A 143759-nucleotide genomic window follows, 5' to 3' on the forward strand; every position below is an offset into this window, starting at 1 on the left:
TTGCACACCCTTGTTTTTCCATTTTTATCTCACATGATTTTACTAACTTTTAACATTTCAATAGCTCCTTGGTCATGTGACCTACTGACCTCAAACTACTTTCAGAATGTCCATGGACTGGCGGAGATCAGCGCCGCGAGGCATCCAGTACGGTAACGCGAACGATCCCGGAGAAGCTGGTGGGAGCCCCAGGGAGTTTTCTATTTTCTTTGTGAAGGGCAGGGCACCCTGAAATGGGTTCGCCCCGAGAGAGGGGCCTTGGAAATCATTGTGGTTTCGGCGTCGTCCGGTGAGCTCTCCCTGGCCCTTGAAAATCCGGAGGAGAGGGTAAATCTCATGCCGGGCCGTACCCATATCCGCAGCAGGTCTCCCAAGGTGAACAGCCTCTGGCACGTTATAACAATGTAGGTAAGGGAAGTTGGCAAAAAAGATCCGGGATAAGGATTGGCTCTAATGGCAGGGTCGGTCGGGCCGGGGAATTTGTCTGGGGAGGGAGGCCTAGATCTGATGTGGGTAGTACCATCCACGCCCATTGATTTGCTGCAGAACCATAAAACAGACAGAAGAAGCCTAGGTTCCCACTGGGCAAGGATCACTGAATGTCAACTTGATGAAATTCAAAAAGGAGCGTACCCACCTGTCGCGGTCACACTCAAATCACCCGTGGGGTGACTGACCCCCTCATGTCAAAGTGAGGAATATCAATGAAGCGCTGGTAAAGGTGGTTCCTATGGCTCTGTCCCGGAGGGCTGACTGGGAAAGCAAACGATTGAAAGGGGATGATTATTTTCTGTTGCTTCTTCCGACACCCGGTCAATGGTGCCAATAGATACTGCGAGGGGTATTTGGTTCTCAAGCCTATAAGCATTGCACTGGCTCTTGATGTCGATTGGGTGTAAAAACCCAGTTAAAGTCTGCTGAAGGTTAGTAGCGGCGACTGATGTGCAGTTTGTAAGACAAAAGCCTCTGATGATACCAACGGCCATGACTCGAATGGATGTCAATTTGATGATATGACTGTAGCATGCTACCCTCCACAGTCGCACTCAAACCGCCACCGGGGTGGTTTGTGAGAAAATTCGATGAAGCGGGGGTAAACTGCGGGACATAATTAAGAGTCGAGGTTGCCAAATGCCTCGTCATCTAATTAGTGACACGCATGAATGGATGAATGAGATTCCCACAGTCCCTACCTACTGTCTAGCGAAATCACAGCCAAGGGAACGGGCTTGACGGAATCAGCGGGGAAAGACCCTGTTGAGCTTGACTCTAGTCTGGCACTGTGAAGAGACATGAGGTGTAGAATAAGTAGGAGGCCTCGGCCACCAGGATAGCCTCTTCTGGCAGGTGAGTGCCTCCCAAGGCCGGGGGCACTCAGACTCCGAGCAGGGGCTGGGGGCAGCACTCAGGCGGTGGAGGTTGGGTTGGATACTTACTCTCTGAGCAGAAAAAAGCAGGCGGGTTACCAAGTGCACAGAGCCTGTTTCGAATTAGACGTCTACAGTCCCGCTGTCAGGAACCACATGCAACTGGTAACCCGTTACAGGCTTTGTGCACGTGGTTCCTGACAGCGGGACTGTAGACATCTTAGTAATTCCAGGGAGTAAGCTACACTCTAAGGCCAAGTGAGAGGGGTGTTGACCGGGGAGGGAAAGTAGGTGTGGAGGCCTGGAGGTCTGTAGTTCCAGGGAGTAAGCTATATACTCTCAGGCCCAGGGAGAGGGCAGGCAGGCAGGGAGTGTAGGCCTAGAGGCCAGGAGTCAGAGTGCCTGCCTGGAGGTCATGAAGGCCCCAGGGAGAAGGCCCAAGTGAACGTGTGTGTGAGTGACCAAAGAGCTATTGAAATTATAATGTTTACAAAATTCATGTATAATCGTGTGAGATGAAAATGGACAAACTAAAGGGTGTGCAATATATATGGGTAGTCAGTGGACATTCTGAACCTTGTTTGAGGTCAGTAGGTCACATTACCAAGGAGAAATTGAAATGAGAAACATTGAAAAAAATGTAATTCATGTAAAAACGTGTGAGATGAAAATGGACTAACTAAAGGATGTGCAATGTGTAGGGCCACTGAGTATACATTCTGAACCCTGTTTGAAGTCAGTAGGTCACATGACCAAGGAGCTATTGAAATTCTATTTCTATAATTTAAAATAGTGCGAGATGTAAATCGACAAAACAATAGTGTGTACAATGCGTCTCTGCCATCGGCTTAGCTAGAACCAGGTTTGAAAGTTTTAGGAGTAATGGTTAAAGAGCTATTGAAATGAGAAGAATTAGATTTGTCACTATGTTGACGGTCCCTCACTGCTGTTGGTGGACGTAAGGAAAACTACAGGTGAATATCCGTCAAATATCCAACCTTAATCTGTCTTTACCTCGGTCAGCTTACCCAACTTTACAGGTAAGATAGATATAAAACTTTGGAAGTGAACATTCAGAATGGTTTAGTAAAATCTTAAACTAAGCTAGTCTTGTTAGTGCTTACAACATTTGCAGATTATGATATGTAACATGAACACCTCTATGAAAAAGGCTACATTCAAAGCACAGTGGAATGACTTTCAACCAGTGAACGTTTGAGGAAATGCTGACTGAGGCTGAGTGTGTGGAATGATGCAATTCTGACATGTCTCATAACTAAAAATGTTAAAGCAAATATCAAAAGCACCTTAATTTTGTACTGCTTTAAGGAAATACCCTGAACATTGTCCCTATGAAGAAATTGTTTTTCATTGCATCACTGACATCCTATCTGCGCTGTTATTCTGTCCAGTATTAATTTATTTAGTGCCAGAATAACAAAAAGTAATCAATTGAATATTCCTCTCTGTTTTCTCTTAGACCAAGTGAACCTGAAAGTGAAAGACAACATCCCTTCAATTGCATCAGCCATCATTAGACCCATCATGGTGTCTCACACCGTGGAAACCAAGGAGTTGATGACCTTCCTCCAGATCCAGCTCTACCACCCCCTGCAGGCCTCTATATATACACACACACACACACACACACACCGCATATTGCCTCTGGACACAAGCACTAGGCTGAGGACCCAGTGAGGCAATCGTGCATTGAGTTTTTCATAGATTAGTTTTACTACAATAACAGCCATATTATTTTGATTATATTGTATTCTTTTCTCTTTAACTAGAAGCAGTTTTCTTGAAAAATGCTGATGTTAAACATTCTGAAAGCTTAAATCAAAATGTTGACTATGTGGCGCCAAGCTATCAGTACCTCAAATGTTTTAATATTCTACCTTACAACCCACTCAAGTATTATTCAGACTGTTACGTTATATTTTTTTTAAATGTGAAACTAAAGCTTGTGAATATTACCCTTTTCCATGATACCCAAATAAGAGCAAGTATCAGAATTCAATGAAGGACAAGGTTAGGGTGGGGGAAGGATATTGTTTTGTCACCGTTTTCTAAATGTTGATTATAATAATTAAACTGTTTTATTTGATTATCATGTTAAAGGCTTTGGCAAGTACAAGCAACACATTTTACCTGTGAGGAACAAAGGCACATTCTGAAAAACTGCCTATACCTGTATATGTTTTAGTCTACCTGCATGTGAGATATGACCCCTATTTTCTCTATCTTGGAGCTGAAGTTAGTGAACCAGTCAAACAATGTAACATTTCAATTGTTCATATCTTCTCACACTCATATTTATTCATTGTGTGCCTAGCTGAATCACAATAGGCCATAGTAACTTCAAATGAACGGACTTGAAGTCGGTGAAGACATATTGGCGAGGTCCCCTATCCCTAGGTGACTTTCAACCCCTCTCCCACTCGCTTGCCTGGCAAATTTAACCAGAAATAGAACTATGAAGGCAGAGAAGGAGAAGAGAGACAGGGCAACTAGCTCTGAAGCCAGTATGGCCCAGCGCGACTTGGGCCTGAATGCGTTCGTGCTCATCTACCTGCAGGAGGTAACCCCCTCTCAGCCGCCCCTCCTGGAAACAGCGGTAGACTCCAGAGTCGGACAGAGAGGCCTGGTGGATGAGGTAGCCGTTTCTCCTATGTGAGAGATCCAGAGAGTGGGAGCTGTTCTTCTGGAGAAGGTCCAGCTGGGTTAGAGGCAGCACATCTCATTCCCAGTATACAGGGCTGTGGGATCATTAGAAAGAATATAAAAGATATTAAAACCAGTACTGCAACGTAGTAACATTGTCAGACTGGTAGTTGGATCTGAAATATCCAGTTATACTTTAATAACATACATGAATCATCCATTATAAAGGCATAAATGTGTCGACCGATTGTTATGTAGTAGGTCGCTTATTGTGAGCTTAAAGAGAACCTGAAGTGGAAACGGGCATCAGCTCACCTGTACACAGAGACACAGCAGCACAGTATCCAAGGAGGCTGTGATGTCAACAGGCTTCAGGAGTGACAGATGGAGGATCCGCGGTGTGGGAATGTCATCGTAGTCTCGCAGACGAGAGGTCGGACAGTCCTGGCGAAATGTTGCTATGATGACCTCTTGGCCCAGGACAATGGAGAAACCTTGTAATTTCTCTAGACGTCTCTGAACCACCCCAGACCAAAGGGCCGCACCCGGGATGCCCTCTCCTGTGCTCACATCGAGGACGTGTGCATAGCACAACCTAAGTAGAATAAAGGAAGTTAGGAAACAGCACTTCTAGTGGCTGTAATGACAGCACACCTCTCACTGTTACAGATAGAGAAATGTAAGGAAACTTAAACCTGTAGTAGTCTGCTGCTCTTGCCTCAGAGGCAAACCTCTACTCCCACAGGTCAAACTTCCACTTTGTCCACATGCATTGATGGCAAAGGGACACAGTGTGATAATGTTGCTTAAATAGAAGTAAGGATGTCTCCAATGTAACTACACTCACCCAATCCTCTCTCCAAGTTCCCCACAGCAATTTCAACCTAGCCACGCACCCCATACCATGAACACCTCCCCTAGCACCTTCCCCAGCCTCACTTAAGTTCTCCCTGGGCAATTACCCGTGGTGGGATATCTGCACTTCACTAAACATCCTGCACCTCAAACTGAGCCAGGGTCACATCCCCCACCTGGCAGGTATAGAGTCCAGAACCCAGGTGTCAGTGAAAACAAGGTTATGCACTCCACCTCGGAGGCGTGACTGGAGGTCATTACCGGTCGAAAACTGTGCCAGAGGATCGCTGGCCTGATGTGGTCAGGGGTTAAGGGTTGCGCATGGGCAGAAAGAGAGGCAGGAGGTTCACTGGGGAGCATGCTGAATTTAGATGCGAGGTAAGGCCAGTGTCTCAAAGGTGGAGGCAGGAGCCTGAGGGTGAGTCTGGCTGGCCACCATAAGGGATGATTGAAAAACCTGTACACCCCCCCATCTCCTGACCAGAGCTCCGTATTGGATATTGGAGTATAGTCACAGAGCCCTCCATAGATTGATGTTACTTCTTTGCCTGCTTGGAGCTCTCTGCAGACCCAAGCCAAACCTTTGCCTGTTGGTTTCGGAGTGCTCCAAGTCCACAGCAGGTAACACTAGGGGAGATTCACTCTTTCACAGTTGGTGGTGTCAGCCTTCAGCAGACTGGTGGTGGCTCTACTGGTCTGGATCACTATTGGAGATGAGCTGTAGCCCGTGTCCGAGATTCCCTGGAAGGTCCACTTGATCAAAGGGTGTAGAGAGGAACCAGGGCAGACCAGAGTGGCAGGGTTAAGGCTGAGTAGGGTCACAGTACAAGTCTTCCCAGTGCCACACTCAACCAATGTGGCTTCAGAAGGAGAAACACTATGCCACACCCCAGACAGGAGCATGACCAATAAGCTCACAACAGCACAATCCATGGTCCCGTAGGGCTAGCTTCAAGTATTTCTGTCTGATATGTACAGTTGAAGTCGGAAGTTTACATACACCTTAGCCAAATACATTTAAACTCAGTTTCACAATTCCTGACATTTAATCCTAGTAAAAATTCCCTGTTTTAGGTCAGTTAGGATCACCATTTTATTTTAAGAATGTGAAATGTCAGAATAATAGTTGAGAGAATTATATATTTCAGCTTTTATGTCTTTCATCACATTCCCAGTAGGTCAGAAGTTTATATACACTCAATTACTATTTGGTAGCATTGCCTTTAAAATTGGCCTAGAGGCAAAGAAATAGGATGGAGACAAGTTTAATTATAAAGGGTCTACTAAGCAGGGGAAAATGTGTCCATAGAATTTATTTTTAATTGTACATTTAGTATAAACGACAAGACACTTAATCTAATATTTCATTATCGACAGCTACATAATTTGACAATTTCGCTTAAAAAAAATTCACAATACTTTTGAGCAGAATTCCACTTCCGTACCAACCTCTTATGCAAGGAACGAACACGAGGCCTAGAGGACGGGAGAAACAAGACGGGGATCAGTTGGATTGAAAAGGATACAAAAAAAAGATACTAAGCATGGGCAAAGTATGTCAAATGGGATTTAAAGTAGAATGTTCATAAAACATGTAATCCACTGTTTCATTTGATAAATTATACTTCTGTTTAAATGATCAATTAATGTAACATTACCTCCACATATACTCATTGGACAGCATAAGACACCCAGGCTTACTTACCTCAGAACAGCAGTCTTCTACATTACACTGTGTCCACAACACCTATCCACAGATCATGGTTCTAACAACCTACAAAAAGCAGGTGCTTAGAACACCAGGGCTAATATTGTCATATAAATGCGAGAGCAAAAGCCAAAACATTAAATATATTTAAGAGAGTGACGGTGAAGATCATGGTAGGGTATCTAGTGGTTGAGAGATGGGAAGCGTCATTGAGCAATTAAGCGCTTTCAGAGATCACAAGAGACTACATTTTTAACTTTGTGATGGCAAACGTATAAAGTGGGTAATTTCCCCCACTACTTTGAAAATAACTAAACACTAAAACAAATGTTCAGTAGAATGGACTGAAATGGCATAGATTAAGTTAGTGCTGATGCATATTGGCTTCCTCTGACTACCAAAAGTATTGTCATGAAGGGTCTACAATAACGAGGAAAGATGGGGAAAGTTCAAAGTGACGATATAGTTCAAATCAGTTTATTAAAATGCTCTGAAATCAAAATGTCATCTGTAAAGAAAAGAAAATCATACATAAACGCAGCTTTGGGGTATCTTGGTATAAAAATCGGCATATCATTTAACAAAAAATGTCTAACAAATCAAGTTTACATTGGTAGTTAAGTTAAATCACTATGCCGACAGTTGCGTCGCAAAACGTCAAGAAAACCGGTAACTACCACCCACAGCTAAGACCAAACCAATTAAAGCGAAGTTAAACCACACAATAACGTGTTAAGTGTATTTCTCAAACTGTAGCTAGATACAGCGCTAAGTATCTGAAAGACATCTCCACAATCGTCGCAACATTCAGGTTTACCAAAATAACATCAATTGCTCTTTAACTATTATTCCATTCATAAATGTCACAATTTAGGTTTTCAGCCATTAACATTAGACTATGAAGGAAATAATTAGGCCTACACAGAGCCCTTAGCTGTAGGGCATCAAATCAAATAGTACCAGGTGGGAGGGGGTGACACCTAAGAAATGCAAAAAAATATAATAAATAACTGCCTTCCTCCTATGCCCCAAACTGTTAATGAATCTCAAACTAAATAAATAAATAAATAAAAAAAGTTGAACAATTCAAGCAAGAGGACGAAACCGAAGACATAAAAGCGTATTTTTTTTAAAGTATGGAGTGACCGCAAGCAATACAGTGTCTTCCAGTAAGTCGCAGGTGAACGCAACGCAATCCGCCACAGGCATAGGGGGGTATAGCGCCACGTGCATCAGGAGACAACGACGATCTTGGCGGATAATTTAAACCTGGAAAGAGAGCACACCACACAAGTCAAAGCGCATTGTACTCAAGGACGAACGCGCTCAGGTTCAGAAAAATGCCCTGCATTCTTTAAAGGCATATTACGATTTGACATTGTTCAGTTGAAGCAGATTTGGAGAGTTTATAAAGGTTAAGGAGATGGAGAAACAATGTCTTTGGACATTAAGCGTCAACGTGAGGATTATCCCCAATTCAATATATTTTTTTAAAGTGAGCTAGATATGGAGTGGACTTGCATAGTATTATAATACCCTGTCTCTGATATCTCACCTTGAGTCAAACACCAGTGAGCGTTCAGTAAGAGTAGCGTGCAGGAGGCAGTGGAGGGACCCTGTCAGCGTAGGGGTCCCTGGTACGTGGTAGGTTGTACATTGCAGGCCTGGACAGAGGAGAGAGCCGGAAGCGTTCATAGGAGTAGCCGTTACCCATGCGGGGCATGGAGGGAGGAGAGGGTCTCCTGATGGGACTGCGGTCACGGGCGTAGTAGGACAGAGGTGGGAGGGGGTGACGCTCATACGGGTCGAGAGAGGAGGCCGCAAGGCGCGCCCTAACCATGACAGAAGGGGGTGGTGGTGGGGGTATGGAGCCAACGCGCCTCTCATCTCCATAGCCTGAGAAGCCACCGTAAGGGGCAGGGCGAGCTCTGTACTTCTCATAGTAATCCACCACCGCGTAGCTTTCCCTCTCATAGGCACGCTCGGGTGGGTATGGGGCTCATCTAGGGGAAGGTGATGAAGGGAGGCCAGGGTACCCCCCTGACATGCGACCTCTGTAATGAGGGGGTTCAGGCTGCCCCCTGTCCACAGGGTAGCCATGAGGTGCTGGCCAGTATGCACCACTATTTGGTGGGGGGCCGTAATCCTCTTCCTCCCGTCTGGGACGTCTTTTTGATAACTGAACGTTAAGATGTCTGCCTAAAGAGGAAAACCATGATTACCAGTCAGACAGTGACACACAAAACTAAAGTCCATATTTAACATTGGGACATCCCAACAGTTTAATAGTGAATATTAAATGAGGGTCTTTGTTTCTTACCTTGGTAGTCAGAGTTGTCTAATCCCTGTATGGCATCCTTGGCCTCATCGGAGTTGGACATGTGGACAAAAGCAAAGTTTTTGACAACAACACATTCTGTGACTGTGCCATACTCCTCAAACAAGGTGCTGAGCGCATCTTCATCGCCTTTCTCCACGTTAGCCACGTGAAGTTTCACCGGACCCTGGTTCTTTCCCCTGCTTGGCTCCACATTGATTGGCCTGCCATGAAGCTTTGAGAGGTGCAGGCTGCGGATGGCTTTGGTGGCAGACTTACGGTCATCCATGTGGACGAAGGCATAGTTTTTGAACTTTGCACATTCTGTCACTGTGCCATGTTGAGTAAACAGAGCCTCGATCTCATCCTTCTCGACCTCGTCAGGGAGGTTTCCAATAAAGATCTTCACCATATTTGTGTCAACGCAGAGCCTGTGAGAGGAGAGGCATGTCAATATACCAGTTAGCTGCAAATTAAGTCGTAATGGTGAGAGTGGGCAGAAGTGAAAGGAAATGATTAACGTTAGACGTTACCTAAAGTTAGCAAGTTAACGTAGTCTAACTGGCCCAACCGTTACCGAATGCTACCTAGCCAACAAACCGTGTTCAATGATCAAGTTCAACACATTTCTAAATCCGGGTAAGTTGTTTCCTAGCAAGCAAAGTAGTAAGGCCGGACGAAAGTGGAGCGGTTAGCTAGTTAACGTTAGCTGGCTAGTTATGGAATAACGAAAGAAGTCAAGACTTCCCTCCATGACAGCATCCACAGCACTGGCGCTATGCGGCTAAGCTAGCTAACATTAGCTAGCCATGAGATAACTCAATAACGACAAAAATACGAATGTCAAATTCATGTAAAGCAAATTCAACTAGTTATTTTTGCATAAAACACTTCGAAATAACGAATACATTACCTTGGCAACATTCATTCACTAACAAACTCACCTTACTACTAAGATGACAACGAAACAAGATATCACCTCACGTGAGTTTTCTGACCGAATGCGACATGGCCCGCCCACTAACAGGTTTGGTTGGTGAATGGCCTTGTCTGTATTCACTGGTAAACAAGTAGTTTGATTAGAGAAACTGATAAAACGAATTGAATTGACCAGTCACATCAGATATTTTCACATCAGCTATTTTTCTCAGAGCTGATCTGATTGGTCAACAAACCTATTAGCGAAAAAAATATCAGAATTGGTGTTAACCTAAGTCACTGAATTTTGCTCTTCCTTTTTAACTCATGTTCTGCTCAGTGCTAACCAATGTAAGTGCTCACACATCTCGGTATACGTACACACAAATAATTAATTTTCAGACAATTGAAGTTAAAACATTGTATTTTTTACAGTCATATTATTTTAAGCATAGGCAATCAAAAGCGATGGCAAATTGTGTAGAATTGCAGGAAATTAGCTTTAATGGTAAAGTTTAGGCACGAAAAACGGTCCAACTCCTCTTTCAAACATTTCAGGCAGAAATGGGGTTTGCCTTTTTGCAGCTAGTCAGTAACTTCTCCAGTATGTGTTGACATAATTTCATAGGATTTGTTTTTGGACGGAAGCTGTAGAGATCAGTAAGAAATATCTTATTCATCCCCAAAAATGTTAAGCATTAAATGACCTGGGCCCAGTTTCCCAAAAGCATCTTAAGGCTTAGTTCATCGTTAGAGCCTTCGTATGATCATCATTAAATCTCTGAGCGGTTTCCCAAAATCATCATTATTAATGTTGCACTTGAAAACGCTCGTAATCTAACGCCTGCCTCAGACCACTTATAGAACATCTAAGTGCATCGTTATGTTTTTTTGCCCTCCTGTGTCACTTTAAACACAGAAGATCTCCGCTAAACATAGAATCACATGATTTATCCATCTCTCTGACCACAGATAACTTCTGAACAAAGGTTACTACAACAAATACAGTTGCCAATGTATTTGCAATTGATACAAACGAGCTAGGTATAAAAATATGCTTCAAATGAAGACCGAGATAACAGCATGAAAATATAAATACAGTAGGCTATAGGCCTATTTCAATATTGAAATAAATGTCATGTTCAATCAATTTAGTTATTTAGTTTGTTGTAGGCTACTGTCTGTAATTTGTCTCAATATAGTTAATAAATGTGTAGCCTTACATGTACGCAACGATGTGCCAAATCCATGATTTTGTGCATTTTTATTGGGTAAGCGTTAAAATACGCCACCTCAATATTTGTAGCCGTTGGTGGTAATATCGCTCAAGGAGCTGATCTGTCGTCAGTATTGTGAAATTATTATGCTAAATTAAGATTTGAATTGAGAAAGCTCATCCGAGAGCAGCACTGCCTTTCTTTCAATCCAATCAGTACTACTGACACATGCTCTAAATCAAATCAATGCAAATAGTCTGGGTAGCCATTTGATTAGCTGTTCAGCAGTCTTATGCCTTTGGGGTAGAAGCTGTTAAGAAGCCTTTTGTCCCTAGACTTGGTGCTCCGGTACCGCTTGCTGTGCGGTAGCAGAAAGAACAGTCTATGACTAGGGTGGCTGGAGTCTTTGGCAATTTTTAGGGACTTCCTCTGACACCGCCTGGTATAGAGGTCCTGGATGGCACAAATCTTGGCCCCCTCTGCGGTTGGAGGCTGAGCAGTTGTCATACCAGGCGATGATGCAACCAGTCAGGATGCTCTCGATGGTGCAGCTGTATAGCTTTTTGAGGATCTGAGGACCCATGCCAAATCTTTTCAGTCTACTGAGGGAGAACAGGCATTGTCTTGCCCTCTTCACAACTGTGTTGGTGTGTTTGGACCATAATAGTTTGTTGGTGATGTGGACATCAAGGAACTTGAAGCTTTCAACCTGCTCCACTACAGCCCCGTTGATGAGAATGAGGGCATGTTCGGCCCTCCTTTTCCTGTAGTCCACGATCATCTCCATTGTCTTGATCACGTTGAGGGAGAGTTTGTTGTTCTGGCACCACACTGCCAGGTCTCTGACCTCCTTATAGGTTGTCTCATCGTTGTCGGTGATCCGGCTTACCACCATTGTGTCTTTGGCAAACTTAATGATAGTGTTGGAGTCGTGCTTGGCCATGCAGTCATGGGTGAATAGGGAGTTCAGGAGGGAACTAAACACGCACCTGTACTGAGGATCAGCGTGGCAGATGTGTTGTTGCCTATCCTTGCCACCTGGGGGTGGCCAGTCAGGAAGTACAAGATCCAGTTACAGAGGGAGGTGGTTAGTCCCAGGGTCCTAACTTAGTAATGAGCTTTGAGGGCACTATGGAATTGAACACTGAGCTGCATTCTCACATAGGTGTTCTTTTTGTCCAAGTGGAAAGGGCAGTGTGGAGTGCAATAGAGATTGTGTCATCTGTGGATCTGTTGGGGTGGTATGCGAATTGGAGTGGGTCTAGGGTTTCTGGGATGATGGTGTGGATGTGAGCCATGACCAGCCTTTCAAAGCATTTCATGGCTACAGACGTGAGTGCTACGGATCGGTAGTCATTTAGTCAGGTTACCTTGGTGTTCTTGGGCACAGGGACTATGCTGTCCTACCAAGCAAAAAGGCAGTAACTGCTCATAGCGTGGAACTGAGAAAAAATGCTTTTATTTACCTTGGTTTTACAGTAACTTTATGCAGTTACTGCTAACATGACCCCCATTTTCTCCAAAACACAAAACAATAGAGGCAGGATCCTTGTCCACATGATTAAGCATGTATTTAATGTAGCAAAAATGACATTAACTCATTTTCGACCAAATGAGCAGTTACTGCCTTTTTGCTTGGTAGGGAAGTATGGTGGTCTGCTTGAAACATGTAGGTATTACAGACTCGGTCAGTGACAGGTTAAAAATATTAGTGAAGGCCTCCCGATTGGTTCAGCAGTCTAAGGCACTGCATCGCAGTGCTTGAGGCGTCACTACAGACCCGGGTTCGATCTCAGGCTGTGTCACAACCGGCCGTGACTGGGAGTCCCATAAGGCAGCGCAGGCTGACTTCGGTCGTCAGTTGAACGGTGTTTCCTCCAACACATTGGTGCAGCTAGCTTCCGGGTTAAGTGGGCGGTTGTTAAGGAGCGTGGTTTGGCGGGTCATGTTTCAGAGGACGTAGGACTCGACCTTCGCCTCTCCTGAGCCCGTTGGGAAGTTGTAGTGATGAGACAAGATCGTAGTTGGTTTGCTATTGGATGTCACGAAATTGGGGAGAAAAGGTGGTAAAATACTATCAACATTTTTTTTTTTTTAGAGCATCTTGTATCACCGCTTGGTACAGTAACTGCACCGCCCGCAACCGCTGGGCTCTCCAGAGGATGGTGCGGTCTGCCCAACGCATCACCGGGGGCACACTGCCTGTCCTCCAGGACAGCAACAGCACCAGATGTCACAGGAAGGCCAAAAAGATCATCAAGGACATCAACCACCCAATCCACTGCCTGTACACCCAGCTACCATCCAGTGGGCGTGGTCAGTACAGGTGCGTCAAAGCTGGGACCGAGAGACTGAAAAACAGCTTCTGTCTCAAAGCCATCAGACAGTTAAATAGCCATCACTAGCTGGCTACCACCCGGTTACTCAACCCAACACCTTAGAGGCTGCTGCCCTATATACATAGACATGGAATCACTGGTCACTTTAATAATGTTTACATACTGCTTTACTCCTTTCATATGTACAGTGGGGAGAACAAGTATTTGATACACTGACGATTTTGCAGGTTTTCCTACTTACAAAGCATAAAATCACATTCCAGAAAATCACATTGTATGATTTTTAAGTAATTAATTTGCATTTTATTGCATGACATAAGTATTTGATCACCAACCAACCAGTAAGAATTCCGGCTCTCACAGACCTGTTAGTTTTTCTTTAAGAAGCCCTCCTGTTCTCCACTCATTACCTGTATTAACTGCACCTGTTTGAACTCGTTACCTGTATGAAAGACACCTGTCCACACACTCAATCAAACAGACTCCAACCTCTACACAATGGCCAAGACCAGAAAGCTGTGTAAGGACATCAGGGATAAAATTGTAGACCTGCACAAGGCTGGGATGGGCTACAGGACAACTGTTGGTGCAATTATTAGAAAATGGATGACGGTCAATCACCCTCGATCTGGGGCTCCATGCAAGATCTCACCTCGTGGGGCATCAATGATCATGAGGAAGGTGAGGGATCAGCCCAGAACTACACGGCAGGACCTGGTCAATGACCTGAAGAGAGCTGGGACCACAGTCTCAAAGAAACCATTAGTAACACACTACGCCGTCATGGATTAAAATCCTGCAGCGCACGCGAGGTCCCCCTGCTCAAGCCAGCGCATGTCCAGGCCCGTCTGAAGTTTGCCAATGACCATCTGGATGATCCAGAGGAGGAATGGGAGAAGGTCATGTGGTCTGATGAGACAAAAATAGAGCTTTTTGGTCTAAACTCCACTCGCCGTGTTTGGAGGAAGAAGAAAGATGAGTACAACCCCAAGAACACAATCCCAACTGTGAAGCATGGAGGTGGAAACATCATTCTTTGGGGATGCTTTTCTGCAAAGGGGACAGGACGACTGCACCGTATTGAGGGGAGGATGGATGGGGCCATGTATCGCGAGATCTTGGCCAACAACCTCCTTCCCTCAGTAAGAGCATTGAAGATGGGTCGTGGCTGGGTCTTCCAGCATGACAACGACCCGAAACACACAGCCAGGGTAACTAAGGGGTGGCTCCGTAAGAAGCATCTCAAGGTCCTGGAGTGGCCTAGCCAGTCTCCAGACCTGAACCCAATAGAAAATCTTTGGAGGGAGCTGAAAGTCCGTATTGCCCAGCGACAGCCCCGAAACCTGAAGGATCTGGAGAAGGTCTGTATGGAGGAGTGGGCCAAAATCCCTGCTGCAGTGTGTGCAAACCTGGTCAAGAACTACAGGAAACGTATGATCTCTGTAATTGCAAACAAAGGTTTTTGTACCAAATATTAAGTTATGCTTTTCTGATGTATCAAATACTCAAAATAGCTTCAAAATTGCTTTACGGCAAAAGGACATTGTTCAATATTCTGAGTACAGAGCTCAGCCATCAAAGCAAGCTATACAGTTACCCGCCATGTTCTGGAGTCAACTAAACTCAGAAATAGTATTATAAATCTTCACTTACCTCTGCTGATCTTCGTTGGAATGCACTCCCAGGACTCCCACTTCCACAAGAAATGTTTGTTTTGTTCGATAAACTCCATATTTATGTCCAAATACCTCCGTTTTGTTTGCGCGTTCAGATCACTAATCCAAAGGCATAATGCGTGAGCGCAAAACCCGAGACGAAAGTCAAATAGTTCCATTACCATTCGTAGAAACATGTCAAATGATGTTTACAATCAATCCTTAGGGTCTTTTTAACATAAATCTTCGATAATATTCCAACCGGACAATAGCATATTCATTACAGAGGAAAAAGAAGGAACGGTGTGCCTGCGTGCCAGCGCAGTAAATAACTCGTTGGTCTTAGGCTTGAGACAACTCTTATTCTCTTCCCAGTAACAGTAGAAGCATGAAACAAGGTTCTAAAGACTGTTGACATCTAGTGGAAGCCTTAGGAAGTGCAAAATGACCCCATAGACACTGTAGTTTGGAAAGGCAATAAATTGAAAAACTACAAACCACTTCCTGGTTGGATTTTTTTCTCAGGTTTTTGCCTGCCATATGAGTTCTGTTATACTCACAGACATCATTCAAACAGTTTTAGAAACTTCAGAGTGTTTTCTATACAAATATACTAATAATATGCACATCCTACCTTCTGGGCCCGAGTAGCAGGCAGTTTAATTTGGGCACGTTATTCATCTGAATTTCCAAACACTGCCCCCTGTCACCAATAAGTTTTAACCAACAATGCAGTTCAAGAAAGAGTTAAGAAAATATTTAGCAAATAAACTCAAGTATAAAATGATAAAGTCAAAATAAAATAGCAGTAATGAGGCTATATACGGGGGTACCGGTACCGAATCAATGTGCGAGTGTACAGGTTAGTCGAGGTAATTTGTACATGTAAGTAGGGGTAAAGTGACTATACATAGATAATAAACAGCGAGTAGCGGCATTGTAAAAACAAATGGTGGGGGGGATCTATGTAAATAGTCCGGGTGGCCATTTGATTCATTGTTCAGCAGTCTAATGGCATTGGGGTAGAACCTGTTGGTTCTAGACTTGGCGCTCCGGTACCGCTTGCCATGCGGTAACAGAGAGAACAGTATATGACTTGGGTGACTGGAGTCTGACAATTTTTTGGGCTTTCCTCTCACACCGTCTAGAATATACCGTAATTTCCGGACTATTGAGCACACCTGAATATAAGCCGCACCCACTGAATTTAAAAAATAATATTATTTTGAACATAAATAAGCCGCACATGTCTATAAGCTGCAGGTGCCTACCGGTACATTGAAACAAATTAACTTTACACAGGCTTTAACGAAACACGGCTTGTAACAAAAAGAAATAGGCTTTAACGAAACATGGCTTGTAACGAAAATAAATAGGCTTTAACGAAACACGGCTTGTAACAAAAAATAAAAAATTAGCAGTTAACAGTAGCCTACCAAGAAAGTCATTGCTCCAGACCAAGCTCCCGTGCAGCAGCTCTATTTCCTTTTCCAACAGACAGATCAATCGCCTTCAACTTGAAAGCTGCATCATAAGCATTTCTCCGTGTCTTTGCCATGATGAGGGTGACAAAATGACTACCGCAATCAGAATGATGGGAAGTTTGAGGGCGCTCGATTTAATCTAAACAGTAAACAAAAAAGTTGTTTGACCTTAACCCGTTTGGCAATTTCATTGGTCTAATGAAAGCTTCATGCCACCAAAAAACTGAGCACGTCACAGAACATGTTTTTAAAAAATATATATTTGAAAGCGGGAAAAATCCATATATTAGCCGCGTCATTGTTTAAGCCGCGAGGTTCAAAGCCTGGGAAAAAAGTAGCGGCTTATAGTCCGGAAATTACGGTAGGTCCTGGATGGCAGGAAGCTTGTCCCCAGTGATGTACTGGGCCGTTCGCACTACCCTCTGTAGCGCCTTACGGTCAGATGCCGAGCAGTTGCCATATCAGGCGGTGATGCAACCAGTCAGGATGCTCTCGATGGTGCAGCTGTCGAAATGTTTGAGGATCTGGGGACCCATGCCAAATCTTTTCAGTCTCCTAAAATGTAAATCGTAGATTTACTGATCCCGATTATAAATGAAGTGGTGCAACAGATCTCTGCTTGATTATCAACCTAGATTTACAAAACCTAGATTAGCTCTGATCCTAGATGAATTTAAACCGTGTTGGTGTACCCTTTGAGATAGAAGTTTTGGTTTTTCTCAACAAACTGTAGAATTGCAGGAAATGCGTTTTTAAAATGTCAACAACAACAGAAATCCGGAGGAGGACAGCTCTTCTACCGTTTGCCTGCCCCCCTCACCATTGATCTAAAGTACAACATTTGTACAGAATCAGATACTGTTGTTGCATGATTGTGTTAATCATGTGCAATTTCAAGTGGTAGATGCATCTAACAAGCCTATACAAAACACTGAAGATTTTTATCTTTTGATTCATTCATTGCAATCAATGTCATTCAGATAGTGTTATGATTTCCTTAAATGTTATGATTTCTCTAATAGTGGCTGCTTTCCTATGGTGATTTAAAACGGAGATCTTTGTAATGCACTGATGACTGGCTGTGCTGCCACTCTCATATTCTAGGATAGCACTCGACATCCAACCCCCCCTTAATTTATCTCTTGCTTATGCTGGCTATACTGTGGCACAGAGGGGTAGTGTCCAACAGGCATAGGCTGTAGAGGGGTGAGAAGGGCAAGAGGGATGAGACAAGGGGTAAGGGGGATGTATGTTGATCTGGACAGAGGAAGGGACATTGACAGGGAAGAGAGGGCGCTGATGTAACTTCAACTTGTGGGCCATCTGGCACAGGTGGGGCAGCAGGTGACCATGAGGCAGTCAATGCATATGGTCCCCATACAGGCCCAACTAACCGGTGCCTGTATGCAGCCTCGCCACTGTTATAGTCTCGCTACTGTTATTTTTCAGTCTTTTTACTGTTGTTTTTATTTCTTTACTTACCTATTGTTCACATAATACCTTTTTTGCACTGTTGGTTAGAGCCTGTAAGTAAGCATTTCACTGTAAGGTCTACACCTGTTGTATTCGGCGCACGTGACAAATAAACTTTGATTTGATTTGATTGGTCCTATTCAGTGATATACTTCATTGGACCTACTATGGCCCTCATTATGATTGTGTGTTTATTGATCTTGTCTAGCATCACCTGACAGCTCTGTGTGTATGATACACTGGTTAATTTCATTATTGGCGATGTTACGTTATAAGCCAAGAGTAACATCAGGGTTGTTTCACTCTACCTGGATGCTGTACCTCTCCCTCATGTTGCTCTTGAGGGCCAGAGAAATAGATGGGATGCAGGCAGAGAAAATGTCCAGCAGGGGGAGACAGACGCTCTCCGAAGTCTGTACTGACACCAATGCAACCACACATGCACATGCAGCTGCAACATACTTCAGTCTTTGAGACTGCAGGGGACTGAAAGGTTGGCTGGGGCTGGACTGCCATCACTCTGGATATACAGAGGACAATGCAAATCAAAGGGACTGCCAGAGATCTGCCCAGGTAAGATGGAGTTGAGTTATATGACAAAGAAACTGAAAAATATGCTGATTCAACATACAATTATTACATTGTCTTTTATCTTAGCTGAATAACGGAATAACCTTATAACAAATGTATTATTAGGTTATTCTGTTATTCAGCTAAGTTAACAGATTCAATTTACAGAAAGACCGGTGTGAAGGCCAACTTACAGAAGAGGAACTTTTTGAGGCAATTAAATCTTTTCAGTCTGGAACAACACCAGGGCTTGACGCTATACCAGGAGAGTTATATCAGACATTTTTGATGTACTCAAAGATCCATTATTGGCATGTTTTAGTTACTCTTATACAAATGGTAGACTTTCAGGTACTCAACAAGGTCTGATTTCATTACTACTTAAACAGGACCTAGGTGGTAAGTATAAAGAGCCAGTTGTGATGCGACAATCCTGGCGAAATGCATAGCATATAGAATAAAAAAGGTTATACCAGATATTGTTCATCCTGATCAGACAGGTTTTTTACCTGGACGATATATTGGAGATAACATACGACAATTACTTGCAACAATTGAACATTATGAAACATTGAAGATTCCAGGTCTGGTCTTCATAGCAGATTTTGAAAAGGCGTTTGATAAAGTACGATTAGAATTTATATTTAAATGCCTGGAATACTTTAATTTGGTTGACTCTTATACAATGGGTTAAAGTTATGAACAGCAACCCCAGATGTAAAATAGTAAACAATGGTTACTTCTCAGAAAGTATTGAGCTTTTAAGAGGAGTAAAACGTGGCTGTTCGTTGTCTCCATATCTATTGATTATGGCCATTGAAATGCTAGCTATTAAAATTAGATCCAACATGAACATCAATGGGTTAGAAATCCAGGGGATAAAAACAAAAGTGTCAATGTATGCTGATGACAATTTTTTTACTAAGTCCGCAATCTGGATCCCTGCACAGTCTCATTGAAGATCTTGATCACTTTTCTAGCCTCTGGATTAAAACCTAATTATGACAAGTGTACCATATTATATATTGGATCGTTAAAAAAATACATTGTTTACGCTACCTTGTAGTTTACCAATAAAAAGGGCAGATGGTGAAGTAGACATACAGTTGAAGTCGGAAGCTTATTTCACTTATAATTCACTGTATCACAATTCCAGGGGGTCAGAAGTTTACATACACTCAGTTGATTGTGCCTTTAAACAGCTTGGAAGCTTCTGATAGGCTAATTGGCATCATTTGAGTCAATTGGAGGTGTACCTGTGGATGTATTTCAAGGCCTATCTTCAAACTAAGTGCCTCTTTGCTTGACATCATGAGAAAATCAAAAGAAGTCTGGTTCATCCTTGGGAGCAATATCCAAATGCCTGAAGGTACCACGTTTATCTGTACAAACAATAGTACGCAAGTATAAACACCATGGGACCACACAGCCGTCATACCGCTCAGGAAGGAGGTGCATTCTGTCTCCTAGAGATGAACGTACTTTAGTGCAAAAAGTGCAAATCAATCCCAGAACAACAGTAAAGGACCTTGTGAAGATGCTGGAGAAAACAGGTACAAAAGTATCTATATCCACAGTAAAACGAGTCCTATATAGACATAACCTGAAAGGCCGCTCAGCAAGGAAGAAGCCACTGCTCCAAAACCACCATAAACAAGCCAAACTACAGTTTGCAACTGCACATGGGGACAAAGATCGTACTTTTTGGAGAAATGTCCTCTGGTCTGATGAAACAAAAATAGAACTGTTTGGCCATAATGACCATCGTTATGTTTGGAGGAAAAAGGGGGAGGCTTGCAAGCGGAAGAACATCATCCCAACCACGAAGCACGGGGTGGCAGCATCATGTTGTGGGGATGCTTTGCTGCAGGAGGGACTGGTGCACATCACAAAATAGATGGCATCATGAGGTAGGAAAATTATGTGGATATATTGAAGCAACATCTCAAGACATCAGTCAGGGAGGTAAAGCTTGGTCGCAAATGACACTTCAAATGGACATTGACCCCAAGCATACTTCCAAAGTTGTGGCATTATGGCTTAAGGACAACAAAGTCAAGGTATTGGAGTGGCCATCACAAAGCCCTGACCTCAATCCCATAGAAAATGTGTGGGCAGAACTGAAAAAGCGTGTGCAAACAAGGAGGCCTACAAACCTGACTCAGTTACACCAGCTCTGTCAGGAGGAATGGGCCAAAATTCACCAAACTTATTGTGGGAAGCTTGTGGAAGGCTACCTGAAACGTTTGACCCAAGTTGAACAATTTAAAGGCAATGCTACCAAATACTAATTGAGTGTATGTAAACTTCTGATCCCCTGGGAATGTGATGAAAGAAATAAAAGCTGAAATAAATAGTTCTCCCTACTATTATTCTTACATTTCACATTCTTAAAATAAAGTGGTGATCCTAACTGACCTAAGTCAGGTACTGACCTATCTTAACCACCATCGATAAGAAACAATACTGTGCAGCCGTATTCATTGACCTGGCCAAGGCTTTCGACTCTGTCAATCACCACATCCTCATCGGCAGACTCAATAGCCTTGGTTTCTCAAATGATTGCCTCGCCTGGTTCACCAACTACTTCTCTGATAGAGTTCAGTGTGTCAAATCGGAGGGCCTGTTGTCCGGGCCTCTGGCAGTCTCTATGGGGGTGCCACAGGGTTAAATTCTTGGGCCGACTCTTTTCTCTGTATACATCAATGATGTCGCTCTTGCTGCTGGTGAGTCTCTGATCCACCACTACGCAGACGACACCATTCTGTATACTTCTGGCCCTTCTTTGGACACTGTGTTAACTACCCTCCAGACGAGCTTCAATGCCATGCAACTCTCCTTCCGTGGCCTCCAACTGCTCTTAAATACAAGTAAAACTAACTGCATGCTCTTCAACCGATCGCTGCCTGCACCTGCCCGCCCGTCCAGCATCACTACTCTGGACGGTTCTGACTTAGAATATGTGGACAACTACAAATACCTAGGTGTCTGGTTCGACTGTAAACTCTCCTTCCAGACTCACATCAAACATCTCCAATCCAAAGTTAAATCTAGAATTGGCTTCCTATTTTGCAACAAAGCATCTTTCACTCATGCTGCCAAACATACCCTCGTAAAACTGACCATCCTACCGAACCTCGACTTCGGCGACGTCATTTACAAAATAGCCTCCAATACCCTACTCAATAAATTGGATGCAGTCTTTCACAGTGCCATCCGTTTTGTCACCGAAGCCCCATATACTACCCACCACTGCGACCTGTACGCTCTCGTTGGCTGGCCCTCGCTTCATACTCGTCGCCAATCCCACTGGCTCCAGGTCATCTACAAGACCCTGCTTGATAAAGTTCCCCCTTATCTAAGCTCGCTGGTCACCATAGCAGCACCCACCCATAGCACGCGCTCCAGCAGGTATATCTCTCTGGTCACCCCCAAAGCCAATTCCTCCTTCAGCCGTCTCTCCTTCCAGTTCTCTGCTGCCAATGACTGGAACGAACTACAAAAATCTCTAAAACTGGAAACACTTATCTCCCTCACTAGCTTTAAGCACCAGTTGTCAGAGCAGCTCACAGATTACTGCACCTGTACATAGCCCATCTATAATAGAGCCCAAACAATTACCTCTTCCCCTACTGTATTTATCTATTTTGCTCCTTTGCACCCCATTATTTCTATTTCTACTTTGCACTTTCTTCCACTGCAAATCTACCATTCCAGTGTTTTACTTGCTATATTGTATTTACTTCGCCACCATGGCCTTTTTTTGCCTTTACCTCCCTTATCTCATCTCATTTGCTCACATTGTATATTGACTTATTTTTTCTACTATATTATTGACTGTAGGTTTGTTTTACTCCATGTGTAACTCTGTGTTGTTGTATGTGTCAAACTGCTTTGCTTTATCTTGGCCAGGTCGCAATTGTAAATGAGAACTTGTTCTCAACTTGCCTACCTGGTTAAATAAAGGTTAAATCTTAATTTTTTTTAAAGTCAGGGAATTTTTACTAGGATTAAATGTCAGGAATTGTGAAAAACTGAGTTTAAATGTATTTGGCTAAGGTGTATGTAAACTTCCGACTTCAACTGTACTTGGTATTCACAACTCAAAAAATATAATTTAACTTACAATTCATTTCAATAGAAAGTTAACAAAAATAGATAAGATTTTGCAACAATGCGGAGGTAAATACTTGTAATTTTTCCATAAAGACATTGATTAACATTTTTGGTCCTATCACAGTTTACTTACTTACTATTGGCATTGCCTACCGCAGATGACACATTTTTTAAATCATATGAGCAAAACATATTTAATTTTATTTGGAATGCTAAGCCAGACAAAATTTTACGTGCCTATTTATATAATGAATATGAGTTTGGGGGGCTAAAATTATTAATAAGGCTAGGCGACCTGTCGACAACATCCGGTGAAATTGGAGGGCGTGCAACTCAAATAAATAATCATAAGAATTATGGATATTAAACATTTATGAACATACAAGTATCTTATATCGGTTAAAAGCTTAAATTCCTGTTAATCTAACTGCATTGTCCGATTTACAATAGGCTTTACAGCAAAAGCATACCATGCGATTGTTTGAGGATGGCGCCCCACATCAACATATTTTTCAACCAGCACAGGCTTCATAAAATCACAAATAGCGATTAAATAATCACTTACTTTATCAAAATCTAATGGGTCCCAGCTACAACATGCATGGTCGTTTTTGTTAGATAAAATCCTTCTTTAGATCCAAAAAATCACTTAGTTGGAGCCATCGATTTGAGTAATCCACTCTTCAACATGAAGACAAAGGAATCCAAAATGCTACCGCTAAACTTTGTTAAAACGAGTCAAACTACGTTTCTATTTAATCTTCAGGTACATTTAAAATGTAATTAAACTATAATATTTCATACGGAAAGAAGTATGTTCAATAGAAAAGTAAAATTAGCAAGTGCACGTCCTCTTCGTTGCAAGCCCGCAGACTGATTTCCAACTGTGACTCCCTGTGCCAAAACTCAAAATTCTTCCTCGTTTGGGAAGAAACAAGCCTGAAACCTTGATCAAAGACTGTTGACATCTAGGGGAAGCCATAGGAATTACAATCTGGAAGCTGGAAAATGGTTCTCCAGTAGATTATTAAGAAAAACTCATCCTTTGTTCAAAAATAGCTTTTTTTCCCTTCTACAGATTACAACTTCTCATTTCCGACTAATTGAAAATTACATTTTGTTTAAAGTAACGCCCTTTCTTAAACAAGCCGTACAAAGCTGGTTAGAATTTCAGTTTTATCCTCCAGAAAAGATAGAACAAATATTACAACAAATGTTATGGTTAAACTCAAATATATTGACTCATAAAAAAACATTCTTTATGGAAATACATGTTTACATTTTTTATTTACTAATGATATTATGAATAGAAATGGAGGAGTTATGTCACATATGCAGTTATCGAAAATATATGGGAATATCTGCTCAATCCAAATTTACAACCACTTGATTGCAGCACTACCGCAAAAATGGAGGAGGCAAGTGGAAAAGGGAGAAGGTAGGGAACTTGTTTGCCTGCCATATATTAAAGATACAAATTGGCTGAAAGGAACTGGCATAAATAGAAAAATATACCAGTTTCATCTGAGGACAAAAATGTCGAGAGCTGCGCCATACAGGTTGCAAAGTAAATTGGAGGAGATTTTTGATGTACCAATTCCCTGGCACATGGTTTATGAACTGGTACAAAGAAAAACTACACTTGACTCCACAATGAGTTTTTCAATTTAAATGATTATATAAAATTCTTGCCACCAACAGAATACTATATATATATGGGACATACAACAATCTCAAGTTAGTAGATTTTGTTGCGAAGAGACAGAATCAATAGATCACTTATTCTGGTAATGCCCCTATATAGCTTGTTTCTGGTCACAGGTTCAGGAATGTGTGAAAGGCCGTATTTATTCACTGACGAAATCCTAGGCGGGATAGCACGAAATGAGACTCAGAGACATGACTTCAACAAAAATAAGGAAACTGTCCTGGGAGTTCTTCTTTCAACTCTCTCAGGTACCGTACAAACAAAGGCCAGGGTAATGGCTATCCAAACAAAAAACCCAAAAATAAACTAACAGATGGTACCCAACGCCACTCCAGCAGCTTGAGCGGAACCTGTAACAGGGCAGCCTGTTGTCCTGGAATTCAGCATAGTCTCCAGCTCATAATCACTCTCTCCCTTTCAGTCAGGTCCTTAATAAGAGAACACAACCAATAATCAGTCAATTGGCCTCAGGTGAGCTCATCAGTAGTGGCTGTAAATGCGGAGCAGCTCCAGGAGAGAGCGCAGTCGGACCACTTGATCCGGCTAATCCCTCACAAATGGTTAAAAAAATCACTACGTGCACTTAAAATGAACCTTACAAATAGCAGTGTTGGGCGATCTGGAAAGCCATAGCCAGTCAATAAATAATATAATAATACTCGTAGGAAAGGTTTTCATCTGCAGCTCACAATCTGTTGATAATATACGATTAGAAAGATTCAAACATTTTGTAAAACATCACAGCACAATTGAAAAATAAATGGCACATGGAAACCAAACAAGGGCGGTCTATGGAGACAGGTGGAATGGGCTGAGAGTGGCTGAGGGTTGGGATTAAAGATTTTGTTTGGTAATGTATTGTTGTTATATATAAAAGTACCATGTATGTAAAATGTATATGTAAAATGTATATGTTAAATGTGTATGTAAAATGTACAGGTAAAATGTATGTATATGTAGCAAAAAAGCTGTAAAAAAAAAAAAACGAAGATATTTGTCCTCTGAAGAGGGAGGGGTTAAATAATAACAATAATAATAAAATAAAAAACAAGTTAACAGATTCAACATCATCACTACTGGTCTTTCAACTTCTGAGGTCGCAAAGAATACATCTTCTTTCACTACTGCCAGAGGGACTAGGTCAGTAGCTAATACCACAGTGTTTATTGGTTGCAATCATAAGTCCCATCTGAAACTCTAGTAGCAGGCTGGTTTTGATATGTCTGCTCGGATCAGAGGGGCTGGTCTGGTCTTTTCACAGTAAACAGAATAAGAAAGGACATCTCCTCCCCTTCAATTCATCTCTAGGTTACTGGTAGTCTCCCTAGGCAGACGGGTTGCCTCCCACATGAACAATGTGGCAACGCACACAAGTGATGTTGCTTATGTGTTGCTTTAAATCTGGGATTAAAGAGACTAGGGAACTGAGCTCTTAGAGCACTTGTGGTTCAATTTTGGTTTGGTTGGTGAACGGGTTTAGGTACTTACAGAATGGGTCAACGACGGTTCATGTTCCGATCTATTGTAACTGTTGTATGAAATTCATGTCAGTAACATTTTCTGCTACGATAACTTTGGCAGTTGCTTAGATGTATTATTATATGAAATGACAGCTTTTATTCTCTTATTAATAACTTATCATCTGCTCTAGAGCTGAATATAAAGTTATTATTTAAAAAGCAAGCACACAATTCATGATTTATTTCACATACAAATTCCAGGATGCACTGTATTGATTGTGATATAAAAGCATTAATGGTAATGATAGTGCTTTTAACCCACACAATGTTTAGAACTTTTTGCGCCTTTACTGCTTGAACGGTTCCACATAACCATTTTAGTTTTCTGTTTCCGGGTATGACATAAAAATAGCATACAGCATAAAAAAGAATGACTTCTCATCGAAGAACCACAAAAGACATCTCACAGTCTACCTGCTTCTGAAGGTGATGGTGATGGTCAGGTCTACTCCATGTCTCGAAGGGTTGGAGATGCAGAAAACAAGACTGGATACACAGAGTCAAATTCACACACGGATGGATGGGTCAACACACAACTAATGAGAGTGTGTACCTTAGGTTCTGTCTGGCAACCACATGTGTCTGTGTGGAGGGAGGAACCTGTGTGTGTGTGTGTGTGTGTGTGTGTGTGTGTGTGTGTGTGTGTGTGTGTGTGTGTGTGTGTGTGTGTGTGTGTGCGTGCGTGCGTGTGAGTGAGTGTCACTCATGACATTATCATACTGTCATAGAGTGACCTGGATCTGGGTCATCTCCCTAAACTCCTGCCTGCAGCCCACTGGGTACCTTGGATATAATATCATTGGTGTATGTGTTGGTGTTTGTGTGTGCGCGCTTGTCAATGTATTGTATTGAATGTATGTGTGTGTGGAGATAATATCATTGGTCACAGCTGTGGTGTGTGTGTGTGTCACTGTCACTCATGACATTGTCATTGTATACTTCATAGAGTGACCTGGATCTGGGTAAACTTCTGCCTGCAGCCCTCTGGGCATCGTGTGTGTATGATGGATGAAATGAGACACTTGAAAATAAGTTGTTCATATCATTGCAGAGTTTTGATGAGCCAGAAGACTATTGTGTGATGTATTGTTTGTTGACAGGGAGTTTTATATATACAGTGCTTTCGGAAAGTATTCAGACCCCTTGACCTTTTCCACATTTTGTTACATTATTCTAAAATTGATTAAATTAATTGTTTTCTCATCAATCTACACACAATACCCCATAATGACACATTGAAACCAGGTTTTTAGAAATTTTAGCAAATGTGTTAAAAATAATATTTACATAAATATTCAGACCCTTTGCTATGAGACTTGAAATTGAACTTAGGTGCATCCTGTTTCCATTGATCATCAATCAATCAATCAAATTTATTTTTATATAGCCCTTCGTACATCAGCTGATATCTCAAAGTGCTGTACAGAAACCCAGCCTAAAACCCCAAACAGCAAGCAAAGCATGTGAAAGAAGCATGGTGGCTAGGAAAAACTCCCTAGGAAAAACTCCCTAGAAAGGCCAAAAACCTAGGAAGAAACCTAGAGAGGAACCAGGCTATGAGGGGTGGCCAGTCCTCTTCTGGCTGTGCAGGGTGGATATTATAACAGAACATGGTCAAGATGTTAAAATGTTCATAAATGACCAGCATGGTCAAATAATAATAATCATAGTAGTTGTCGAGGGTGCAACAAGCACGTCCGGTGAACAGGTCAGGGTTCCATAGCTGCAGGCAGAACAATTGAAACTGGAGCAGCAGCACGGCCAGGTGGACTGGGGACAGCAAGGAGTCATCATACCAGGTAGTCCTGAGGCATGGTCCTAGGGCTCAGGTCCTCCGAGAGAAAGACAGAAAGAGAGAAGAGAGAATTAGAGAGAGCATATTTAAATTCACACAGGACACCGGATAAGACAAGAGAAATACTCCAGATGTAACAGACTGACCCTAGCCCCCCCGACACATAAACTACTGCAGCATAAATACTGGAGGCTGAGACAGGAGGGATCAGAAGACACTGTGGCCCCATCCGATGATACCCCCGGACAGGGCCAAACAGGCAGGATATAACCCCACCCACTTTGCCAAAGCACAGCCCCCACACCACTAGAGGGATGTCTCCAACCACCAACTTACCGTCCTAAGACAAGGCCGAGTATAGCCCACAGCGATCTCCGCCATGGCACAACCCAAGGGGGGGCGCCAACCCAGACAGGAAGACCACGTCAGTGACTCAACCCACTCAAGTGACGCACCCCTCCCATGGATGGCATGGAAGAACACCAGTAAGCCAGTGACTCAGCCCCTGTAAAAGGGTTAGAGGCAGAGAATCCCAGTGGAAAGAGGGGAACCGGCAAGGCAGAGACAGCAAGGGCGGTTCGTTGCTCCAGCCTTTCCGTTCACCTTCACACTCCTGGGCCAGACTATACTTAATCATAGGACCTACTGAAGACATAAGTCTTCAGTAAAGACTTAAAGGTTGAGACCGAGTCTGCGTCTCTCACATTGGTAGGCAGACCATTCCATAAAAATGGAGCTCTATAGGAGAAAGCCCTACCTCCAGCCGTTTGCTTAGAAATTCTAGGGACAATTAGGAGGCCTGCGTCTTGTGACCGTAGCGTACGTGTAGGTATGTACGGCAGGACCAAATCGGAAAGATAGGTAGGAGCAAGCCCATGTAATGCTTTGTAGGTTAGCAGTAAAACCTTGAAATCAGCCCTTGCCTTAACAGGAAGCCAGTGTAGGGAGGCTAGCACTGGAGTAATATGATCAAATTTTTTGGTTCTAGTCAGGATTCTAGCAGCCGTATTTAGCACTAACTGAAGTTTATTTAGTGCTTTATCCGGGTAGCCGGAAAGTAGAGCATTGCAGTAGTCCAGCCTAGAGGTAACAAAAGCATGGATTAATTTTTCTGCGTCATTTTTGGACAGAAAGTTTCTGATTTTTGCAATGTTACGTAGATGGAAAAAAGCTGTCCTTGAAACAGTCTTGATATGTTCTTCAAAAGAGAGATCAGGGTCCAGAGTAATGCCGAGGTCCTTCACAGTTTTATTTGAGACGACTGTACAACCATCCAGATTAATTGTCAGATTCAACAGAAGATCTCTTTGTTTCTTGGGACCTAGAACAAGCATCTCTGTTTTGTCCGAGTTTAAAAGTAGAAAGTTTGCAGCCATCCACTTCTTTATGTCTGAAACACAGGCTTCTAGCGAGGGCAATTTTGGGGCTTCACCATGTTTCATTGAAATGTACAGCTGTGTGTCGTCCGCATAGCAGTGAAATTTAACATTATGTTTTCGAATGACATCCCCAAGAGGTAAAATATATAGTGAAAACAATAGTGGTCCTAAAACGGAACCTTGAGGAACACCGAAATTTACAATTGATTTGTCAGAGGACAAACCATTCACAGAGACAAACTGATATCTTTCCGACAGATAGGATCTAAACCAGGCCAGAACTTGTCCATGTAGACCAATTTGGGTTTCCAATCTCTCCAAAAGAATGTGGTGATCGATGGTATCAAAAGCGGCACTAAGATCTAGGAGCACGAGGACAGATGCAGAGCCTCGGTCTGACGTCATTAAAAGGTAATTTACCACCTTCACAAGTGCAGTCTCAGTGCTATGATGGGGTCTAAAACCAGACTGAAGCGTTTCGTATACATTGTTTGTCTTCAGGAAGGCAGTGAGTTGCTGTGCAACAGCTTTTTCAAAATTTTTTGAGAGGAATGGAAGATTCGATATAGGCCGATAGTTTTTTATAATTTCTGGATCAAGATTCGGCTTTTTCAAGAGAGGCTTTATTACTGCCACTTTTAGTGAGCTTGGTACACATCCGGTGGATAGAGAGCCGTTTATTATGTTCAACATAGGAGGGCCAAGCACAGGAAGCAGCTCTTTCAGTAGTTTAGTTGGAATAGGGTCCAGTATGCAGCTTGAGGGTTTGGAGGCCATGATTATTTTCATCATTGTGTCAAGAGATATAGTACTAAAATACTTTAGTATCTCCCTTGATCCTAGGTCCTGGCAGAGTTGTGTAGACTCAGGACAATGGAGCTTTGGAGGAATACCCAGATTTAAAGAGGAGTCTGTAATTTGCTTTCTAATGATCATGATCTTTTCCTCAAAGAAGTTCATAAATTTATTACTGCTGAAGTGAAAGCCATCCTCCATTTGCGAAGGCTGCTTTTTAGTTAGCTTTGCGACAGTATCAAAAATAAATTTCGGATTGTTCTTATTTTCCTCAATTAAGTTGGAAAAATAGGATGATCGAGCAGCAGTGAGGGCTCTTCGATACTGCACGGTACTGTCTTTCCAAGCTAGTCGGAAGACTTCCAGTTTGGTGTGGCGCCATTTCCGTTCCAATTTTCTGGAAGCTTGCTTCAGAGCTCGTGTATTTTCTGTATCCTTGAGATGTTTCTACAACTTGACTGGAGTCCACCTGTGGTAAATTAAATTGATTGGACATGATTTGGAAAGGCACAAACCTGTCTATATAAGGTCCCACAGTTGACAGTGCATGTCAGAGCAAAAACCAAGCCATGTGGTCAAAGGAATTGTCCGTAGAGCTCCGAGACAGGAGTGTGTCTAGACACATCTGGGAAAGCGTAACAAAACATTTCTGCAACATTGAAGGTCCCCAAGAACACAGTGGCCTCCATTCTTAAATAGAAGATGTTCGGAACCACCAAGTCTCTTCCTAGAGCTGGCCGCCCGGCCAAACTGAGCAATCGGAGGAGAAGGGCCTTGAACCCGATGTTCACTCTGACATTGCTCTAGAGTTCCTCTGTGGAGATGGGAGAACCTTCCAGAAGGACAACCATCTCTGCAGGAACTACACCAATCAGGCCTTTGTGGTTGAGTGGCCAGATGGAAGCCACTCCTCAGTAAAAGGCCATGACAGCTCATTTCGAGTTTGCCAAAAGGCACCTAAAGATTCTCAGATCATGAGAAACAAGATTGTCTGGTCTGGTGAAACCAAGATTGAACTCTTTGGTGAAGCATGGTGGTGGCAGCATCATGCTTTTTAGTGGCATCATGTTTTTTTAGCAACATGGACTGGGAGACTTGTCAGGATTGAGGCAAAGTTGAACGCAGCAAAGTACAGAGAAATCCTTGATGAAAACCTGCTCCAGAGCACTCAGGACCTCCGACTGGGGTGAAGGTTCACCTTTCAACAGGACAACGACCCTAAGCACACAGGCAAGACAACGCTGGAGTGGCTTCGGGACAAGTCTCTGAATGTCCTTGAGTAGCCCAGCCAGAGCCTGGACTTGAACCCGATCAAACATCTCTGGAGAGACCTGAAAATAGCTGTGCAGCAATGCTCCCCATCCAATCTGACAGAGCTTGAGAGGATCTGCAGAGAAGAATGGGAGAAACTCCCCAAATCCAAGTGTGCCAACGACAGAGCAGTCACAGCACTCAGCCAGCATGATAGATGTTAATGTTAACAAAGAGCAAGATCAACCAATGACATTCCCATTCTTGCTCTTTTTCAACTAAATGGTTTATGTCACCATAGGTCTGTCAGACCCATGTGGCAAAGTCATTATAGCTGTCACTATTCTTGACCTGTGAAACCTAGTGTCTGGTCACCACAGCTGACCCCTCGGGCCGGGCCGGGACCACACTTCCCCCTGGTCCTCCAGATCACGCTTAAAGGGGAAACCTGCAGTTCAAACAATAACAAAGAGGCCACCAGACCGCTGTTTTTGGTAAAAAGCTGAGGGAAAGCACTAGAGAAATGTAACTACTCTCAAATTCATAGAAAGAGCTATGGATGCAAGGACAGACCATCTATTATATTAAAATGTATAGTTTTAACCATGTTTTAAAGCTATGCAATGTTTGTTTACAATTGGATTGTTTACAAACAATGGAGTAAAGCATGCTTATATTTTGTGTTCTGATGGAGTGCGACAGTTGAACTAAGCTCCTGCTGCATTAATAAGTGATATTCTTCCAGATTCAATTGGTATAGCATTATAGCATTAATTTCAAAGTCCAAAGATGGATGTAGCAACTGCTGATTAACCTCTTTAAATTATTCAGATCAGCACTACCACTCCGAGACATGTTTTGAATAGGCACCCTGGTCCATAATATTCATTCATGGTCCCTCAGATGGGGTTTTGTAACTTTGGTCCTTGCATAATGTACCAACTGACTGGGCAGTGATTGGTAGAGGGCTCAGTCAGTTGTTACAAGCGCTCCTTTACAAGTTTGGCAGGGGTAGGCCGTCATTGTATAAAAAATACCTCTTAATAACTAGGACTGGACATTGAGGCCATTTTTCTGAAAGTATGTCACTTCCCTTGCAAATGTGAATACCTGCATTTTCAATTTTTTATTTACCCGGTAGCCTACTAATGGATCTAAAAGAAAAACCATGCAAAGTGTACATTGTTGTTCTTCCACAAATATTTATTTTAGATGAATATGAATATGAATGTGGTCTGCACATTTATGAACGGGATTTGATAATTTTTCATAGACTACCCCTGGACTCAATTAAATCACACTAACGATGGGAATGTAGAGGTCCACAAAATTAGCTTGCTATAGGAGCCAGTAATTTGGGTAACATAACTGACAGGCAGTATCTCCAATAGAGATGCCTAAAATAGATATTTGGCTCAATTATTGGATGAAACACAGACCGGCCTCTAACTGTTAAACCAATGAAAAATATCTATATTTGATTTGCGGTCATATTGACCAATGATAAGTCAGTATGCTATTTTGGGTGTATCTTTGAAGAATGAGGGGTGGGATTATCGAGATCATTCAGTACCTCAGTGATATACTCTGTCGGCGTGCGTTTGAGGGACGGGCGGTTGGAGTATAAGGAGTTGTAGGGCGATAGTGCACCACAAACGCTTAGTTCGGGAGGAGACTTTTTGGCTAAATTATACTTCAAAAACAACAAAAGGAATCCCAGCGATGACTTAATACAGTAACTTCTCTTCGACTGCTGCATGTATACGCCTGTTTTGGCATCCCGCAAGTGACGGAATCAAGGTGTCGGTGATAGCTAGCTCCTTGCTAACATCTCCCTTTCACATAGCATCATTAGCTTTGAAGCACATTGCAACGAGACCGCCGCGGGCCCCCTCAACGCAGGACAGCACCTTGCTAGTGCCGTTGCACGCTAGCTAACAAAGGTATCGTCGATAGTTTGCTAACGTTAGCTAGGTAGTGAGCTAACGTCAAGTTGACCGCTGGAGACGCTAACGTTAGCTATTCGTTGATCCCATAATCAACACCCAACTCCCCGATCCCTTCACCCCTCTCCCTCCACCTCCCGAAACACTGGAAATCCACAAGCGGCCGGAGAGCGGCGACGGGCCAGCGGCAGAGAAGCTGGGGGTGGTACCGGAACCGCACGGAGTCGTAGCGGCTCAATCAGAGAAGCCCAGTCGTGGGGACCTACCGACGACTATGGACGGGCTGGCGGTGGAGGTTCGCGGTTCGAACGGGGCCTTCTACAAGGTAAATGAAATAGTGCAGTCATTAACGTTAGCTAAGGATGCACAACTGGTAAACAAGTGCAAATATGGATGTCGACAGTTTTGTTCTAACTAGCTAACAAATACCAAGCTAGCGTTGGTAACGTTAACTAACTAGCTGGCAGATTTGGTTAGCAGCATCATTCATTGAGAGTAGGCCCAAAAAATGTTAAGATCGCTATTCCTAGATTTTTGTTTTGTTCATCAGGTCACTGTTGGCCATTGTGGAGCACGCTTGTAGTGGCCTGGTTTTGGTAAATTCCAAATGTCTATTTTACACTTTGTTGGCTGTCTTGAGCTAGTCAGTTAACCATCTTCTCGGGGCACTCCTTTCTTTGGTAGGAGTTGCTAGCTAATCACTCACATTTGCTAGCGAGAATGAGGGCGGTGGAAGGATGGCAAATCTAAAATGTTATGAGATCTCGACCTGTTTGTTTACTGTCCCGGGTGAGACACAGCAAAGTAAGTAGCCTAACTGACGTAATGTATTTGATTCGTCTTTCTAAGCATGTACCTACCATAAAGCTGTCAAATTATTTCCACTTTCGCACATTGTTTCCTAACTAGTTTTTTCGTCATATTTCTCGTTCAAACGAGGAGGCTGAGTCAGCCTACGTTATTACAGTGAATCAAATTATTTACATTGATAGTCAGTCATATCATGCCTGTTTCCAAACATCACACTACAGTGACATAACCAAATTAGGTGACTCAACATAAGGGAGTCAATGCATTCATTATGAGGATGTCAGTTATTTTATTCAGTGACTCAAGTTGAGTCAAATGACTACATTTAACGTCAGTAAGGCAGAAGTCCCTGTGCAAATGCTTGCTGTAGTTTAGTAAAACAGACAGTTTGTGTGCTTGCAGACAGTTGAATAGGCCCTAGTGATTTGCTATGGGTTGAATGGCTCAGTTGAGCCTGCCTGACAGTAACTGAAGAACTGAAGCAGGTGTTGGTGGAACAGGTGATCCTAATCTCAGCACTCTGCCAGTCCAAATTCTCATTCACTCTGTCCTGGTTTTTTCTCTAGCTCTGTTCTCCCCTTGTGGTTTAGACCCCTCAAACTCGACTCTGGACCTCGAAGCCAGTTCCACTGCATTTATTTAATTGTTTCCATCTAATTAGGGACGGATTTAGACCTAGGACACCAGGTGGGTGCAATTAATTATCAGGTAGAACAGAACCAACTGGCTCAGGATCTCATAGGGTAAGAGTTTAATACCCCTGGTTTGGACTATGTTTACTCTCCTTCTGTCCCTCACACCTGTTCTGTTAACTTTGTGACATTTTGGCTCTACGGCCTGAAAGTACACAATCCATTCACCTTTACAGTGCCTTTCGAAAGTATTCACGCCTTTACTTTTCACATTTTGTTGCCTTACAGCCTTAATTTAAAATGTATTAAATTTAGATTTTTTGGGGTAACTGGCCTACACACTACCCCATGATGTCAAAGTGGAATTATGTTTTTCAAAATCTTTACCAATTCATTCAAATGAAAAGTTGAAGTGTCAATATGTGTTCAATCCCTTTGTTATGCAAGCCTAAATAAGTTCAGGAGTGAAAATATGCATAACAAGTCACATAATTACATTTACATTTTAGTCATTTAGCAGACGCTCTTATCCAGAGCGACTTACAGTAGTGAATGCATACATTTCATACGTTTTATAAATTTTTTTCTCCGTACTGGTCCCCCGTGGGAATGGAACCCACAACCCTGGCGTTGCAAACACCATTCTCTATTAACTGAGCCACACGGGACCATAATAAGTTGCATGGACTCACTCTGTGTGCAATAAGTGTTGAACATGATTTTTTAATTACCCCATCTCTGTACCCCACACATACAATTATCTGTAAGATCCCTCAGTCGAGTAGGGAATTTCAAACACAGATTCAACCACAGACTGGGAAGGTTTTCCAATGCTTTGCAAAGAAGGGCACCATTGGTAGATGGGTGCAAAAAAACCACATTGAATATACCTTCGAGCATGGTGAAGTTCATTACGCTTTGGATGGTGCATCAATACACCCAGTCACTACAAAGATACAGGTGTCTTTCCTAACTGTTGCAGGAGAGGAATGAGCGGTTGCGCCAGGATTTCACCATGAGGCCAACAGTTACAAAGTTTAATGGCTGTGATAGGAGAGCACTGAGGATAGATCAACAACATTCTAGTTACTCTACAATACTAACCTAATTGACAGAGTGAAAAGGAAGCCTGTATAGAATAAAGTAATATGGCAAAGCAATTCACTTTTTGGCCTGAATACAAAGTGTTATGTTTGGGGCATATCCAACATACACTGCTCAAAAAAATAAAGGGAACACTTAAACAACACAATGTAACTCCAAGTCAATCACACTTCTGTGAAATCAAACTGTCCACTAAGGAAGCAACACTGATTGACAATAAATGTCACATGCTGTTGTGCAAATGGAATAGACAACAGTTGGAAATTATAGGCAATTAGCAAGACACCCCCAATAAAGGAGTGGTTCGGCAGGTGGTGACCACAGACCACTTCTCAGTTCCTATGCTTCCTGGCTTTTGTTTTGGTCACTTCTGAATGCTGGCGGTGCTTTCACACTAGTGGTAGCATGAGACGGAGTCTACAACCCACACAAGTGGCTCAGGTAGTGCAGCTCATCCAGGATGGCACATCAATGCGAGCTATGGCAAGAAGGTTTGCTGTGTCTGTCAGCGTAGTGTCCAGAGCATGGAGGCGCTACCAGGAGACAGGCCAGTACATCAGGAGATGTGGAGGAGGCCGTAGGAGGGCAACAACCCAGCAGCAGGACCGCTACCTCCGCCTTTGTGCAAGGAGGAGCAGGAGGAGCACTGCCAGAGCCCTGTAAAATGACCTCCAGCAGGCCACAAATGTGCATGTGTCTGCTCAAACGGTCAGAAAGACTCCATGAGGGTGGTATGAGGGCCCGACGTCCACAGGTGGGGGTTGTGCTTACAGCCCAACACCGTGCAGGACGTTTGGCATTTGCCAGAGAACACCAAGATTGGCAAATTCGCTACTGGTGCCCTGTGCTCTTCACAGATGAAAGCAGGTTCACACTGAGCACATGTGACAGACGTGACAGAGTCTGGAGATGCCGTGGAGAACGTTCTGCTGCCTGCAACATCCTCCAGCATGACCGGTTTGGTGGTGGGTCAGTCATGGTGTGGGGTGGCATTTCTTTGGGGGGCTGCACAGCCCTCCATGTGCATGCCAGAGGTAGCCTGACTGCCATTAGGTACCAAGATGAGATCTCCAGACCCCTTGTGAGACCATATGCTGGTGCGGTTGGCCCTGGGTTCCTCCTAATGCAAACAATGCTAGACCTCATGTGGCTGGAGTGTGTCAGCAGTTCCTGCAAGAGGAAGGCATTGATGCTATGGACTGGCCCACCCGTTCCCCAGACCTGAATCCAATTGAGCACATCTGGGACATCATGTCTCGCTCCATCCACCAACGCCACGTTGCACCACAGACTGTACAGGAGTTGGCGGATGCTTTAGTCCAGGTCTGGGAGGAGATCCCGCAGGAGACCATCCGCCACCTCATCAGGAGCATGCCCAGGCATTGTAGGGAGGTCATACAGGCACGTGGAGGCCACACACACTACTGAGCCACATTTTGACTTGTTTTAAGGACATTACATCAAAGTTGGATCAGCCTGTAGTGTGGTTTTCCACTTTAATTTTGAGTGTGACTCCAAATCCAGACCTCCATGGGTTGATAAATTGGATTTCCATTGATTATTTTTGTGTGATTTTGTTGTCGGCACATTCAACTATGTAAAGAAAAAAGTATTTAATAAGATTATTTCATTCATTCAGATCTAGGATGTGTTATTTTAGTGTTCCCTTTATTTTTTTGAGCAGTATATTACTTTGTATCACTCTACTAATTTCCAGCATAGTGCTGGCTGCATCATGTTGTGGGCATGCTTGTAATTGTTAAGGACTGGAGTTTTTCAGGATAAAAAAATGGAATGGCGCTAAGCACAGGGAATATCCTATTGGGAAAATCTGTTTGTCTGCTTTCCACCAGACACTGGGAGATTAATTCACCTTTCAGCAGGACAATAGCCTAAAACACAAGGCCAAATCTAAGTTGATTAGCAAGAAGACAGTGAATGTTCCTGAGTGGCCAAATTAGATTTGACTTGAATCTACATGAAAACCTATTGCAAGACCTGAAAATGGTTGTCCAGGAATGATTAAAAAAAATAACAATGGGCAAATATTTGCATAATCAAGGTGTGGAAAGCTCTTAGATTTAACCAGAGAGTCTCAACTGTAATCACTGCCAAAGGTGCTTGAAAGTATTGACTCGGTTGTAAATAAGATTTCTGTGTTTCGTTTGAAACAATTTTGGTGAGGAAACAAATCTCACTTTGTCATTACGGGTTATTTTGTGTAGATGAGTGAGTCGCTTTTTATCCATTTTGAATTCAGGCTGTAACACAGACATGTTGACTTTAAGTCAAGGGGTATGAATACTTTCCGAAAGGCACTGTACTAATCTCCTCTCACTATTGTTCATATCAAGCACATGAGTGCGTTTTCGACATCCCTTAATTTATCTAGGAAACCTGTGAGAGCAGCACCTTTGACTTCTTTATATATACAGTATCATTCAAAAGTTTGGACACCTCTACTCATTACATTGTTTTTATTTGTTTTTACTGTTCTCTACATTGTAGAATAATAGTGAAGACATCAAAACTATGAAATAACATATTTGGAATCATGTATTAACCCAAAAAGTTTTAAACAAATATATTTGACCTTCAAAGTTGCCACCCTTTGCCTTGATGACAGCTTTGCACACTCTTGGCATTCTCTCAACCAGCTTCATGAGGTAATCACCTGGAATGCATTTCAATTAACAGGTGTTGCTTGTTAAACGTTTGGAATTTATTTCGTTAATGCATTTGAGCTAATGTGTTGTGACAAGGTGGGGGGGGGGGGTAGTAGTACAGAAGATAGCCCTATTTGGTAAAAGACCAAGTCCATATTATGGCAAGAATAGCTCAAATAAGCAAAGAGAAATGACAGTCCATCATTACTTTAAGACATGAAGGTCAGCCAATCTGGAAAATTTCAAGAACTTTGAAAGTTTCTAAAAGTGCAGTCGCAAAAACCAACAAGCGCTATGATGAAACTGGCTCTCATGAGGACTGCCACAGGAATGGAAGACCCAGAGTTACCTCTGCTGCAGAGGAAACGTTTTATTAGTTACGAGCTTCAGAAATTGCAGCCCAAATAAATGCTTCAGATTTCAAGTAACAGACATCTCAACATCAACTGTTCAGAGGAGATTGCGTGAATCAGGCATTCATGGTTGAATTGCTGCAAAGAAACCACTACTAAAGGACATCAATAGGAAGAGACTTGCTTGGGCTAAGAAACACGAGTGATGGACATTAGACCGGTGGAAATCTGTCCTTTGGTCTGAGTCCAAATTTGAGATTTTTGGTTACAACTGCTTTGTCTTAGTGAGACGCAGGGTAGGTGGACGGATGCTCTCCGCACGTGTAGTTGCCACCGTGAAGCATGGAGGAGGTTGTGTTATCGTGTGGGGCTACTTTGCTGGTGACGCAGAAGGTGATTTTATTTCGAATTCAAGGCACACTTAACCAGTATGGCTACCTCAGCATTCTGCAGCGATATGCCATCCCATCAGTGTGTGAGTGTGAGTACCTCACCCAAATTGGTTTGGGAACAAGTGCTCAGCATATGTGGGAACTCCTTCAAGACTGTTGGGAAAGCGTTCCTCTTGAAGCTGGTTGAGAGAATTCCAAGTGTGCAAAGCTGTCATCAAGGCAAAGGGTGGCTACTTTGAGTAATATAACATCAAAATATATTTTGATTGAACATTTTGTTTCCTAACTGATTCCATATGTTGTTTCATAGTTATGTCTTCACTTATTCTACAATGTAGAAAATAGTAAAATTAAAGAGAAACCCTTGAATGAGCAGGCATGTCCAAGCTTTTGACTGGTTATGTATTTATTGGGGTGAGAGGTAGCCTAGTGGTTAGCGCGTTGGGCCAGTAGCCGAAAGGTTGCTAGATCGAATCCCCAAGCTGACAAGGTCAAAATCTGTCATTCTGCCCCTGAACAAGGCAGTTAACACGGTTTCTAGGCCGTCATTGTAAATAATAATTTGTTCCTAACTGACTTGCCCAGTTAAATAAAAAATAACATGCATACATATACTATAGTTCAAAAGTTTGTCCATTAAAATAACATCAAATTGATCAGAAATACATTGTTCATGTTGTAAATGACTATTGTAGCTGTAAACGGCAGTATCTTTTTTAATGGAATTTCTACATAGGCGTACACAGGCCCATTATCAGCAACCATCATTCCTGTGTTCCAGTGGCACGTTGTCTTAGCTAATCCAAGTTTTATCATTTTAAAAGGCTAATTGATCATAAGAAAAACTTATTGCAATTGTTAGCACAGCTGAAAACTGTTCTGATAAAAGAATCAATAGAACTGTCCTTTCGACTGGTTGAGTATCTGGAGCATCAGCATTTTTTGGTTCTATTACAGGCTCAAAATGGCCAGAAACAAAGAACTTTCTTCTAAAACTCATCAGTCTATTATTGTTCTGAGAAATGAAGGCTATTCCATGCAAGAAATGTACAAGATCTTCAGTTTCTTGGCCAACGCTGTGTACTACTCCCTACACAGATCAGCTCAAACTGGCTCTAACCAGATTAGAAAAAGGAGTGGGAGGCCCCGGTGCACAATTGAGTAATAGGACAAGTACATAAGTGTCTAGTTTGAGAAACAGATGCCTCACAAGTCCTCAACTGGCAGCTTCATTAAATGTACCCGCACAACACCAGTCTCAACGTCAACAGTGAAGAGGCGACTTCGGGATGCTGGCCTTCTCAATTAACTTCTCAATATTGTTTAGTCCATTTTGAGAGAACGTGAAAAAAATATAATAATTAGGGGCGGGAATAGGCTTCCATAGTCTCTCCCTGTGTATTCCTAAAGTTAGGGATGCACGATATATCGGTGAACATATCGGTATCGGCCGATATCCGCTAAAAATGCCACCATCTGTGTCGGCCAATGTGCAACACCGATGTCAAAGCTGACTTGCATACCTAAATAATGTAGGTACATGACGTAATGACGCCACATAATTTGAAAGAGTAACAATTTTAGCGAGACAACTCAAAGGCGAAGTTCATTAAAGCCAAGATAATGGATTTCATTGCCCTTGACAATCAACCTTTCTGTCGTGGGTGATGTTGGCTTTCGCCGACTGGTCGAGCACCGGTTAACACTACCAAGTGCACTATTTTTCCGATGTTGTCCTACCGGAGTTACACAGTAATAGTGTCACTGCTATTAGCTTCATGACATACATATTATTGAATGCTGTTTAGGTCTTTGTGTCAAAAAAGATAGAGTAGCACTGTCAAAGCTGTACAAAAAAGTCAGCAAACACTGGCCACGAGCGATGTGTTTACAATACCACGTTGGTAATAAAGCGCAATTTGTTCGACCGCAACTTCTGGGGTAGCTAGCTTTAGCTTGATACCTCGCTAGCACCAATTCAACCAGCCTGAAAACAATGACCAGTAAAAACTGCAGCCATTTTCATTATTCTTAGCAATGATTTAGGAATCCTTGTGAGTAAGTATTGGATAGGTTGCCACTTGTTGTTCGCCTATTGAAATTGAACTAAAGTTCGTGAAAATAAATAGCTTGCCAGCTACCTAACCCTGTTTCCCAAAGCTAACGTTATAAGTCGCCAGCTTGCTTCACCTGGCTAGTGAGGCTCGACCGGACCGGGTTATGTGTTGTGAAGTTAGCCAAATTAAGGCATAGGCACAATAGTGGAATTTGCAGTTTGTCAATGACTGACGCAAATGAATACAAATAGTAGAATTATGCCATACTTTTATTTTGAAGGCCAACCGCAAAGTCCACTATTGTGGCTAATCCTTATTCTGGCTAGCTTAACATAGATGGGTCCAGCCATCATTAATCAAATAAGAATTGTCTTAACCCCAATTTATATTTTAGATGACAGCTATATAGTTAGCTAGATTGTCGTTTTGCTATGTTTTTGGGGAAGAACATTGTTTGCACAAGTTCCACAGCCGTGTGACTAACAGAAATCGAATGATGTGTCCCTGAACAAAAGGGTCAAAATCAAAAGCCAGTGTCTGGTGTGGCCACTAGCTGCATTAAGTACTGCAGTGCATCTCCTCCTCATGGACTGCACCAGATTTGCCAGTTCTTGCTGTGAGATGTTACCCCACTCTTCCACCCAGGCACATGCAAGTTCCTAGACATTTCTGGGGGGAATGGCCCTCGCCCTCACCCTCCGATCCAACAGGTCCCAGACGTGCTCAATGGGATTGAGATCAGGGCTCTTTGCTGGCCATGGCAGAACACTGACATTCCTGTCTTGCAGGACATCACGCACAGAACGAGCAGTATGGCTGGTGGCATTGTCATGCTGGAGGGTCATGTCAGGATGAGCCTGCAGGAAGGGTACCACATGAGGGAGGAGGATGTGTTACCTGTAACGCACAGCGTTGAGACTGAGTTTGATGTCATTGCAGGCAGTCTGATGATGTTGTTACACACCACCCCAGACCATGATGGACCCTCCACCTCCAAATCGATCCCACTCCAGAGTACAGGCCTCGGTGTAACGCTCGACCATCACCCCCGGTGATACAAAACCACGACTCGTCAGTGAAGAGCACTTTTTGCCAGTCCTGTCTGGTCCAGCAACGGTGGGTTTGTGCCCATAGGTGACGTTGTTGCCGGTGATGTCTGGTGAGGACCTGCCTTACAACAGGCCTACAAGCCCTCAGTCCAGCCTCTCTCAGCCTATTGCGGACAGTCTGAGCACTGATGGAGGGATTGTGCATTCCTGGTGTAACTCGGGCAGTTGTTGTTGCCATCCTGTACCTGTCCCGCAGGTGTGATGTTCAGATGTATCGATCCTGTGCAGGTGTTGTTACACGTGGTCTGCCACTGTGAGGACCATCAGCTGTCCGTCCTGTCTCCCTGTAGTGCTGTCTTAGGCGTCTCACAGTACGGACATGGCAATTTATTGCCCTGGCCACATCTGCAGTCCTCATGCTTACGGCATGTTCACGCAGATGAGCAGGGACCCTGGGCATATTTTGGTGTTTTTCATAAACAGCAGAAAGGCCTCTTCAGTGTCCTAAGTTTTCTTAACTGTGACCATAATTGCCTACCGTCTGTAAGCTGTTAGTGTCTTAATGACCGTTCCACAGGTGCATGTTCATTAATTGTTTATGGTTCATTGAACAAGCATGGGAAACAGTGTTTAAACCCTTTACAATGAAGATCTGTGAAGGGGGACGTTTCTTTTTTTTCTTTTGAGTTTAGATATATAGAGATCTATAGATCTGTTTTTCTTGAGCGGATAGTCATGGGGCCAAATAAATTGTGGACAGCAACTTAACCACAAGAAGCCCAAATGGATATATTTGACTGAAACAATAATTTTAAACCTTGCTTACATTTTGTATACGATCACATGTACACTATATATACAAAATAATGTGGACTCTCCTTCAAATGAGTGGATTCGGCTATTTCAGAGACACCCGTTGCTGACAGGTGCATAAAATTGAGCACACAGCCATGCAATCGCCATAAACAAACAAACTGAAGAGCTCAGTGACTTTCAACGTGCCACCTTTCCAACAAGTCTATCAAATTTCTGCCCTGCTTGAGCTGCCCCGGTAAGTGCTGTTATTGTGAAGTGTAAACATCTAGGATCAACAACAGCTCAGTCGCCAAGTGGAAGGCCACAAGCTTACAGAACGGGACTGCGGAGTGCTGAAGCGCTTTGCGTGTCAAAAATAATCTGTCCTCGGTTGCAACACTCGCTACCGAGCTCTCAAACTGCCTCTGGAAGCAATGTCGGCACAAGAACTGTTCGTCAGGCGTTTCATGAAATGGGTTTCCATGGCCGAGCAGCCACACACAAGCCGACGGTCACCATACGCAATGCCAAGCGTCGGCTGGAGTGACGTAAAGCTCGCTGCCATTGGACTCTGGATCATTGGAAACGTGTTCTCCTGGAGTGATGAATCACGCTTTACCATATGGCAGTCCGATGGACAGATCTGGGTTTGGCTGATGCCAGGAGAACGTTACCTGCCTCAATGTATAGTGCCAACTGTAAAGTTTGAAAGAATGTCTCGGGCTGTTTTTCATGGTTCGGGCTTGGCCCCTTAGTTTCAGTGAAGGGTAATCTAAACGATGTAGCATACACTGACATTGTACACGATTCTGTGCTTCCAACTTTGTGGCAACAGTTTGGGGAAGGCCCTTTACGGTTTCAGAGTGACAATGCCCCCTTGCACAAAGTGAGGTCCATACAGAAATGGTTTGTCGAGATCGGTGTGGAAGAACTTGTCTGGCCTACACAGAGCACTGACCTCAATCCCATCGAACACCTTCGGGATGATTTGAAACGCCGGCTGCGAACCAGGCCTAATCGCCCGATATCGGTGCTCGACCTCAATAATAATCTTGTGGTTGAATGGAAGCAAGTCCCCGCAGCCATGTTCCAACATCTAGTGGAAGCCTTCCCAGAAGAGTGTAGGCTGTTTATAGTATTATGCGTGTGAATACTTTGGAACAGATTTCCAAAATTCAAGTCACTTGGAGTGGATTTGCTGGTATTTGTAGTCTTATGTCCAACAATATTAAAACAGAAAAAAAACGTCCTTACACAGGTGCTTACAGGGACGTCGTCCTATACCAGGGTTGTGTAGAGTAGACCTGGCACCCCCACGCCTGAGTGGTCCGTCTTTGGCCATGTGGGGAGTTCTCCTAGTGCAGCACATGGCTGGAGAAGGAGTGACCTCACTGTACCACCGGGAATGACACTCTAACCTCTGTGCTCTCATGCCAAAAGGCTTGCCTGACCTTTGACCTGGTTGTAAAATGAACACCATTCATTAGAACTACTTCAGTAAGCCATGTATTGGAATATACTATGCCCGTCTCCTATCATCAAACAAGGCAGCTATCCAAAGTGGGGTTTTTTCTCCCCCCCCCTCTGGTAACTACTAGCTAGCTAGTCTCTGTGGCACTAGCCTGCAGTTTGAGTGACAGCAACACAGACAGTGGCAGTTTGAATTGCACTGTCACAACACAATCTGGCGTCCCTCTGGCTCATTGGCCGTCTCTCTGGGGCTGTCTCTCTCTGCCTAAAAGTGGCAGCAGTAGAACTGAAGTTATTGTTAGATTGTGTAGTATAAGGGAATCTGATGCTATCACTTGTAAGGGCTTTCAGTATGTATAACGCCTGCGCTGCCTCTCCAAACCTTAGGTTTCCTTTCCAGCAGGTGAAGCTCTGACAATCACTCTCCCTCTCAGGCCCTACTGCCAGTGACCTCTTGGCCCCATATAAGGCAGTGTAACACTGAGCACCATGGCAACCTCCCTCCACTACTCCCAACTCCCACCCTAGTGGGGAGTTAATGGCACAGTGTGACAGATCTGTAGAGGGCTGACTGATGGATGGGAGACAGATTTGGAGGAGTCGTCTCTCTTGTAATTGCTGTTGATCCAGTATCACCTAACTTTCTCCAGTGGGGTGGGTCGTGTTGTGCACTTTTGATCTGCGTGCACGCTTGTGCAGTCGGACCTAGGGTTGTGACGGTCATGGAATTGTGGATAACGGTAATTGGCCAGCCAAATTACTGCGGTCACCGTAATAACCGTTCGAACAGCAACACATTTTTACTCACGTTTTCTCCTCCGCTCCTGACTGCATGTACTGCAATAAAAATGAAATGAATAATATGGGAGTCCTCATTCAAGTCAGAGACGATAATGAGTAGACTGGCGACCATTGCAAGTGTACGCATGGGAGCAAACCAGGAGGTTAAAGGACGTGTAACCTTAAATGTGCCGTGATTTGTTTATTCAACTCGACTAACATGACAAACAGTCCATTTGGATGAACATTATACATTTTTGCAAGGTGCAACGTTTCATCACGTTGAGTCCATGTTACTGTAGAAAAGGACTCAACTGCACGAATGCCCCGCCGCCCCCTCTTCAGTCAGCTGTTTGTTCCACAATTTATTATTTTAAACAGTTATGCTGGTTATTTTATTTTCAGGACTCTTCATCCATAACCGTACCAGCCCTAGAGAGCTGTTTTTACCCTCTGACAGGCATACGCATCAACCTTTTCTCCTCTTTTTCAGGGGTTCATCAAAGATGTCCACGAAGACTCACTCACAATAGTATTTGAGAACAAGTAAGTTGTTATTTACACTCGTGACGGGTAGTAGCCCCTCTATTTGTGAGTCACAGGTTTATCCTAGTTAGACACACACACCAGTCTACCCACGCTGCTCAAGTCATCGCTCTCCCCCAGTCCCTTGGGTTTGTTTTACTCTCTTCCTCAAATCCCCATTTCAGCACCACCTGTGCTCGGCACACGGCTGTCCACAAAACCCTTTATAGTAACTCCTACCCCCCCCCCCCCCATTCCTCTTTCTCTAGTTGACTCTGTCGTCTGTGGTGTCCCTAAATATAGTCCTCTGAGGTGTACAGGCAGGCGCACTGGACAGTGGCCCCTGACATTCTTGGGATGGTTCTGCTGTTCCATCACCCCCCCCTGCCCTTGCTTGTGGAGGAGGAGCTGTTTGTGTGAGATACTACATGACTGATTGAAACCTGTGCTTTCTAGGAGTGCCTGCTTCGGCACTTAGATACTATTTTTAAGAATGTCTTGTTCATATTTTCACCACTGTCCTCAATCTGTGTACAGTTCAACCCTATTTTATTTGAGGGCTAGCCTATATTAAAATGATCATGAACCCCCTCACTTAGTGAGCGTAAGTATCTTTCTGTGAATTTGATGCCAGTAGGTTGAACTAAGCTGCAGTCCATTGAGCTGTTTTTAGACCGAGCTCTCGTTTTTAGTGTTTTAGATAAATACACACACTACCTCCCCGATATACTAGTTCTGTAATCCACTGACGTTTCTGATGATTATTCTAATCGTCTCGCTCACTTTGCCTTTATATACACACACACACACACACACACACACACACACACACACACACACACACACACACACACAATGTAGATAATTTATCTACTGTAGATTATAGGTGCCATCTTAGGATCATTACCAAATGTAATTGAGTTACACTCATTAAGTTTATGGCTTTTCCCACAGCAAACATACAGTTGAAGTCGGAAGTTCACACACACTTAGAGTGGAGTCATTAACTCGTTTTTCAACCACTCCACAAATTTCTTGTTAACAAACTATAGTATTGGCAAGTCGGTTAGGACATCTACTTTGTGCACAACACAAGTAATTTTTCCAACAATTGTTTACAGACAGATTAATTCACTATCACAATTCCAGTGGGTCAGAAGTGTACATACACTAAGTTGACTGTGCCATTAAACAGCTTGGACAATTCCAGAAAATGTCATGGCTTTAGAAGCTTCTGATAGGCTAATTGACATAATTTGAGTCAATTGGAGGTGTACCTGTGGATGTATTTCGAGGCCTAGCTTCAAACTCAGTGCTTCTTTGCTTGACATCAAAAGACATCAGCCAAGACCTCAGAAAATAAATTGTAGACCTCCACAAGTCTGGTTCATCCTTGGGAGCAATTTCCAAATGCCTGAAGGTACCACGTTCATCTGTACAGACAATAGTATGCAAGTATATACACCATGAGACCACGCAGCCGTCATACCGCTCAGGAAGGAGACGCGTTCTGTCTCCTAGAGATGAACATACTTTGGTGCGAAAAGTGCAAATCAATCCCAGAACAACAGCAAAGGACCTTGTGAAGATGCTGGAGAAAACCGGTACAAAAGTATCTATATCCACAGTAAAACGAGTCCTATATTGACATAACCTGAAAGGCCGCTCAGCAAGGAAGAAGCCACTGCTCCAAAACACGCCGTAAAAAGGTCAGACTACGGTGAGCAACTGCACATGGGGACAAAGATTGTACTTTTTGGAGAAATGTCCTCTGGTCTGATGAAACAAAAATAGAACTGTTTGGCCATAATGACCTTTTATGTTTGCAAGCCTCCCCCTTTTTCCTCGAATCTGAAGAACACCATCCCAACCGTGATGCACGGGGGTGGCAGCATCATGTTGTGGGGGTGCTTTGCTGCAGGAGGGACTGGTGCACTTCACAAAATAGATGGCATCATGAGGGAGGAGAATTATGTCAGACATCAGTCAGGAAGTTAAAGCTTGGTTGCAAATGGGTCTTCCAAATGGACATTGACCCCAAGCATCCTTCCAAAGTTGGAAAATTTGTGGGCGTAACTAAAAAAGCGCTTGCGAGCAAGGAGGCCTACAAACCTGACTCAGTTACACCAGCTCTGTCAGGAGGAATACGTCAAAATTCACCTAACTTCTTGTGGAAGGCTACCTGAAACGTTTGACCCAAGTTGAACAATTTAAAGGCAATGCTACCAAATACTAATTGAGTGTATGTAAACTTCTGACCCACTGGGAATGCGATGAAAGAAATAAAAGCTGAAATAAATCATTCTCTACTATTATTCTGACATTTCACATTCTGAAAATAAAGTGGTGATCCTAACTGACCTAAAACATCTTTTTATTTTTTATTTTTTTAACTAGGATAACATTTCAGGAAATGTGAAACTGAGTTTCAATGTATTTGGCTAAGGTGTATGTAAACTTCTGACTTCAACTGTACATTACTCCCTTTCTCTTTCCCTGGCCTTCACTGACTGTCACCATGAGATTTGTCTGTCAGGCAGCAGGACTATTAAGCCTTATGTTAGGGGTTGACACTCTTGGGTCTTGTCTCCTGTGTTTCTTAGTAGTTCTTTCATTAGAGTCTATGTTCTGGAAACACACACACACACTAGGGCTCTACACACTGACCTTTTTTTACAAGGAGCACGTGTGTCCCTAAGTTAAAATGTAGATGCCCACAGACATTTAGGAGCACAATGAAAAATACGAAATTCCCGGTCTCACAGCAAAATATTTCAGTGCATATGTGAGTAAAATGGCCGCACTGTAGAGCCCTGCACGCATGCAGATGCAAGAGAAAGTGTTAAGGGTAGTGGACTTGTTTCCTGTTATAAATCACATGACATGAAGAGGGAGTCAGCCGATGTTGTAGTCTTTTCAGGTTTCTCCAGTTTGTAAGATGGCTGACCGGTGTATGTTTGATTGTTTGGCCTCTCTCCCTGTCCCCCTAAAAAGCTGGCAACCAGAGAGACAGCTGCCCTTCAGTGACGTGCGGCTGCCGCCCCCAGCCGACTACCACAAGGACATCGGCGAGGGAGAGGAGGTTGAGGTACGCCAGGCTGTTCATGTCATGTCGCAGACCTCACTATCTCCCTCTAGGGTTGCAAAACTGATTCTAGAGAAGTTCCAGGAATCTTCCACCCCCCCCCCAGAAATCCCGGTTTTCCCCCAGTAAACTGTGATGTCATACATGGTCCCGTACCATACATTAATCCATATCACTATCAACGGTTTAGTTTGCTTCCTCCGCAATGATTCCAGTCATAGCTGGAGATTACTACCCATGCGGCAGTTCCCTGCTAGTCAAGGGATTACCCGGAGTCCTGTTCACCACGGCAGCGTGATGTAGAGGGAGATTAACCACGGTCCAATTTAGACATGATTAGCCAGCTAGGATTCCATTCATCACAGCAGCACTCATTATTGCCATTGAGACAAACTCATCTCATTGTCTATATTTATTTATATCTCCTACATTCACAATTATGACTTTCCTATAGGTTTTTCACACCTGAAAGTGATGGTTTATGTTACATAGATTTGTGAAGAAATATTCCCTCTTTTTGTAATTGCCCAGTTATTTTCCTCTCATTGCTCTGGTACCATCCTTGCTGTATGCGTCCCTAAGCAGGTATTAGGGTTGCAAAATTATGGGAACTTTCCCAGGTTTTCTAGAAATCTTGATTTGGAAGATTCCTGTATACAGGAGAAAATGGGCCTAAACAGGAAATCTAGATTATTATTTTTTTAACAAGGGACATAGTGGGATTTTGCATCCCTTGCAGGTATAAACTCTCTCTGTCCAGCTTTAATCATCTCTCCTCTCTACCCCTCCCCAGGTTTACTCCAGGGCCAACGAGCAGGAGCCATGTGGCTGGTGGCTGGCCCGGGTGAGAATGATGAAGGGAGAGGTGAGTCAGGGACTGGTGAGTTAGGGGTTGGGTGCACGCTGGGGCCGGCATGGGGTCGGTGCGGGGGCACGGTGTGTGTTCGTAAGGAGTCGAGTTTCACTCTAATGTGAACGGAGGCATGAAGAATAGCTCGATCTCAACCAATACTTTAGCTATTTAGTCCTCTTTTCAACATCAAGATCAGTCCAGGTCGCCATTTGGTGCACCCTCGTGTCATGTGCATGTTGTGTGATGAATCAGCTTTTTACACACCCTCCTCATCTACTATGGGATATCCCTCAGTCATTCCTTGGCTGGACCGACCGACAGCAGTCTAATGTAGGTTAATAGGGTCAGCTAAGGCAGCAGGAAGCGCATGGTGTGTTTAAAGCAGGCTGGCCCATACTGTAGGGCCACCCAGACTATATACAGATTCTAGATTCCATATTGACCCCTACACCTGACGCACTTCTGTAGATCAGAAAGCATTTGCTAGGTGCAATTATGGGGGAAGTTTCACCTAGTCTATGAGAAGGAACACTGAAGCAACTACCATTTGTTTTATACCTCTTCAATCCTCTCATCTTCAGGAGTGGCTAGGTGTTTTCTTCCTGAATCGGCCCCCTATTCCCTATATAGTGCACTACTTTTGACCAGAGCTCTATGGGAATCAAACAGGTACACTATGGGTCAGTAGGGTGATACTGAGGAGGCGTTAGTTATTGAGGCCTCGTGCTGTGTGACGCAAGATACGACAATTGCATTTGGATCCGTGATGAAGGCCTGTTGGAATGTCCGCTTTGTTTAGTGATGGTTTTAATACTGGCCTTAGAGCATGGTGTGTTCCATCTCTCTCTCCTCCCTCTTTCTCGCTCTCATTCTGAGTCAGAGTGGACTAGAAAAAGGACTTGGTTCATCAATCAAATGAATAAAACCTAAGCTGGATGAAATATTAAAGAGAAGTGCCATTTTTGATTTACTTTCCCTAAAACCCCTATTAATCTTCAATGTGATGGAGAAATAAGTTGTCTGTGGTATGAATGCAGTCTTGGTCTGTTTTAGATTTGTTGCGGTGTTTGCCCACTAGGTAGTTGGGTAGTATTAACGTGTCTAGCCTGACTGAATATAGCCCTCCCCTTACTATTTGGCCCATATATTCATATGGGTCTGTCTCTATTGATTAAATACTCTTCAGCACTACTTTTATTTCTCTTGCCATTTTTTCTTCTTCTGAGAACCCTTCTCTCTTTGAACCCTTCAGTTCTACGTCATCGAGTACGCAGCCTGCGATGCCACATACAACGAGATCGTCACGCACGAACGCATCCGGCCCGTCAACCCCAACAGCCCCTCCTCCCGAAACTCCTTCCACAAGGTCCCCATCGCTGTCCCAGAAGACCTCCGGGACATGTGAGTGTCTGACCCTGGCACTGCACTACACCAGCCTCACCACTGGTGGCGGCGTAGCACTGCACTACACCAGCCTCACCACTGGTGGCGCCGTAGCACTGCACTCAGACTGACCGTCTACGGGTGTTACTCCAGTTATCACTGGAGTATATTGCTTTGACATGAAATGGCAAACCTATTTCCTATTTAGTGCACTATTTTTTTTGACCGTTTTGTCTCGCGCAAGTCAAGGCCCGTGCAAGGCTACATATACTCACTTATAGAACGTAGTGCACTATGTAGGTTATAGGGTGCTATTTGTGAGGGGGTTCTTGTTACATTGAAATGTCATCTGAGCTTTGTCGTGTTTGGGCAGGCCAATGGCCTCTTTCTCAGTAGCTACATAGTGCGTTGTTATTGTTGTGAGTAACTGTGGATTCACCCAGAGTTTATTGTTGGACCAACAGCTGTGCGAACGACAACATCCACAAAGACTTCAGGAAAGCCATCGGAGCCAACTGTATCTTCTACAGTGCAGCCTCACACGAGCTCACCGTGCTGGTCAGTATCACAACAAATACTGCTTCCAGGGCCTGTATTCACTAAGCTTCTCAGAGTAGGAGTGCTGATCTAGGATCAATTTAGCCTTTTTAGGTAATTCATAAGGTTATATGGACTGGGGGCTTGATCCTATATCAGCACAACTACTCCGACATGTTTTTAATACGGACCCTAGTTTTGTCCTTTTTTTCCTGTAAAAGTAGCTTTCTCACGCTAATTCTCTCTTTCTCTAGTCAACGAACGAGACGTCAGTAAAGCGTGCTGCTCTCCTGAGCGACATGCACTTCCGCAGCATCCGTACCAAGCTCATGCTCATGTCCCGCAACGAAGAAGCCACTAAACACCTTGAGGTACAAATGCACATCATGTTCATTCAATTAAAATGTAACTTGGAGACCACCGTCAAAATGTCGAGACATACACCCTTTTCTCTTTGCACCCCCAGACCAGTAAGCAGCTGGCGTCAGCATACCAGGAGGAGGTGAAGGTAAGGGAAGACCTGATGGGTCTGGCCATCGGCTCCCACGGTGCCAACATCCAGCAGGCCAGGAAGGTGCCCGGCGTCACCGCCATCGAACTGGAGGAGGAGAGCTGCACCTTCAGGATCTACGGAGAGGTGTGTGTGGTCGTGTTTGTGCGTGTGTTTAGGTGAGAGAGGGGTCTTGGTGTGTGTCAGTCTTTGTCTCTATGTATAATGGCTCGTTTGCATTGCAGACTCCAGAAGCAGTCAAACTGGCCAGGGTTTTCCTGGAGTTCAAAGAAGACTACTTCCAGGTGCCCAGGAACCTCGTAGGTGAGTTAAAGCACCTACCCATGATTTAGTCAATCACAAAATGTCCTGTGAATGTATATATACATGTATTGAGAAACAATGATACGATCTCAATTGTGCCGTCTTTTATAATTTTAATATAAACCAGACTCGTCCAACTATTCCTTAGTCTCCAAATGTCCACCTTTTCTTCCCCCCCCTCTCCTCTCCCAGGCAAAGTGATCGGCAAGAACGGAAAAGTCATCCAGGAGATCGTAGACAAGTCGGGTGTGGTTCGGGTCCGGATCGAGGGGGACAACGACAAAAAGCTTCCCCGGGAGGAGGTAGGCAGGCAGGGGGCTGGCAGAGAAGACACTGCCCCTAAACAAGAGGTGAATGGATCGCTGCGACCGCTCTAACAATAACCGTACCATGGTGTTAATTACCGCTTCTATGTTTTCACCGTCACCACCATCGTCTCTGTCAAAATTCTGATAGCTTTCCCAACATTTCCAGAGATTCTGGTTGGAAGATTTCTGGAATTAGGAGAGAATAAGCAGGAAATCCAGCAGTCCTTCAACTGGGATTTCTGTACAACCATAAGCTCTGTCTATAGGCTGCCAGTTGTCCCATTTCAGTTTCCACAGCATGTCTGTACTGTACGTCACCCGTTCTAGAGGGGTTGGCTGGGGTCTCTCATCGGTTGGTGTTTGTGTGTTGTTCAGTGTGCTTTCTTGTGATTGTGAGCGTACACGCAAGTTTTCTAAAATGTTTCCTTCAAAGAGAACCCTCTTTCATTCAGCGTATTTCTACGTCAACGTAAATACACCGGTTCTTTGGCCCTTGCGAAAATGTACAAATGTCCATGACTAAACAGCAGGACTCGCCCTCCTCAAATTCATGACGCGCTCTCCACTAGTAAGTCTGCTCTACCAGTCTACTGTCTTACATCCTCCTCTCCTCCTCCTCTCCAGGGCATGGTCCCCTTCGTCTTTGTGGGAACTAAGGAGAACATCAGCAATGCCCAGGCCCTGCTAGAGTACCATGTGGCCTACCTACAGGTGAGACACACAGGCAGAAACCTGTACAGAGACCACCAGACAAATAATAGGCACTCAGCCCTCTGCTCATGTCAATCAAACCTCGGATCCCTTTTTTACGATATCACTGTGGCCTGACAGACCCTTTAGGTTCCGTACTGTCAGCTACAGTGCCTTCAGAAAGTATTCACTCCTCTTTTTCCACATTTTGTTAAAGGCTGAATTGTATTAAATTGAGATTTAATGATGTCAAAGTGGATTTTTTTTTTGGAAATGTTTAGAAATTAATTGAAAATGGGAAGCTGAGATGTCTTGAGTCAATACATATTAAACCCCTTTTGTTATGGCTTAATACGTTAAATGGACTCTTTGCAATAGTGTTTAACATTTTTAATACCTCATCTCTGTACCGCACACGCAATTATCTGTAAGGTCCCTCATTCGAGCAGTGAATTTGAAACATTCAACCACGAAGACCAGGGAGGTTTTCAAATGTCTCGCAAAGGGCAGCTATTGGTAGATGGGTAAAAATAAAAAAAAGCAGATAATGAATGTCCCTTTGAGCATGGTGAAGTTATTAATTACATTTTGGATGGTATATCAATACACCCAGTTACTACAAAGATACAGGCATCCTTCCTGACTCAGTTGCCGGAAATGAAGGAAACTGCTCAGGGATTTCACCATGAGGCCAATGCTGACTTTACAGCCATTAAAATCACTGTTTTAATGTGGGAGAACTGAGGTTTGGTCCACATTAGTCACTCCACAATACTAACCTAAATGACAGACTGAAAAGGAAGCCTGTACAGAATAAAATGTTCCAAAACATGCATCCTTTTGCAAAATTGCACTAAATTAAACTCAATGTCCTGGTATAAAACTTTATATTTGTGGCAAACACAACACATCACTGTGTACCACTCTTCATATTTTCAAGCATGGTGGTGGCTGCGATGTTATGGGTATGCTTGTCATCGGCAAGGACTACACTTTCTTTTGGGGGGGGATAAAAAAGCAACAGAATTAAGCTAAGCACAGGCAAAAACCTGGTTGTCTGCTTTCCAACAGACACTGGGAAACAAATTCACCTTTCAGGAGGACAATAACCTAAAACACAAGGCCAATGTACGCTGGGGTTGCTTACCAAGACGACATTATGTTCCTGAGTGGCATAATTTTGACTTAAATCACTTAAACCCAAGACTTCAAAATGGCTGTCAAGCAATGTTCAATAACCAACTTCACAGAGCTTGAATAATTTAAAGAATGTGGAAATATTGTACAATCCAGGTGTGCAAAGCTCTTAGACTTACCCAGAAAGACTCTCAGCTGTAATCGCTGCCAAAGGTGATTCTAATCTGTATTGATTTAGGGGTTTGAATACTTATGTAAATTCTGCTTCTGTATTTCATTTTCAATAAATTTGCAGGAATGTCTCAACATGTTTTCACTTTGTTATTATGGGGTATTGTGTGTAGCTCGAATTCAGGCTGTAACAGACCAATGCGGAGTACGTCGAGGGGGTATGAATACTTTCTCAAGGCACTGTATATGTTGACCCTATATGCCTCTGAATATCTAGAGTAAGCCTAGGCACTGAATAACTGGCCAATGGCCTGAATATACACGTATGGTAGGCGTTCCCTTACCCACAGTTCTAGGATCAAATTACCCTCCCCCATCATAACCTTAACCATAGAAGGAAATTAATATCTGACTCTGAATCAGGAGCAAGTTCTAATCTACCTACTTGTGAACATGTGGAAACTAGTGTCTTTCAATAGGTGATGTTCTGTGTACTGTACACTGTATGGGGACTTGTGGGGTGGGTGGGGGTGCCAGATCATTTCAGATTGGTCACCTATCCCCGTCCCCCCCAGTCCCCCCTCCATCCACCCTTCACCTCATGTGAAAGCTGCTGAGAGTAGCTCCGTTTTGCCCTTACCCTGTGTGCTTTTATAAATAGTCCCCTGCTCAGGGTTGGGAAGAGGGGGTAGCGGTGTAGATTACAGGTTATCTGGACCGTAGCCTCCCAAAATAACGCCTCTACCCATCCTTGCACCCCCTTGCTCCTTGTCAGCCACCTCCCTCAAGGGTCAGCTGTTCAGCAGCTGTTGCCTTCTGAAGTGACACCCTCAGCCACCTCACCTAACCAAAAGGCCCCAGTGAACTGCTGTCTGTGTACTTGATCCCCAGCCCTTACACTCCTAAACTGATCCGGCTACCCACAGTCTTGCCCACACTGCAGAACTGAAAAAGAGATGTCAGTCTAGAAAAGGCTTTTTTCCTTCTCCAGATACTGAAATTTCATGTCAAACTGTTGCAATATGGCCCATAGAACTCTCGTCAAAAGTAGTGCACAATATAGGGAATGTGATGCCATTTTGGGATGGGCCCTGTATGTTTCAAAATAAATGTTTGCCAGCCCACAGAGGTCCAGGCTCTTTGCCCACAAGATATTCTTTCCGTCTATGTTGTAATGAAAGAAGACGAGTAGGCGGCCAGTACTTTTCAATAAACTTCAGTGGACTATTAACAGGATATATTTACATAAGAATACATATGGGAGCAGTCAGTGCATCAGGACCCACAACTGCAACGCGTTTCAACTAGTCTTCCTCAGGCAGCATATGTTCTAACGTGCTCTGCCCTATAGGAATGTGTCTAGGATGTACACTAGCGTTCAAAAGTTTGGGGTCACTTAGAAATGTCCCTTTTTTTGAAAAAAAACAAACAAATTTTTCTCCTTTCAAATAACATCAAATTGATCAGAAATACAGTGTAGACATGGTTAATGTTGTAAATGACTATTGTAGCTGGAAACAGCAGTTTCTTTTTTAATGGAATTTCTACACAGGCCCATTATCAGCAACCATCACCCCTGTGTTCCAGTGGCACGTTGTGTAAGCTAATCCAAGTTTATCATTATAAAAGGCTAATTGATCATTAGAAAACCCTTTTGCAATTATGTTAGCACAGCGGAAAACTGTTCTGATAAAAGAAGCAATAGAACTGTCCTTTCGACTGGTTGAGTATCTGGAGCATCAGCATTTGTGGGTTTGATTACAGGCTCAAAATGGCCAGAAACAAAGAACTTTCTTCTAAAACTCAGTCTATTATTGTTCTGAGAAATGAAGGCTATTCCATGCGAGAAATGTATAAGATCTTCAGTTTCTTGGCCAATGCCGTGTACTACTCCCTTCACAAAACAGCTCAAACTGGCTCTAAGCAGAAGTAGTGCACAATTGAGCAAGAGGACAAGTACATAAGTGTTAGTTTGAGAAACAGACGCCTCACAAGTCCTCAACTGGCAGCGTCATTAAATAGTACCTGCAAAACACCAGTCTCAACGTCAACAGTGAAGAGGCGACTCCGGGATGCTGTTCTTCTAGGTTGAGTTCCTCTATCCAGTGTCTGTTCTTTTTCCCATCTTAATCTTTTATTTTATTGGCCAGTCTGAGATATGGCTTTTTCTTTGCAACTCTGCCTAGAGAGTCGCCTCTTCACTGTTGATGTTGAGACTGGTGTTTTGCGGGTACTATTTCTTATTTCAAGATCTTCAGTTTCTTGGCAATTTCATTTCTCAGAAGAAGACAGTTTCAGAAAAGTTATTTTTCTAGCCATTTTGAATCTGTAATCGAACCAACCAATGCTGATGCTCCAGATACTTAACTAGTCTAAAGAAGGCCAGTTTTATTGCTTCTTTAATCAGAACAACAGTTTTCAGCTGCGCTAACATAATTGCAAAAGGGTTTTCTAATGATCAATTTGCCTTTTTAAAATGATAAACTTGAATTAGCTAACACAACGTGCCATTGGAACACAAAAGTGATATTTGCTGGTAATGGGCCTGCGGTGACGGCGAGAGCGTCTCCTGAGGTCTACCTCTCCCACCCCCTCGCTGGCATCTGTGTCACCCTGCTCACTCTCACCCTCCAGCAGGGAGAACGGGTTGCTGTCTGGGTCTCTCAGCACGTGTGAATTTCTATGTAGAAATTCCATTAAAAACAATCTGTTGTTTCCAGCTACAATAGTCATTTACAACATGAACAATGTCTACACTGTATTTCTGATCAATTGGATTTTTTAATGGACAAAAAAAAGTGCTTTTTCAAACACAAGCGAATTTCTAAGTGACCCCAAACGGTAGTGTATGTTCAAACATGTACTCTGCCCAATAACATGTACTTCTGTCTAACAGGAAGTGGAGCAGCTGCGTCTGGAGCGGCTGCAGATTGACGAGCAGCTCCGTCAGATCGGGGTGGGTTATCGTGCTCCCCCTAGTCGGGTCGGGGGCACCGGCCCCGGGGACAGGGAGAAGGGCTACCTGACGGACGAGAGCAGCAACTCCACCAACCTCCACACCTCCCGCATCTATGGAGGCCGCGGCCGAGGACGCAGGCCCTCCAACAGCCAATACTCTGGATATGGACTAGACAACTCCTTTGATCCCTCTCTGTTTATGACAGATTCTGACTTAACAAACCTGCTTCTTATCGGAATAATTCAATTGCCTTTATGGGTTGTTGGTTCTGTGTGATATTAGTTGTTTGCAGGCTACACTCTGTCAATAGTCTTCAGGGACGATGATCTGGTTAAATTTTGAGCTTTGCTACAGTGAACACCAACCAGTCTGACTCTACTAGGAGAACACCCTTTCTCATGGGTTTGTTGATGAGTTGACTAGTACATACTTAGACAACCAGTAGAACATCCCACGTATGGTGGCAGGTAACAGCGTTCAGAGCGTTGGACTAGTAATCCCCGAGCCGACTAGGATGAAAAGTCGGTCGATCTGCCCTTGAGCAAGGATCTTAACCCTAATTGCTCCAGGGTCGCTGTCAATAATGACTGATCCCTGGCTGAGTGGAATATATACCAAAAAAAATCCTCCATTTTACACCACACACTGTACAGGTTACACACTTGTACATGTGTGAAACAGGACAAATATAAGCACCCTCTATCTGACATAGACCCCATCCCCCCACATCTTCCTCTTTCCTCTTCTCTTTATCCTCTGTTTTTGCTCATCCCTTGTTCTATACCATTGTTTTTATGCTGTATGTTTCTGTCTATGTGTTACAGGTACCAACTCTGAGCAGTCCAACGCCTCTGAGTCTGAGGACCTCAATGAGCGTGACCAGCGGCCTCGGGGCGTGGGTGGAGATGAGCGGGGCTCCCGCCGGGGTGGCAGGGGCCGTGGATCCAACACCGGACGGGGTCGCGGAGGACCAGCCTCACGATCTTCCAACTCAATCAGCTCCGGTACAACACAGGGTTGTAGTCCAAGCTAGGGTTCTGGGTTGTATTCATTAAGCACCAAATGGAAGAAAACTAACGGAATTAGGGAAGTCCTGCCTGAACTTTTCCAATGAGAAACGCTCGTTTGCGTATTCCGTAGCAAATTGTTTTTCTACAGTTAGCCCTAATGAATAGGACCTGGGTGATACAGGCATCTTCCAGGTCAAATCCCATGGTCTAGTTGTTTCTCATAACTGGAAGGTGGTGCAGTTTGATATTGTAGGCCTCATCTCGCCATCTCTCTCACATTCCCTCTTTCTTTCCCCTGTCCAGTGCTGAGGGACCCAGACAGCAACCCGTTCTCCCTGCTGGAGGGTGAGAGTGAGCAGGGTGACACAGATGCCAGCGAGGGGGTGGGAGAGGTAGACCTCAGGAGACGCTCTCGCCGTCGCCGCAATGACCAGGAGCCCAGTGTGATGGATGCCGCTGCCACAGAGTCAGACAGCCAGGCCGGACCCAACGAGAATGGACTGGGTAGGAGGCCTGGAGAGTTAATTTTGTAGAACGCCAGATGGCCATGCTGTGAGACTAGGTTGAAGTATAACGTTTATTTTCTCAGACTTCCTGTCTCTTTTTATATATATATATATATATATATATATTTTTTTTTTTCACCAGATGAGCAGGGCAGACCCCAGCGCCGCAACAGGAGCCGCCGTCGCCGTAACCGCGGCAACCACCCAGAGGGAGGATCTGCCAGCTGTGACAGACTGCCAGTTGAGGGTGAGTAGTGTGTCAGACCGTCCCTCCATGTTGTCAGTCTGGACCTTGGATAGTTTTCTATTCTCTACCCTGTCCTTCCTTAGTCTGATCCCCTCACTGTGTAGCGCTGGGGTTGTCATTGTACTGGATCCCCTGGTTACATCACTGTTCTCTGGGTTGTTTGGTTCTGCAGTGACCGTGGCAGACTACATCTCCCGCGCCGAGTCCCAGAGCCGACAAACCCTTCCCCAGGAAACACTCGCTGCTCCCGAGCTCAAGGTATGTGCGTGCACGCGCACACACACGATGTCAGCTTTTAGTGAAACTGTTAAACTGACCCTTTCCATCCCCTGCTCTCCTTCCTCAGGAGAACGGGAGCAGTGCCAAGAGGGAAGAGCACATGGCCCCCTCCAAGCGTTCCCCTAGCAACGGCATGGCCACACCCAGCGAGACCCTTGTCAACGGCGTCTCGTAGAGGACTAGGCCTCGCCCCCTAAATACCCACGTCTAGAGCAAGACTTCATGGCAAACTCTGTCCCTGCTTGCATTTACTTAAACCTTAAAACAGATGAGTGAAAAACGACAAAATACCAGATTCATACTACTATGAGAGAGAGGGGGGAGAGAAAGTACATAAAACGACAAAAGCATCTTAAAAACACAAGTAATGGTGTATGTTATCCTATCTATCAGTACTTAGTGCTTATTTAAATAAAAAAACAACTAGCTTGCCAGGAAATAGCTGGTGGATACGACTTGATTTTTAAAGAAATAACACAAACAGGACGGGACTTTATTTTTTATTTTTTTTGCAAGTTTTTGTTTTATTTTGATGTTATCACTGGTTTGGACTTTTGGCCGCTCTCCCATTCAAACAGACGTCTTTTACCAGTCTTAAAAGGTCCGGAGGATAGATGATGCTAGCTGGAGGATAGGAGGGATGGGCGGATGAGTCCAAGAGGTGAAGAACAAGTGTCAGGAGTGTTACATTACGTACCCTGGCCTAAATGTCAGTTGGTGATGATGGACAGAAAGTCAAACAGATGTGATTATTGATAGACATTGTGCCTTGAATTTGAAAAAAAAAAAAAAAAACGAGTTTGTTTTTGTTTCATAGGAAAGGGTTTTTTCTTTGAGAAGAGAACAGACCAGTAGCGAGGGAAGGGGGAGTTAAATGATTGCAGAGGTATTAACTGTGGTAATACAGAAAAGAACGAGGGAACGAATGACTGGCCAGAGAGTCTGGTGCCAAACGAGAAATTCAAGGCGCTTGTCCTCCCTAAGAGTGGACTGGACAGCGTTTGGGCTGTGTGTGTGTTTTTGTACGTGTGCACAGTTGAGAGCTGGCAACCCTGGGTCAGTGGTGAGTTCACAATGGCAGGTGAGGCCACTATTGGCTGGGAGGATAGGAAGAGGTGTTGTGTCACTTCCCCTCTCCCTTGCTTGACGCTCGTGTCCAGGGCTGGTCCTACACACAGCCTTTCAGACTGACAGACAAGGAAATAGATTGAGTACTTGATATGTCGATGGATTTAGACTGTAAACAAAACTTCAGTGCCTCTTTCTCCGGGCCTACTGGCTGTGTGGAATAGGGAGGTAGGGTAACATGGCACTGTAGCTCCCAGCCACACTAAAAACGCCTGGGTGAACCGCAGCATGGGAGTCCCAACGCACACGCCACGGTGACCACGAGATGGAGGGAGGTAGGCTGGCCACGTTGTTTCACCCTTCTAGAGGGTCTGTGTGGCGTGGGGGGGAGAGGAGACTGACTGTGTGACGAGCGCAGCTTCAAAAGAGATCAGTAGAGCCATACACACGCACTGTACACACAGATGCACAAACTGCAACCGCAACACGACACTGTTGCAATTCAGTCACGGGCGGTGGGGTGCAGTCAGTGTGGTTACCCCACGTTATGGTCGGAGGAGACGTGAGTGTTTTTGAGATTAACTAACTATAAGCAAGGTGGTTGTCCTGTTCTTAAAAGGTGGCGGGCGAGGGGTGTGAGGGAGGAGACCCAGAAACTCTTATTGGCTTGTGGGCTCATGTTGTTACTGTCGTCTTGGTTACCTCTCTCAACTACTTTTGTTCTTTCCACATCATAGAAAATGTGAAATAAAATGGAAGTGAAATCAACAACTGTCTGAGATGAACTGATTGATTTCTTCTGTCTGAGTTTGCGCTCTATTTTTCTAAATCGATAAACAAGCCAATTTGCATGATCATTTAGCAGTAGCTTTGCATGAGGGAGAGGGTCACGTTTCAGTTTCATCATTACTTCATCCACTACTAGAACTGCTGCTTATGTCCACATGGAATGTGTTTAAGAATCCATACCTTGGAGCAGGGCTCTCAAACATTGTTCCTGGAGAGCTACCATCCTGTAGGCAGGCTTTTGCTCCTACCAGACTGTTGCTCTCCAGAACTAGGGTTGGAGAGCCCTGCCTTAGACACTTTAGTACTGTAGTGGCTTCTCTGACTACCTTTCCACCACTCATTGACCCACAAGATGGCTGCCTTTTTACTGTTATGACTGAGAATAGAATAAGCCCCATTTCTTACTCTTAAGTATTACAATACGTTTTAAACACAAACCTGGAACATCAGTGTTCTCAAAGCCACAAGTATTGAGTGGGTTAAATTGGGATGTGTGTTTACTGAATTAAAATCACCCGGATTGTGTTGACCCCCTTTTGGTTAAACTGTCTGCTTCTGTGTCATGGTATGAGAGCAGAGCACTGATTATTTCAAATAATGAATTCAGTTGTGCATGCCTGCATGTGGGATTAAGAGACCGATTTGAGCACTTAATGTATTGTTTGTGTGAAACGTATACCTCACTCGTGTCTACTGTATCTCCCTCTTTTGGCTCCCTGTATCCCTGTGTCTTTCTGGTTGGGAAGAATGTTGACGTGTGTTTGTGTGTATGCTAGTAGTACTGTTTAGGTACTGTCAACTCTTCACTCTGTGTCAGGTTGTCTCTGGTCTTCTCACTCATGTTCTGATGGCAATAAAGGACTTTTCATTGTTTGATACATTTTTATGTATTTGTCCCTTTGGCTAAATCAGGAGTCTCTGAAATACAAACCTCCCCTACTGATAACCAAGTATTGACTGTTATCACTCATCTGATGATGGTAATATAGATTGAATAGTCTAGATTAATTCCAACCTTTTAAAATTCTACATTTGTCTATTACTGCAGCCTACGCTGATAATGTTTCTACAAACGCACAGAGCTAAACCCTCTTTTCAGTCCTCCTAATATTGTCACTGGGCATTTAGCTGTCTAGTTCAGTGCTCTCCAACCTTGTTCCTGAAGGGCTACCATTCTGTACATTAGGCTGAAACCCTAATCTAGTGCACCTGATTCTAATAATTAGCCTGTTTATAAGCGGAACCAGGTTACTTCCAACTGGGTTTGGATTGAAAACCTACGGAAGGATAGTGGTCCAGGAACAGGGTTGGAGAGCCCTGTTCTAGAGTGACTCATGGCTGATCCAGAGGCAGCAGGGCACCCTGGGTCTCAAATTGCACCTTATTCCCTATATGCCTCAAATGCCGCTCTGGACATTGAAGCCAGTTCCACTGCATATTTTTGTTCCCGTCTTATCAGGGACTGATTTACACCTGGTCCAGGTGTGTGCAGATAATTGTCAGGTATAATTATTCATGAAACTTTGTCTAGTCCGAAGGTTGAAAATGTCTGTCCCAGATTTGAGTAAAGTAGGTTGTGTGTTACACACTACCTCCTATACGTTTTGTTTTAAAGCAGTTAGGTGGCAGACTGCAATTAGTCCACCAGGGGGCAAGTGTACATTTCAAGGGTAAACCTGTTCATAATAGAATGAGTTTCGACAGTTTATCTGAGGCTCTCAGAGGAAGGAAGAGGTACACCACTGTCTCAACACATTTTGCAGTCAGTCCGTACACCCGTTTGAAAAACATCAGCTGCTAGGCTTTGACATTTTAACGTAGTTGTCGTTAATATGTGTATAAATTGTGAATCTAAACTGATAGGATAAACATTGATACAAATGGGTGGCACAGGATCTGATGGACAGGACTGAAAGTACGCTGTTGTAACCCACAGATCAGTGTGGACTGTAGAGCTACATCCCAAATGTCACCCTATTGCTCTGGTCAAAACTAGTGCACTTTGTATAACATGAATGTCTAGCAACTCAAAGGTTGTGAGTTCGAATGTTGTCACGGACAATCCTTCCTCTAACCTTAACCCTGTAACGTATCATACTAAATAGAGTGTCTTGGATTTACGTACAGAATCATACGAATTGCTCTATGACCAGGTTGGTGTTCTGCAATACCTAGGTATGGATTGGGATCCCCAGAGAAATAGGCCCAGGCATTACTAACACACCAGCCCATTTTTCTCCTTGAGGTTCCCATACTGGCCCATTATTAGCACTATGGCCAGTCTGTTTCTGGAAACACCTGAATAGTATTCTAACTAGGCCCTTATCAGTCTGTGAGAACAGAATATATTTCCAACAGTCACTAAATAAGATTTCCTTTGAGATATCATTTGAAATGTTTTATGTTGCTGTGCCTTAGTACCAAAAGCCTATGTTGAGTGGAATCATTTGCATTCCCTATGCAAAGATCGCCTACCCATTTTTAGAACTGCAGGCAATAAACTGCCGATGGACAATGGCACATCACATATCTTGCCCAAGAGGACTTTGAATTTCCTGTTCTACAGAACCTGTCACTGAAGCAAGTCTAATTAGTGATGCAATTGTTGTGCTTGGATTATTGTTTTACTGTCAATGATGCTTTGCCATACATACCATGCATGCAAGTGGAAACGGGTTGAGTAAAGAGTAGTTATTTTGTGTGAATGTTGTGTGACTGGATGCTTTCTCACTTGTTGATGAATTAAGCAATGGTTCACTCACATCTGAAGTTTCCACAGCTGAGTGTGGTATTCGAGCATATTTTTGTGGTCGTCAGCAATCTCTTAATCAGCACTGCAAAGAAACAGCTTGTGTGTGTGAGAGAGAGAAATATATTGCATCAAAAGAGTCGCAGCGCGTATCAAAACCATAAGATTGCATTAAGGAATGACGATACAAACTGCTTTTTCCCCAGGTCCACTTTAAAAAAAATGTTTTTACACATTTTGGGTTAGGTTGAGGTCCTTTTAATTTGTTTTTTCTGAAAGTTCTTCCTCGGCTATATCACCAATAATCAGTAGTCAGTGTATTAACAAGGCGAGATAAACTTATCTTTAATCTGTCAAATGCTTTTCATCCCCAGTTCAACTGACTCGTGGGTGTAACTGCAGGCGTGTCAGTGTGCTTGAATACCCACCAATCATAACTACACTGATCACAACCAGTGCAACAAGTCTCCCAACGTGGACTCAGCAGTGGAGAGAAAATTCTCAGTTAAGGTGCGTTTTTATTTGTAATCTATTCAAAACTATTTTGGAATTTAGAAACATTTTGTATGTGGACTACAAACAGATGAGATCCAGAATAAATTACTCTAAGTTTTGGCTCTGTATTTTTCACTTTAACTGAGAAATGTAGGCTTACAAAAAAGCTGTCATGTAATTTTAGATAGGAAAGTTGAGCCACCCTTGCTTCTCGGAAACCAAAATGTGTCGTTTGACCAAGTATTTAGAAAGAGGTTATCATTTCACGGAGTCTGTGGAGGAAGAAGCAGTTAGCTAGTTAGGTCCAAAAAAACGGATTTTCAACAAGTCAAATGAATTTATTAGAAGTTATGTGATGCTTGTATCTAACCAAAGTAGATAATGTTCTGATTGTTCTATAGATCCGTTGGGCTCTCTCTAAGCTTCAATATGAAGTCCTAAACCTAGCATCCTTGTAGCTGTGTGGGCTAATACAGTGCCTTTGAAAAGTATCAGACCCCTTGACTTTTTCCACATTTTGTTAGGTTACAGCCTTACTCTAAGAAAGTTTTTTTTTAAATCCTCATCAATCTACACACAATACCCCATAGTGATAAAGCAAAAACTGTTTTTTTGTAAATTAAAAAAATAAAATAAAAACTGAAATATCACTCTTTACTCAGTACTTTGTTGAAGCACCTTTGGCAGTTATTACAGCATCAAGTCTTCTTGGGTATGATGCTACAAGCTTGTCACACCACTGCGACCTGTACGCTCTCGTTGGCTGGCCCTCGCTTCATACTCGTCGCCAAACCCACTGGCTCCAGGTCATCTACAAGACCCTGCTAGGTAAAGTCCCCCCTTATCTGCGCTCACTGGTCACCATAGCAGCACCCACCTGTAGCACGCGCTCCAGCAGGTATATCTCTCTGGTCACCCCCAAAGCCAATTCCTCCTTTGGCCGTCTCTCCTTCCAGTTCTCTGCTGCCAATGACTGGAACGAACTACAAAAATCTCTGAAACTGGAGACACATATCTCCCTCACTAGCTTTAAGCACCAGCTGTCAGAGCAGCTCACATATCACTGCACCTGTACATAGCCCATCTATAATTTAGCCCAAACAACTACCTCTTCCCCTACTGTATTTATTTATTTATTTTGCTCCTTTGCACCCCATTATTTATATTTTTACCTTGCACTTTCTTCCACAACAAATCTACCATTCCAGTGTTTTACTTGCTATATTGTATTTACTTTGCCACCATGGCCTTTTTTGCCTTCACCGCCCTTATCTCACCTCATTTGCTCACATTGTAGACTTATTTTTCTACTGTATTATTGACTGTATGTTTGTTTTACTCCATGTGTAACTCTGTGTTGTTGTATGTGTTGAACTGCTTTGCTTTATCTTGGCCAGGTCGCAATTGTAAATGAGAACTTGTTCTCAACTTGCCTACCTGGTTAAATAAAGGTGAAATAAATAAATAAAACACCTGGCTGTAACAAAACAAATATGGAAAACGTCAAGGGATCTGAATACTTTCCGAAGGCACTGTAAAGTCCAAATGTTTGCCTTGGGGTAAGTTGAGCCAATGGTTGAGCAATTATTTTCTTCCCAGGCGTAATGCAATTAATTATCGCTGGGATATGAGGTAACAACAGGGCCTAGTCTATGTTAGAAGTGTAAAAAAATAAAAATAAGTACAAAGTGTTTGTTAGGTGTTAAGCCTGTGTTTAAAAATGCTTAAAATATGTTGAAGGCATACTGCAAACCGCATGCGTATCTGCTAGCAACTTCATACCTGACATGGGAATGGTATCCATGAGTTAAATGGCCTCATTGCCAACATTTCAAAGTATCCCTTTAAAAGACAAAGTGATTGTGTTGAATTGTGTTTGGAAAATAAAGATAGACAGGGTTTTAAAAGGAATTTGTAGGTGGCTTAACTTACCCACAGCTCAATTTAACTTATGTTTACATGAATTCTGATTATTCCCATGAATACACAACATCCTGAAATATATGTAGATATCTTTATTTCCCCTGACAGAGTGATGCTGAATGTAAAAAACCTCAACTTACCCCACTCTCCCCTACTATAGGGTACATTTCCATCAACACAAACACAACGTTCTGTATTAGGAGACTAGCAAAGAGCTAGAACAGAAGTTGTCTATTTGTGCAATGGCTTTCACATGTATAGACAAGGCAAACTTGCACGGAGGATGTGGAGAGATAAGCCATCTCACGCTCTTAACAACTTGAGATGGTAGTGGCAGTTGAAATTTTTCAGGCAAACTTGACATTTCAGTCATGTTAGACAGAAACCACCATGGCTAATAATAAAAAACAATTGCCACTTTGGAGATGGCTTTTACGATGTATTAAAGCGTCAGGAAGCGAGGCAGAGAAGTAGAGGCATGCTAAGAATGTTCTCTGAAGGTTATTGCTAACGTATATACAGTAGAATGTTCCCTTAACTCAGGGTTTCCCAAACTCGGTCCTGGGGTCCCACCTGGGTGGACATTTAGTTTTTTGCCCTAGCGCTACACAGCTAATTCAAATAATCAAAGCTTGATGATCAGGCGATCTCCTGACAACTGATACAAAGGAATGTTTTTGCAACATTCTCATGAAACATGTCTAGAACATTCATATTTTATATTCTGAGAACACGACAACCATGTTCTGTGTATGTTTGGTGTAACGTTGATGGAATATTCTCTTAAATTTCAATCATGCTGTAACTCTGAATTTCCAAGATACGGAATGAGTAGAGTCCTAATTCGTAATGCCTCTTTGCCTTGTTTCTTTGCAGTGTTGTACACAGGAATTCAGAGCCAAAGTGGACAAAGTGTCAGAAGCAGAATCTCAACTGTCAAGATGACCAACTCTAGCAGCAGCCCCGGCTACTGCCCTCTCATCCAGGCCATGGTGAACGCCAGCGTACCCTCCAACTCCTCGGCTGAGGTGGGGGCTCTGAGCCTGGCCACGGTGTGTCTCCACGGCCTGGTCTCCGCCTTCGGCATCCTGGAGAACATCCTCATCCTGGGGGTCGTGGGTTTCCGTGTCCGCCGTACCGTCATCAGCGTGTGGATTCTCAACCTGGCTGCCTCGGACCTCCTGGCCACGGCGTCACTCCCCTTCTTCACCATCTTCCTGGCCCGCGGAGGCACCTGGACCCTGGGCACCACCTTCTGCAAACTCCACTCCTCCGTCTTCTTCCTCAACATGTTCGTCAGCGCCTTCCTGCTGGCGGCCATCTCTCTAGACCGCTGTCTGGTGGTTCACAAGCCCGTCTGGGTCCACAACCGGAGGAATGTGCGGCTGGTCGGCAGGGTATGTGGAATCATCTGGGCCCTGGCTGTGCTCTGTACGGTACCGTACTACCTGTTCCGGGATACTATTCATCGGCATGACGGGCGGGTCATGTGTTACTATAACTACGCCCAGTATCTCCCTGTTAGGAAGTTTGACCTAAAAGAGCTGTGTGAGGCACGCCAGGATGCCCTGGCCTTCGCTAAGCTCCTCCTGGCCTTCATTCTTCCCCTGGTGGTCATTGTGTGGAGCTATGTGTCAGTGACCATTAGTATCGCGCGTCGTGGCCGCAACCGGCACCCTTTCCGCTTCGTTCGGCTAGTGGTAGCGGTGTTGATGAGCTTTGTGGTCTGCTGGGCTCCATACCACGTCTTCAGTGTCCTGGAGGCTGTAGCTCAGTATAGACCCTCCCTCCGGGGCCTCGTGGCCAGCGGCCTGCCCCCCACCGCCAGCCTAGCCTTCCTCAACAGTGTGCTAAACCCCATCCTCTATGTGTTCAGCTGCCCGGACCTGTGCCATAAGATCAGGCAGTCCCTTGCGGCAGTAATGGAGAGCGTGCTGGCGGAGGACCTAGGGGAGTGGTCACGGCGACAAAGCACGCAGAGATCTTCCATCAGTACCTCAGAGCTGCTGCTGAGGGGGAGGAGGTCCCTCAAGAATGTCCCCAGCCTGAGAGGAAGAGACTCTAGGGCGGAGGAGGAGACGGCACAGAAGACGAAGGAACCACACCCTGCTAACTGAGAGGAGGTGTTGTGTCAATGAAGGTTCCGGTGCCAAAGCCAGGTTCGCGTCTAGGTTCTGCAACAGTGGGATACATAATGATCCGTTTAGAAATCATTGCATTTTGAATCCGTGTTATGTACAGCATACACCCAGAAGGATTGAGGGATATATCTTGTGTGTTTTGCAATGGTTTCAGTAGTGTTAAACCAAAGGCTCAGCAATGTGCTAGTATGCTTTTATATTTGCTTGTTGCTTTTTTACGGTACCCATTCCAAGTTGGCTCTGATGCACCCCTGTTCAGTTGCAGACTTGCCTGCTAATGTAAATGGTGACCCACTGGTCTCGCTTCGGCAAGTCACTACTAAGGAAATTCTGGACTCTCTTAGTTATTGATGGTAAAAGTCCACTGGGGCAGACATGCTTGACCCATGTCTTCTACAACTTGCTGTACATATGATTGTGGAACCCTTGACACATATTTTTTATTTATCCATTCTCTTGGGTATTATTCCTAAGGTGTGGAAGGTGGCCCTTGATATCCCACTCCACAAAGGTGGTGATCCCTGCTATCTTCGTAATTATCACCCAATCTCAAAACTTTCATGTCTAGCGAAGATATTAGAAGTCTCTGTAAATTCTCAGCTGCTGTCCTTTTTTAGATGGAAAATGTATTCTGAATGCTCACCAGTCAGGCTTTAGGCCAGGACAGATCACCATCTTGGCTGCTTTATATGGTTAACGCAATAGATAGGAAACAGCACTGCACTGCCCTTTATATTGATCTGTCGAAAGCATTCGATATGGTCGGTCATGCACTCCTGCTACGGAGGCTATCCGAAATTGGTATAGACCAACTGGCCTGTAGCTGGTTCAAAAATGATCTGCACGACAGAAGTAAATGTACACTGAGTGTACAAAACATTAGGAACACCTTCCTAATATTGATTTGCACGCTCTTTTGCCCTCAGACAGCCTCAATTCGTTGGGGGATGGATTCTACAAGGTGTTAAAAGCGTACCACAGGAATGCTGGCCCATGTTGACTCCAATGCTTCCCACAGTTGTGTCAAGTTGGCTGGATGTCCTTTGGGTGGTGGACTATTCTTGATACACACAAGAAACTGTTGAGCATGAAAACCCCATCAGTGTTGCAGTTCTTGACACAAACCGGTGTGCCTGGCACCTACTACGATACTCCATTCAAAGGCACTGAAGTCTTTTCTTTTGCCTATTCACCCTTTGATTGGCACATATACACAATCCATGTTTCAATTGTGTCAAGGCTTAAAAGTCTTTCTTTAGCCTGTCTCCTCCTCTTCATCTACACTGATTGAAGTGGATTTAACAAGTGACATCAATAAGGGATCATAGCTTTCACCTGGATTCACCTGGTAGGCTGGCATGGAAAGAGCCGGTGTTTGTAATGTCTTGTACACTCAGTGTCTATATGCTGATGGAGTTCAGTCTATTTTTTTTTTTAACATAACCAAGGAGTGCCACAAGGCTCAATACTATGCCTTTTACAGTTCACTATTTACATTAATAATGTTTGTCCCTGAATAATAATAATAACGGGCTTACATCTCTATGAGGATTCGTTATTTATTCATGTGCCCCATCAGTGCAGCAGGCCGTTCACGACCCTCGGATTTGATTCAATTCAAGAATCGCTCACCGATCTTAAATTAGTGCTAAATGTTGATAAAACCAAGTTTTTTTTTTTTCAGGTCTTGTGAAATTTATCCTAAAGACCTGCGTATCTGTACCTTGAGAGGTGCCCAAATTGAGCTAGATCCCCATTGTAAGTCTCTACGGTGCCTTTAGAAAGTATTCAGACCCTTTGACTTTTTCCACATTTTGTTACATTACAGCCTTATTCTAAAATGGATTAAATAAAACAAATCCTCAGGAATCTACACACCTTACCCCATAATGACAAGGCAAGAACAGGTTTGTAGAATTTTGGGCAAATGTATTGAATATAAAAAAAACAGAACTTTTTTACATAAGTATTTCCTATGAAACTTGAAATTGAGCTCAGTTGCATCCTGTTTCCATTGATCATCCTTGAGATGTTTCTACCACTTGATTGGAGTACATTGTGGTAAATTCAATTGATTGGACATGATTTTGAAAGGCACACGCCTGTCTATATAAGGTCCCACAATTGACAGTGCATGTCAGAGCAAAAACCAAGCCATGAGGTTGAAGGAATTCCCTATAGGGGGCCGAGACAGGACTGCGTCAAGGCACAGATCTGGGGAAGCGTACCAAAAAATGTCTGCAGCATTAAAAGGTCCCCAAGAACACAGCCCGGCCAACCTGAGCAATCGGGGGTGAAGGGCCTTGGTCAGGAAGGTGACCAAGAACCCAATGGTCACTCTGACAGAGCTCCAGAGTTCCTCTGTGGAGATGGGACAACCTTCCAGAAGGACAGCCATCTCTGCAGCACTCAACCAATTAGGCCTTTATGGTAGAGTGGCCGACGGAAGCCACTCCTCAGTAAATGGCACATAAAGACTGACTGTCTGTTTTAGTCTCTGGAGTATGTGTTTGTTAATATGTTTTAGTGTCTGATGTATGTTTAGTATGTCTGGTTATGATAAGCTCTTTTAGAAAGATATTTTGGAGTTTCTCATACAAATGAATAAATAAGGTATGTAAAATGACTTTATTTAATACAATAAGCAAATAATCAAGACATATTTGACATTATTGTTGATATCCACTGATAGTCATTCATATCCCATGACTTGCATTCATATGGCTGTATTAACTGAGGCAGCTATTGCAGTGCATTAGAAGGTAGAGAAGACTCAGCAGAAAGGTAAAGTAGATGGAACACCATTTCCTATGTCAGCCAACAGCATACATGCTCTCCCCACTAGGTGGCATAATCGCAGCTTTTTTCCATCACCATTTCTCAGCAGCCAAACCAGTGGACTCAGTTCCTTGAGCAAGTCTATGAAAACACTGCATTGTAGTGTATGGCTGGTGTCACCACAAAATGTGTCCTCTCCTCTCGACTTCAGGACCATCAAAGAACAAGAAACATGTAACATAATACAGTTTATCCAGATTATTCTTTCCTCAGAGTCAAAGGAACAGGAAACTCAAAAATGTGTCCAATCCAGTCTCTCTACACACTGTCGCTCTGATCAGGATGCTCTCTGAGACTGAGTCTGACCTGTTTGGGGGCTGTGTGCCCCTGTCCCAGACATGGTGTCAGTGACCTGCGGAGCTCCAGACGGGTGTCATGACACAGGAATATGTAAAACAGAGGGTCCAGCAGGGTGTTGAGGCTCGTCAGGCCGTAGCACAGCCGGTAACACAGGAAGATGGACCGCTCCAACTCACAGGGGTCATCTATGAGGAGCAAGGAGACGAAACGGTACCCCCCGACGAGGTGGTAGGGTCCGAAGACGACGATGAAGATGACGGTGATGACAACGAGGATGCCTGTGATTTTGTGACGGCCCTGGTCGGAGACGGATGGCGAGTGTTGGAGAGTCACGCCTATGCGGGCGGAAGTGTAGCTGTGAGGGGAGGGTTCGGGAGAGAGATACAGAGGCCAAGGTCAAAGGTCATGTCAGATAAACGTGTTAGATGTGACTTTTTAACAAGACTCCTCTCATTGACACATCCTTTTGCATGTAATGTGACAACATGTTAATATAAAGTTGTTAATAGTGTTCACTTCATATTTATCAAAGCATTATCGACGGACACATGTAGATGCAGAGTGCAGGCCACACTCCTCCATTTTTTTATGCAATCACACATACATGTCAGCCAAGCATACTTCATACTCAGTTTCCCACTCACCCCAGTATACCACAGGGCAGCAGGAACCCCATGACAACCGTAGCAATCTTAAAGTGAGCATATCTGAGGCTGACGGGGTACTGCTCCAGACATAACAGCCTCTCTGCATCAAACACTGACGGAAGAAGCCCGCCCAAACAGAATAGAAAGGTCAGCGTCCAGACCGCCACCCCCAATACCGCCGCCACCCGCACCGTCCGAACGCCACGACTACTCAACGGGTGTACTATCGCCAGGCAACGGTCCAGTGCGATGATGCAGAGGAACACCACGCTAGCGTAGACGTTGACGTAGAAGACATAGCCCACGAACTCGCAGGCGGGGCGGCCGTAGGGCCAGCGGTGCGCCCCCTGGAGATAGAGGATCCAGAGAGGGAGGGTGAGGAGCTGGAGGAGGTCAGAGAGCAGCAGGTTGAGGATGTAGACCAGCTGACAGCCACCCCCGCCGGACCGGCCCAGTTGGTACAGTCCCCAGAGGGACAGCAGGTTGCAAGGGAGACCCAGTGAGAAGGCCAGGCTGTAGATGTAGGTGAGACCAAGTGTGTCAGTGTTCAGGGGGAGGTTGCAGCTGTCATTGCTGTTGGACATGGTCTCTGACAGTCTCTGGGTGAGGGGGGATACCCTCAAAGTCCTTTGACAAGAAACCAGGTACTACAGTACACAGGTGCTTATTTCACCCTCTGGTGCAAATCTATATTCCCAGAGAGAGACAGTGGTGTGACAGTCTCTGGATTTATATCCATTCAATTAATTCATAAATGCAATACTTCCGATAGAAAAGGTGGAAATAGATGCACTTGACAGAGGAAGTTTTCTAATCCAAATCATTCATGAAATCTATCAATTCATATGCACGTGATCTGTCCATATTGTTTCTATTGGCTCCCAGAGGCAGGTGTCCGTCACACAAATTTCATTCTGCTAAGGATCCAGTGATCTCAAATCCTGGTGGAAAACCTGAGGAGGAGAAGGATGAAGATGATAGGAGCATCATAACAACATTTCTACAACATTAAATCAGAACATTACACAAGCATGTACAGTATTGTACACTAAAATTATGTCAACAGTTGCATTGGAACATGAGATTAAAAGTCAAACCCATACAACTAAAGCATAAAAAAGAGAAGAAAAGAAATGCCCAAGAAAACAACTTATTTTGAGAATGTTTTCACTCACCTCACCCATACAGCTCTAAAATCCATGCAGTAGAAATCGTTCCACAAACCTCTTCTTTCCTCCAGCTGCTTAGTGTGCAACACAAAGTGACTGTGTCTGCTGCTGAAGGGACACAGCGTCTTAATCCTCAGGGCCTTGTCTATTCTCTGATTGTTACCCTGGACAGGAAGCCCACTTTTTTCCAGGCTTTAAGGGCAACATCCTGAGAACCGCAGGAGAACCCATTTCTTTTCCTGAACAAAAACACTCACTCCTCTCCTCCCTCTTTCTCCCTCATCCTCTCACCGTTAGAGGAGGAAAAAAAGTGAGTGAGAAGGAGATGGGTTTTATGAGTGCAGGGAAAGAAGGGAAAAATTCTAAATGCTTTATGGATGATATTCTTGTAACAATCTATGAATGTGTGACCAATTTGTTGGGGAAAATAAGGCAAAACATTTACGAAACAAAAATCCTGTAACATGACATATTTCCCCTTTGTCTTCTCTTAAACAATGGGTGTCTCTCACTGCGCGTGTGTGTGTGTGTGTGTGTGTGTGTGTGTGTGTGTGTGTGTGTGTGTTTCTGTGTCAGAAAGCAGAGATAACAGGCCACAGAGGATATGTGATGAGAGGATCAACCTCTGCACAGGAGAAGGAGGAGGAAGCAACTGACAGGCTGAGATTACAGCCTAACAAAGAGACAGTGTAAATGCAACACACAACGCGCACCGCACACCACTGAACACTCGACAGAAAAAGGAGAGTGTGTAATGTCAATTGACTCTATTCGGATGACGGTAATTACATCTTTATTGAGACTTCTTACTGGGGCTTTTAGGTGGAAAAGTATGAGTATGACATATTTTTTTCCTTTGAACAAACACATTTGTTGACTGTGTACGACTGTGGTATACAGTATAGTCATAATTTACCCTAAGTTTACTTTGTAGCTCAGGCACAGGGAAAAGCTATGACTACACAATTCAAATTGTTTGAGGAGAATGGGAGTGTGAGACAATGTTGGCTAGGCTGTATTTTTAACACATGATATCATAGAAAGGAGAGTGTTATCTTTGTCATCTTGTACTTTCCCTCACCAGACTGAAATCCAGGGCACCACATTCCCTAAGGCCGGGCTGAATATAAATAACTTTTCATCAGTTTTTATTGAGTCATGTATGTACTTCCCTTTAATGTTATTATGTATTTATGGTGGACTTTGGAGTTATTTTATGAAGTTGTAAAAATGTTCTCAAGATTCGTTTGAGCAATTTTTTAAATCGTTGACAGAAAAGTGCCAATTGATGGTCAAATACGTACAACATCTAAAATGCCCATCTTTAGATTCATGTCTCACTCCAGCTTGGTCTTCCTCCTGGATCTCCTGCAGCACAGCCTGCTGCAGACATAGACTGAGGCCCAGAGAGAGGCCCCGCTGAGGGCCAGGAGCAGCGCCGCCACGTCCAGGCTGTGGTAGGAGTACCAGGGCAGGCTGTAGGCTTCAGTGCGCAGATGGGACGCTCCACCATTCCTCATCACGTACTCAATCCAGAAGGTGGCACTGGCGAGCGGGGACAGGGGCGTGTCGCGGTGCAGGCCAGAGAGCTTCTGCATGTTGTGGCGGTAGGACTTATTCTCCAGCACATCCCTTAGGGCCTCCAGGAAGTCCTCTGTGGTGAGAGTGGCGGCCTCCAGCACCCGTGCCACCCCGCGCACCTGCAGCCGCAGGACGTTATCAAACTGGTCGAAGAGGAGCGGCAGGCCCAGCACAGGGACTCCGTGGTAGATGGCCTCATACAGGCCGTTGGTGCCTCCGTGAGCCACAAAGGCACGGGTTTTGGGGTGGCCCAGGAGGTCGTTCTGGGGGAGCCAGTCCAGTAGCAGGGTGTTGTTCCCCAGGGAAGAGGGTCTTTCTCCCAGGAACCTCCACACCACCTTGTGGGGCAGCTTGGCAAAGGCTTGGGCCACCGCTTCGGTCACCTCCTTAGGCAGGGCAGACACCAGCGTTCCCAGAGACATGACCACTACCCCGTGCTCTCCAGAGCTCTGCATGAAGGCCTCCAGGTCAGCAGGAAGTGGCTCAGCCGGACGGCACTGGAAGCCCCCCACATAGACCACGTTGGGCATGGTAGGCCGCGGGAACTCAAAGACAAAGTCCACCCGCATCAGCCACACGTCTGCTGAGCGCTGCATGGAGAGCAGGTCAGCACCAGGGGGGAAGTGACGTTTGAGCAGGTTGACGTAGAGTGGCAGGATGACCAGGTGCTCCTGGAGGAGGATGACCAGGTAACGCAGGAAGTTCTCTGTCCTCTGCAGGAGGTCCATATTATCACTGAACAGGGAGTTGTACATCGGAACATAGGAGGGCAGCGTGGGGGCGACAGTCATGTGGGCCTCGCCTGCGTTGAGCCAGCGAACATTATAAACCATGGGCATGCCCAGGTATTGGGCCAGGAGCACTCCAGCAGGGAAGGCAGGGTCGGTGAGCATCAGGTCGAATCTGGAAACCCTCAGTTTGGCGACGAGGACAGAGTCATCCAAGATGGTGGAGATCATGCAGAGTGCCTCGCCGTGAAACATCATCAACATGGCCGCCGTGTCCTTCTGCTGCTCCAGAAAACGGAGGACCGGTAACATCCTGTGGAGTTTCAGTGAGCGCTGCATCAGGATGGTGTAGAAGTCAGGACCCAGGTCCTCGCCCGCCGGAGGAGGAGCAGGGTTCACGGTGATAGAGGTGTAGACAGGGGAATTCTGGGGGATGTACCAGCTCTTGGCAGAGCGCAGCACGGTGAGGTTGTGACCTCTGGAGTGGAGCTCTCGGAGGATGACCTCCATGTTGAGCCAGTGGCTGCCATCCTCTGGGAAGACCAGGATTCTACCTCCCCCGCTGCCGTTACTGCGGCAACCCCGCACGAAGACGAGGAGGAGGAGGAGGCAGAGGATTCGTCGAAGGACCGCCGCTGTTCCACCGCACATGCCCATTACATCATTGGAGCTGGGAACAAACAAGAAAATAACAACATGTTTGTTTACGATCTCAGGAAAATGTTCTCTCTTCTCTACGATAGTATATATTATATTTAGAAAAAGTATACAATAGAAATTGTTTGATTTTCATGAGCAGTTTTAGCATACAGAATGCAAGGACTGAGAAAGAGATTACATGGTCTGACTATAAAGTAGCTTTATCGAGGTATTGTCTTTTCTGTACAAAATAAATTCCATAGTTGACATGTCAGCCTCTGAAATTGGCAGATGTCCAAATGTCCACTGGGTTATTATCTAAAGCTGTACATGCTGAATCACTAGATAAAACTGTTATGAAGGAAGGGAGGGGGTCATTTTCTGACATTGTGTGGAAACAGTATTCCCATGTTATGCTACTGTGAGAGTGAAGCTTCAAGCCACACAGTTGATGCACGATATGATGTATTCTCAACAGAGTTGTCACCACTTCGTACCACTATGGACAGATTGGTTCCCTAAGTTACCACACAATATAACTGTATGGTTGGAAACAGCCACTTTTTCAATCTGGATGAAATACAGAGATGACCCTGGGTGAACACAGTACAGTGGACCTTATCAATCAATTTCCTCCACTCCCACGATATAGACCCTCTCGATTCACTGATGCATCAGTACTGAATCAGTACATGCATTACAAATACTACATGCTTAGTAGACACAGATACTACACAGTCCATACCACAGGAGGTTGGTGGCACCTTAATTGGGGAGGGTGGGCTTGTGGTAATGGCTGGAGCAGAATAGGTGGAATATTATCCAATACGTCAATATGCCATTCCATTCGCTCCGTTCCAGCAATTATTATGAGCCGTCCTCCCCTCAGCAGCCTCCACTGGTCCACACACCCTTTAGCTTCGGCCATTTAGCTGGATCTGGGTTGCATTAATTAGGGCACACACTGCAGCAAAACATTTTGCAAAGGGAAACGAAAACAAGCGTTTCTAATTGAACAAGTCCAGATAGTACCTCCTTGTTTGAGACTGTTTTGTTGCATTTGGTGCCTAATGAAAAGGACATTGGTGCAATGACATCACATCTCTGGGGCTGAAACCCTAGATAGAACCTGACTCTACACTGTGGTCCCATCAGGATCTGCAGAACTGCAGTCTGGATGGGTGCAGCAGACACTGGACATGGGTGACCTGACCTGGAATGTTTATTACAGTGATGTGCAATCAGGTTATTCAGGGTAGGCTGTGGTTCCTTTGTGATAATCTAATGATTATGATTCTGGGGGTTTTATGCAAAAAATCTAAACATTTGCTAAACCTGCAACAAAACTTCAGGAAAGGCCCCAAGGTATTCACGACCCTTTCTTTCCATCCATTCAAATCCTTGACACACAGACTTTCCTGACTCCAGTCACTGCTTTGCATGCTTTTGCTTAAACATGTTGTGTGGGTATTGCCTGGGGTAAGCTGTGCATATTTGGGCGTGTCTACATATTTTGGCGCTTGCATCCCTTGAAATGAACAAAGTTAGATACAGTTGAAGTCAGCAGTTTACATACACTTAGGTTGGGGTCATTAAAACTTATTTTTCAACCAATCCACAAATTTCTTGTTAAACAAACTATCATTTTGGCAAGACGGTTTCGACATCTACTTTGTGCATGACACAAGTCATTTTTCCAAAAATTGTTTACAGACAGATTGTTTCACTTATAATTCACTGTATTACAATTCCAGAGCGTCAAAAGTTTACATACACCAAGTTGACAGTGCCTTTAAACAGCTTGGAAAATTCCAGATTATGATGTCATGGCTTTAGAAGCTTCGGATAGGCTAATTGACATCATTTGAGTCAATTGAAGGTGTACCTGTGGATGTATTTCAAGGCCTACCTTCAAACTCAGTGCCTCTTTGCTAGACCTCAGAAAAAAATGTAGACCTCCACAAGTCTGGTTCATCCTTGGGAGCAATTTCCAAACGCCTGAAGGTACCACGTTCATCTGTACAAACAAATGTACGCAAGTATAAACACCATGGGACCACGCAGCCGTCATACTGCTCAGAAAGACTATCTGTCTCGTAGAGAGGAACGTACTTTGGTGCAAAAAGTGCAAATCAATCCCAGAACAACAATAAAGGACCTTGTGAAGATGCTGGAGGAAACAGGTACAAAAGTATCTATATCCACAGTAAAATGAGTCCTATATCGACATAACCTGAAACCTCATAACCTCAGCAAGGAAGAAGCCACTGCTCCAAAGCAGCCCCAAAAAAGCCAGACTACGGTTTGCAACTGCACATGGGGACAAAGATCTTACTTTTTGGAGAAATGTCCTCTGGTCTGATGAAACAATAATAGAACTGTTTAGACAGAATGCCCATCGTTATGTTTGGAGGAAAAAGGGGGAAGATTGCAAGCCGAAGAACACCATCCCAACTGTGAAGCACGGGGGTGGCAGCATCATGTTGTGGGGGTGCTTTGCTGCAGGAGGGACTGGTGCACTTCACAAAATAGATGGCATCATGAGGGAGGAAAAATATGTGGATATATTGAAGCAACGTCTCAAGACATCAGTCAGGAAGTTAAAGCTTGGTCGCAAATGGGTCTTCCAAATGGACAATGACCCCAAGCATAGTTCCAAAGTTGTGGCGAAATGGCTTAAGGATAACAAAGTAAAGGTATTGGAGTGGCCATTACAAAGCCCTGACCTCAATCCTATAGAAAATGTGTGGGCAGAACTGAAAAAGCATGTGCGAGCAAGGAGGCCTATAAACCTGACTCAGTTACACCAGCTTTGTCAGGAGGAATGGGCCAAAATTCACCCAACTTATTGTGGGAAGCTTGTGGAAGGCTACCTGAAATGTTTGACTCAAGTTAAACAATTTAAAGGCAATGCTACCAAATGCTAATTGAGTGTATGTAAACTTCTGACCCACTGGAAATGTGATGAAAGCTGAAATAAATAATTATCTCTACTATTATTCTGACATTTCACATTCTTAAAACAAAGTGGTGATCCTAACTGACCTAAGACAGGGAATCTTTACTTGGATTAAATGTCATGAATTGTGAAAACTGAGTTTAAATGTATTTGGCTAATGCATATGTAAATTTCCGATTTCAACTGTAGCTAGCAAAAACAACCTGACAAATGGACGCCTCAAATCATTTTCAAAGTTGGAATCATCATGTAATGTGCCTTTTGCAGGGTTCGAAGAGTGGAACGTCAAATATAATGAAAGTTAAGACCAGACAGAGGCAGCATACAATATACAAGACGTGGCTTTATTCATGACAGTCAAGGCAACCACCATCTCCCTCATTGCTAGCTGTCGGGCAGACGAACAGTGAGTACTGCACTGTAGACTTGTTTGAAATATCATAACATTTACATTTACATTTAAGTCATTTAGCAGACGCTCTTATCCAGAGCGACTTACAAAATGGTGCATTCACCTTATGATATCCAGTGGAACAACCACTTTACAATAGTGCATCTAAATATTTTAAGGGGGGGGGGTTAGAAGGCTTACTTTATCCTATCCTAGGTATTCCTTAAAGAGGTGGGGTTTCAGGTGTCTCCGGAAGGTGGTGATTGACTCCGCTGTCCTGGCGTCGTGAGGGAGCTTGTTCCACCATTGGGGTGCCAGAGCAGCGAACAGTTTTGACTGGGCTGAGCGGGAACTGTGCTTCCTCAGAGGTAGGGGGGCCAGCAGGCCAGTGGTGGATGAACGCAGTGCCCTTGTTTGGGTGTAGGGCCTGATCAGAGCCTGAAGGTATGGAGGTGCCGTTCCCTTCACAGCTCCGTAGGCAATCACCATGGTCTTGTAGCGGATGCGAGCTTCAACTGGAAGCCAGTGGAGAGAGCGGAGGAGCGGGGTGACGTGAGAGAACTTGGGAAGGTTGAACACCAGACGGGCTGCGGCGTTCTGGATGAGTTGTAGGGGTTTAATGGCACAGGCAGGGAGCCCAGCCAACAGCGAGTTGCAGTAATCCAGACGGGAGATGACAAGTGCCTGGATTAGGACCTGAGCCGCTTCCTGTGTGAGGCAGGGTCGTACTCTGCGAATGTTGTAGAGCATGAACCTACAGGATCGGGTCACCGCCTTGATGTTAGTGGAGAACGACAGGGTGTTGTCCAGGATCACGCCAAGGTTCTTAGCACTCTGGGAGGAGGACACAAGGGAGTTGTCAACCGTGATGGCGAGATCATGGAACGGGAAGTCCTTCCCCGGGAGGAAGAGCAGCTCCGTCTTGCCGAGGTTCAGCTTGAGCTGGTGATCCGTCATCCACACTGATATGTCTGACAGACATGCAGAGATGCGATTCGCCGCCTGGTTATCAGAAGGGGGAAAGGAGAAGATTAATTGTGTGTCGTCTGCATAGCAATGATAGGAGAGACCATGTGAGGATATGACAGAGCCAAGTGACTTGGTGTATAGCGAGAATAGGAGAGGGCCTAGAACAGAGCCCTGGGGGACACCAGTGGTGAGAGCGCATGGTGCGGAGACAGATTCTCGCCACGCCACCTGGTAGGAGCGACCTGTCAGGTAGGACGCAATCCAAGCGTGGGCCGCGCCGGAGATGCCCAACTCGGAGAGGGTGGAGAGGAGGATCTGATGGTTCACAGTATCAAAGGCAGCAGATAGGTCTAGAAGTATGAGAGCAGAGGAGAGAGAGTTAGCTTTAGCAGTGCGGAGAGCCTCCGTGACACAGAGAAGAGCAGTCTCAGTTGAATGCCCAGTCTTGAAACCTGACTGATTAGGATCAAGAAGGTTATTCTGAGAGAGATAGCAGGAGAGCTGGCCAAGGACGGCACGTTCAAGAGTTTTGGAGAGAAAAGAAAGAAGGGATACTGGTCTGTAGTTGTTGACATCGGAGGGATCGAGTGTAGGTTTTTTCAGAAGGGGTGCAACTCTCGCTCTCTTGAAGACGGAAGGGACGTAGCCAGCGGTCAAGGATGAGTTGATGAGCGAGGTGAGGAACAATAACAAATTCATCGTTTTTATCCTGACTTTTAGACATCTTGGACATGTACTTTTGCTTTGTATATACAGTGGGAATGGTGCTTCTCCAGCCACTTTATGGGTGCCTGAGCCTTGGCTTCTACAAAATGGATGTGACTAATTGCACTACACTCATTCTACATGTGTGGCTTCCCTGCTGTGTGCATGCAGAATAAAATAATGGACATGGGCTTCTGTTGTGACTGCTGTCACTGAGAGAGAAAGACCGACGAATGGACTTAATTTAAAGGTAAAGGTAGACCTAAATGCATGTTCCTTTGCAATTTGTGGATTATGCTTCTGTTGAATCATGAAAATAGACAACATCCCTGTGAATGCATTTGATTTATCAAGCTAGAATTGCATTTTAATGTGATACTTTTTGACGCTTTGACCTGCATTTTTTTATTATTTAAAGATTTTGATATGGAATATTTGTTCAAACCTTATTTATAATATAAAGTCCACTTGAAAAGTATTCATTTAGGTCTAACCTTCACTTTTTCCACATTTTGTTACGTTACAGCCTTGTTCTAAAATTGATTAAATAGATAAAAAATCCTCATCAATCTACACACAATACCCCATGACAAAGCAAAAATAGGTTTTTAGAAATGTTTTCAAATTAAATAAAGATGTATAAAAAAATACATTATTTACATAAGTATTCAGACCCTTTGCTATGAGACTCGAAATTGAGCTGAGGTGCATCCTGTTTCCATTTATCATCCTTGAGATATATTTACAACTTGATTGGATTCCACCTGTGGTAAATTCCCTTGATTGGACATGATTTGAAAGGCACACACCACATAAGGTCCCAAAGTTGACAGTGCATGTCAGAGCAAAAACCAAGCCATGAGGTCAAAGGAATTGTCCGGGTACCAAAAAATGTCTGGAGCATTGAATCTTCTCCTTTCCCCCTTCTGATAACCAGATGGCGAATCGCATCTCTGCATGTCTGGCAGACATATCAGTGTGGATGACGGATCACCACCTCAAGCTGAACCTCGGCAAGACGGAGCTGCTCTTCCTCCCGGGGAAGGACTGCCCGTTCCATGATCTCGCCATCACGGTTGACAACTCCATTGTGTCCTCCTCCCAGAGTGCTAAGAGCCTTGGCGTGACCCTGGACAACACCCTGTCGTTCTCCGCTGACATCAAGGCGGTAACCCGATCCTGTAGGTTCATGCTCTACAACATTCGCAGAGTACGACACTGCCTTATGCAGGAAGCGGCGCAGGTCCTAATCCAGGCACTTGTCATCTCCCGTCTGGATTACTGCAACTCACTGTTGGCGGGGCTCCCTGCCTGTGCCATTAAACCCCTACAACTCATCCAGAACGCCGCAGCCCGTCTGGTGTTCAACCTTCCTATGTTCTCTCACGTCACCCCGCTCCTCCGCACACTCCACTGGCTTCCAGTTGAAGCTCGCATCTGCTACAAGACCATGGTGCTTGCCTACAGAGCTGTGAGGGGAACGGCACCTCCGTACCTTCAGGTTCTGATCAGTCCCTACACCCAAACAAGGGCACTGCGTTCATCCACCTCTGGCCTGCTGGCCCCCCTACCTCTGCGGAAGCACAGTTCCCGCTCAGCCCAGTCAAAACTGTTCGCTGCTCTGGCACCCCAATGGTGGAACAAGCTCCCACACGACGCCAGGACAGCGGAGTCAATCACCACCTTCCGGAGACACCTGAAACCCCACCTCTTTAAGGAATACCTGGGATAGGATTAAGTAATCCTTATAACCCCCCCCCCCAAAAAAAAAAGATATAGATGTACTATTGTAAAGTGGTTGTTCCACTGGATATCATAAGGTGAATGCACCAATTTGTAAGTTGCTCTGGATAAGAGCGTCTGCTAAATGACGTAAATGTAAATGTAATGAAGGTCCCCAAGAACACAGTGACCTCCATCATTCATAAACAGAAGAAATTTGGAACCACCAAGACTCTTCCTAGAGTTGGCCGCCCGGCCAAACTGAACAATCGGAGGAGAAGGGCCTTGGTCAGGGAGGTGACAAAGAACCCGATTGTCACTCTGACAGAGCTCTAGAGTTCCTTTGTGGAGATGGGAGAACCTTCCAGAAGGACAACCATCTCTGCAGCCCTCCACCAATCAGGCCTTTAAGGTAGAGTGGCCACACGGAAGCCACTCCTCAGTAAAATGAACATGGCAGCCCGGTTAGAGATTGCAAAAAGGCACCTAAAGGACTCTCAGACCATGAGAAACAAGATTCTTTGGTCTGATGAAACCAAGATTGAACTCTTTGGCCTGAATTCTAAGCATCATATCTGGAGGAAACCTGGCACCATCCCTACGGTTAAGCATGGTCGTGGCAGCATCATGCTGTGGGGATGTTTTTCAGTGGCAGGGGGAGACTAGTCAGGATCGAGGGAAAGATGAATGGAGCAAAGTACAGAGAGATCCTTGATGAAAACTTGCTCCAGAGCGCTCAGGACCTCATGCTGGGGCAAAGGTTCACCTTCCAACAGGACAACGACCCTAAGCAGACAGCCAAGACAATGCAGGAGTGGCTTTGGGACAAGTCTCTGAATGTCCTTGAGTGGCCCAGTCAGAGCCAGGACTTGAACCCGATCGAACATCTCTGGAGAGACCTGAAAATAGCTGTGCAGTGACGTTCCTGATCCAACCTGACAGAGCTTGAGAGGATCTGCAGAGAAGAATGGGAGAAACTCCTGAAATACAGGTGTGCCAAGCTTGTAGGGTCATAACTAAGAAGACTCGAGGCTGTAATTGCTGCCAAATGTGCTTCAATAAAATACTGAGTAAAGGGTCTGAATACTTCTGTAAATGTAATATTTAAGTTTTGAATTTTAAATTAATTTGCAAAAATGTCTAGAAACTAGTTTTTGATTTGTCATTATGTGATATTGTGTGTAGATTGATGAGGTGCAAAAAAATATTTAATCAATTTTAAAATAAGGATGTAACATAACAAAATGTGGAAAAAGTGAAGGGGTCTGAATACTTTCCGAATGCACTGTAAGAGTGTAAGCATATTTCACATAGTACAATTATTGTGTGTGTGTTTGTTTGCTTGCGCCGCACATTGGAATCATTGTAAATCAGTTGTGGAACGCTATGGAGTTTGCATTGCCAATTCTTCAGATGAAATGTGTCTATACATTGGTCTTTTAGTGCCACCTACCAGTTGTAACTGTGGATGATACATTGGTCTATGACTGAGCTGAGTTGAGCAGTGTGGCAGAGGCCATCAGAGGCTATTTCTCGTGTATCTTGGCTACATTGGTATTTACATTTGGTGAAAATTGTTTGTCAATATCAGTTAATTATAGCCTATGTCACTCTGGTTGTTGAAGTTATATGTTGTATGGTGAACTTTGTTTATTTGTGAGTAAATCTGGCTTTGATAATAGCCAGTGCTTACCCAGCTACTGACCTCACCACGGGTCATTGGTTTATCATGTTTATCTCCTGCCCTTCCCTGCTGCAAGACATCACAGTTAGACTATAGAACACCATGTACTCAACCCAGTATCACAGATTATTGTGAAATAGACACAAATTGCTTATTGGAAATTCGTGACAGGCACATGAAAAAGTATATTTTTTCATGTGTAGTACACGATTTTGTATACATTGCACAGATAAAGACATTAGGTTACTTATGACAGAAAAGATGGCTGTATAATGTGAACGTTTAGCAACCCAACGGTTGTGTGTTTGAATCTCATTACGGAAAACTTTGGCATTTTAGCTAACCCTTCCCATAACCCTAACCTTAATCCTTTAACCTAACTCCTAACACTAACCTTAACCCTTTAACTACTTAGCCAGCAGGTTACCTAACCTTAACCCCTAACCCCTAAACCTAACCCCAACCTTAACCCCTAGCCTAGCTAACGTTACCCCCCTAGCTTGCCTAGATAACATTAGACACCTAGCTAGCCTAGCTAACGTTAGCCACAACAAATTGAAATTTGTGTAATGTACACAAATGCATTATGAAGAAAGAAAATAGTGTAATGTTAGGATGAACATTGTCTAATACACACGAAAAGTAGACTTTTTCATGTGCCTGTCACGAATTTCAAATAAGTAATTTGTGTCTATTTCACAATAAGCTGTTGATAGTCTGTTGATGTACTGGAGGTTTACACAGGGTTCTGAACTAGAATCCATCAGCATCAACTGGCTCCACTCTCTCACAGTATGCTGTGCATCATTTAGAAATGATTCCCCTCAATTCAGTATATTACTTTGGACGGTTATTATGGTTATGTGTGGTTATTTCATTATCTCTAAAAGTCATGGAGCGTCCAGCCTTTTATCATATTTTATGCTAATATCCAGTTGAAAAATGATCAGTTTAAAAATGTACATATTTCCGTAAAGCAAAATGCATGCATATTGGTTTCTTTTTGAAAGATTCTTATTCAAATATTTTTTATTTCATCAATATATGGTAACTATGTGATGTTTTTGCCTGACAAGGCAATAGAAACTATGGTAATCCAAACTTACAAAACATATAGTGAGATACAATACATAGAGCGATACAATATATCTATCTCCTACCTCTTCAAGTGCACTGTCATCATATCACTGTAGCAGCAGTGTGCACGGATAGCCAGTCTCAGTCTCAGTTTCACTGAGAAGCCCAGTTAGTGTTTAGTGAAAGTCATGATAAACTCACTGTGACCTGTAACACAAAGACTGACCCTGTCCGCTTCCTCGTCGCTAGTTAATACACAAGATCCCAGATGGACTGGTTTTTATAATCAAGCATCACACCAACAAACAACCAACTAACTCCTCCTCTGAGTTAGATAAGGAAGATGAGGGAAGAATGCCGTGTTCGGACATCCTGGGGGACAGTTTGTATTCTAAGCAGCCGAGTAAAGAACATTGAGCTCCTCACCCCCCACGGTGGAAGGGATTTGTAGGGTTGCCCATTAAATAGGAATCAACTTTGAGTGTTTTGTTTATTTCACATGGAAGCCATTAGAAAGCTTTTTATGGTTTTAACTGTTTCACTAAGAACCATTGTAGAAGTAGTAGACCATAAAGATGTTTAATTTATGCAGTTACTATATCTGTAGGCCTACTGGTACCTCAAATATGTGTACACTGATTGAGGAAATGCAGTATGAAAGAAATTCAATTCCCAATTAATATTTTGTTACACTTTTACTACATCCATTCATTTTAGCATACTATATCACAATTTAGCAAGTCATAATTGAAGATCAAATTGTATGGAGGGGTATTTACTGAAAGCGTTGAACTATCACTGCTAAAGTCTGAGTCAGCCATCACGGTTATCCATTTCACGTTCAATAAAGTGCAAAGTTGTAAAAATGTTGTCACGTCAAATTTGTGTCTTATAACTCACAACTCTATTTCATCATCTATACACGGCAATTACTTAAATATCTAAGGAACAATGCCTTTTCAAAGTTAAATGTCTGACTGGCAAGATGTCTAAGATGTTGCATACACAAATACTCTTTTCACTCTACTGAGCCAAGCTAAGCTGCACTGTAAGCCTACTTGCCAGGTTACGCGTCCACCATACTATAGTTACTGGAAAGGACAATGTGAAAAGAAAACATCTGAGCCAGCACAGTAGGGTTCAGTTTAGCATGATAGCGAAAGTTAACACAGAGCAAAGAACAACATGGTTAAAGGTGACACAGGGTGTTGTTCTAAATGGACCTTGACCAACTATGCGCACAGCAACAAGGACACTCCAGCCATGGACAGAAGAGCGAAAGAGTAGCTACCGTGATGCCAAAATCCATGTGGAATCTCTCTAATTACTTTGTTCAACCCAACATCACATAGGTGAGACTTTCAGGTCAATTCTCTATATGAAGGAAATGTCCAAATGTACAAAACATGACATAGACTGACCAGGTGAATCCAGGTGAAAGCTTTGATCCCGTATTGATGTCACCTGTTAAATCCACTTCAATCAGTGTAGATGAAGGAGGGAGGAGACAGGTTAAAGGAGGAGTTTTAAGCCATGAGACTATTGATACATGGAGTGTGTACTGTATGTGTGCCATTAATAGAGTGAATTACCTAGGTTAAAAATATTTAATTGCCTTTGAACCAGTGGAGGCTCCTCAGAGGAGGAAGGGGATGACCATCCTCCTCAGTGAATCTTATAAAAATAAAATAGTAAAACATTGAAAAAGTTATCCTTTTTAGATAAAACTATACTAAATATATTCACGTCACCAAATAATTGATTAAAACAGCCAGAGGACAGCTAGCTTCCGTCCTCCTCTGGGTACATTGACTTCAATACAGAACCTAGGAGGCTCATGGTTCTCACCCCCCTCCATATGACAACTTCCGGAGGACATCCTCCAACCTATCAGAGCTCTTGCAGCATGAACTGACATCTTGTCCACCAAATCAAAGGATCAGAGAATGAATATATTACTGAAAGCATAAGCTACAGCTAGCTAGCACTGCAGTGCATAACATGTGGTGAGTAGTTGACTCAAAAAGAGAGAAAGACAATGGTTTAACAGTTTAACAAATTAATTTATTCAAAAATGTATTCACTTTCACTTAATATGTACTTAGCTAGCAAATGCAGCTAGCTAGCTAGTTTAGGCTACTCAAACACCTGGCTCAAACAGAGGGATGCTATGTTAGCTAGCTGGCTATGACTATCCAACACAACACTGGAACTCTTCCAAGTCAAGGTAAACTTTTGGTTTGACAAATCTATTGCCACCGGGGCCTGCCGGTGTAACTGCTAAACTGCTTACTGAACTGCTTACTGACTGTACACTAATGTTACTAGGTGATTGTAGTGGGTTTACTAACGTGTAAGTTCTATTAGATATGTTGACTATGACGTTACTTCAGCTAATATGGTGACAATGATGTAGGATGTGTGTAGCAGTTATGATATGGTTTGGTTTGGAAAGGTTTTTTCGCCTGGTGTGTTGTACATTGAAATCCACAAGTGAAGGGAAAAGGTGAGAGGAGGAGAGCGCATAGATCCGAGAAGGAATACAACATGGCTGCTATGAAAGTGAACTGTGTTTACTTGTGTTCATCGGTGTATTCATTCATCTGATTCTGTTGAAAAACGTTTCTTAAACGGAAGCAAACGGAACGAAACGGGGATAAACATACCAGAATTTGTCCAATAGAAACACTTGTTTGCAACTGTTGGACTAATGATTTCACCCTAGATCAGCTATATGCAGGCAAGAGTGTGCAAGGCGGTATTGAATGTGTCACTGTCTGTCCATGTTTCACTGTCTGTGTTGTTCTCTGGCCCTACAGTGCATTTGGAAAGTATTCAGACCCCTTGACTTTTTCCACATTTTGTTTCATTACAGCATTATGGATAATATATATATATATCCTCATCAATCTACACAAAAATACCCCATAATGACAAAGCAAAAACAAGTGCTTTTGCTAATATATATATATATATAAAAATTCAATATTACATTTACATAAGTATTCAGACCCTTTACTCAGTACTTTGTTGAAGCACCTTTGGCAGCAATTACAGCCTTGAGTCTTCTTGGGTGTGACACTACAAGCTTGGCACACCTACTGTATATCTGCGGACTTTCTCACATTCTTCTCTGCAGATCCTCTCAAGCTCTGTCAAGTTGGATGGGGAGCGTCGTGGCACAACTTTTTTCAGGTCTTTACAAAGATGTTAGATTGCGTTCAAATCCGGGCTCTGGCTGGGCCACTCAAGGACATTCAGAGACTTGTCCCGAAGCCACTCCTGCGTTGTCTTGGCTGTGTGCTTAAGGTCGTTGTCCTGTTGGAAGGTGAGTAGTAGGTGCCAGGCGCACCGGTGTCCAGAACTGCAACACTGCTGGGTTTTTCACCCTCAATAGTTTCCCGTGTGTATCAAGAATGGTACCCCACCCAAAGGACATCCAACCAACTTGACACAACTGTGGGAAGCATTGGAGTCAACATGGGCCAGCATCCCTGTGGAACGCTGTAGACACCTTGTAGAGTCCATGCCCCAACTAATTGAGGCTGTTCTGAGGGCAAAAGGGGGTGCAACTCAATATTAGGAAGTTGTTCCTAATGTTTTGTACACTCAGTGTATCAAACCATCTGTACCTCTGTCAATGCAAATAGAATACTGCAACACTACCTTTGCACTCTGCAAAGAACAGAGCGTGTGTATGTGTGGAGTTTGGGAACCCAGATTGATATATATGTGTATATATATTCATTGTTCTACATGTAAACTTTGCAAGTCTATATTTTATTTTCCATGTCATGGATCAGGATCCATGAAGCCTTTCACTACTTAATATTCCAGTCCCCTGCCTCTGGCTCTCTAGCAGACTAAGCAGACCGATATGATACAATGCCCCCTCTGTAGAGCATACCCAACCTAATCGTGTTGTTCCAGGACAGTGTTATTAAGGTTCATTAAACTAAAGTTCACTATGGACTTTAGTGAAGTTGGGTTGAAATGGTATTTCAGTAGCCTGCTTTCTGAGTTTTATTAAATAATACAACACTTTCTGTTTGTTGATGCATTACCACACTTTGATAAGTATTGTAGTCTCATCTAAAGTACTAGCTCGCATTAGCTCACATGGAGCAGGTAGCCTGGTGGTTAGAGCGAAAGGTTGCTGGATCGAATCCCCGAGCTGACAAGGTAAAAATCTGTCGTTCTGCCCCTGAACAAGGCAGTTAGCCTACCGGGGAACAGTGGGTTGTCATTGTAAGTAACTGACTTGCCTGGTTAAATAAATAAAACAATTTAAAAACATGAGCCAGAGCTGGCTCTGGTTTACACACACGTTCTTTATTTGTTTTGTGGGATTGGACCTCCTTAATCAATTCCATATCTGTTGTATGACTTCTCCACAGACAGCTATGATGAGAAGAGTGACATCGCCTTTCTTGGCTGCCCTTTACTTCCTGCTTCTATCGCCCGGCAATGGTTGCCACTGTAGCGCAGGCGGTAGGAAGATTCTGGTGGTCCCGGTGGATGGCAGCCACTGGGTCAACATGGAGGTCATCCTCCATGAGCTCCACTCCCGAGGACACGACCTCACCGTGCTGCGCTCTGTCAAGAGCTGGTACATCTTGCAGAAGTTCCCTCTCTACAGCTCCATCACCGTCCTCATGCTGGAGGACGAGATGGACAAGAACTTCCATGACAAGATGCTGCAAAGGAATCTGGTAATCCGGACCCTGCCGCCCTTCCTGCGGTCCTTCCACCATCAGTACGAGATCACATCCATGCAGCCGACAGGCCACAAGGTCTGCGCCAGAGAGGACGTTCTGGCGCAGATGATCCAGCGTTCATGGCAATCCAGCGTACATGGCTCGGCTCTGGTATGCTCGGTTTGACCTGGTGCTGACTGACCCTGCTCTGCCCACAGGGATCCTCCTAGCCAACTACCTCCGTCTGCTTCTGGTCTTCAACCTGCCCTGGATCAACACGGGAGAGGGTCACCTTCGCCCCTTCGCCCCCTCGCCACTGTCCTACGTCCCCGTGTCGGGCAAAGAGCTCTATGACCACATGGACTTCCTCTAGAGAACCAGAATTTATTTTTAAATATTCTTTGTACTTTTATTTAACTAGGCAAGTCAGTTAAGAACAAATTCTTATTTTCAATGACGGCCTAGGAACAGTGGGTTAACTGCCTTTGTTCAGGGGCAGAACAACAGATTTGTACCATGTCAGCTCAGGGATTTGAACTTGCAACCTTTCGGTTACTAGCCCAACGCTCTAACCACTAGGCTACCCTGCTGCCCCTGCCGCCCCCCAACTTCACTAACATGTTGCATTATGTCTATAGTGTGGTGGCGCAATATTTCTTCATTAATCATTGGTACGCCAACCTGCTCTAACGTCACTTCCCCTCTGCTGCTGACTTGCTCTCCATGCAGTGCTCAGCAGACGTGTGGCTGATGCGGGTGGACTTTGTCTTTGAGGTCCTGTGGCCCACCATGCCCAACGTGGTCTATATGGGAGGCTTCTAGTGTCGTCCGACCAGGCCGCTCCCTGCTGACCTGGAGGCCTTGGAGACCTTCATGCAGAGCACGTGGTGGTGGTGGTCATGTCTCTGGGAATGCTGGTGTCCACCCTGCCTAAGGAGGGGACCGAGGCGGTGGCCCAAGCCTTTGCCCTGCTGCCCCACAAGGTGTTGTGGAGGATCCCCAGGAAAGACCCTCTTCCCTGGGGAACAACACCCTGCTGCTGCACTGGCTCCCTCAGAGCAACCTCCTGGGCCAACCCAAAACCTGCGTCGTGGCTCACGGAGGCACCAATGGCCTGGAAAAGGCCATCTACAATGGGGTCCCTGTGCTGGGCCTGCCGCTTCTCTTTGACCAGTTTGGCAATGTCTGGAGGCTGCCACTCTCACCACAGGGGACTTCCTGGAGGCCCTAAGGGACGTCCTGGAGAATCCCTCCTACTGCCACAGAATGCAGAAGATCTTTGGCCTGTACCGCAACACGCCCCTGTCCCCTCTCGCCAGCGCCACCTTCTGGTTTGAGTACGTGATGAGGAACGTTGTCCCAGCTGCACACTGAAGCCTACAGCATGTCCTGGTACTCCAACCACAGCTTGGATGTGGCGACGCTGCTCCTGGCCCTCAGCGGGGCCTCTCTCTGGGCCTCAGTTTCTGTCTGCAGCAGACTGTGCTGCAGGAGCTCCAGGTGAAAGACCAAGCTGGAGTGAGCTTGTTAACTGACAGTGTCTTGATGCGTAATATATTGCCAAATTGTTTATATTGGAACATTTTCATAAGCAGACTGGAAAATACAAGTTTCGTTAAATGTTTATTGAGTTTAACTAAGAATATACACGTTTCAGGCAAAGCAACATTTCACATGAACATTATTTTTGTATAGATGATGTTTTCATTTTTAAATGCAATAGGACCATACAGTAACATATTCGACATTACATCCATGACATTAGAGATGGACTCCTCTCTTCCCTAACGTACAGTAACGTCCTTTACTGTTCTGGAAAGTCAGAGGGAGAGAGGGAGGGAGGTCACCGCAGTGTAAAAATAAACGTGAGCTTTAATGATGAACATGAGTCACTGTGACTGTTAGCACAGTCCTATCAGAGAGGGCTACAGCCTTCCCCTCTCTCTCTCTCTCTTACTCTCCCTCCCTCTCACTCCTGCTTTCTCTCTCTCTCTCCCCCCCCTCTCCCTCTGATACTGGCCTTATCCACAGACATTAACAACTGTCTGGCTCTCAAGGTAACAGAAGGCTTACTTACGTCACATCGTGTGAATCGATGTGCCCTTGAGCAAGGCACTTAATCCTAAATGCTCCAGGGTCGCCGTTGATAATGGCAGACCCTGGCCGTGACCGCACTCTCAGAGGGTGTCTCAGGGGGAGTTGGGATATGCAAATTGTACATTTCCAATTCACACATGTATACAATACACACCTGCACATGTGAAATAGGACAAATATAGGCACCCACCAAATGTTCATTATTATATAACAATCTGCATTGGGTGATTGACATAGTTAAAAGAGTAGATACTTACATTTCACAGCTATCCTTATGTACAGTAAATGCTGGAATTGTGCAAGACTTTACATGAATTCCAATGCCTCAAGTCTTATACGTCTATACATTGTGCGTCACCTCCATTACATCACCTCTATGAAATCACCACCAGAGGGCGTGGCTAACCCAGTGAGGTTTGTGTGTCTTGGGTCAAAGGTTACATGAATCTAGTGCTCAAGATGGCCTGAGGGGCAGAGGTGATCATAGGCTGAGATGTGATGACCCCAGGCTGGGAGGCCATCAACATGGGCTGACCGGGCAGCATGGTGGGCTGGGTGTTGATGACGGTGAAGGTCTGTCTGCGTCTCTTGATCTCTCTGGCCATCTGGCACCAGGAGCAGACGTTGCAGAAGGTGGAGTACACACAGTCCGCCATCATGTCACCCTGAACACACATATAGACAGGATTATGATCCCAAAATTCCATGTTTTCTAGAAATCCCAGTTTGGATGATTCTTGGATTTCTTGCTTATTCCTGCCTGAATGTTCCACCCAGGATTTTGTTTCTACTTGCAATGAGGTATCAGCAGAGGTTTCAAACCTGGGATACTGTATGATTACATCGACTACTGGGCTGTTGTATTAACTGGACAGAAGCTCTCAGGAGGCTGAAGAAATTTGTCTTGGCACTTAAAACCCTCACAATTTTTTACAGATGCACAATTGAGAGTATCCTGTCGGGCTGTATCACCGCCTGGTACGGCAACTGCACCACCCGCAACTGCAGGGCTCTCCAGAGGGTGGTGCGGTCTGTCCAACGCATCACCGGGGGCAAACTACCTGCCCTCCAGGACACCTACAGTACCCGATGTCACAGGAAGGCCAAAAAGATCATCAAGGACAACAACCACCCGAGCCACTGCCTGTTCACCCCGATATCATCCAGAAGGCGAGGTCAGTACAGGTGCATCAAAGTGGGGACCGAGGGACTGAAAAACAGCTTTTATCTCAAGGTCAGATTGTTAAATAGCCATCACTAACACATTATAGGCTGCTGCCCTATATAAATAGACCTGAAATCACTGGCCACTTTAATAATGTTTATATATTTAGCATTACTCATCTCATATGTATATACTGTATTCTATCCTATTCTTCTGTATCTTACTCTATGCCGCTCTGACATTGCTCGCCCAAATATTTATATATTGTTAATATATTCCATTCCTTTACTTTAGATTTGTGTGTATTGTTTGATATTACTTGTTAGATATTACCACACTTTTGGAGCCAGAAACACAAGCATTTCGCTACACCCGCAATAACATCTGCTAAACACGTGTATGTGACGAATATTTCAATTTTTTTGATTTGCTGTGTTGTATGTACGGCCTCACGTTTACACAGTCTGTAGGCCTACTCTAACAGTCTTCCTTGTCTAGTTTCTTTATTCAGGTGTTCAGATTGACATTCGTTAACCCACCTGAATGCCATAGCGGTGACGTACAGCCACCCTCATGGACATGGACACAGGAGGAGTGCAAGTTGGCAACCCTACCAGCTGGGTGGAGGACCATAAGACATCCAGCATGGGGAGACAGAAACACTCTCCAAACTCTGAGGTGGTGGTGCAGGCGAAACAGGGGAAGCACCAGTAGGCAAAACAACCTGATCATAGGGTCGCAAAGCGCAGGTCAGGGAAGAGATCTGTTAACACTGATTACGACACTTATCTCACTCACTTTGATTAGTGGCTAGTAACGCTGTCAGTCAGGTCCATATGTATTTGGACAGTGACACAATTTGCATCATTTTGGCTCTGCACGCCACCACAATGGATTTGAAAGGAAACAATAGATGTGTTTTAAGTGTAGACTTTCATCCTTAATTTAAAGGTTTGTCAAATTTATTGTATGAACCGTGTGGGAATTAGAACAATTTTTATACATAGCCCCCCAATTTTAGGGTCTCAAAAGTTGTTGGACAAACTAACATAATCATAAATGAAATTGTGAGTTTTAATACTTGGTTGGAAATCCCTAGCAGTCAATGACTGCCTGAAGTCTGGAACCAATAGAAATCACTTGATGCTGTTTCTTCCCTGGCGATGCTCTGCCAGGCCTTTACTGCAGTGGTCAGTTCCTGCTTGTTATTGGGGCATTTTGCCTTCAATTTTGCCTTCAGCAAGTGAAATGCATGCTTAATTGGATTCAGGTCAGGTGATTGACTTGGTCATTGCAGAACATTCCACTTCTTTGCCTTAAACAAGTATTGGGTTGCTTTCACAGTATGCTTCGGGTCATTGTCCATCTGCACGGTGAAGTGCCGTCAAATTAGTTTTGAAGCATTTGGCTGAATCTGAGCAGATAATGTAGCCCTAACCACTTCAGAATTCATCCTGCTGCTTTTGTCAGCAGTCACATCATCAATAAATACAAAGGAACCAGTTCCATTGGCAGCCATACATGCCCACGCCATAATATTACCTCCACCATGCTTCACAGATAAGGTGGTATGCTTCGGATCATGAGCAGTTCCTTCCCTTCTCCATAACTCTTCTCTTCCCATCATTCTGGTACAAGTTGATCTTTGTCTCATCTGTCCATAGGATGATTTTCCAGAACTATACAGGCTTTTTTAGATGTTTTTTGACAAACTCTAATCTGGTCTTCCTGTTTTTGAGGCTTACCAAGGGTTTACATCTTGTGATAAACCCTCTATTTACTAGTCTTCTCTTATTGTTGACTTTGACACAGATATGCCTACCTCCTGAAGGGTGTTCTGGATCTGGCCAACTGAAGGGGTTTCTCTTCACCAGGGAAAAAATTATTCTGTCATCCACCACAGTTGTTTTCCGTGGTCTTCCAGGCCTTTTGGTGTTCCTGAGCTCGACAGTGCGTTCTTTCTTTTTAAGAATGTACCAAATGGTTGATTTGGCCACACCTACTGTTTTTTCTATTTCTATGATGGTTTTGTTTTGTTTTTCATCCTAATGATGGCTTGCTTCACTGGCAGTGACAGCTCTTTGGACTTCATATTGAGGGTTAACAGCAACAGATTCCAAATGCAAATGCCACACAACTCTAAACCTTTTATCTGCTTACTTGTAAATCAACTAATGAGGGAATAACACACACCTGGCCATGGAACAGCTGAGCAGCCATTTGTCTAATTACTTTTGGTCCCTTAAAAAGGGGGGGGGGACCACAAATAAAAAGTGCTGTAATTCCTACACCGTTCACCCGATTTGGATGTAAATACCCTCAAATTAAAGCTGAAAGTATGCACTTTCAGCTCACATTCATTATTTAATTTCAACTCCAATATGCTGTGGTAGACAGCTAAAATAATAATAACTTGGACTATGTCCAAATATTTATGGACCTGACTGTATGGGCTATAATACTCCATTGATGTCTCAAAATATTCCAAACACGGCGTAAGTCAAAACGGAACAATGTAATGTATAACATATGTGCTTTTTATAAAACAATGTTTTAATAAGGTATTCCGAAATACACAATGTAAATGAATAGTGAACTCTGAATTCACATTTTTGCAGAGAAATGTGAATGATTCGCTGAACACTGGATAAATGGACAAACAAATAGACAGACTCACAGACTTGCAAGTCGTCGAAGCAGTCACAAATGCCAGTGCTCCACTGGTTAGAGTGGACAGCTATGAAAGCTGGTGTCTGGGGCTGAGGAGGCTGAGAATGTTGGTTGTTGATTATCACACTCGTTGCCATGGTGACTGGCCGGCCACTCGACTAAGGACGAAGAACTTGAACAAAAAGCAACAACAAACATCAATGGATTGTTACTTTTTCCTAACTTTTGGCTCTATCTGCCTCCCCAATGCCAACTTGCTGAAATCAAATATGAAATACCCCCCCCCCCACATCTTTCACCTGGCTTCGAAATGCACTTTAATAGCTCTGCACTTCCTTCTATTCTAAGTGGCTAATTCACGTCTTACAAGTGGAGCCCCTTCAATCCTCACTTAACAACCAATAGGCTACTGTGTGCACTCTGGTACTGTTTATTTCCAAACTGTAGTCTATAGAGTATTCACCATTAACCTGATGTTAAAACGTTTAAGTCTATGTAGTCTACGTATAAGTCTCCCCATCAAATACAAATCATTGCAGCCTATAATTCTAGTAGTGGGGTATGTTCAATCTAAGTCCTGTTTTATTGAATTATGACTCTTAATAAAATATACTCACCTGAAAGGGACAGCTCTGCCTGGCTGTATCCAGGTTTGTGATAGGTATCTCCGGACCAGAGGTGGCATTAAAAGCCATATCATTCAGGAACTAGAACAGTCACTATTTGCATGTGTGTGGTTTGCATAGGATTCAACACCTTCACTAAAGATCAGTGACATGCAGTATCCTCTGTATTAACGTCACAGAGAAAGGACAGACACTCATCTTTTAATCATTTATTCAGATACATTTATACTGCAAACATGAAAGATATATCTGAATGTATGTTTTGTTGTTTGGAAATGTGTCACACCTATTTCTCTCATATGTTTCTACAATACATTTGGACATGTTTTATACATTTAGCATAGTGGTAGATAAAAAGGTCCAGTTTTCCAAAGGGTTTTGGAAATGTATTTATACATCTTTCACACACCCCAAAAAATCTAAAGGGCCTTTACAGATACAGAGTAAACTATTTCAGCTGTCAGCAGGGTGGAAGTGAATGTGAACAACCTAAGAACAGGATACTATTGCAGACCTGCTTGAAACTGAATGGAGAACAGTTTTGGGTGGCTCACAGTACAGGTGTACACGTGTGTGACGTTCAATGGTGACGAGTTTGGTGACAGTGAGCGGTGATAGAAGAGTCAACAGAGGATAGAAAGCACAGGAGATTGGTGGCCCTTTAATTGTGGAGGACGGGCCCGTAGTAATGGCTGAAGCGGAATGAATGGAATGGTATCAAATACACCATTTGCTCCATTCCGGACATTATTATGAGCCGTCCTCCCATCAGCAGCTTCCTGTAGTAGAAAGTGCAGTCCGCGATAAGGCTTGGTATTGTTACTATTCCATTAACATGAGTCTAATGATGATGATGTTGATTATTATTAGTCTAATGACTATGATGAAGGTGGAGGAGGAAGAGGATGAAGAGGAGGGATATATGATGATGAGTAATGATGATGGTGCATGATGACGAAGAAGAGGATGAGGAAGAACGAGGTCTGTCCTTATCTTACATGTGGTTGATGAGAGTGACTGGTTGGAGGCGGGTCTTCATCTCTCTTGACATTTGACACCAGGTGCAGGGCCCGCAGAAGAAGGAATAGACACAGTCATTACACATGGTGCCCTTTTAGGGAGGAGACAGAGATACATCACATTACACCTGATCTAGCATCAGTTAACACTGACTACATTAATCAATTAATCAATTAGAGGAGATAGACTATCTGATGGGAGTGATCAGCACTGTGCCATCTTCAGAACATTATGCATTACTCCCTGAGTAGCCTGGTCCTCGATCAGTTTGCTCTACAACTCATTGATTGGCATGACTAGGATTGGCAAGGAGAGGAATTTTAACACAGACAGACTGGTACACAGGCAACTCCCTCAGTATGCAGGTATTGAAACAGACTTTGAGTACTCCAGAAAAAATGTGGGCATGGTCTGGGCCACAGGTAGTCCTGAAACCTAGGTCATTAGTACTGGTTAGGAGAGTTCTGAGATCAGATTAGAAGGTGAGGTGAACATTGTTACTTATATTTCTTTCTTTTTTAAGGTATTTTTCTTAAAACTGCATTGTCGGTTAAGGGCTTGTAAGTAAGCATTTCAATATGGACGTTGTAATCATATGCACTATTTTCACAAAATGTTTAAATAATACTACATCTTCAACAATAATTATGGCCTAGGACTATAAAGCCCAGAGTTTTTTCTGCTCAGATCCTGTGATCAGGAAAAACTCTAGTCATAAGGCATGCCAAACCTTATGACTCGTGTTCTTCTATACATTCATGTACATACTACCTCAATTGGCCCGACCAACCAGTGCTCCGGGACATTGGCTAACCGGGCTATCTGCATTGTGTCCCGCCACACACCACCCGCCAACCCCTCTTTTACACTACTGCTACTCTCTGTTCATCATATATGCATAGTCACTTTAACAATATCTACATGTACATACTACCTCAATCAGCCTGACTAACCGGTGCCTGTATGTAGCCTCGCTACTGTTATAGCCTCGCTACCAGAGGTGTGGACTCGAGTCACATGACTTGGACTCAAGTCAGACTCGAGTCACAAATATGATGACTTGCAACTCGACGTTGACTTTAACACTAATGACTCGTGACTTGACTTGGACTTGAGCCTTATGACTCGACCTGACTTGATACCCTCCCCAAGCCCAAATATAAAAAATGATGCTATTAAAAAAAGTGTACAGCGCATCAACTCTTCATCTAACAGATTACAGTTTGAATCGGGCAGCAGCCAATCAAATTGTGCCAGTTGAGAAAACGTTGTGTGTGGCAGTGCAGAGGAATGTCGGCGGGTGAATTCAGATGGAGCCCTTGGAAAGATGATACCCCAAATTATTATTTTCGGATATAAAGACGACGCTGTATCAGCAAAAAAATTGATTGCAAGTTGCAAAACATGCGGGAAGAAAATTACAGACGGAGGCGCAACAATTTCCAACTTTGTTCGACAAAGAACGGTAAGTCGTGGCTAATATAGCCGACAGCTATATATTTTATTACTTTACTAGTGTATCATGTAGGCTAACGTGACGTTAAATCAATGAGCCTCCACACAGTCAGTCAGTGCGGGAACGTGATCATTGCACCCAAGATTGAGCTACAACTGGCCAGGCAGTTGGTAGCCTAAATCCTGCCTGATGTTACTGCTGTTCCTAAAACCACTGACATACGTTAGCCTACTGTAACCACACAGAGTGTGTGTGTGTGTGTGTGTGTGTGAGAGTTAAGGTTGGGCGATTGTGTACAAGTCTACTGCGCCCCATAGCGATAGTCGAGCACTATTGGGGGGGGGGGGGACGGGTCTTTCTCATGGCTACCCATGTATTTCCATGGAAATATAACGTTTATTTGGAAAGTAATAAATATATTGATATTTTTAAAAGCGTTCATGATTTGCGTAAATGTAATATACTAACTATTACTCTTGTTAAAAATATGAAATGGTATTACATTTGTTGAAGAGCACATTATGACTTGTTTAGGACTTGAAACTCAAGGTTTAGGACTTGAGACTTGACTTGATACTTGACTCGAACATGCCTGTCTTGACTTGAGACTTGACTTGGGACTTGTAAAACAATGACTTGGTCCCACCTCTGCTCGCTACTGTATATAGCCTCGCTACTGTTATTTTTCACTGTCTTTTTACTGTTGTTTTTATTTCTTTACTTACCTATTTTTCACCTTATACCTTTTTTGCACTGTTGGTTAGAGCCTGTAAGTAAGCATTTCACTGTAAGGTCTACTACACCTGTTGTATTCGGCGCACGTGACAAATAAACGTTGCTTTGATTTGATTTGTGCTAAGGTCTATACCAAACGTCATGACTTTAGACAAGGTCATGGCGTTCTGTGTGTCCTTACCTCGATGCCGTAGCGCTGGCGGATCCCCACCCTCAGCGACATGGTGGCGGGGGGGATAAGGCCGAAGCCGTTTAGCAGGGGCAGACACAGGCACTCCCCAGCCTCCCTTGCCGTTATACAGGCAAAGCAGGGGAAGCACCAGAATGCTAAGCAACCTATAAAGGGAGATAGAGGACAAGAAATGACAGTGATTTACCCATGGGATAATTTTTTATTGACATTTATTTATTCAGGGAAGTCAGTTAAAAACAAATTCTTATTTACAATGACAGCCTACTCCGGCCAACACTGGGCCAATTGTGCACCACTCTATGGGACTCCCAATCACAGCCAGATGTGATGCAGCCTGGATTCAAACCAGGTACTGCAGTGACACCTCTTGCACTGAGATGCAGTGTCTTAGACCGCTGCGCCACTCGGGGGCCCAAACTCTAAACGAATGTGTTATGTTGTTGATTGAAACAAGTTTGCCCCCCATTGAATGGAATTGAGCGGTAACAGAGGCCTTGTTCAAAGACGATCAATATATCTACACACACAAACATGCTCGTACTTACACACGATCACACACACTTACACGAAGACATATCCTTGGTGCAGTCACAGATGTCGGAGCTCCATTGGTTTGAGGTAATGGCCTGAACAAAGGGCTTGGGCTGCTGGATGACCATCGTGTTTGCCATGGTGGCGTCTTCTGTTAGGATAAATATATATATATATATATATATATATATATATATATATATATATATGGCGCACAATTGGCCCAGTGAATATATATATATATATTTTTTTACAGAAGTCACACCACCAGCAAATCAATACAGGGTGATGTTTCATGCTTCACAATTATGGTGCCAGAACTAGTTCAAGATAGTTTGTGAAATTCTTCAAAATGAGTTGAAGTTATTCAAAATGCTGTATGCTGTACAGAGAGCCTAGTGTTTAGAGCTTAGTTGTCCCGAGGCTTTACAACTGCTCCTTTGAACATGAGCTAGAAGCAGTCATAGTCCAACTCAAACTGTAAATTCAACCTGGACTCAGGGGTAGACGTAATAGAGTAAAACTGTAAATCCATAACACTCCAATTAGTATGACATGTTACATTTTGTATGGTATGGTATGTATTCATTTGTTGATGTCCGTCACCCATTTCGTATTATATACTCATAGAAAAAAGGGTTCCAAAAGGGTTCTTCAGCTGTCCCCATAGTTGAACCCTTTTTGATTCCTGGTAGAACTCTTTTTGGTTCCAGGTAAAACCCTTTTGAGTTCCATGTAGAACCCTCAGTGGAAAGGGTTCTACATTGAACCTAAAAGGGTTCTACATTGGACCTAAAAGGGTTCTACCTGGAACCAAAAAGGGTTCTTCAAAGGGTTCTCCTATGGGGACAGCCGAAGAACCCTTTAAGGTTCTCTATTTTTTTTAAGAGTGTATGTTACGAATTGCAATTTGTACAATATGTTACGAATTTGCAAAACATATGATATGTTACGAATTCCAATTTGTTGTGCTAACATTAGCTAATTGGCTAGGTGGCTAACACTAATGTTAAAAAGCTACAAAAGTAGTAAGTAGTTGCTTATTCACTAAAGCGCTGAAGTTGTCGTGATGAGATTCGAACCCGCACCCTTTGGGGTTGCTAGATGTTCGCGTTATACACCCTCTCACCATGACCAACCACCCTACAAGTAACCTTCTGTCTTATGTAACCATACTATACGGAACATATCATTCTAATTTGAGAGTCCCTGATTTATGTTTACAGTGTTACATCTGGTGAGACCAGGCTTGTAAATTATCATTACATTCAGCAGTATGCAATTCCCCTTTCCCTTTCATTCCTTATGTCATACAGAAAATAAATACATGTTTTAATATATGTGTAAATATTCAATATACGTTTGGCAAATGTTTATATTTCTAAATAAATGTGAAATATAAAATATAGCCAAAAGATATTTCATATTTTCACAAATATTGATTTTCCGTATAAAGGGACTAAGCTTCCTGGTCTTTGCTCATAGACATAGTCTTACCCGAGTTAGCTTCAGAGAAGAGGATGGTGAAGAGGAATGCTGAGTGACTGAAACCAAGCAAGAAGTATGGCATGCTATATGTAGGGGCAGGGAAAGTAGGAAAGGCTCAACGCACACGCACACACACACACACACACACACACACACACACACACACACACACACACACACACACACACACACACACACACACACACACACACAGACACAGTTGTGATTTCTTACAAACCACTGTTTCACCTATTAACTGGTTCATCCAGTTTGGCTAAATAGTTGAGACTGTCAGACACAGGCTATCCTCATAAGCTCCACACCTCAAAAGACTGACCTGACCACGACAAATTCGAAATTCTGGGGCACTGTAACGTACTGTTATATGCACAGTTTCTCCTGGTCAGGTCATATGGTCAGGAAAATGTCAGGGCCCTAATCATTACCATCAAGCCTTTTTTGTGTCCAAACAAGTTTAGCTTGACAAACCACGCAAGTTATTTTAATGAGCAATTATGATATCTGGTAGCATTGAAGATATGATCTCCCTGTATGTTAGCATTGTAGTTTATCAAGATTCTTCCAAAAAGCTTGCAGTGCTACTGTTTCTCTAGAACAGAGCTCTCCAACCCTGTTCCTGGAGAGGTACAGTCCTGTAGGTTTTCACTCCAGCCCTAATCTACCACACCTGATTCTAATAATTAGCTGGTTGATCAGCTGCATGAGGTTAGTAACAACTGCGGGTTGGAGCGAAAACCTACAAGATTAGTTCTCCAGGAACAACCCTGCTCTAGAATCACCTAAAATAATGTGCTATACTGTACGCAAACAGATCAGTGCTTACCTTGGCTGTCCCACTTCTTGCAAAAGTCTGGGGCCAAAAATGTTTAACAATTAAAATATTGAAGAAATGTGTCTGGTAGCGCCTTATATTAACACCAATAAGAACCCTTAATCATAATTATTAAGTATTTCTAATTGGTTAGTAAATAGTTGATTCATAATCTTCATTAATCTTTTCTCCTACATTTGTAAATGTTAGTAAGCTAGTTATTAACACATGTATAAACCATTTTTGATTAATAAGATTTCATAACATGTTTAATATAGGTCGTTATAAACCATTTAGTAATCATTAGTTAAGTATTTTTGTGTGGGATAATCTAAAGTGAGGTCTATTTTAACTTAATACATTTTGTGAGTGACCAGTGTAATTTTTCAGAAAAAGATAGACAATGACTCAATTCCTTTCATGTTTCCTGGAATCTGGGTTTGTTGGTTGAAGGAGGTCATCTCAACCTCTAAAACATAAACCTGAGAGATAGTAGAACATTGACTGACTGCATTCCACCTCCACCTCATGACACCCAAAGTGGCGTTAAAAGAGTCACTGAGAGACAATTGTTGTTGTAGCAATGTAACACCCTGGCCATAGAGAGGGGTTTTTTGTTCTTTATTTTGGTTAGGCCAGGGTGTTACATTGGGTGGGCGTTCTATGTTCCGTTCTCTATGTTTTTGTATTTCTTTGTTTTGGGCCGTGTGTGGCTCCCAATCAGGCACAGCTGAAGCTCGTTGTTGCTGATTGGGAGTCACACATAAGGAGCATGTTTTTCCTTTGGGTTTTGTGGGTAATTGTTTCTGTTTCTGTTCAGTGTGTTTCCTGTCAGTACTGTTTGGCTGTCGGTTTTCCAGTTTTTTTGTATAGTGTTCTCTTTGTTTGAATTAAATGTCAAGATGAACACTAACTCCGCTGCACCTTGGTCTTCTTCTCACGATAGCCCTTACAGAATTACCCACCAACAACGGACCAAGCAGCGGAGGAAGGAGAAGCGCCAGGAGAGGAGCGTTCAGGATTCATGGACTTGGGAGGAAATCCTGGACGGTAAAGGACCATGGGCTCAAGCTGGGGATTATCGCCGCCCGCAGTGGGAGATCAAGGCGGCGAGAGCTGAGAGGCGCTGGTATGAGGAAAGGGAGCGCAGCAGACACGAGAGGCTGCCCCAAAATTTTTTTTTGGGGGGGCACACGGGGAGATTGGCGGAGTCAGGCGGTAGACCTGAGCCAACTCCCCGTGCTTACCGGAAGCAGCGTGGTACTGGTAAGACACCGTGTTATGCTGTGGAGCGCACGGTGTCCCCAGTGCGCGTGCATAGCCCGGTGCGCTACTTACCAGCCCCCCGCAAGTGCCATGCGTGTGCAGGCATCGAGCCAGGGCGGATGGTGCCAGCTCAGCGCGTCTGGTCTCCAGTGCGCCTCCTCGGTCCAGGTTATCCTGCGCCGGAGTTGCGTACTGTGTCTCCAGAGCGCTGGGAGGGTCCAGTTCGCCCAATGCCTGCTCTCCGCCCGTGCCGGGCCAAAGTGGGCATTCCGCCTGGAGTAAGCATGTCGAGCGTACATACCAGAACTCCAGTGCTCCCCCACAGCCCGGTTTATCCTGTGCCTCCTCCTCGGTCCAGGCCTCCAGTGGGTCTCCCCATCCTGGTCCGTCCTGTGCCTCCTCCTAGGTCCAGGCCTCCAGTGGGTCTCCCCATCCTGGTCCGTCCTGTGCCTCCTCCTAGGACCAGGCCACCAGTGGATCTCCCCATCCTGGTCCGTCCTGTGCCACCTCCCAGGACTAGGCCTCCAGTGGGTCTCGCCAGTCCGGAGCCGCCAGAGCTGCCCGCCAGTCCGGAGCCGCCAGAGCTGCCCGCCAGTCCGGAGCCGCCAGAACTGCCCGCCAGTCCGGAGCAGCCAGAGCTGCCCGCCAGTCCTGAGCCGCCAGAGCCGCCCGCCTGTCCGGAGCCGCCAGAGCCGCCCGCCTGTCCAGAGCAGTCAGAGCCGCCCGCCTGTCCAGAGCAGTCAGAGCCGCCCGCCAGCCCGGTGAGTCCTGTGCCTACGCCTAGGGCGGGGCCTCTAACATGTCGCCTCAGCCTGGTGAATCCTGGGTCAGTGCCGCTGGAGCCGCCAGGGACGCCCGCCAGCCGGGCGCAGTCATCGCCGCCCGCCAGCCGGGCGCAGCCATCACCGCCCGCCAGCTGGGCGCAGCCATCGCCGCCCGCCAGCCGGGCGCAACCAGGGTCGACCGCCAGCCGGGCGCAGCCATCGCCGCCTGCCAGCCGGGCGCAACCATCGCCGCCTGCCAGCCGGGCGCAACCAGGATCGCCAGCCAGGCGCAACCATCACCGCCCGCCAGCCGGGCGCAACCAGGGTCGCCCGCCAGCCGGTCGCAGCCATCGCCGCCCGCCAGCCGGGCACAGTCAGGGTCGCCCACCAGACCTTCGCGCGGCCAGGTGCGCCACCTAAGAGGGCGACGCCAAGGGTGGAGCAGAGGCCACGTCCCGCACCTGAGCCGCCGCCGTAAGAAGGCCCACCCAGATCCTCCCCTTCAGAGTCAGGTTTTGCGGCCGGAGTGCGCACCTTTGGGGGGGTGGGGGGGGTACTGTAACGCCCTGGCCATAGAGAGGGGTTTTTTTGTTCTTTATTTTGGTTAGGCCAGGGTGTTACATTGGGTGGGCGTTCTATGTTCCTTTCTCTATGTTTTTGTATTTCTTTGTTTTGGGCCGTGTGTGGCTCCCAATCAGGCACAGCTGAAGCTCGTTGTTGCTGATTGGTAGTCACACATAAGGAGCATGTTTTTCCTTTGGGTTTTGTGGGTAATTGTTTCTGTTTCTGTTCAGTGTGTTTCCTGTCAGTACTGTTTGGCTGTCGGTTTTCCTGTTTTTTTGTATAGTGTTCTCTTTGTTTGAATTAAATGTCAAGATGAACACTAACTCCCCTGCACCTTGGTCTTCTTCTCACGACAGCCCGTACAAGCAATAATTTAGGTAACTCCATTGTGTGCATGTTGTACAGAATGAATACAAAGAGAAGCAGCAATGGAAATTACCCTCTCTGTTTGTTTACCCAGACTGGAAAGACCAGTTGTCAGCATCAACATGATTGATTATAGCTACTTTAATACTGCAGTGGGCTAAATCAGGGTGACAAAGAGTGATCCTTGGTAGTCTTAAACAAATCTACTTTGAAGCACAGGTATTCACCTCACACACCTGGTTATGGGCTTAAAAAGAAGACAGCTGTACCACAGCTGTCATATATAGAGTTGAAATGTATTCAATTTTTTGTTTGCATCCCAATATTACACTTTATATACATCACAGAAGACTGAAATGTAACAAAACCGTTTGACATAGAAACATTTTCAAACTCATATTTTCGGCGGGTTTTTGGAAATAATGTTATGAAAAATACTAGTAACATTCCACCCATGAGGCAACTATAGAGGGCGATTTGTTCATTTGACTGCAGGAAAGGGTTTTAAAGCTGAGTCACCCACTTATACTGCATATCACTCATCATCCCTGTTTTTCATAATCCCTTCATTCTCCATTGTTTAAGGGGGGGGGGAGTAAGGGAGCGAAAGAGAGGAGAGGTAGCGAGAGAGAGGTAGATAATTACTTGATACATTGGAAATAATTTACAAAAAAACGGAGCAAACTAGAATTATTTTTGGCTCTAAACAGAGCGTACACAGTGGCAGAATACCTGAACACTGTGACTGACCCAAATTAAGGAAATCTTTGACTATATACAGACTCAGTGAGCATAGCCTTGCTATTTAGAAAGGCTGCCACAGGCTATGTGCACACTGCCCACAAAAGGAGGTGGAAACTGAGCTGCACTTCCTAACCTCCTGCCAAATGTATGACCATATCAGAGACACATATTTCCCTCAGATTACACAGACCCACAAAGAATTCGAAAACAAATCCAATTTTGATAAACTCCCATAACTCCCAATCACAGCAGCAAGATTTGTGACCTGTTGCCACAAGAAAAAGGAAACCAGTGAAGAACAAACACCATTGTAAATACAACCTATACTTACAGTATGTTTATTTATTTTCCCTTTTGTACTTTTACTATTTGCACATCATTACAACACTGTATTGAGACATAATATGACATTTGAAATGTCTCTATTCTTTCGTAACTTTTGTGAGTATAATGTTTACTGTACATTTTGTTTATTGTTTATTTCACTTTTGTTTATTATCTACTTCACTTGCTTTGGCAATGTAAATATATATGTTTCCCATGCCAATAAAGCCCCTTAAATTGAAACTGAGAGAGAGAGAGAGAGAGAGAGAGAGAGAGAGAGAGAGAGAGAGAGAGAGAGAGAGAGAGAGAGAGAGAGAGAGAGAGAGAGAGAGAGAGAGAGAGAGAGAGAGAGAGAGAGAGAGAGAGAGAGAGAGAGAGAGAGAGGGTAGCAAATAGCTGAAACCGTGTAGGTGGTTATAAACAAACAATAAACAAGCCCTTGTAGGGTGTTAACTGAATTTGTCTACGGGTGTTAACGTAGCCTACATGACATATCACATAGAATAATCTAGTGTTCACATGCCAATGACTTCTAGAACTGCTCAAACTGAACACATCTTGACAACAGACATTACATACAGTACATGCGTGGCTCAAATCTTTACTTAGTCTTCAAGTATTTTAATTGCCTTGCTTTTCTATAACATCAATGGGTGACAAGCAGAAACAAGTAAAACAGCTCTCTCTACAGACAGAAGCAGTGTACTGCAGGACCACCCCAGAGTAATCATAACTGCGGTCCTGATTTGAGTTGATTTCTGATTAGATCACATGGTTAGGACATAATTCCATGTGTTAGGAACACGTTTGGTGTCCAACAGGCCATGGAACATTGACGCCCTCCTCTTGATCTACTTGGTCTGTGTTTTTGATCTGCTATGTTGCGGACGCAGGTGAATAAATCTCTTTCTATTTGTCATGACAAGAAAATCAGATGATCCTCCATAAGAAAACCTTCAGACACATACTGCTTAGCAGAAAGTATCTATAGCTTATAGACTGCAGTAGTAGCAACAGGCCACTTTATCAACAAAAAGAGGGTGCCTGGGCCAAGGGGCATGTTCGGACCAAAATGACAGAACTGAATGTCTCTGATAGAGAGGAAGAAGAGCGATAAGAGAGGAACTGATGAGCGCTGGCAGTGGGCTGAGACCATCTCTTGGAGTCAGACCATAGAAATGTAATACTTTTGATCCACTGTGTTGCCCAGAATTGCTTACTGCCAAGTGCAGTCAGTGACTGAGACTGTGTGAGCTGATGATCATCAGTTTCAAAGGTCCTAGAGACAAACAGGCGCCATGTCAGGGTATTGTGTTGACAAACAACACCTACCAGCTACTAGTGTCTGCGCACGTTGTCTGCATATCAAGATGCATGTTTATTACACTGTTATTACATTAGAGTTCAGATAGGCCTCCACTGTACGGCAAAAAGTAAAGGTACTAGGGGTACTGAACAACAACGACATTTGTGCTTACCAAGAAAAATATGGACGTTTTTCTTTGGCAAACCATTTTGTTGGACTGTTATTACATTACCATGGTGACGTGGGAGGATATACTGTATATTATTATAATATTATTAATATATTATAATAATATGCCTTTCGGATAGTACTATATCAATAAAACAATTGATTAATTAGTGTAATACCATGAATCAATGAAGAAGGGCCTTTAGTTTGACCTTACCTCTATGCCATATCACTCCCTGCTAGAGGATGTCTTGGCCAGGGAGGGAGGGGGCACATAACTGATACAGTCCAGCAGACGAAGACAGGGACACCCCACCACCACACTGGTAGTCTTACAGGTAAAACAGGCAGGCAAAACAAAAAAGGGTTCCAAAAGCGTTCTTTGGCTGTCCCCATAGGAGAACCCTTTTTGGTTTCAGGTAGAACCCTTTTGGGTTCCACGTAGAACCTTCTGTGGAAAGTGTTCTACCTGGAACCCGAGATAGCTCTACCTGGAGGGACAGCCAATGTACCCTTTCAGGTTCTAGCTGGCACCTTTTTTTCTAAGAGTGTGTGAAGGAAGAAGAGAGGACAGAAGACTGGGTTCCTGTACAGGACTCTCTAGATCAGTGTTTACCCATCGCTCAGTCCTCTCAGATTATTGGACTATCACGTTTTACCTCTCTGCTCCTCCTCCTTACCAGGGGTTTATAGTGTAAAATGGCTGAACCACATGGAGTAAACAGCAGTGGACTCACGTTCCCACGAAAGCTTACAGAAAACTTGCTGATCAGATTTTTGAGGCTCCACAGGGCTGTCTAACCTGTTTCTATACAGACCTTTATTTGTTTGCTGTTGTTATTCATCCAAGAGCGTAAATCCTAGATCAAATCAGGTGTATATCACCCATGTTGAATAGAACTATTAAACATTTCTCACAGTATTAAACTGTCACCTGAAGATTGTGATTTCATGTTGTTGATTGATGATGTAACTGACACCAGAGTCCAGTGGTGTGTGTGTGACCTGTCATTGAGATATAATGATGACCCTGATGTCAGTGAGAGTTGATAGAGATCAGGAGAGCCCTAGAGTGTGAATTCCCACCACTGAAACCTAAGTACTCTTCTGTTGTGTATAGGGACTACTGCTGACTGAGACACAATGCATTCAACAAATGACTTAAGTATGGTAGTGATTGCTACTTTCCAATTTATATACACACCCAATACCATTATGCTTTTCCACTTGCAAATAATGTGGATCAACACAAAAAGACATATGTTACTTATATGTAAAATATAGCAAAATCCTTTATTTATTTGATTTACATGTTTAACCCTCAAGCTACCGACTGGGGTCATTTTGACCCCAGAGGCATACTTTTGCTCATAGCCCAAAGGTAGTTTATTCAATTCTTCCAATATTGGGACAGTGACACATTTTTGGTAGTTTTGTCTCTGTACTCCAGAACTCTGGATTTAAATTGATACAATGACTATGATGTTAAAGTGCAGACTGCCAGCTTTAATTTGAAGGTATTTTAATCCATATCGGATGAACAGCACTTTTTGTACATAGTCCCTCCATTTTAGAGGACCAAAAATATTGTGACAAATTAATTTATATGTGTATTAAAGTAGTCAAAAGTGTAGTATTTGGTCCCTTATTCATAGCATGCAATGACTACATCAAGCTTGTGGCTTCATAAATCCTTCATAAACACTACATAAATGTGTTACAAATCATCTATAACTGCAGCTCATGCTTTATAAAGGGTGTGGTATAACCACCCATGTCAAATGTGACATAACCCACTATGTCAAATATGACATAAACCTGTGCTTTATAAAGGGTGACATAAGCACTGCTTAATATAGGTCTTATAAATCATATTCAATTGAGGCCCCAAAAAGCATTTCTAACCCTGTAATGCATCTTGGTAGAGCATTGCAATGCCAGGATATTGGGTTAAATTCCCAGGACCACCCACATGTAAAAATGTATTCACGCATGACTGTAAGTCACTTTGAATAAAACTGTCTGCTAAGTTGTATATATTATATTTTATTTCATTAAAACATTTGTAGGATGAACCAACCTCTTTCCCTCTTGGGTGCTTAGTCAATATTTGACCTGATCTCAATTTCCCTCAAAATGCTGTGCTGCAGGATGACACACACTCAAAAGTGGAAGGGCGTTTTAAAATCTGTTTTTATTTTTTGCCTACTTCTGTTTTTTCTCAAATTATGTTTTCTTGGTTCTGTTTTTCCAGGTTTCGGATTTCCCCGTTATTTTCTGGTTAACCCAAGTTTTTTCACACTTTTTGTTATAGAAAAACAACCACATTTGATTTGCTATGTTCACAACAATGCTTAAACCACATCAAGGGATGACTTTTGAGGTCTGGGAAATATCTAAGAAACTGCATTGTTGTTTGGTTAGCTGATTTTCTGTAGTGCAGTAAGCGCACATGTGATGTGATTCGGCCGCCAATGGAATGTGTGGAGTAAAAGACCAGCCACACTTCGTATTGTTCAGAGCCCCATTAAATGACACCATATATACATTCTACAGACGCTACTGAGTATTCCCTACAAAACTTTAACAGCTGCACCTATCAGAACTCAGGATAAGACCCAGATGCAGACAGCTAGAATCACAGATGCTAATTGAGCCAAACAGGGGGCAGGCAAAAGACAGGTCAGGGCAGGCAGTGGTCCATAATCCAGGGCAGAGTCAATAAGGTACAGAACAGCAGGCAGGCTCGGGGTCAGGGCAGGCAGAGGTTTGTAATCGGGTCAGAGTCAGCCAAGTACAGAACGGCAGGCAGGCTCTGGGTCAGGACAGGCAGAATGGTCAGAACCGGGGAAACAGGAACTTGAAAAGGCAGGAAGACAGGAAAACATACTGGTATTACCTGACAAGACAAGACGAACTGGCAACAGACAAAGAGAGAACACAGGTATAAATACACAGGGGATAATGGGGAAGATAGGTGACACCTGGAGGGGGTGGAGACAAGTACAAAGACAGGTGACAGCACCCAGAATAGTTCCTGCTCTAAGCCAATATGTATTCCATATACAGTGGTTTGCATTAGTGGAATTTATTTGAACTTGGAACATGTTTTAAAACCCAAAGCACAAAGACATGTGAAACCCAAAACCCAAATAGGAATAATTGTTCATGGTTAGAGAATTATTTTTCATATATCATGAATGGTTATTGACACTTTTCTACTATTCTGTGACCCAGAAGTACTTTATTAGTGTTGCTGATGAGATGCTGATCATGTGATGTGAACTGCAGAATGGTGAACTTACTAAATGAAATGAGAGTTTGACTGTGTGATAATAGGTTGCTTCTTGTGTAAATATGTTATGCTGCCACTGGACAGCAAAAAACAAGTTTAGCCTTTATTTATTGTAATTGAAATGAGTTTATTGTAGCTAAGTTTTAGATGATATACTGTAGCTACCTCAGTCGTTATTTCAAATAATTTCGGTGAATTCACAGCAATTGCTAGCTAGCCGAAATTGTGCAAGCTAGCAGGCTCAGCTAAATATAAATCCCCCTAGATACAGCCATATCTCATTGTCACGTCATGAGATTTGTATATGAAAGAGGAATATAGTAATACGAATTGAATGGAGTTTCTCATCTTCACATTTACAGTTTCTGGCACAGCACAGAAATTCCCTTATCCAGATGGTGTGACAAAGGCATTTCCTAACAGACCTGCTAACTTTCTTTGTTGTTACTTTAAGGTTGGAACCAACATGTAGTTCCTCCAGCAGGAAGAGAGGCAACAACCGTTCGTCCGCCAGCTCAGGGACAAGCTACACTATTCACAGCCCTGTGTAATGTTCAATGATTTGTATTTATTTATTTCACCTTTATTTAACCAGGTAGGCTAGTTGAGAACAAGTTCTCATTTACAACTGCGACCTGGCCAAGATAAAGCAAAGCAGTGCGACAGAAACAACAACACAGAGTTACACATGAAATCAACAAACATGCAGTCAATAATACGATAGAAAAAGTCTATATATAATGTGTGCAAATTAGGTAGGACATGGAAGGTAAGGCAATAAATAGGCCATGGTGTCATGGGCGTCGTAAGGATTGGACCAAGGCGCAGTGGGTAAAGTGCTCATCTACTTAATTTATTAGAAATAAGACTTAAACAAAAGAAACAAACGACGAAGCAGTCCCATAAGGTGCACAGACTATACAGGAAATAACCACCCACAAAACACAAGTGAAACAAACCTCAACTATATATGGCCTCCAATTAGAGACAACGACAACCAGCTTCCTCTAATTGGAGGTCCTACCAAAAACCCAACATAGAAATAGAAAACTAGATTTAAACATAGAAATAGAAAACATAGAACCTAAACCAAAAACACCAAAACACACAAAACAAACACCCCCTGCCACGCCCTGACCAAACTACAATGACAAATAACCCCTTTTACTGGTCAGGACGTGACACATAGTGGCGAAATACTGGAGTGATAGATGTGCAGAAGATGAGTGTGCAAGTAGAGATACTGGGGTGCAAAGAAGCAAAATAAATAAAATAAAAAACAGTATGGGATGAGGTAGTTGGATGGGCTATTTACAGATGAGCTATGTACAGGTGCAGTGATCTGTGAGCTGCACTGACAGCTGGTGCTTAAAGCTAGTGGGGGAGATATGAGTCTCCAGCTTCAGTGATGTTTTGCAGTTCGTTCCAGTCATTGGCAGCAGAGAACTGGAAGGAAAGGCGGCCGAACGAGGAATTGGCTTTGGGGGTGACCAGTGAGATATACCTACTGGAGCGCGGGCTATGGGTGGGTGCTGCTATGGTGACCAGTGATCTGAGATAAGGTGGGGCTTTACCTAGCAAAGACTTATAGATGACCTGGAGCCAGTAGGTTTGGCGACGAATATGAAGTGAGGGCCAGCCAATGAGAGCATACAGGTTGCAGTGGTGGGTAGTATATGGGGCTTTGGTGACAAAACGGATGGCACTGTGATAGACTGCATCCAATTTGCTGAGTAGAGTGTTGGAGGCTATTTTGCAAATGACATCGCCGAAGTCAAGAATCGGTAGGATAGTCAGTTTTATGAAGGTATGTTTGGCAGCATGAGTGAAGGATGCTTTGTTGCGAAATAGGACGCCGATTCTAGATTTAATTTTGGATTGGAGATGCTTAATGTGAGTCTGGAAGGAGAGTTTACAGTCTAAGCAGACACCTAGGTATTTGTAATTGTCCACATATTCTAAGTCAGAACCGTCCAGAGTAGTGATGCTGGACAGGCGGGCAGGTGTGGGCAGCGATCGGTTGAAGAGCATGCATTTAGTTTTACTTGCATTTAAGAGCAGTTGGAGGCCACTGAAGGAGAGTTGTATGGCATTGAAGCTTGTCTGGAGGTTAGTTAACACAGTGTCCAAAGAAGGGCCAGAAGTATACAGAATGGTGTCGTCTGCGTAGAGGTGGATCAGAGAATCACCAGCAGCAAGAGCGACATCATTGATGTATACAGAGAAAAGAGTTGGCCCGAGGATTGAACCCTGTGACCCCCATAGAGACTGCCAGAGGTCCGGACAACAGGCCCTCCAATTTGACACAGTGAACTCTGTCTGAAAAGTAGTTGGTGAACCAGGCGAGGCAGTCATTTGAGAAACGAAGGTTGTTGAGTCTGCCGATAAGAATGTGGTGATTGACAGAGTTGAAAGCCTTGGCCAGGTCTATGAATACAGCTGCACAGTATTGTCTCTTATCGATGGTGTTTATGATATCGTTTAGGACCTTGAGCGTGGCTGAGGTGAACCCATGACCAGCTTGGAAACCAGATTGCATAGCGGAGAAGGTACGTTGGGATTCGAAATGGTCAGTGATCTGTTTGTTAACTTGGCTTTCGAGGACCTTAGAAAGGCAGTGTAGGATAGATATAGGTCTGTAGCAGTTTGGGTCTAGAGTGTCTCCCCTTTTGATGGGGGGATGACCGCGGCAGCTTTCCAATCTTTGGGGATCTCAGACGATACGAAGGAGAGGTTGAACAGGCTAGTAATAGGGGTTGCAACAATTTCGGCGGATAATTTTAGAAAGAGAGGGTCCAGAATGTCTAGCCCGGCTGATTTGTAGGGGTCCAGATTTTGCAGCTCTTTCAGAACATCAGCTATCTGGATTTGGGTGAAGGAGAAATGGGGGAGGTTTGGGCAAGTTGCTGTGGGGGGCGCAGGGCTGTTGACCGGGATAGGGGTAGCCAGGTGGAAAGCATGGCCAGCCGTAGAAAAATGCTTATTGAAATTCTCAAATATCGCAGATTTATCGGTGGTGACAGTGTTTCCTAGCCTCAGTGCAGTGGGCAGCTGGGAGGAGGTGCTCTTATTCTCCATGGACTTTACAGTGTCCCAGAACTTTTTGGAGTTTGTGCTACAGGATGCAAATTTCTGTTTGAAAAAGCTAGCCTTTGCTTTCCTAACTGCTTGTGTATATTGGTTCCTAACTTCCCAGAAAAGTTGCATATCGAGGGGGCTGTTCGATGCTAATGCAGTACGCCACAGGATGTTTTTGTGCTGGTTAAGGGCAGTCAGTTATTTGGTCCTGCCGTACATACCTACACGTACGCTGCGGTCACAAGACGCAGGCCTCCTAATTGTCCCTAGAATTTCTAAGCAAACGGCTGGAGGTAGGGCTTTCTCCTATAGAGCTCCATTTTTATGGAATGGTCTGCCTACCAATGTGAGAGACGCAGACTCAGTCTCAACCTTTAAGTCTTTACTGAAGACGTATCTCTTCAGTAGGTCCTATGATTAAGTATAGTCTGGCCCAGGAGTGTGAAGGTGAACGGAAAGGCTGGAGCAACGAACCGCCCTTGCTGTCTCTGCCTTGCCGGTTCCCCTCTTTCCACTGGGATTCTCTGCCTCTAACCCTATTACAGGGGCTGAGTCACTGGCTTACTGGTGTTCTTCCATGCCGTCCATGGGAGGGGTGCATCACTTGAGTGGGTTGAGTCACTGACGTGGTCTTCCTGTCTGGGTTGGCGCCCCCCCTTGGGTTGTGCCATGGCGGAGATCGTTGTGGGCTATACTCGGCCTTGTCTTAGAACGGTAAGTTGGTGGTTGGAGACATCCCTCCAGTGGTGTGGGGGCTGTGCTTTGGCAAAGTGGGTGGGGTTATATCCTGCCTGTTTGACCCTGTCCGGGGGTATCATCGGATGGAGCCACAGTGTCTTCTGATCCCTCCTGTCTCAGCCTCCAGTATTTATGCTGCAGTAGTTTATGTGTCGGGGGGCTAGGGTCAGTCTGTTACATCTGGAGTATTTCTCTTGTCTTATCCGGTGTCCTGTGTGAATTTAAATATGGTCTCTCTAATTCTCTCTTTCTCTCTTTCTGTCTTTCTCTCGGAGGACCTGAGCCCTAGGACCATGCCTCAGGACTACCTGGCATGATGACTCCTTGCTGTCCCCAGTCCACCTGGCCGTGCTGCTGCTCCAGTTTCAACTGTTCTGCCTGCGGCTATGGAACCCTGACCTGTTCACCGGACGTGCTTGTTGCACCCTCGACAACTACTATGATTATTATTATTTGACCATGCTGGTCATTTATGAACATTTTAACATCTTGACCATGTTCTGTTATAATATCCACCCTGCACAGCCAGAAGAGGACTGGCCACCCCTCATAGCCTGGTTCCTCTCTAGGTTTCTTCCTAGGTTTTTGCCTTTCTAGGGAGTTTTTCCTAGCCACCGTGCTTCTTTCACATTCATTGCTTGCTGTTTGGGGTTTTAGGCTGGGTTTCTGTACAGCACTTTGAGATATCAGCTGATGTACGAAGGGCTATATAAATACATTTGATTTGATTTGATTTGAGTGAACCAAGGGCTATATCTGTTCCTGGTTCTATATTTTTGGAATGGGGCGTGCTTATTTAAGATGTTGAGTAAAGCACTTTTAAAGAACAACCAGGCATCCTCTACTGACGGAATGAGGTCAATAACCTTCCAAGATACCTGGGCCAGGTCGATTAGAAAGGCCTGCCCGCTGAAGTGTTTTAGGGAGCGTTTGACAGTGATGAGGGGTGGTCATTTGACCGCAGACCCATTACAGACACAGGCAATGAGGCAGTGATCGCTGAGATCCTGGTTGAAGACATTGAAACTTTATGTATTTGTATTGTTTAAAAGAAATACAAATAAAAGGAAATGTATGTTTAAAACATGTCTTTAATGTTTTTTTGTTTTAGCTGTTAGTAATAATTCCCTAAGTATTAATACATGTATATTTACATCATTAAGCCTTTATGTATGTGTTATGAATGACCAAAGGTGACTTTATAGTAAGTACAGTATCATATGATATATGGAATTTATGCACAGTACCAGTCAGAAGTTTGGACACCTACTTATTCAAGGGTTTTTCTTTATTTGTACTATTTTCTACATTGCAAAATAAAAACTATAAAATAACACATATGGAATCATGTAGTAACCAAAAAAGTGTTAAACAAATCAAAATATATCTTATATTTGAGATTCTTCAAAGTAGCCACCCTTTGCACACTCTTGGCATTCTCTCAACCAGTTTCATGAGGGACGCATGTTAACGGCAGGTATAAAAAGGGCAGGGACAACCCGCCACTGTGAAACCTACTGTAAGCACTCACCTGTTAGGTATAGGGGCTCTGCATGCAAAATATGATTGAATAAGTTGTGATTATATTTTCACACTATGACTATCACGCAACACACATAGACAAAAATGAATAAAAACACAACATCTGTCACAGTTGTCATAAGGAGAAGAGGACCAAGGTGCAGCGCGTGTGTCGTTCCACATTTTATTTACTCTGTGAAACTATGCAATACATAAATAAACTGAATAAACAAAACAACAAACCGTGACGCAGAGGTGAAACAAACACTACTCAAAAATAATCACCCACAAAACCCAGGAAGAAAAACCCCTACTTAAGTACGATCTCCAATTAGAGACAACGAGGACCAGCTGCCTGTAATTGGAGATCATCCCAAACAAACCAACATAGAAATACAAAAACTAGAACCTAAGAACATAGAAATAGAACACATAGAATAAACCCCCCTGTCACGCCCCGACCTATTCTACCATAGAAAATAACAGCTTACCATGGTCAGGACGTGACAACGTGAATTGATTATATAGAAAAATCATTTATTTATTTGATTGACATGTTTAAAAGACTGATTATGCTGGTGTAACAATGATTTAAAATAATTTGTTCACCCCCTTGCCCTCTCATCCTCAGAAGGGGTTGGACCAGATAAAAGAACATTTCTCCAAGTCCCGCTTTGTCTCCAAGTTCAGCTTTGCACTGAGTTCTACAAAGACAGACAGACAGACAGACAGACAGACAGACAGACAAAGTTATAGAAAGCAAAAAACAATTGCACACACACACACACACACACACACACACACACACACACACACACACACACACACACACACACACACACACACACACACACACACACACACACACACACACACACACACACACACACACACACACACACACACTGTATACTCACTATACAAGTTATATTTCCTGCAAAAGCATTTAATCAGTTGCTTTGTCTCCTCAGGGCTTTTGGGAAAGAGTGGCTTGCGGCAGATCTCTCTCCCATTGGGAAGAACTGGAGAGAGAATGACATCCACAGTTCTAAATTACACACATCTCTTTATATTCATAGCATATTCAATAAGTCATCATAGGTATGCAAGTGAGGATGTTGATGATGATGATAACCTTTGTAGGAGACTGTACAGAATTAAGTTTAAGTTTGAGTTCAAGTTTTTAATTAGGCAGTGGTGTTAACTTACAGTAATTGCTTTATAGTCAACAAATACAATGAATCTGTTACCATTGGTATTTATCATTTACAGTACTTACTAAATAGACATGCTCACCTTTGCACCGGCACTTACGCACGTCCCTCACAGACCATTTGGTAGAAGAGACTATACACAGAGTGGAGGAAGAGTTAACTTAATCATTGGTCCCATTTTGTCATAAATGTTGAAATACTGCAACAATGTATTACTGAACAAGCCTTGAGAAAACAACAGTCCATTCAAAAGGTACATTAACTGTAAAAGATCTGTTAGTCATTGACCTAGTAATGTTCAGGCGTGATAAATCTATCTGTACACAATTGACAATATGCAGACAAGAAATACTTTGTTGTTTAATTCAAGTGCACTGCTGGAAAAAATACCCAATTGTCATACTTGAGTAAAACTAAAGATACTTTAATAGAAAATGACTCAAGTAAAAGTGAAAGTCACCCAGTAAAATACTTGAGTAGAAGTCTAAAAGTATTTGGTTTTAAATATACTTAAGAATCAAAAGTAAATGGAATTGCTAAAATATACTTAAGTATCAGAAGTAAAAGTATAAATAATTTTAAATTCCTTATATTAAGCAAACCAGACAGTATAATAAAAAAAAATGAACAGATAGCCAGGGGCACACTTCAACACTCAGATATAATTTATAAATGAAGCATGTGTGTTTAGTGAGTCCGCCAGATCAGAGGCAGTAGGGATGACCAGGGATGTTCTCTTGATAAGTGTGTGAATTGGACCATTTTCCTATCATGCTAAGCATTCAAAATATAACTAATACTTTTGCGTGTCAGGGAAAACATATGGAGTAAAAAGTACCTTATATTCTTTAGGAATGTAGTGAAGTAATAGTAAAAGTTGTCAAAAATATAAATAGTAAAGTAAAGTACAGCTACCCAAAAAAACGACTTAAGTTGTACTTTAAAGTATTTTTACTTAAGTACTTTACACCACTGTTCAAGTGTGACATGAAGCTGATATCACCTATATTGTAAATCCACATTTAGTATTCTGCATATTTACCTGTGTTGTGGCACCAAATGGAGACCAGAAAGACCAGTAAGAGAGTCACACAGATGAGCTTGGACATGATGATGGCAGTCGTGGACACTGGACAGAGTAGAGCAGTGCTGTGTCTCTTTTCTTGGTAATGTAGAGTCAGTGTGTTCAAGTGGAATGGTAAACCAAACACAATCTGTTACAGGAATAGTAGTAGTAGTGCCTTGGTCTTGGGAGGAAAGCTCAGAGCATCTGCTCTTTTCTCTCCGTAGCCGTTTATTTTACATTATAATCTCAGGCAATAATCACCTCTCTATGCGTCTTATTTGTGTTATAGCCAGAGAGCTAGATAGATAAGTCTGGACAGGTTTAAGGGGCTTTTTGTTTTTCTCTGCCACCATGCACGCCCTAACATCTGATATGTGATGATGAGGGAGATAGATAGGGCAGCATAAGAGGAAGTGAAACACAAACCCCTATGAGGGCTCTTCTTCGGCCAGCCTCGATAACTCAAGAGTTGTTGTGGTGGTTGTGGAGCCTGATTGGGGCAGTGTTTCTATTCATCTGGCAAAGATTAAATCCATAATTACAGTCACAATCTGCAAGGTGGATGATCATTGTCCAATGCTAAGTTTTTGCTTTTTTACCCATGTGTTTTTCAGTTTGTAAGTATTCAAAAGCAAGGTATAGGCCTGCAGGGTTGGGTAGGTTACTTTCTAAACACAATCTGTTACAGTTACTAGTTACCTGTCCAAAATTGTAATCAGTAATGTAACTTTTGGATTACCCCAACTCAGTAATATAATCTGTTTACTTTGTGTTATTTTCGGATTACTTTCTCCTTAAGAGGCATTAGAAGAAGACAAAAAGGATCCATCAAACGGATTTGATGTGTCATCATAGTGGTCTCTGACTTGTGGTCAGACCAAACTTTAACTTGTGCCTTTTCACAATACTGAACTGAATGTCATTGAGAAAACAGAAAGTTATCATGATGTATATTTTTAAAATGTATTTAAAAATAATCCAATTAGTAATCCTAAAGTTTTTATTAAGTATCTGTAATCTGATTACAATATTTTGGCTGGTTACGTAACTGATTAGAGTTAGTTTTTTTGTAATCAGATTACATGTAACTGTAATCAGTTACTCCACAACGCTGGACCTGTACATGTAAAAACTACAATTTCTTAACTCTGATCATATCTGTTTACTTACCCGGAATATTCAGTCATGGTTGGCTGACATTAAAACTTTTTTTTTGGTCATTGGGGCCTAACTCTTCTGAATCTTATGAAAACGGTGAAATCAGATCACATTAGGCCTATTATTATTGTGTTTTAAAGTATTTCTTAATGAAATATTAACATTGCATTTTCTACATAGGCCTAAAGATCCTTTACAAACCCTTTATAGATGCTAAAGGGCTACCATGAAATGTTGTCATTTGACCTCAATGCATCTGGCAAACACGAGCAACTAACTCCACATGAGTCACCTATTTTGTGTAGTTTGCGCATAATTCATTATGCATTGAGTGGATGGAGCGGGTTGGTTCTAGTTAAGTGATAATGCCCGAGAAGCCAGTGTTCGGAGGATATATTTGCACAGGTTTTGTTAGGCCCGAGATGAAGTCGAGGGCCGGCAAACCATACCAATATATCCTCCAAACACTGGTTTCAAGGCATTATCACTTTTATACAACGGGTTACCAACATATTCAAATAATGATTGACATATTTTCATTAAAAATGTTATATTGATTAATGTATTCATACTATTTCATCCTTTCACAAGCTATAGTCCTGACACAAATCTAGGGTTACTACCCAAGCTGGCCGGTCGTTCGTTCTATCGGTTCGGTTGCCAGAGACGTGGCCCAGTCTCTCAGTCTTTTTGTTCTGTATCAATGGATGCGACCCAGTCGTTCGTTTTAAATGTTCCATTGCCATACTGGCTGGCAATGTTCTTATCCCTTGCTTGCTAGCTAGTCAACTGTGGCTAACTTACAGTCACGTCAAAAAGTGCCACAAGAATAACAGCAAAGTAGGTGCATTTGCATTTGTTTAAGCTTTTTAGTGACATTTTATTTGGATAGACCATAACAATAAGCTAATGAGGCGTATTTTCACCTGGCATAGAAAATGTGTTCTCTTGTCAGGACACTGTTGTTCAGAGGAGCTAGCCAACAACACAGCTAACACAATCACTTCAAACTGAAGCTGGAAAGACTACAAACTAGCTGCACTTTGTTCCGTTTGACCTGTTTTCTATTGATAGTTCTTTGCATATATCCATAAAAATGCTGATTCATGATTTTGACTGGATGCCTCCCTGTCCATCTCATCCTGACTCCAGACACCTTCATTACTATGCGACAGCTGGAGATCGAATTTGAATAGTGAAACAATGTTGCAAAAGACAGATATCAAGGTTTATGCAAATCTCCGCTGTTGAAAACTAAATGTTAGTCTAAAAGAAGTATGAGATAATGTCTAGATGCTTTTTATAGTGGAGATCAAGTTTATAAAGTGCCTGGCTGGGTTGATGAGACAGTGGATTGCGCAAAAAGTAATTATATGTCGTAGTTATACATTTTTGGTATAAATCACATCAATAAATGTACTTGAGCTGTCACCCTGGCCTGATATTGGCTCTGTCTAGCGTAGGTCTACTTCCCTCTCCTTTCGGGCATGATACACTAGCACAGGATGCCGCGCGGTGAAACACCGCTTCCCATTAATTTCAATGGAAGGAAAGCAGTGAGAAGCGGAGAGGGTGGGGGACCTTTGGGCGGTGCAAAGGTGGCGTGGGAGGCGGTGAAAAATATAAACTTTTCCCAACCTTATGCAAATCCCCGGCGATGACCAATCATATCGAATGGTTCTTATGACGAATATGACGCTATGCGACCCAAGGCTGGAGACTTTCATCAGCAAAGATTGCTGACAAAAATACTAGGATGGAAGCAAATGTAAGTGATTATAATGTCATAACGAATCATGCAAAAAATGTACAGTTGACAGGAATATGGTAGTTAATGTAGAGACAAACGATTATGCATATTCTTTTAATCATAAAGTTCATTTACCAAAATTGCGATTTAGCAAGCTAGCTGACTAGCTAACATTAGCAAGCTAGCTGGCTAGCTTTATTGGTGTTGTGACATGAATATGACATTGTAATTCTGGTTGTTTAATGTTTTAGGGACTCCCGAAACAACCAGCAAACCAGGCTGTCGTCTTGTGAAACAGTGGATGTAAAGAATCTAGCTAGCTAAAGCATTAACTGCAAATTGAATGTACAATTTTGTAAGCTTGCCTTGTTGATATTTGCCATGCAATGCAGATAGATTAAATAAAGTAGCTAACTATGTTCTTGCTTATTGTGCAGTGGAGGATAAAAACACCTGTATGCTTATGGATGTGTAGCTAGCTATCTAGCCGATCTGTGTATGGACCCAAACGTTTGGTATACATATTAGTTCAGAACCTAGCTATGAACCTCAGCTTTCATAGCCAGTTGTATCGACTTCAAAACAGTCTGAATGACATTAATGAAGCCTATGGATTGAGTAGTAGAATATAATATAACTTTGTGCCAAGGATTCAAGTTATATATATATATGTGTAGTTATTACCACGCATGAGATCCCCATATTGTAGCCTGTACATTTAATATATTCACCGATCATGTACTCCACCTTAGCAAATAAAGGTGCAGTTCAGGTATGAATGTCTTTGAGATTATTTTTCAGTCATATCCAATACCAGGAGTATCATATCCCCGTCTTTGAATTATGCTGTGTCTGCATGTACAGTTGAAGTCGGAAGTTTACATACACTTAGGTTGGAGTCATTAAAACTTGCTTTTCCACCACTCCACAAATTTCTTGTTAGCAAACTATAGTTTTGGCAAGTCGGTTAGGACATCTACTTTGAGCATGACGCAAGTAATTTTTCTAACAATTCTTTACAGACAGATTGTTTCACTTATAATTCACTGTACCACAATTCCAGTGGGTCAGAAGTGTACATACACTAAGTTGACTATGCCATTAAACAGCTTGGAAAATTCCAGAAAATAATGTTATGGCTTTAGAAGCTTCTGATAGGCTAATTGACATAATTTCAGTCAATTGGAGGTGGATGTATTTCAAGGCCTACCTTCACACTCAGTGCCTCTTTGCTTGACATCATTGGAAAATCAAAAGAAATCATCCAAGAAAAAGTGTCTGGTTCATCCTTGGGAGCAATTTCCAAACGCCTGAAGGTACCACGTTCATCTGTACAATCAAATGTACGCAAGTATAAACACCATGCGATCAAGCAGCCGTCATACCGCTCAGGAAGGAGACGCGTTCTGTCTCCTGGAGATGAACGTACTTTGGTGCGAAAAGTGCAAATCAATCCCAGAACAACAGCAAAGGACCTTGTGAAGATGCTAGAGGAAACAGGTACACAAGTATCTATATCCACAGTAAAACGAGTCCTATATTGACATAACCTGAAAGGCCGCTCAGCAAGGAAGAAGCCACTGCTCCAAAACCACCATAAAAAGGCCAGACAACGGTTTGCAACTGCACATGGGGACAAAGATCGTACTTTCTGGAGAAATGTCCTCTGGTCTGATGAAACAAAAATATAACTGTTTGGCCATAATGACCATTTTTATGTTTGGAGGAAAACGGGGGATGCTTGCAAGCTGAAGAACACCATCCCAACCGTGAAGCACGAGTGTGGAAGCATTATGTTGTGGGGGTGCTTTGCTGCAGGAGGGACTGGTGCAATTCACAAAATAGATTGCATCATGAGGAAGGAAAATTCTGTGGATGTATTGAAGGAACATCTCAAGACATCAATCAGGAAGTTAAAGCTTGGTCGCAAATGGGTCTTCCAAATGGACAATGACCCCAAGCAAACTTCCAAAGTTGTGGCGAAATGGCTTAAGGACAACAAAATAAAGGTATTAGAGTGGCCATCACAAAGCCCTGAACTCAATCCTATAGAACATTTGTGGGCAGAACTGAAAATGTGTGTGCGGGCAAGGAGGCCTACAAACCTGACTCAGTTACACCAACTCTGTCAGGAGGAATGGGCCAAAATTCACCCAACTTATTGTGGGAAGCTTGTGGAAGGCTACCCGAAATGTTTGACCCAAGTTAAACAATTTAAAGACAACGCTACCAAATACTAATGGAGTGTATGTAAACTTCTGACCCACTGGGAATGTGATGAAAGAAATAAAATATTAAATAAATACTTCTCTCTACTATTATTCTGACATTTCACATTCTTAAAATAAAGTGGTGATCCTAACTGACCTAAGACAGGGAATTTTTACTAGGATTAAATGTCAGGAATTGTGAAAAGCTGAGTTTAAATGTATTTGGCTAAGGTGTATGTAAACTTCCGGAATTCAACTGTATCTGCATTGCATGGCAAATATCAGCAAGGCAAGCTTACAAAATTGTACATTCAATTTGCAGTAAATGCTTTAGCTAGCTAGATTCTTTACATCCACTGCTTCACAAGACGACAGTCTGGTTTGCTGGTTGTTTCAGGAGTCCTGTTAGGTTGCTTCAATCGAATCTGGTATCAGAACAGAATTTAACATCTTATATCTAGACATTCCGCTAGCGGAACACCACTCCAATATCCAATGGTAGGGCGTGGTGCGAAATACAAACTCCTCGAAAATCCGAAAACTTCAATTTTTCAAACATATGACTATTTTACACCATTTTAAAGACAAGACTCTCCTTTATCTAACCACACTGTCCGATTTCAAAAAGGCTTTACAACGAAAGCAAAACATTAGATTATGTCAGCAGAGTACCCAGCCAGAAATAATCAGACACCCATTTTTCAAGCTAGCATATAATGTCACAAAAAACAAAACCACAGCTAAATGCAGCACTAACCTTTGATGATCTTCATCAGATGACACTCCTAGGACATTATGTTATACAATACATGCATGTTTTGTTCAATCAAGTACATATTTATATCAAAAACCAGCTTTTTACATTAGCATGTGACGTTCAGAACTAGCATTCCCACCGAACACTTCCGGTGAATTTACTAAATTACTCATGATAAACGTTCACAAAAAAAAAAACAATTATTTTAAGAATTATAGATACAGAACTCCTTTATGCAATCGCGGTGTCCGATTTTAAAATAGCTTTTCGGTGAAAGCACATTTTGCAATATTCTGAGTAGATAGCTCGCCATCACGGGCTAGCTAATTTGACACCCACCAAGTTTGGTACTCACCAAACTCAGATTTACTATAAGAAAAATTGGATTACCTTTGCTGTTCTTCGTCAGAATGCACTCCCAGGACTTCTACGTCAACAACAAATGTTGGTTTGGTTCCAAATAATCCATAGTTATATCCAAATAGCGGCGTTTTGTTCGTGCGTTCAAGACAATATCTGAAGGGCAACGAAGGGTGACGCGCCCGGCGCGTATCGTGACAAAAAAATTCTAAATATTCCATTACCGTACTTCGAAGCATGTCAAACGCTGTTTAAAATCATTTTTTTATGCGATTTTTCTCGTAAAATAGCAATAATATTCCGACCGGGGAAACCCTGTTTTCGTTCAAAGACTCAAAGTTGAAAATGGAGTCGTCTCGTGCACGCGCACGCCCGTCTCATTGTTCTCAGATCGACCACTATCCAAATGTGCTACTTTTTTTCAGCCTGGGACAGCAGAGTCATCATTCAACGTTCTGGCGCGTTCTGAGAGCCTATGGGAGCCTTAGAAAGTGTCACGTTACAGCAGAGATCCTCTGTTTTGGATAGAGATGACAAAGAAGGCCAAGAAATGGTCAGACAGGGTACTTCCTGTACAGAATCTTCTCAGGTTTTGGCCTGCCATTTGAGTTCTGTTATACTCACAGACACCATTCAAACAGTTTTAGAAACTTTGGAGTGTTTTCTATCCAAAGCTACTAATTATATGCATATTCTAGTTTCTGGGCAGGAGTAATAACCAGATTAAATCGGGTACGTTTTTTTATCCGGCCGTGAAAATACTGCCCCCTATCCATAACAAGTTAACACTAGGCTACTGAATATATTTTCAGCTGTTTATTAATAGAATTTAGTCAAGCATAAGAAATGGTAAATGCAATTTTCGTATATACGGGTTCACGGTGAATTTAACACCTCGCAGGGCAAAACAGAGAACTAACTGTTTAAGCACAAAATTCTTCTTTAATACTCCGACAGAGATAGTTCCCGCTAAGAGCGGGCCCCTGTCAGAGTAGAGGCTGAGTGTGGTTTAGACTTACTCAGCCTCGCAGGGCAAAACAGAGAACTAACTGTTTAAGCACAAAATTCTTCTTTAATACTCTGACAGAGATAGTTCCCGCTCAGAGCGGGCCCCTGTCAGAGTAGAGGCTGAGTGTGGTTTAGACTTACTCAGCCTATCGTAGGCGCACAGGCTGGTCCCAGCCTCCTGGCGCATCACATGTTGCCAGGCGTTGGAACTTATCTTCTTAGTGTATACTCAAGAGTCAGCAACCACTCAGTTGCCTGTTATTCACTCATACAGTTGTTTCTCCACTCTATATGTTCCTCACATGCTCCCCTTGTGATTGATTTCACAACCTTCTATCACTAAGTCAGCTGCCTACACCTTGTTACACAATGTTCTCTTTGTCTACCCATTTTGCTGTCCTGTTTAAATTCTGATGTACTATAAACCATAATTATAGTTGCACATTCAATATCTGCAGAAGCATAAAACCGAAAAATAACCCCACAGTCCCTAAAACATTAAACAATCAGAATTACAATGTCATACTCATGTCACAACACCAACAAAGCTAGCCAGCTAGCTGGCTAATTTTAGCTAGTCAGCTAGCTTGCTAAATTGCAATTTTCGTAAATTAACTTTATGATAAAAAAAGATAAATAATTGTTTGTCTCTACATTAACTACCATATTCCTGTCAACTGTAATTTTTTTGCATGATTGATTATGACATTATAACCACTTACATTTGCTTCCATCCTAGTATTTTTGTCAGCCATCTTTGCTGAAGAAAGTGTCCAGCCTTGGAGTCTCCAGCCTCCAGCAGTCAAATTCGTCATGGGAACCACTCGATATGATTGGTTATCGCCCAGCGGTCACCGCTGGTAATTTGCATAAAGTTGGGAAAAGTTTATATTTTTCACCACCTCTCACGCCACCTTCGCATTCGCACCGCCAAAGACCCCCCTTCCATTGAAATGAATGGGAAGCGGTGGTTCACCGCGCGGCATCCTGTGGTACTGTATCATGCGGCAAGCTGGAGCGAAGGGCAATGTGTCTGGTGTTGTTGTTTTATCGGCTTGCAGTGCAAACTCTACCCATTGAGCAGTATAGACTGTATCATGGTGACATCCAGATGTTTACTACCGATATTAAATGTTATTTATCGTGTAGGATGCTATCCTAATCGAAATAAAATCAAGTGGCATGGAAAAAATTGGAGATGGTGAGCAATAGGCTACAAAGTTATTTCCCCTTGCCCAACGAAATAAACATAACTTACTTTCAAGTTGTAACTAGCGCCATGCTGCTGTTGTTGCCAGCTAGCCAGCATAAACTAATTTGGAAGGGTTTATAAGGACTGACAACCTGAACCCAATCCATTCGTCTCCACACGCGACTCTCAGCTGCACTTCTTAAATCGTCCATTTGGGCACTAGGTGTGTCCGTGTAGTCTCGCCATGTTTTCATGGCAACAATTTCCCCATCCATCGTGTCAACGGGCTATTTCTGCTGATTTCGCTTATAAACAATCCCAGAACACTGTTTAATGCCATTGTGGAAGTAAACCTCGGCAACGTGAGAAGAGAGAATCAAGGAGGACATCTAGTGGACGAAACGGAGAAGAGCGCGCGCCTAGCTGTAGAGTAGAGATGTACGGATGCTAGATTTGATTCCACCTAATGGCCCAAGACAGCCAGGTCCGACAGGTCAGTTCCACCCAGGTGGTAGCACAGAACAGACACGGTGAGAGCCTGAACCCACAGAGACTAGGGCACCGTGAGCCCAAGCTCGGACAAATTGGTCGTTCTAAGAAAGGTGAGTAGCCTTAAGTGGAAAGATATATGTTCTCACTGTATACCCACATATTTTGAGAGCGAGATATACCATATTGTATTTTTGTGATAATGTCTGTTTTTTTTGTGAGTATAGAACAAGAGGGTATCTTGCATCAGAGACTCATTTAAAACCATCACTTTATAACTTTATCTTATCCAAATAAGAAGAAAATATGATTCTGCTATTATCTAGGGTGACCATATTTTAGTTTAAAAAAAAGAGGACATGTCCGGGAAAAAGAGGACGTATGGTCACCCTACTAAATGCAATACATTTGGAAAAAATCCCATTATTTTCCAGTGTTTCTTTGATGTATTGCGCGATCGTATCAGCTGTCTCATTTGGTGTGTTTTTAACTTCGATAAATTTACTTTGCACGCCACCATTCTACCAATCAAAATACTGAATAAGCAGAGGGAATATTTTTACAGCGCCGTGATTGCTCCCATCAGTAGAAACACCACAGTAAGGTATGTCTTCTAGTGCTTTCTGAGCTATATCGACAGAATGTGGTGCTATCACAGCGTTAACAATTGCTTCGGTCTTAGTACGAGCGCTTGAACATTTTTGCGCAGTCTCGGAATCAGGGAAAGCCTTTTTTAACAAGGCAGACGTGCAGTCCATTGATCTGTAGCTATTGTGATGCTTCGTGTTGTGGAATGCAAAAACTCCCTCCGCAGCAGTAACAGCATCTTCTGTTTTACCTGCTCTCACAAAATAGTCAGTCAATTTACCTGACGAACTCTCTCCTTTAGCTGCAATTTTGTGTTTTGCGGAGCTTATGTGGGCTTCTAGGTCGCTAGCACCTTTATTTGACACTGACACGTACGTGCTAGCTTTGCAGGTCATGCATTCTGCTTCACACGGATCCCGACGAAGACGAAAACACGGGAATGTTCTCTGTAAATCGTCTGTGAATGTACATTTGCGTTTGGGCATTTTTACGCTGTTCTGGAGCCATGTGCCACTGTTGACAAGCAAGCTGCTGCTCTGTCTCTTGGCTGTTGAATGGTGAGGGTAATGATTGAGATGCAGTTTGACCAATGTTTGCATAGGCCTACATGACCCACCAATGGTGGCGTGTAAGAAGGCGGGACCAAAAGAGAAAGGTCAAAGTAATGCAAACCCCCAAAAACGCACACAATGAACGCACACATTTTGGGCGATTTAGAAATCCCGGCCGGACGCATTTCTTTAGGTCCAAAAAGAGGACATGTCCGGGAAAAAGAGGACGTATGGTCACCCTATATTATCTACCTTAAACACTAACTGTATGAGTAGATTCCAACTACTAAACCTTAACTCTCATGTTACTGCTCGCTTTCCAGTGGACCCTCATCCTCTCACCCATCTCCTAAACACCACATGTGACCATGAAGTTCTTCGAAGCCAAACTCAACTGAATCAATTTGGCCTTAATCCATCAATATTACAAGTGACCTCCAAATTAGATGGAAACGGTCATCGTGGCACAAATAGGACAATTCTATTGCCGGAATTGTAGGATTCTATAGACTTTTGCATCTAAAGCTTGTATATTGTGCTTTATTTAGCTGTTCTTATACTGTGAATGAATTGTACTGAAACGTGTTCTGCTCCTAGTCCACTACGGCAGTAATATCTGCACGTGGAAAAGTACAGTGTGGCTTGTCTCTAAAGCTTCTGAAGGGCAACATTTGAAAAAAGTTGCACTCTTTAAATGATAAGATAAAATGGAAACCATCTTTGGAAGGAAGGAAGCCTGTTAACGTGTAACGTGCAGATGGAACATTGGGTTACTAATTGTTGTGACTTAACCTAAATTTGTGCTTCTCTCACCTTGTGGAGTGTCAGGTTACTGTTGAATAATCACTATTTTGGAATGCAGGGACGATGGCTACTGATGATAAAGATGGCTACTGATGATAATTTATATTTACAACAAAATACAGTTTTGGTTTATACAATTTTTAGCAGATTTTTTCAAAGAATTTATATAATATATGGGTTATGTTGTTTTTTTCGTATTATGGCGTAATGGTACACTTTGTGGGAATGACTGTTAAATTGTATGTAATGATGAAACTTTACATATTCCTATGTACAGATTCTATTGAAGCATCAAAACATGTCAGGACAATTTTCCTGTCCAGAAGGGCTACTTTCTTCTTTGGTGTGTAAATATTATTATAATAATGACTTAGTCCCAATGGCACCCTATTCCTTACATGGGACCAATGGGCCCTGGTCAAAAGTAGTGCACTATATAGGTAATATGGTGCTGTTTGGGACACACACACTCTTTCAATGTCATATGGACAATATTGACCTGACCAAAGCCTGTAACTTTCTTGTATACTTTGGTCACGTCTTTCAGTGAAACATTGCATTTCATATCAAAGCTCATTGTGATGCTTTCATTATCACATGACTTAAATGGATGGAATTGTAATGTGCATTGGGAACATTTGCATGAAAATGGGAGGAGTTTTGCATAATAATGTATTATTTGAAATAAAAGAGGAGCTTTTCTTTTTTAATGTAACATTTGATTGCTAAGCATCGTCCAGAATTACGCTAACCTATGTCAAACTTCTAAACAGCCAAATACGAGCCCCCATGTCGAGACAAATACGACAAAAAACACATCACAAGCTGTATAATATTCCTGTTGTGTATTTTACTACCAGGGTTGTTGTATAATGGGATGTTGACAGTTAAGACATTGCATTTCAACTATTGTAATGAGAAAAAACACTGAGTCAACTTTTCAATAATTAAAATTAATGGGCTAGATAGAGAAAAAAACTAAAGCTGCATTTTATTAAAACAAACATTTCGAAAAACCTTTCAGAACATCTTAATTTTACAACCATAGAAATATGACAAATAAGTAATGTAGTTACTATTACTATCTATCAATTTCATTTATATGCTTACAACAAACAAATACAAAAGGACCCAGCACTAAAATTCTGCTGAACATCTTTTTCAGGCACAGGCAGGATGGTTGAGCTTTCGCAATGTGCAGCACAAAGATCCAATATTCCTTATGCTGTTTAAAGCCAAAGGCAAAAACACAAGGCTGAACTGGACTACGCTAGCACTTAGGAATGGTACTACCGTAGTCTGCTACATTTAAAACACAGGCTACATTCTAAGAACACAACTAGCATACTATCTATAATGCATTCCAAATATATTGGTCCATCCTAAGTAGAATGCTAGTGTGGACATCAGAACAGAGCATGCCTTCATACAGAATAATGAACAAATGATAAAACACATAAAAAAACAAGTTTGATGATAATGTACAGTGCATTCGGGAAGTATTCAGACCCCTTGACTGTTTCCACATTTTGTAACGTTACAGCGTTATTCTAAAATAGATTAAATCATTTTTTTTGCCCTCATCAATCTATACACAATACCCCATAATGACAAAGAAAAAACAGGTTTGTAGAAATTTTGAAAACTGAAATATCACATTTACATAAGTATTCAGACCCTTTACTCAGTACTTTGTTGAAGCATCTTTGGCAGCTATTACAACCTCGAGTCTTCTTGGTCATGACACTACAAGCTTGGCACACCTGTATTGGAGAATCTCTCCCATTCTTCTCTGCAGATCCTCTCAAGCTCTGTCAGGTTGGATGGGGAGCGTCGCTGCACAGATATTTTCAGGTCTTTCCAGAGATGTTCAAGTCCGGGCTCTGACTGGGCCACTCAAGGACATTCAGAGACTTGTCCCAAAGCCACTCCTGCAATGTCTTGGCTGTGTGCTTAGGGTTGTCCTGTTGGAAGGTAAACCTTCGCCCCAACCTGAGGTCTTGAGCACTCTGGGGCAGGTTTTCATCAAGGATCTCTCTGTACTTTGCTCCGTTCATCTTTCCCTCGATCCTGACTAGCCTCCCAGTCCCTGCCGCTGAAAAACATCCCCACAGAATGATACTGCCACCACCATGCTTCACCGTAGGGATGGTGCCAGGTTTCCTACAGACGTAACGCTTGGCATTCAGGCCAAAGAGTTCAATCTTGGTTTCATCAAACCAGATAATTTTGTTTCTCATGGTCTGACTCCTTTAGGTGCCTTTTGGCAAACTCCAAGCGGGCTGTCGTGCCTTTTACTGAGGAGTGGCTTCTGTCTGGCCACTCAACCATAAAGGCCTGATTGGTGGAGTGCTGCAGAGATGGTTGTCCTTCTGGAAGGTTCTCCCATCTCCACGGAGGAACTCTGGAGCTCTGTCAGAGTGACCATCAGGTTCTTGGTCACCTCCCCGATTGCTCAGTTTGGGCGGGTGGCCAGCTCTAGGACGAGTCTTGGTGGTGTCAAACTTCTTCAATTTAAGAATGGTGTAGGTCACTGTGTTCTTTGATGACCTTCAATGCTGCAGACATTGTTTGCTACCCTTCCCCAGATCTGTGCCTCGACACAATCCTGTCTCGGAGCTCTACGGACAATTCCTTCGACGTCATGGCTTGGTTTTTGCGCTGACATGCACTGTCAACTGTGGGACCTTTATATAGACAGGTGTGTGACTTTCCAAATCATGTCCAATCAATTGAATTTACCCCAGGTGGACTCCAATCAAGTTGTAGAAACATCTCAAGGATGATCAATGGAAACAGGATGCACCTGAGCTCAATTTCGAGTCTCATAGCAGTGTCTGAATAGTTATGTAAATAAGGTAATTCTGTTTTTTATTTTAATACATTTGCAAAAACTTCGAAACCTGTTTTTGCTTTGCCATTATGGGACATTGCGTGTAGATTGATGAGGAAAAAATGTATTTTACACATTTTAGATAAAGGCTGTAACGTGACAACATGTGGATAAAGGGAAGAGGTCTGAATACTTTCCGAATGCACTGTATATTATGTATTACAATAATAAAAATAAACACTTCTTGTAATAATGTACCTGTTGAGAATGACTGTTCTGAGAGATTTTATAATGGGACAGAGTACATTGCAGTCCTGTATGAAAAGCCCCCTTCCTTTTGGAGTGCAATAGTGAATTGTCCGGTGATTCACCATAGCGTATACAATCACTCACAACTAGTGTGAAGTTCCACTTGGCTTGAACATTGAACAGAATTGGAGACGGTCATGTCTACAGAAAACTCCATTGTAAAAATATTGGTCGTGTGCTTGTCCCGTTTCCTATTTTACATACATAGCTGTCCCATGAGTATGCCAAGAGTAGGACCTTAGCACCACAACAAGTTTAATTGACTACCTTCAATTACAATGGAAATGTTAATTTAAGTAGACAGTGTTTCCTACAGGGAGGTGAGTGTTTGCCATGATGCTGCATCTTGGCTGTAATAAGAGAAGTGTGTGTGTGTTTGTGTAATACGAGAACATGCACCCTAAGACATAATATAAGGTGGGATCTAATAACCAATTATAGTGTATTTGTGAGGCCCACTAATAAACAATTGTGGAATTTTGGGAGCTGGTGAGAGACATCACAACGGTCCTGTTGGGGTGGGGTGGGGTGGGGGCATATCTGTAAACCTCACAACAATTTCTGTGAATCTCATTATAATCTGGCAGCATGATTTAGCTCACACGTACTCCTTGGTGCTGCTGGATGGTGAGCGAGCACTCACGCCACTCATGACAGGGTATTTGGGCACCGGCTTTTTACTCCTGGGGCAGGAAGATGCCAGCATGGCTCCCCCCAGCAGGTCCAGGAAAGAACCCCCCCAGGCGATGAAGATGGCTGCCCCAAACTCAAACCTGTTATTGGGGAGATGGAGAGAAGAGTGAGACGTTGTTCTAGAACAGTGTTCTTACATTATTCTCCTGGAAAGCCATGTGGTGTGCACATTTTTTCTCCAGCCTTGCATTATTTTAAGTCAATAATCAAAGACTTAAGACGGCGCCAAGCCAACTTTGCTTGATATGTATTACTGCACATAGAAATGGTAGTTATAGATCTGTAATTTGCATTGAAAGCAAGTCTAAGAAGTGGTAGATATCTTCTATGTGCGCTATTTCTATGCTTCTCGTTCTTTTTTTTCTCGTTTCGTTTTTGTGTAATTTACTTTTGTTTTTGTACACCAGATTCAAACATCTGAAAATACAATATTTTTGGTTATTGAAAATATATTTCATAGTGGTTCAGATCGTACAATGATTCTCTAACCCAGGGTTAGGAAACCCTTTGTCCCAACTAGGCACCCCACCTGCCCAACTGAGTTAATTTATCAGTTCAGTGATTGCCTAAATTCAACACACCTGGTCTTCCAGGTCAGTTAAATAAAAAACATGAAGTGGATGCGGCATTCTACGAGGACCATGGCTACCTACTCCTGCACTACACTAGGGGTTGTTTGTTTTGTCACAAACTGAAATTTGGTGAACTATTAGAATTTTAGAAACCAGGAAATGGTAGCACGATTTCTGCATATTGGACCATTTTAAAAATAAGACCACTCAATAGAAGGGAAAAGGCCAATACATTCATTTTGTAGGGATACTTACTTGGTGTTGACAGGAGTATATGGGTTATAGAAGGCCCGGATGAGATTGTGAGCGAACCATGAGCAGGACACTAATGCACACAGAGCTGAAGGAGAAGATCAAACAGATACAGACAGATCAGTACATCGAGACATCATAAAGAGGTATTTGAGAGAGGGGAGCCAAACACTCAAGAAGTCAATGGGAGGCTAGCTATTGAGTTCCAGTCATTAGCTGTTTACTGCCATTGACCTATAAGAGTCTTCAAATGAGCTAAGATCTAGTCCCCCCTGTCCATTAATTATAATCTAAAATAAAGAACTGATCCTAGATCAGCACTTCTATTCTGAGACCCTTTGTGAATAACAGGCCCTAACCATTAGATTTTACTGCCATTGCCTGATGAGAGTTAATAATTACCTCTTATATAACAGTAACAACCAGCGTCCCAAATGGCACACTATTCCCTATATAGTGCACTACTTTTGACCAGATCCCTGTAGGCTCTAGTAAAAAGTAATGCACTAAATAGGGAATAGTGTCAGAGTAATAGCCACAGAGTCAGTAAAAACGCCCCATTCTCTCGTGACTTTTATTGTGCAACGTTTCGACCTGAAGGTCTTCGTCAGGCTTAGATGAGTGGGAGAGCAGCTGGTGGCCAGATAGAGGGTCAAACCTCCTACATACAGTAGTCTCTAAGATCTCAAACGCTGGACCAGAATAACCAAGTGACCTCTAACACAGATCTTTTCATGTAATGTTAAATGGCCTTCTCTGTAAATCAGTTGGTAGAGCATGGTGTTTGCAACGCCAGGGTTGTTGGGTTCGATTCCCACGGGGGGCCAGCACAGAAGAAAAAAAATGTATGAAATGTATGCATTCACTACTGTAAATCGCTCTGGATTAGAGCGTCTGCTAAATGACTAAAATGTAAATGTAAGAAGTGCCTACACATAAAGAAAATACAGTATATGTCTGTGATGATTCTCTCGATCTCTCTATATAGCCCCTGTTAGGAACCAGAATGACCAAGTGACATAATAAGCACAGATCTCAGACCAGCTTAGAAAGAATGTAAAAAAAAAAGTAGGGCCCTGAGATTTTCATGACCAAGTCATTTGACCATGTAAGGAAAACTCTGGACCATAAGAAAAGATAATGTTTGTGGTGATTATTCTGATCGCTCTCTATAGCCCCTTTAACATAGCCTCTCTCTCTCTCTCTCTCTCTCTCTCTCTCTCTCTCTCTCTCTCTCTCTCTCTCTCTCTCTCTCTCTCTCTCTCTCTCTCTCTCTCTCTCTCTCTCTCTCTCACACACACCTCCAACCAGTAGGATGATGCCTCCAGTCATGGCGGTGCGAGACTTCCGCACTTTGTTGTTTCCTCCGCAGGTGGTACACTTCATGCCCATGGTGGCCACGCCCAGCCCAGCGATGGATACGATGATGCCAACAATCATCAGGGCACGGGTGGCCTGGAGAGCGCCTGAGGAACACACGCACACACATACACACACCAGGGAGAGGAGAGAGAGCAGGAAAGGGAGAGGAGGGAAAGGAGTAGCAAGATAGTGAGAGATAGAGGGAGAGAGAGGTGTGGCAGTTATAGATAGCTTTAATTTATAGACTTGTGGGATGTATTGCAGAATGTAAAATTAAAATAAAAGATCAGCAAGTCTCTCTACCTCCCCCTCTCTCTCCCTCTCCCTCTCTCTCTCTCTCTCTCTCTTCCAAATCAAATTGTATTTGTCACATGCGCCGAATACAGCAGGTGTAGACCTTACTGTGAAATGCTTACTTACAAGCCCTTAACCAACAATGTTTGTACCATGTTTGTGCTGCTACCATGTTGTGTTACTACCATGCTGTGTTGTCATGTGTTGCTGCCTTGCTATTATGTTGTCTTAGGTCTCTCTTTATGTGCTGTTGTGTTGTCTCTCTTGTCGTGATGTGTGTTTTGATCCCAGCCCACTTCCTCGCAGGAGGCCTTTTGCCTTTTGCTAGGCCGTCATTGTAAATAAGAATTTGTTCTTAACTGACTTGCCTAGTGAAATAAAGGTTAGATCAAAATGAATAAATAAATAACAATAGTGGGGCTATATACAGGAGGTCCCGGTACAGAGTAAATGTGCGGGGGCACCAGTGTCGAGGTAATTGAGGTAATATGTACATGTAGGTAGAGTTATTAAAGTGACTATGCATAGATAATAACAGAGAGTAGCAACAGCGTAGAAGAGGGCAATGCACCAACACCATCATTAAGTTTTCCGATGACACAAAAGTGGTAGGCCTGATCACCGACAACGATGAGACAGCCTATAGGGAGGAGGTGAGACCTGACCGTGTGGTGCAAGGACAACAACCTCTCCCTCAACGTGATCAAGACAAAGGAGAGGATTGTGGACTACAGGAAAAGGAGGACCGAGCACGCCACCATTCTCATTGATGGGGCTGTAGTGGAGAAGGTTGAAAGCTTGGCGTCCACATCACCAACAAACTAACATGGTCCAAGCACACCAAGACAGTCGTGAAGTGGGCACGACAAAACCTTTTCCCCCTCAGGAGACTGAAAAGATTTAGCATGGGTCCTCAGATCCTCAAAAGGTTTTACAGCTGCACCATCGAGAGCATCCTGACGGGTTGCATCACTTCCTTGTATGGCAACTGCTTGGCCTTCGACCGCAAGGCACTACAGAGGGTAGTGCGTACAGCACAGTACATCACCGGGGCCAAGCTTTCTGCCATCCAGGACCTCTGAACCAGGCGGTGGCAGAGGAAGGCCCTAAATTTGTCAAAGACTCCAGCCACCCAAGTCATAGATCGTTCTCTCTGCTACCGCTCGGCAAGCAAGCAGTACCGCAGCACCAAGTCTAGGTCCAAGGGGCTTCTACACAGCTTCTACCCCCAAGCCATAAGGCTCCTGAACAGCTAATCAAATGGCTACCCAGACTATTTGCACCCCTCCACGCTGCTGCTTCTCTCTGTTATCATCTATGCATAGCCACTTTAATAACCCTACCTGCATGTACATAATTACCTCAACTACCTCGACAATGTGTCCCCGCACATTGACACATTGACTCTGAACCGGTACCCCCTGTATATAACCCCGCTATTGTTATTTACTGCTGCTCTTTAATTATTTGTTTTTCTTCTCTCTTATTATTATTATTATTATTATTATAATTTTGGGGGTGGGTATTTTCTTAAAACTGCATTATTGGTTAAGGGCATTAAGTAAGCATTTCACTGTAAGATCTACACCTGTTGTATTTGGCAGCATGTGACAAATACAATTTGATTTTAATTTGATTAAAGGTCTTACATCGGCTGTGGAGAGCATGATCACACAGTCTGCTGTTGTTTAGGGGAGGGTGGATTGAAAGCTACTGTCAGGACCCCCTAATCTGTCACCCCATCTCATAAAACTGACAGAGAGGGAGAAGCAGAGGCGTTCCCAAACCAGTCTGTGCCAGTCCAGGCCATTCCTGAGCTCACAAAAAAACTCCAGCCCTGAGAAAGGGAGGGAGGGATGGATGGAGGGATGGAGGAGGAGAGAGGAAGAAAGGAAGAAAAATTCCTCTTCTGCTATATTCTTAACACAATGAGGGCATGCCAGGCATGCAAATTGGGGATACCATGGAATATCACTCTAACCCCCCTGTACCCCACGGTACCTCCCCTGACCCCCCTGTACCCCACGTTACCACCCTGACCCCCCTGTACCCCATGTTACCACCCTGACCCCCCTGTACCCCACGGTACCACCCTGACCCCCCCTGTACCCCACGGTGCCACCCTGACTCCCCCCCTGTACCATTCCTAGAACCCCCAAACCTGCTCACTGTCAGCACTTCCAACCAGTAAAAACTGGAACTCTTAAGTGTTCTAAATCTGAACAGGCATCTCTGTTCAATGAAATCCCTCTCACTAACCAGTATGACATGAGAAACCAAGAAGAGTAGACGGGGAGTTGTATCAAATTACACCCAGGTTCTCTTCATCATGGTGCCCTAAGGGTCTGGGACAAACCGAGGTGGGAGGAAGAGGGAGGGGAAGGGCGTCAAATTCCTGCACAGGTTACTGTGTTGCTGTTGCAATGGCTACTCTTTCGGATGTTTACCGTTACTTAGTTAGAACCAGGACGTCTCTGGCATCTGGAGCCCCAGTCAGCACCCTCCCTGTGCCACCTTTCTATGCCAGGGTATAGTGGGTGATGAATAGGCAGGGGGCATGCCAGTCGGGGCCTTACCACCTTGGGGGTGGACCGGCGCAGCCGTTTGAGAATATACAGCAGAGAGGGGAAAATGGGTTGGGAGGTGGGGAGAGGTTGCAGGGAACATTAACAGGAATGACAACTCCAGGTGTACAAGGGGTTCTGATAAGAGTAAACGTCAGATACGTTTCTAATTGATTTTTCAAGAGTAATATCCAGAGTGATTGAAGTGTCAGTGAGTGTGGCACCTGGAAAGGAGTTAACAGTATCCCACTGTATAATAATACAAAAGGTGCTACTAAATGATAACCATGAGAGGGGCAATTAAACGACTAACAGTCCCGAGGCGACGCCTTTATCAGTGACACCAATGTGCTCCATTGAACAAGAACTGCTCCATAGGAAAATGGGTGGGGACCTCAACTGACCGTCTCAGGTGTCTGCTCACCTGTATATCCCGTCAATCAATTCCATTTACTGGTACAACATGAGACTCTCCCGAAACAAGTCACCATACCCATGACATTCCTCCTTTGATAATAAGATAGCCTATAGCCTATATGCATGCGTAATTCACAGTGTGTGAGGTGCGCACAGGACGCGCATACCGTCATAGAAATATAACGGTCAAATAAATATTTAGCTTCTTTATACTCACCGTCTAGCTGCAGTATCGAGTCGTAGATTTTACATTGGAGCTGCCCTGTGCTCTGAAAAGCGCATGACATCCATAGTCCTTGGTACATGGCAACCGCCGTTATGATGTTGTCTCCTATGTACGCAGACATCTTCCACTGTGGAAGAATGGTCCCCACGATAAGTGCAATGACACCAACGAGTGACAGGGCGAATCCTAAAAGTTGAATTCCCGAGTTTGCCATCTTTAAAAAGAAAATTATTTTGGCGATTCTTTTTTAAATGACTAAATAAATAAGTTTCTGTTGGCGAAAAAACTATGAATCCTTTTGTGCGTGTCCACAGGCACACAACGGTTCTCTTAATGCAGTCTATATTTGCAAGGTAGATCTACCTATCTTCATTAAAAGCGTCAGAATAGCGTCAGTAAACACAATCTTGTTGTCGTTCTTGATCTCCTTTCCACCTGTTATAGCTCGAGCCGCACCTTGAATACTGTAGTGCTGAGCTTGCGGGAAGGGGGATTTAAATTTTGCATGAGGGCCCGCGAGGGGGTGTGTGTGTCCAGTCATCGTGCCCGGTGATGCGTGAGAGGTCTCTTCTCTCATCCCCTCCTCCCAGGGCCCTTACCGTTATGTCACGCCCATTGGCCATGGTACTTCTTCATTCCAGGGAAGCTACAGTTGTTTCTCGGGCAAGTCGGTACTGTAAAACAACGGTACAGTTCCTACCGGGCTGACGGTAACTATTTGTTCAGTTTCAGAATGCCAGCGTTGTTTAGCTGACAGGTGTTCCCAGGCCTTATCCGTTGAAAAAAATCACCCCCACATTTTTGAAAAGATTAAACTGTTTGTACATTTGCTCCTTGAACTGTCTAGAGACACATCAGGTTAATATTTTACCTTCAAGAACTGACCAAATGACAATAATGAACTTTTTCTTAGAACTTGTTTTCCAGTGAGGGATGCCTTTCCTTCAGAGGAGACCCTTCATTACATTTTTAGCCCCATATTTTTGGGGGGCTTTCCTGTTTTTGCATGTTATTTTGGCATTTATATGTGTCACATATCAGTTTACAAACAATGTAATACATATATAGATATATATATCATTGAGTTAATAAAGCAGCATACAAACATGGTCTCTTTTTTGTTTTCTTGAGTAAGGCAGCTCCAAAATGCAGGTGTTTCAGCCTAGCTCAGTGCTTTCTGTGGTGGTGGGGCAAGCCAGCAGAAAATACGGAGCATTATGCCCTGATTGGCTCAGTGTTCTGTCACTCATGGGGACACTACATCACCACCAAGGGTAGAACTAGAAATTTGTAGCCCCTTAGAAGTGCCCATGCAAGAAGGCTCAAGGTCATTGGCCACAGATAAATTACATATCTACAGTAGCTTTGATTGGACTGATCATGTCAACATCATACTTTCAAAATCTTAGCTTGCAGTCATCATCATAAATCAAGTTGACAATCTACTGGCAAATCCTTTTTAATCCTTGTCATATAAAGAGAAACATTTAAGAAATTATAGATAAAATGTATCGGTGCACATCGGCCATTGGATATAAACATTACACAACAAGTTGGAAATCGCAAATTCAACAATGAGTGGTTTGGAAGGAATCAGTGACTAACTGCAAGCATTGCAAAGCAATCATTCGACTGCTATTCAGTGGAGTGGCTGTGTGGTCTCAAGTCTAAGATTAATGGTCTCTTTTCTTAGTTTAAAATGATAAACATTTAACATTGGCCATGCTGTCAATGAAGCATGATTTATACCATGCTCAAAACAACTGTTAACCCAGAACTGAAAAATATGACTAGTGAGTTCAAGACAACTGGGAACTCAGGAAAAATGAGCTACGACTGGGAAAATACATTTTGAACTTTTATCCAACTCGGAATTGTAAATTCGGAACTCGAGCCTAGAGCTACGACCTGAAGATCACTGACGTCATCATGATTCAACCTTTTTTGGGGGGAGTTCCCAGTTGTCTTGAAAGCACCATAAATCCAGAGAATGCCAGACTTTGATGACAAAGTTTGATGACAAAATTTCCCCACGAAGCATCGACGGGCCACCTTCCTGTTCAAGTGAGCACAGCACAACAAGGTGAGTCCAAAAATATTTTCTTTACTGCTGAATAAGTTATTAGTAGCCCATGTACCGCACCCTAATAATTTGGTATATTTCCACCTCTTAAAACCTCTTAAGGATCGGACACTTTTTTTTCAATTTCCGCCTAAAATGAAATACCCAAATTGAACTGTAGCTCAGGACCTGAATGCATATTGTTGATACCATTTGAAAGGAAACACTTTGAAGTTTGTGAAAATTTTTAATTAATGTAGGAGAATATAACACATTCGATCTGGTAAAAGATAATACAAGCAAAAAAACATGTGTTTTCTCTTTTTGAAATGCAAGAGAAAGGCCAGACAGTGATGTAGGATTCTAGGTGTAATTTAGATGTTGTCCACAAGATGGCAGCAGTTTGTGTGCAAAGTGTCAGACTGATCCAGTGAAGAATTACATCATTACACAATATTTTGTATCAAGTCTTCCAGGAGTTTGCCCAAATGTGCTGAATTGGTCAATTTATACATTTTCAAGTGCATAACTATAGAGAACATACAAAAATGCTATGGCAATAAAAAAATAAAGTCTACACACTCCCAGGAATGTCATACATACACGTTGGATCATTAGCTTCCCTACAGAAAAGACACTAACCTTCACTCATCTAGATGGCCAGGCACGGTGGGTGTGGAGCCAGAGACAGCAGTGGGGTCAAACTTTAGAACCCAGTTCGTACATTTGGATATAAAAACAGATTTTATCAAACAAAACTCCGCTACATTTTTATCTCTGGGACCCTCAGGATGACAAATCAGAGCAAGATTACTGAATGTAAGTATATTATTTATTTACCTTCCGAAGTGAATGTATCAAACCAGTTGCCATGATAAAAGTGTTTTAATGTTGTGCACTATCCTCAACAATAGCATGGTCTTTTTTCGCTGTAATAGCTACTGTAGATTGGACACCGCAGTTAGATTATCAGTCATTTATGCTTTTTGACAATATAAGACATGTCTATGTCCCAGAAAGTTGGCTGTTGTTTACAACGTCATTCTAGTCACATTATCGCATATTGAGCAACAACTGTCCAGGTTTAAGGACACCGATCCCATAGAGGTTAATTTCGCCTA

General features: G+C 43.4%; 8 protein-coding genes, 1 long non-coding RNA gene and 1 pseudogene across 18 annotated transcripts in view; 3 read left to right on the top strand and 7 right to left on the bottom strand.

Moving 5' to 3' along the window:
• LOC106577683 (RNA-binding protein 4B) overlaps window positions 1–9930 on the bottom strand; it is a 10822-nt gene extending 892 nt beyond the window's left edge. Inside the window, exons 1-6 of one of the 4 annotated variants that reach the window (XM_014156001.2) lie at window positions 9856–9930; window positions 8915–9342; window positions 8150–8789; window positions 6336–6362; window positions 4347–4626; window positions 1–4126 (exon numbers count right to left, since the gene is read on the bottom strand). The exon at window positions 1–4126 is cut by the window's left edge and continues 892 nt beyond it. In XM_014156001.2, the coding sequence (XP_014011476.1) occupies window positions 4037–4126; window positions 4347–4626; window positions 6336–6362; window positions 8150–8789; window positions 8915–9323 (1446 nt within the window). In that variant the 5' untranslated portion in view covers window positions 9324–9342; window positions 9856–9930 and the 3' untranslated portion in view covers window positions 1–4036. Of the gene's footprint in view, window positions 4127–4346; window positions 4627–6181; window positions 7864–8149; window positions 8794–8914; window positions 9343–9824 lie in introns of those variants that run through there. The other 3 variants (XM_014156000.2, XM_014156003.2, XM_014156004.2) reach the window with 3 other exon arrangements.
• Window positions 9931–32702: 22772 nt separating this feature from the next.
• LOC106577688 (FMR1 autosomal homolog 1) lies at window positions 32703–62424 on the top strand. 4 transcript variants are annotated; one of them, XM_014156011.2, is made up of 17 exons: window positions 32703–33402; window positions 45679–45731; window positions 48705–48798; window positions 49589–49675; window positions 50901–51049; window positions 51496–51589; window positions 51823–51939; window positions 52035–52205; window positions 52304–52382; window positions 52575–52732; window positions 53315–53401; window positions 57585–57813; window positions 58472–58651; window positions 58961–59161; window positions 59306–59410; window positions 59583–59668; window positions 59757–62424. In XM_014156011.2, exons 1-17 carry the CDS (start codon window positions 33352–33354, stop codon window positions 59862–59864), a joined length of 2049 nt encoding a protein of 682 aa, XP_014011486.1. In that variant the 5' UTR covers window positions 32703–33351; the 3' UTR covers window positions 59865–62424. The 4 variants fall into 4 exon arrangements, with proteins under 4 accessions (XP_014011486.1, XP_014011488.1, XP_014011489.1 ...); XM_014156013.2 differs by having other exon boundaries at window positions 52575–52684; XM_014156014.2 differs by having other exon boundaries at window positions 49589–49660; window positions 52575–52684.
• A 248-nt stretch (window positions 62425–62672) lies between these two features.
• On the top strand, window positions 62673–71322 carry LOC106577689 (prostaglandin D2 receptor 2). Its single transcript, XM_014156015.2, has 2 exons — window positions 62673–64805; window positions 67590–71322. The coding sequence occupies exon 2, from the start codon at window positions 67655–67657 to the stop codon at window positions 68828–68830; it is 1176 nt and encodes a 391-aa protein (XP_014011490.1). The 5' UTR covers window positions 62673–64805; window positions 67590–67654; the 3' UTR covers window positions 68831–71322.
• A 146-nt stretch (window positions 71323–71468) lies between these two features.
• On the bottom strand, window positions 71469–74347 carry LOC106577691 (probable G-protein coupled receptor 132). The gene is made up of 3 exons (XM_014156018.2): window positions 73815–74347; window positions 72637–73592; window positions 71469–72347 (listed from the first exon to the last, which is right to left on the bottom strand). The coding sequence occupies exons 2-3, from the start codon at window positions 73221–73223 to the stop codon at window positions 71951–71953; spliced, it is 984 nt and encodes a 327-aa protein (XP_014011493.1). The 5' UTR covers window positions 73224–73592; window positions 73815–74347; the 3' UTR covers window positions 71469–71950.
• A 237-nt stretch (window positions 74348–74584) lies between these two features.
• Window positions 74585–87749, bottom strand: LOC106577690 (UDP-glucuronosyltransferase 1-2-like). Of its 3 annotated transcripts, none has more exons than XM_045701401.1 (2): window positions 87685–87749; window positions 74585–76787 (listed from the first exon to the last, which is right to left on the bottom strand). In XM_045701401.1, exon 2 carries the CDS (start codon window positions 76772–76774, stop codon window positions 75146–75148), a length of 1629 nt encoding a protein of 542 aa, XP_045557357.1. In that variant the 5' UTR covers window positions 76775–76787; window positions 87685–87749; the 3' UTR covers window positions 74585–75145. The 3 variants fall into 3 exon arrangements, with proteins under 3 accessions (XP_045557357.1, XP_014011492.1, XP_014011491.1); XM_014156017.2 differs by having other exon boundaries at window positions 87555–87740; XM_014156016.2 differs by lacking the exon at window positions 87685–87749 and adding an exon at window positions 86347–87248.
• Window positions 87750–90655: 2906 nt separating this feature from the next.
• Window positions 90656–92583, top strand: LOC106577727 (UDP-glucuronosyltransferase 2B31-like; annotated as a pseudogene).
• Window positions 92571–97166, bottom strand: LOC123723677 (placenta-specific gene 8 protein). The gene is made up of 3 exons (XM_014156021.2): window positions 96900–97166; window positions 94762–94946; window positions 92571–93722 (listed from the first exon to the last, which is right to left on the bottom strand). Exons 1-3 carry the CDS (start codon window positions 97027–97029, stop codon window positions 93495–93497), a joined length of 543 nt encoding a protein of 180 aa, XP_014011496.1. The 5' UTR covers window positions 97030–97166; the 3' UTR covers window positions 92571–93494.
• Window positions 97167–97712: 546 nt separating this feature from the next.
• Window positions 97713–103078, bottom strand: LOC106577692 (cornifelin homolog B). Of its 2 annotated transcripts, none has more exons than XM_045701403.1 (4): window positions 102951–103078; window positions 101488–101604; window positions 100911–101065; window positions 97713–98629 (listed from the first exon to the last, which is right to left on the bottom strand). In XM_045701403.1, exons 1-4 carry the CDS (start codon window positions 103021–103023, stop codon window positions 98513–98515), a joined length of 462 nt encoding a protein of 153 aa, XP_045557359.1. In that variant the 5' UTR covers window positions 103024–103078; the 3' UTR covers window positions 97713–98512. The 2 variants fall into 2 exon arrangements, with proteins under 2 accessions (XP_045557359.1, XP_014011497.1); XM_014156022.2 differs by having other exon boundaries at window positions 101488–101601; window positions 102951–103002.
• A 14381-nt stretch (window positions 103079–117459) lies between these two features.
• On the bottom strand, window positions 117460–120508 carry LOC123728742 (uncharacterized). Its single transcript, XR_006760493.1, has 4 exons — window positions 120164–120508; window positions 119204–119254; window positions 118825–118929; window positions 117460–118611 (listed from the first exon to the last, which is right to left on the bottom strand). It is a non-coding gene; the product is annotated as an uncharacterized lncRNA (long non-coding RNA).
• A 13472-nt stretch (window positions 120509–133980) lies between these two features.
• On the bottom strand, window positions 133981–141335 carry LOC106577694 (claudin-7-A). The gene is made up of 4 exons (XM_014156023.2): window positions 140568–141335; window positions 137015–137179; window positions 135717–135801; window positions 133981–134969 (listed from the first exon to the last, which is right to left on the bottom strand). The coding sequence occupies exons 1-4, from the start codon at window positions 140788–140790 to the stop codon at window positions 134795–134797; spliced, it is 648 nt and encodes a 215-aa protein (XP_014011498.1). The 5' UTR covers window positions 140791–141335; the 3' UTR covers window positions 133981–134794.
• Window positions 141336–143759: the final 2424 nt, after the last annotated feature.

Source organism: Salmo salar, chromosome ssa18 (assembly GCF_905237065.1).
Source record: "Salmo salar chromosome ssa18, Ssal_v3.1, whole genome shotgun sequence".
Lineage (NCBI taxonomy): Eukaryota > Metazoa > Chordata > Actinopteri > Salmoniformes > Salmonidae > Salmo > Salmo salar.

Coding starts and splice junctions, on each gene's coding strand:
- LOC106577689 (XM_014156015.2), top strand. CDS start 67,655: ATGACCAACTCTAGCAGCAGCCCCGGCTACTGCCCTCTCATCCAGGCC.
- LOC106577688 (XM_014156011.2), top strand. CDS start 33,352: ATGGACGGGCTGGCGGTGGAGGTTCGCGGTTCGAACGGGGCCTTCTAC. Junction 53,402..57,584: donor ACCATGTGGCCTACCTACAG/GTGAGACACACA, acceptor TCTGTCTAACAG/GAAGTGGAGCAGCTGCGTCT. Junction 58,652..58,960: donor TTCCAACTCAATCAGCTCCG/GTACAACACAGG, acceptor TCCCCTGTCCAG/TGCTGAGGGACCCAGACAGC.
- LOC106577692 (XM_045701403.1), bottom strand. CDS start 103,023: ATGCCATACTTCTTGCTTGGTTTCAGTCACTCAGCATTCCTCTTCACC. Junction 101,066..101,487: donor CACCAAGGATATGTCTTCGT/GTAAGTGTGTGT, acceptor CTCCCTTTATAG/GTTGCTTAGCATTCTGGTGC. Junction 98,630..100,910: donor GCCAGCGCTACGGCATCGAG/GTAAGGACACAC, acceptor CCTCCCTAAAAG/GGCACCATGTGTAATGACTG.
- LOC106577694 (XM_014156023.2), bottom strand. CDS start 140,790: ATGGCAAACTCGGGAATTCAACTTTTAGGATTCGCCCTGTCACTCGTT. Junction 137,180..140,567: donor CTCGATACTGCAGCTAGACG/GTGAGTATAAAG, acceptor TGTGTTCCTCAG/GCGCTCTCCAGGCCACCCGT. Junction 134,970..135,716: donor TATACTCCTGTCAACACCAA/GTAAGTATCCCT, acceptor CCCCAATAACAG/GTTTGAGTTTGGGGCAGCCA.
- LOC106577691 (XM_014156018.2), bottom strand. CDS start 73,223: ATGTCCAACAGCAATGACAGCTGCAACCTCCCCCTGAACACTGACACA. Junction 72,348..72,636: donor CTGCCCTGTGGTATACTGGG/GTGAGTGGGAAA, acceptor CTCCCCTCACAG/CTACACTTCCGCCCGCATAG.
- LOC106577690 (XM_014156016.2), bottom strand. CDS start 86,369: ATGATGACAGTGCACTTGAAGAG. Junction 76,788..86,346: donor ATGACAGTGCACTTGAAGAG/GTAGGAGATAGA, acceptor GTTTGTTCCCAG/CTCCAATGATGTAATGGGCA.
- LOC123723677 (XM_014156021.2), bottom strand. CDS start 97,029: ATGGCAACGAGTGTGATAATCAACAACCAACATTCTCAGCCTCCTCAG. Junction 94,947..96,899: donor CTTCGACGACTTGCAAGTCT/GTGAGTCTGTCT, acceptor CCCTATGATCAG/GTTGTTTTGCCTACTGGTGC. Junction 93,723..94,761: donor GTCACCGCTATGGCATTCAG/GTGGGTTAACGA, acceptor ATGTGTGTTCAG/GGTGACATGATGGCGGACTG.